The sequence below is a fragment of the Macaca nemestrina genome, chromosome 2 (assembly GCF_043159975.1).
Source record: "Macaca nemestrina isolate mMacNem1 chromosome 2, mMacNem.hap1, whole genome shotgun sequence".
Taxonomy (NCBI): Eukaryota; Metazoa; Chordata; class Mammalia; order Primates; family Cercopithecidae; genus Macaca; species Macaca nemestrina.
Window position 1 is genome coordinate 192742377 of NC_092126.1, and position 144179 is coordinate 192886555.

Below are 144179 nucleotides of genomic sequence, written 5' to 3' on the forward strand. Positions count from 1 at the left end.
CACAGAAATACAAACTACCATCAGAGAATACTATGAACATCTTTACACAAATAAACTAGAAAATCTAGAAGAAATGGATAAATTCCTGGACACATACACCCTCCCAAGAGTAAACCATGAAGAAGTTGAATCCCTGAATAGACCAATAACAAGTTCTGAAATTGAGGCAGTCATTAATAGCCTACCAACCAAAAAAAGCCCAGGACCAGACAAATTCACAGCTGAATTCTACCAGAGGTGCGAAGAGGAGCTGGTACCATTCCTTCTGAAAGTATTCCAAACAATACAAAAAGAGGGAATCCTCCCTAAATCATTCTATGAGGCCAGCATCATGCTGATACCAAAACCTGGCAGAGGCACAACAAAAAAAGAAAATTTCAGACCAATATACCTGATGAAAACTGACGTGAAAATCCTCAATAAAATACCAGCAAACCAAATCTAGCAGCACATTAAAAAGCTTATCCACCACTGTCAAGTCGGCTTTACCCCTGGGATGCAAGGCTGGTTCAACATACGCAAATCAATAAATGAAATTCATCACATAAACAGAACCGATGACAAAAACCACATGATTATTTCAATAGATACAGAAAAGGTTTTCGATAAAATTCAACACCCCTTCATGCTAAAACCACTCAATAAACTGGTTATTGATGGAACATATCTCAAAATAATAAGAGCTATTCATGACAAACCCATAGCCAATATAATACTGAGTAGGCAAAAGCTGGATGCATTCCCTTTGAAAACCAGCACAAAGATGTTCTCTTTCACCATTCCTATTCAACATAGTATTGGAATTCTGGCCAGGGCAATCAGTCAAGACAAAGAAACAAAGGGTGTTCAAATACGAAGAGAGGAAATCAAAGTATATATGGTTGCAGATGGCATTACGTATATTTAGAAAACCCCATCGTCTCAGCCCCAAAACCTCCTAAGCTGATAAACAACTTCAGCAAAGTCTCAGGATACTAAAATCAATGTGCAAAAATCACAAGCATTCCTATGCACCCATAATAGACCAACAGAGAGCCAATCATGGGCAAAGTGCCATTCACAATTGCTACAAAGAGAATAAAATACCTGGGAATACAACTTATAAGGAATGTGAAGGTCCTCCTCAAGGAGAACTACAAACCACTGCTCAACGAAATAAGAGAGGAAACAAACAAATGGAAAAATATTCTATGCTCATGGATAGGAAGAATCAATATTGTGAAAATGGCCATACTGCCCAAAGTAATTTATAGATTCAATGCTATTCCCATCAAGCTACCATTGACGTTCTTCACAGAATTAGAAAAAAAAGAACTATTTTAAATTTCATATGGAACCAAAAAGAGCCCGTATTGCCAAGACAATCCTAAGCAAAAAGAAAAAAGCTGGAAGCATCATGCTACCTGACTACAAACTATACTACAAAACTACAGTAACCAAGACAGCATGGTATTGGTACCAAAAGAGATATATAGACCAATGGAACAGAACAAAGACCTCAGAAATAACATCACACATCTACAACCATCTGATCTTCGACAAACGTGACAAAAACAAGCAATGGGCAAAGGATTTCCTATTTAATAAATGGTGTTGAGAAAACTGGCTAGCCATATGCAGAAAACTGAAACTGGACCCCTTCCTTACACCTTATACAAAAATCAACTCAAGATGGATTAAAGATTTAAATATAAGACCTAAAACCATAAAAACACTAAAGAAAATCTAGGCAATACCATTCAGGACTTAGGCATGGGCAAAGACTTCATGACTAAAATACCAAAAGCAATTGCAACAAAAGTCATAATGGACAAATGGGATCTAATTAAACTAAGAAGTTTCTGCACTGCAAAAGAAAGTATTATCAGAGTGAACAAGTAACCTACAGAACGGGAGAATATTTTTGCAATCTATCCTTCTGTCAAAGAGCTAATATCCAGAATCTACAAGGAACTTAAAAAACTTTACAAGAAAAAAAAAACCATCAGTAACTGGGCAAAGGATATGAACAGACACTTCTCAATAGAACACATTTATGTGGTCAAAAAACATATTAAAAAAGAAGGTCATCATCACTGGTCATTAGAGAAATGCAAATCAAAACCACAAAGAGATACCATCTCATGCCAGTTAGAATAGCAATCATTAAAAAGTCAGGAAACAATAGATGCTGGAGAGGATATGGAGAAATAGGAATTCTTTTACACTGTTGGTGGGACTGTAAACTAGTTCAACCATTGTGGAAGACAGTGTGGCAATTCCTCAAGGATCTAGAACTAGAAATACCATTTAACACAGTGATCCCATTACTGGGTATATACCCACAAGATTATAAATCATTCTGCTATAAAGACGTATGCACATGTATGTTTATTGCAGCACTATTCACAATAGCAAAGACTTGGAACCAACCCAAATGCCCATCAACGTTAGATTGGATAAAGAAAATGTGGCACATGTACACCATGAAATACTATGCAGTCATAAAAAGAGGGAGTTCATGTCCTTTGCAGGGACATGGATGAAACTGGACACCATCATTCTCAGGAAACTAACACAGGAACAGAAAACCAAACACTGCATGTTCTCACTCATAAGTGGAAGATGAACAATGAGAACATATGGGCACACACTGGGTCCTGTTGGGGGAGGGGATCTAGGGGACGGATAGCATTAGGAGAAATACGTAATGTAGATAACGAGTTGATGGGTGCAGCAAACCACCATGGCACATGTATACCTATGTAACAAACCTGCGCATTCAGCACATGTATCCTCGAACTTAAAGTATAACAATAAGAAGAAAAGAAACAACACAAGACTAAACCAAATACATCTTTTAAAATGAATTGGAAATGTATCCATAGTTAATCTAAGCTTGCGCTGAACATTTTGTTACATCATGTAGCTAATAATTAGATATGTTTTATAAAACAATAATAGTCTTTCATTGTGATATGGAAATATGATCATCCAAACAAATGCAATAACAGTTTTGAATTTATCAATCTAGGTTCCCAAAGCAATCCAGGAAAAAGGCTCGCAAGTACAAGACCACCTAAGTATATACAGTACTCCAGTCCTCATAAGTTTCCCTTAATTGGATGAAAAGAATAATTAATTGAAGTGCTGAATATAAAATGATTCACAGGGTACAAAAGTAGACTTAGTCATCTATTTAAATGTACAAGCATTTTTCCAATGTACAGTAACCACAGGTACAAATTGTCCCCTGAAGCCAAGGCAATTGATTTCCACATTGAAAGACTTATGTGTTTGAGGAGAAAAAAATATATATATTATTGCATGATTTCTATTTCCAGAAGTTCACATTAGAGTTTAGCTTGCACCTAAATTTTACCTGCCCCTCCAACATCATTATCTTCTGCTGTTATTGGATAACATGTATAAAACATTATATCCTATGCTTTTGTTATCTACAGCATTCATATTTCACAAGTTGAAGCCAATTTCACAGATCTAAATTAATACTAAAACTTTATATGCTTATAAGAGAAGTTTTCTCTAGGTCGAGAGAGAGCGAGCTTGAATGTAGATAGTCAAAATGTTACGTATTCAATGAAACAAAATTTTTAACAGTATGTATAATAGTGCTTTCTTTTTTTGTTGTATTCGATTTTCTCTGTGAACTAAAGTTCTATTAATGATAACAATTAAAAGGAAATTGAACAAATGCCCTAATTTATGTGGTTTGCATCTCTAGGTAGAGTGACCTATAGCATCAAAGTTATTTTTTCTTAGCTGAATTGAGAAAAAGTAGAAAGCTACTTTTCAAACTTTGTAAATAAGACAAATTTGTGTTAAATTTTTAGAAATTCTTAAAATATTAGATGTGATTTAGAGGCAAAATCCCAACATTTATGAATTAAGTATATAGTGTTTCCTGACATTATTTAGAGAAGTTTTATATAAATGTTCAGAACTAAACAAGTAAACTAGTGTACTATATGTATTTTTAAGAAAATAACATGGTTATAATTTCCTAAAAAAAAAAGAGAGTGAGGAATGTACCTCTCAGTCTCACTAGAAGGTATATATACTCTAAGGCAGCAATATCATGAGCAGCTGTTAGCCACCATGCTTAAACTGGCTGTGAATATCTGAAATAGTTGTCCATAGTAATAGGAAATTCACGGTTATTTTATACTTTTAGAAAAGCTTTAGTTCCAGCCTATCAAAGATCATTCTTTCCTGGAGGAAGCCCAGAATTACACGGTTTCCACATCTGTGAAGCATGTTGTGCTTCTCAATCATCTAACAGCACTAAGGCCAGAGTTAGGGACCATAACAATGAGATCAGTGTTTTCAAGCGTTTTGTCCAGCCATGTGTGTTTTCAGCAGGGCAGGGGCAGGAGAGCCAGGCAAAATAAAAGTGCACTGCCCGTCAACAGGATTAGAGTCTATGTTCAGCCTACATAAACCTGTTAGTAGAACCACAAACAAGAAACTGTTTTTAACTTCCTTAACGAGCTTGACTTATTTGAAAAAAAAAGGAGGGGGAGTATCTGCATTTTCCTGTAATAAAGACCTCTTTGCTATTTTTTAATAGTTATAGCTCGCTACAAATTTTATGGAGGTGAATTCAATTCAATGAGTAGCAAAAATACTGTTTTTTTAATTATAAAATACTAACATCAGTCAAGTTTCACCTAAAGGATCTTGTATTTCAGATAATTTTATGATGCTACTTATAGCTTTTTTCTCATCTGAAAGTTTTTAATCTCAACATGTTAAAACAAAATAAATCATGAGATTTTGCAGTATTCCCAAGAATACCTGACTGAACATGAGATACGGAAGTTACTCTATAAGAAAAAAGCATGAAGAGCAATTTTTAAGTATCTAAATACAAAATGATTATAATTATTTTGAATTTGGGGTATTTTTGTTAAAATTTATCTAATGCATTTTCATCCTTTTATGATTTTTAAAAACGCTAATAAAATGACATTACAAAATCTACCTTATGGTATAAATAAACACCGATTATTCTCCTAACCTGCCTTCTCAGAGGCAATAGTCTTTTACTTCAATAGTCACTGAAATTTTCTCTAGAGGACCAAATTCTTCTCAAATTAATTGGACTTCATCAAGTGGAATGACCAGGAGGAAACTAAAGGCGTATTTGCTATTTTCCGTGTACCTATCACCAGTTCCACATGCTTCTGGATCAGGATATGTTGGGAATTGGATGGACATGATTAACTCACATTTTATAAGACTAACTGAAATTGGGTTGAAAAAAATGACCTTTGAAAACCAACTGCAGGGTTGACCGAAAAGCTTTTCTATCTCTCAAAAAGTATTTTTCAAACATGTTTTATGAGATATGCTCAGTATCTACTAATTTGTCTTTAATATGAGTTTTTGAAAGTATTGGATAAATCAAATTCAGAAATTGTCCAGCAAAGAAAACATAAAGAGATTTACAGTGAAGTGAAGCAAAAAGACAACAATGACTTAAATTTATGTTTTAAGGTGAGAGTGCACAATTCTTAGTTAATAAATCACTGACAAATTGCCATTCATCTAATGGGTAGTTCATCTTATTTAGGATTATGTCTACATGATAGCCCCATCTAGAAAAGGAGAAGACAAGAATGTTTTAATGATGGTGATTTGGTGACTGTTAAAACAAACAAACAAACAAACAAAAAACCCAGAAAAAAAAAACTGAAAACAATTTCATTGAAAGCAAACTCTGTCCATGTTATGACAGCCAATTCCACTGTGTTTATTATTTTTCTAAGAACTTTAGGGGAAATAAGTTAACTAATGGCAAAAAATATATATTAACTTGCAAAAGTGTATAAAAGCAGTGGTTTAGCCTTGGCAAGCTTCTCTCTGCAATAGCTATATTTAATTGTAGTTAGGAATCTTGACTATCTTGATCTCCAATCTATATATAATTTTCTCTCTTCTTTGAGCTCATTTTAAAATTGCTTTTATTATTTCATTGATTAGTGCATGGTTGTTCCTTAGTAGTTGTATATGGCTCAATTTGGCACTTTCACCCTTACATCTATGCTGGACGACATGTTTTCTAAAGACAAGAATGCTTTTTTTTTCCCCCTAGAACTCTGCATCTTATGCCAGCTCAGGTTTGGTCGCAAAGTGTGAGGGGCTCACAATTCTTATCTGATTGACAAAGTTCTTTGTTTTGTCCAACTGGGTCTGATTCTTTCTTTCCCAAGAGTTTATTCCTGTTTCTTCCTTCTGTGAAATATCTCCATATACGGATTTGAATCTCCATGTTTCTAGCCGTAGGTTTATAAACTCAGCTCTGCTCCCAAGGACACTGTTGGTTGACTGTTTGGCCTCTGAGGAAGGCAAATGTCAGCAATCACTTTATGTCTTATGAAGATAATTTTAGTTATCTGCCCAATTTCCTGACTTTTGCATTTGTCTTCATCTTATTAAAAAACTTGTTAAGATAAACAATGGAAGTAAACACTAAAAAAAATCCAATAACCTATAAATTAGCTTTAGAAAAAACTATATGTTCTTCACAGTTTACTTGAAATCAGACCAAATAAAAGTATTTTGATCTAAAAAGATCCCTCTTAAATTTCTTTTCTTGTCTTGGAAAGTGCTCATTTGTTGTAATACAAATGAGAAATCTCCAAAATATTGGACAGAATTATTTAATGCTTGCAGCTTGAGTATCAAAATCATTTATGTATTAAGTATTCTGTTCTAAGCACATACTACGTAAGATCAGACACATTTAAACACAATCGGTGTTAGACCTGCCATTTAACACAATTCGTGTCAAACCTTAAATGGCAGGTTGAAACACGTCCTCTGTGCACTGACTCAATATTAATTTTTGTCCAAGAAATCACTGGGACTCAATTTTACGAAGAGTCACAAATCATGTGCCAGCTATTCCTCTTGCATTCCCTTAGCTAACACTTACCTCCTCTTTGAGGACGCCACTTCCTCTGCATCTTTCTCTTTTGAGCTTATTTCCCTGATGGTCAGAAGGCAGAATTGTGTCATTTTTCTCCTTTCCATAGTTTCCTTAAAACTTTAAAAAAAGTTTTAGGATATCCCCTGAAATAGCTGGGCAAATTATCACGGTGCCCCCCCATACCACACCATTTAAAGGGGCAAGAAGACAAGCTATTTCAAAAATCTAAAGACCCCCTTCCGCAAAAGGAATAGTGACATGATCTGTCATATAGTTCAACATGTTGTATATATCAGCCACTTAGTACAACCTGCCAAAGAGACCTGTTAGACAAAACCACCTGCCACATAGCCCTACCACACAGTGCATTCTGCCATGTAAGAAACCTGCTCTTTAGATCTCAAGGAAAGTAATTGTTAGATGCTTATGAATATTATAATCTTGTTCAGTGGAAAAGAGCTTTCTTTTCCTGCAATGTCACCATTTGAGTAACTATTCAATTAGTTTCAAAAACTATTACATATTTGTTTCACGCATACTAGGCACTGTTCTAGATACTCCAGATATAAAACAAATAACACATCATTTCTGTCTTCCAAACACCACGGATTTGTAAGCAAGACACACATAAAACTGCAGTTTATTTTCAGGGCAATGGAGGTATTTTTATTACAGAGGCTTTCAGGCTATAGATACATTCGGTGTTGATAGAATTGTTTTCAGTAATAAAAGTCAATCCAGAGTTGGCTAAAACTCTGGTCGTGTCTCAATCTTCCAGTGTTCCAGAACTGATGCCCTGAGGTTTCTGATTTACTCTGACAATGTTCACAAAAGAATAATGTATAAAACATATATATATATATATAAATTCATTTTCCAGTAAGAAATATAATTATATGAAGGTTAGACATTCATATTTATTTTCCAAGCATATGCCCTCTCTGTTAGAAACCTGTATAAGTAGCCACCTAATTAGAATATTGCTTTGTTAGCAGAGTAGCAGAGCAAGGAAAGATGGCTGGGTGACCCTAGTTTGTATGATTCCATTTTGTCAATTTTCACACAACCTGGTGGACCATATGCTGATGTAGTGCCAGCAGGTTAGTCTTTGATAGAACCTCTATTGCTTGCCAAGTGCCATCTCAAGCAGGTTGAAATATGTCCTCCATGCACTGACTCAATACTCATTTTTGTCCAAGAAATCACTGGGACTCAATTTAATGAAGACTCACAAATCATGTGCCAGCTACTTTTCTTCCATTCCCTTAGTTAACACTTACCTCCTCTTTGAGGACGCCACTTCCTCTGCATCTTTCTCTTTTGAGCTTATTTCCCTGATGGCAGGAGACAGAACTGTGTCATTTTTTTTCCTTTCCATTGCAGTTCCATGATGATTATTACATAATCATTGTATTTATGATGAGTTTAGTAAAACTTTCTACATCAAGATTTACACCATTATGTTCTATTACTTTTTACCTCTTCTTATCTATTTTCTCTTCTCCTGATACTTTAGTCAATCCCTCCCCCTCCCCGCTACTCTCTGAAGAATTTGGCAGAGATTTAAGCATTCCTCTTCACTCAAATTCCTTTCTCACTATTCCCGCTAGAAACTTTCATCCTTATAATCAGAAATTCCAGCCCTTATGACTCTTTCATTATAGATGCACTACTATTTCCTATTTTCACTTTTTTTTTGTCATACAATGTAAAACCTCTTGTTCATTGTTTTAATAAATATCTTTGTAAATTATGCCAAGGAAGACATTTTGTCTGTTTTGTACAATGGCCATCATCTTATCAAAACTCTTTCCAACAGGCTTTCACACTCACATACACTATTAGCAGAAGATATTGCCTCTTACTTTACTGAGAAAATGCAAGTAATTGGACAGGAACTCTCAATTTTGTGACACTAAACCTACAAAAGTATATATAGATATACCCATCCTTTTTTTTTTTTTTTCTTTTTTTTCTGGTGCTAGTCCTTTCACCGTCTGCACTGTGGTTTCTTATACTTCTGACTTTTAAATAAACTTAAATTATTCCTTCTTTCTAATCTTATCTTTAAAGAAAAAAATTACTCCTTTCATAATTTGCTTTCTTTTTCCCCTTATTATCTTGAAAATGTTGCCTATACATTTTCTTTCCATTTCTGCACTACTTATTCACTCCCCAACTTTTTCTAATTGAATATCTTGAACACAAGAGCTCTTGGTAAGGTCAATGGTGATTTCATGCTATAACATTCAAAGAAAATTTTTAGTTCTCATCTCACTTGATCTTTCAGCAAAACAAATGTACAGCGATATCCACTATCCTAGTCATGGAGAATGTTTTGACTGCTCTGGAAATGCTCTGAACTCTGGCTATTCACACTTCCATCCCCTCTTCCCCTCTAATCCCTGCTGACCACCGATCTTTTTACTGTCAGGATATATATATATACACACACACACACACATATATTATATTTATATACACACTATATATGATATATATACATATATGTATTATATATGTATCAGATATTACACCTGATACCATGTAAATACGAAGGCTCAGAAAAGACTGCTATGAACAATTATACATTAACAAATTGAGTAAACTAGAAGAAATGGCTAATTTCTAAATCATAGAATCTACTAGAATTGAATCATGAGAAAATAGAAAAGGGAACAAGACCAATCACGATAAGGAGATTGTATCAATAATCTAAAACCTCCCAGTGAGGAAAAGCTAGGACCTGATAGGTTCATTGCCAAATTCTACAAAACACTTAAAGAAGAAATACTGTCACTATTTCTCCAACTCTTCCAAAACATTGATAAGGTGGAAACATTTCCAAACTCATTTCACAGGACCAGCCTTACCCTGCTGCCAAAGCCAGACAAGGACACTACAGAAAGAGAAAATTGCCTGGCAAAAACTCTGAAAAACAATTACTGTGAAACAAAATACAATAGCACACCAAAAGGATCACACATCATGATCAAGTGATATTTATTCGTGGGATGCAAGGATGATTTAACACACACAAATCAAAGAATATGATAACCACATTAGTAGAACGAAGAATAAAAATCATATGATCATGTCAATAGATGCAGACAAAGCATTTGACAAAATGTAATATCTTTTCATGAAATAAGTTATCAACAAAATGGGTATAGAATAAATGTAACTTGACATATAATAAAATAATAAAAGGCATATATGACAAACTAACAGCTAACATACTCAATTGTGATAAGCTGAGCTCTTTTCCCTTAAAATCAGAACACTAATGCCTGCCACTTGTCCTTTTCTATTCTCACCCTGGCAATCTCACCTACTCATAAGACTTACAGATTCATCAGTGCATTGATAAACACCAAATGTATATCACTAGGCTTGGCAGTCTACCTTGCATCTCTGTTTACATGCCTGGAGGCACATAGGCACATAAAAACAAATTCCAGAAATGGAACTCAGCATCTCAAGTCCCTGTCACATCCCCTTCTCCTTCCTAAATCTAAATCTTATTTGAAATGAATTAAATCACCCACCATTTTTTTTATAGCTGCTACTAAGATAGGTACTCAGTAAGTATTGACTGAACAATTAGTACCCAAATGTAGACTACCAACATATACCTTAGAGACACTTCTTGTTGTCTTTCCTGAACTTAATAGCTATTTTACTCCTGGAAGTGTCCTTTAGATATGCTAATATCAGCAATTTGATTCATATGGAATTATCATAGTCCACAAGTTTCTAACTCTTCATTGTGACTCTGTATGCAGCTGGCTCTTGAAAGGAGCTCTTAATTTTATTGTCTTCAGGTTCTTGGGGTCATTCTTCCATCTCCTATATAAACTACCCATAGGTATTAGCTAATGTTCTGACAGGAAGAGAGTATCAGGGTTTTGGGTGAAAGAAGTAATAGAAGAGTTAGTGAAGGCCTTATCAGAGTTCAGTTTTAAATATGAGGAGGAGTTCAGTATGCTGGCCAGAGAGAAAAAGTCTTCCATGGAAAACCACATCTGCAAAGACACAAGACAAAGCACCATATTAGGTCATCAGACGAATATGAAGGAGTGGTTCTCAATAGTCTGGACATGTAGTCAGAGAGTCCTCATTGCTTTCCTAACCCTTGATTTTATTCATTCACCTGCATACATAGAATAAGCCTTTGATATGGCCTTTATTAGCAACCACCTCCAATTTACAATCAACCGCCTCCATGGACTTTATCAGACTCCTTGAACTTCTCTCTATTCTGTCCCTCAAGGAAGTTCGTCATTTTTTTCCTGCCACAGTCAGTAAACATGACTGCCACATCTCAAGCAAGTGGTAGGCCAGAATAAGGTAACTGCTAGATATCAGAGGGTTTAAAATATGCAGATCTTACTTTATCATTTTGGAACAGAAGACATTGAAGAGATTGAAAATTTAACACACATTAAGGAAGTGAATTGGGAAGCTTGGGTAACTGACTAAATGGTGCTGATATTAACTTTACCGCACTTTGTTAAAAACATAGTAACATAGCTAACTTTAACCTCGTGGGATTCTTATTGTAAGATAAATCTTAAAATAAAGCTATGCTGAAAAATTAAATACTAGTAAGGACAAGAGAAGGTTACTTTTATAGACTCATGCCTTTCGAGCTGCCAACAAGAGATAATACTCCATTTTCAGTTGATAAGAACTTCTGTAAGAAGGTTTAGACTTTTTCAGTGGATGTTATGACATATCATCTGTTTATTTTTTTAATGTAGTTGACTACTATTAATATGTTCCATCAAGGAGTCTGTGACAAAAACATGAGCCTTTCCCCCTGATTCCTGACAAACTGCCTAGGCAGTAGATCTCATCCTTGGTATTTAACTTATTTCTTGATTATGGACCTATAGAAATTGACTCATTCCTGGTTTGACAAATATAAAAAACAGTGATACATCTGTTACTTAAGCAAGAAAGATTTATGATTTTTGCCACTATGAAACTTGGTAGAGGAACTGTGCTGAATCAAGGACTGTGTTTGTTACCCATACTTCTCCAAGAAATCTCTTTTTTGACACTAATAAATAATTCTTCTGGGCTCCCTGCCCAACCTCAGGGGAATCAGAGACCCTGATCTACCATTGAGAAGATCAGTTGCCTTACAGACATAACAGGTTCTTTCTGGATATCAGCTTTATAGTTACTGTAAAATGAGCAGCTGCCACGCAGTTGGTCTCTGGCCATTTACTCAACATTCTAATAGTATAATACAATCAACCAATGTCCAGTAATTGGAGCAATGGAAGAATGATGATCATATTTCATTTAATAAATAAAATGTTTCAATATTTTTTAAGACTTCAATAAATTTTGAAGCATGAGAAACATTTAATAGATTAGACTCAATAATGTTTATAGTTTCATCTAGCTCCCAAATTCTATGACTCATTTGAATTATACTTTGACAAACTTTACAAAGACTTAGTATCAATGTGAAATACAGGTGCATCTAGGGAGAGTGAATTTAAATAACTTGATCATTTAGTTGCTCACAAACCTGTAGACCTCTAAGTGCTGGGGGAATTTGAAATCATTGCTATGAACCCGAGGATTCTATTTGTATGGGTTCCCCAGACATTATCCACAGAGAAAATGAAATATCAGGACTATTGCTTTATAAATCTATGAAGATTTTTTTATTATTAATGAATTCATTTTATGATTTGAGATATAAATTCAGTAGCTTTTTATCTATAAACACAATCAAAATATTATAAAAATAAAAAATATTATTAATAATAGAAAACATGCTAGAACAATATGAGAAAATACATCTAAAACTCTGAAACTTCTTATGGATGAAAGACTGCAAGAGACAGATGTATTTAGTTCTCAAACAGGAAAAAATGGAAATTTGTCAGTTCTCCCTTACTTAACCTGTAAGTGCTATGCAATCAATTTCAATCAAATTCACCCAAGTGCATTTTTTTAACACCTTGAACATTATGACGTATTTAACATGATAAAAACAATGACTTGAAAGAACATATATAGGAATAAATATTTAAAAATTGATATGAAAATAATAGGAAAGACAAAAATATGAGGCCTAGTTCTATCGATAGTGAATGTGCTATAAAGTTTCATAAATTAAAAAGCAGTGTGGAAGTGACATAGGAATTGATTGAGAGACATATATATTAGACTCAAGTGTAATGGAAATGTAATACATTATAAAAATTATATACAAAATTAGTAAAGATAAATTGAGGCATACGATAAATGGTGTTAAAAATAAATATGGACTTTTTCATTGTTTACACCGAAACAAATACTAGATTTAAATGTAAAATATGCAACCACGTAACTATCTGCAAGACTCCTGGGTAAATAATTTATAATTTTAGGGTAGGAAAGGGCCATTTAACCACAAATTAAACATAAATTAAAATAAAACATTTAAAATCTGCATATCTCAAAAATAAGGTAGAAAGTCTACAAACCTACAGTTGCAACTATAAATTAAAAGAGTAATATCAAATATTAATATACTGTTATGGATCAATACAAAATATGCCTTTTAAATTTCTATCAATAATAAGGAAAGAGTAAAATCATTGCCATTGCCTATTGCCTGAACTATCCTCACATTCGCAGGGACATATGATATTTGTCTGTATCAGGGTTATGACACCATCATATATTTCATGAGCATGGAAGGGTAACTTACTTACATTTTTATTTCACTACAGTTAAAAAATAAAGTTCTTCAAGTGTAACATCATGCTCTTGTGATCTTTTCTTGTTAGTTCTGTGTATTGAGATACCCATACATTCCCTACTTTGTGTGGAATTGGGCCTCCAATTTCTGATATAAACATGATGAGGATATGCTTTTGTGGAAATGCTGGCCTTCCTCACTGTAAGGTTTTTACTCTTCTGGGTCATTTTGACCCTATCTCTTGCAGTACAAGAGCTGGAGAGCCAGTCAGCAATTAGAAATGAACATCAACATCTATTGCTGATCAAACAGAGGTTGCATGCAACTGAAATATCAAAGCCACATAAATTTCCTTGGTTAGTCAACGTGTGCTTGCCCACCTCAGCCTAAGGAGATTGGTATGTGTTTTCTTGTCTTTTGACCCAGCACAGTTGATGTGCTTTATCTGTAGGAGTTGCTTTAAAGAGTACATTTGATATTAAAAATCTAAAAACAAAATTCAAATTTTTGAACCATCTCAAAGTTCTTCGGGCAGCATAATACAATTATTAGACTAAATGCTTGGAAATGGCCTAATTTATTACCCATCCTAGGGCACATAAATGGCATGCATAGCCTTTGGTAAACCAGAGATTGAATATCATAATCCAATACTGTATCAAACACAGCAAAAGAAGAAATTACCCAACTTTACCACCACCCTTCCTCTGGGAATACTTTCCATGGATATCGGCTTATGTATCATTACATCTATCGGATGGAAACTGAAAAAAAAAAAAAAAAACTGGTTAAAAAACTATTTTGTGTTCAAAATACCAAACACCTAAATTAACTCCCACCAACTCCACTTCACCTAACGTGCTGACTCTTTCCTTACCAAAGAGATTAGACTGTCTGCTTATTGTTTGTACACTAATGTGTCTTAAAGACACAGACAACTTTATTTCTCTACTAGAGAGAACTACCATTATCCTGCTCATACAAACAAGTGTAACTATTGAAGAACGTATACTATCCAAACATTTTCAAGCTCACTGTTTTTTATGTATGTAAAAAGTTTAAATGAATTTGAAAATTTTAATAAGTTAAAATGGTCACTGTGATTTTGAATTTCTTCAAAGTCAATTCACAGCAGATGAAAAGACCCTTGCTTAAGGTGGGACAATTATTTTATTTATTTCTTCTTAATTAAAAAAAAAACACACATATAGCACTTACCAATAGCCAGGCACTCTTCTAACCACTTTACAAATATTGACTTAGTTAATTTCTCTAACTACCCATGAAGATGGTTCTATTAATATTATTTTATAGCTGAGAAAATTAAGAAACAGAGAGATTAAGTGACTTGCCTGCAATAACCCAGCTTCTAATACATCAGATGAGGATTTAATCCTAAGCAGTCTGACTCTATTCTAAGCCTCCCCTATACCTTAATTGCAAATTACAAAAAAAAAAATTATACTAAAAATGTGACATTGAGCCTAAGAAACGGGGATGTTGTTTTATGTATTATTTTTTGTGAGTCCCATTGAATTCTGAGGATGTGGCATATAAACAAATCATAAAGATTACTTTTTATTAACCCATTATACTTTTTATTATGCCATGCAAAATTATTTTTGCCAGCCTAATTTATTTCTTAAACACCTGCAACACAGGGCTGGTAACTAATCGCTGTCAAACAGAGCATGAGTGCTGTCTACTGTTACTTGAAGGGAAAAAATAAATAAAAAGCAGTAACAGGCACATTTATTATGTGTGATGGTTAATTTTATGTGTCAACCTGGAGGGTGTTTTGGATGAGATCAACCTTTAAATTAGTGAAATTTGAGTAAAATCTCATCCTTTATAATGTGGGTGGACCTTATTCAATCAGCTGATGGTCTGAGTAGGATAAAAAGACTAGCCTCTTTGAGCAAGAGAAAGTTCTCCAGCACACTGTGCTTAGACTTCATCTGCAGCATTGAGTTTCTGGGTTTGCAGCCTGATGACCACACAGCAGATTTTGGATTCTCGAGTCTACATAATCACGTGGCCCAATTCCTCATATAGGCATACTCAGAGAAATTGCAGATTTGGTTCCAGACCGCAACAATAAAGTGAATATCACAATAAAGTCAGTCACATATTTTCTCTTATTTCCCAGGGCATGCAAAAGTTAATGCTTACACTATCTTGTAGCATATTAAGTGTGTAATAGCATTGTGTCTAAAAAGGCAATCTACATACTTTAATTCAAAAACTGTAAAAGATGCTAACAATCATTGAGGCTTCAGTGAGTTGTGATCCTTTTGCAGGGGGAGGGTCTTGCTTGAATATTGATGGCTGCTGATTGATCAAGGTGATGGTTGCTGAAGGCTGGGTGGCTGTAGCAACTTCTAAAGATAAGACAATTGTGAAGTATGCCACATTGACTGACTTTTCCTTTCCCAAATGATTTCTTTGTAGTATGTGTGTAATGCAGTTTGATAGCGTTTTATTCACAGTAAAACTTCTTTCCAAATTGGAGTCAATCCTGTCAAACCCAGTCACTGTTTTTTATCAACTAAATTGATGTAATATTTTAAATATTTTCTTGTCATTTTTATAATGTTCACAGTTTCTTCACCAGGAGTAGATTCTATCTTGAGAAACAACGTACTTTGCTTATCCATAAGAAACAATTCCTCATTTGTTCACGTTTGATCATGAAATTGCAGCATTTTAGTCCCATTTCAGGCTCTGAGCCTAATTCAGTTCTCTTGCTATTTCCACCATATCTGCAGTTACTTCCTCCACTGAAGTCTTGAACCCCTCAAAGTCATCTATGAGGGTTGGAATAAACTTTTTTGAAACTCCAGTAAATGTTGATATTTTTTATCTCCTCCCATGAATCACAAATATTCTTAATGGTTTCAAAAATTGTGAATTCATTCCAGAAGGCTTGTAATTTATTTTGCCCCAATCCATTACAGCAATCACCATCTATGGCAATTATAGCTTCACAAAATATATTTCTTAAATAATGAGACTTGCAAGTTCAAATTACTCCTTGATTCATAAGCTGCAGAAAGGGTGCTGTGTTAGCAGGCATTCAAACATTAATCTTTTTTTACATCTCATCAGAGATCTTGGGTGACTAGGTATGTCATCAATGCATACTAATACTTTGAAAAGAATCTTTTATTTTATTTTTCTCTGAGCAGTAGGTCTCAACTGTGGGCTTAAAATATTCAGTAGACCATGCTATAAACAGGTATACTGTCATACAACCTTTGTTGTTTCATTTATAGATCACAGGCAGAGTAGATTTAGTATAATTCTTAAGGGCCTCATGACTTTCAGAATGGTAAATGAGCATCGCCTTCAACTTAAACTTCCCAGCTGCATTAGCCCCTAACAAGAGAGTCAGCCTGTCTTTCAAAGCTCTGAAGCCAGGCATCGACTTTTCCTTTCTAGCTATTAAAGTCCTAGATGACATCTTCTTCCAACAGAAGGCTATTTCATCTACATCGGGACTCTTTTGCTAATGTAGTAACCTTTGTCAATGATCTTAGCTAGATCTTCTGGATGACTGACTGCTGCTTTTCATCAGCACTTGTGGCTTCATTTTGCACTTTCAAGTTCTGGAGACGGCTTGTTTCCTTAAACCTCATGAATCAACTGCTAGCTTCAAACTTTCCTTGTGCAGTTTCCTCACCCCTCTCAGTCTACACAGAATTGAAAAGAGTTAGGACTTTGCTCTGAATTAGGCTTTGGCTCAAGAGAATGTTGTAGCTGCATTGATCTATCCAAATCGCTACAACTTTCTCCATATCAGAAATAAGACTGTTTAGATTTCTTCTCACCATGTTTATCACTTTTAATTTCCTTGAAAAACTTTTCCTTTATATTTGCAACTTGGCCAACTATTTGCTAGAAGAGGGCTAACTTTTGGCCTGTCTCTGTTTTTGACATACTTCCTCATTAAGCTTAATCATTTCTGGTTTTTTATTTAAAGTGAGAGTTGTTTGATTCTTCAACATTTAGAGCTCATTGTTGGCCTGATTCCAATATTGTGTGTCACGGGGAACAGGGAGGCCCAAGGAGAGGGAGAGAGACAGAGCAAAGTACAGTTGATGGAGCAGTCCAAACATACATATATATTCATTAAGTTTGCCCTCTTGTATGGTTGTGGTTTGTGGTACCCCCAAACAATTATAATACTAACATTAAAGGTCATTGCTCACAGATCACTACAAAAGATGTCTTTGTTTTGTGTTGCTATAAAAGAATATGTAAAGCTGAGTCATTTATGAGGGAAAGAGTTTTATTCTGCTCACGGTTCTGCAGGCTGTACAAGAATCATGGCACCAGCATCTCTTTCTGGTGTGGACCTCAGGAAGCTTCCAATCATGGCAGAAAACAAAGGGAGAGCAGGTATGTCACATGGTGAGAGAGGGAGCAAGAGCGAAGGGGTGCCACACCTTTTTAGACAACCAGCCCTTATGTGAAACAATAGAGGAAGAACTCACTCACTAAGGCCTCAAGCCATTCATGAAGGATCTGTGCCCATGACCCAAACACCTCCTTCTAGGCCACATCTGCAACACTAGGGATCCAAGTTCAATGTGAGATTTGGAGGGAACGAATACCCAAGCTATATGAACAGATATCAAATTGAGAAATTTTGAAATATTGCAAGAATTATCAAAATATGACACAGAGACGTGAAGTGAGAATATGCTGTTGAAAAAATTGTGCTGATATACTAACTTGATGTCGAGTGGCCACAAATCTTCAATTTGTTAGAAGCGAAATATCTGCAATAAATAAGGTATGCTAATGCTAAATTATCAATCTCTGTCTCTCTCTGACTCTACACACACACACACACATGTACACACACACATGCATATATGCTGTTAGTTCTGTTTCTTTAGAGAATCCTGTCTAATATTAATACATTGTACTTATTATAATTTTGTGGGAAATTTTTTAAGTGTACCTAAAGGAAACCCAAAATTATCCTCCAAAAAGAAACACTCAAATCAATGTAATAATGGCATTATTCTGTCTACTAATTTCACTCTTTATTGAAGGATTTGCATAACAGATACTGAAGATCAACAGAAGTGTAGTGCTTTAGATAGAATGGAGACCTTATGAGAACAATTTAAAAATTTGATTAAGCCAGTTGGCTGTGAAGAGATATCCTTGATCAAATGAAGAATTGTGATTGTAGGGTAATGTGAATTGCATCACGACTGGGAAGTGATGCAATTCAGATTGTAAAGGAAATGCTTCTCCCTAAACTGCCGTACAGCTTCCACAATGTGCAGGGCCATATTGGTTGAATTATAACCAGAAAACAGTATGTGCCCAGCTTTGAAGCTATGAGAATGGAAAAAAAACATTAAAATTGAGAAAATGTTGTAAAGAAAGAACTGGTCCGATGTTTTGAATGTGGGAAGTAGAGGGTTGAGGATTCAAAGAATAATATTTAGCTTATGGGTCTGAAGAACACGGAGTTTGGAGTTGGAACTCATAAAAAAATGCAACTTGGTTTTGAGACTCCCTTACAATTTCCTGAAGGAACTATAATTGATTTTTTGAAATGAATGGAATGGTTTACATGTACTTGAGGCAGACCATAGTCCATTCTGCAATAATAAGTAGGTTGTCAGATTTATTATTGTTTATAAGTGAGAAAATATTACTAGGAACAAATGCTTGGATTTCTCAACTTTTTTAATGTTGACATTTCAAGTTGTAAACCACAGTAAGCAAATATTAATTTTATACTTTCATAACCAAGTATCCATTTCCATGTTTTACAATTTTATTATGATAAGTGTTTTTCAGGTTTGGTTAATGGGAATCCACTGCTATGTTAACTTGCGTATTTATTAAGTTTGATTTTTAAAAGGGAAGTTTAAGTATACAAAGACATATAGTTAAAAATTGATGAGAATGATCATCAGCAAATACTTAGACCTCCATTGTGGATGGATTTACTATTTAAAATTAAAATATACTTTGCTCTAAGTTATTGAGGCAGCATACAATGTATGTAGGATTTCTTCCAGAGGCTTATTCAGAGGAATATAGTAACCCAGAATGTATTTATCCACTTTGCTTTCAGGAAATTCTGGCACTGACAATATTAAAAATTCTACTTCCCTGCTCTATAGCTATGGGAGCACTGTGTTAGCAGACACTAACATTGGCAATCACATTTCAATTAGACAGTAGATTGAACATGGCATTGTCAATTGTCACATTGTCTATGGCATTGTTCAGGACCCAAGGAAACTATCTTTAGTGTTGTTTCTTTATTCTCTCCTGCTCTCACCAAAACATTCTTTGTGATTGTGGAGATGAAGCTGATGCAAAGGTTTGACTCAAAGCTGACTTCGTGATCCAGAACATCATACAGTGTTAGTTTAAGAGCATATACTGTGGACTCAAACTGATATTATGGTCTGCTGTTGACTATCTATGTTAACTTCTGTAAGTTATTTCATTTTATTATGTTTCTGTTTTCTTATCTCTATAATGAGTGAAACCGTAATACCTACCATGTAGGATTTTTCTACAGATTATATGAGCACCTTATTCTTAGAAAGAAAAGCCAGAGTGAAGATTTAAGGAGCTAACCCTTTATTTTGGTGTTTCTAGCCAGGGTGGTAAGAGAGAAAGGAAAAGGAAACTGAGGTAACAAAAGAGGTAAAATGATGTGATGTTTATCAACCTGGGCGTGATTTCACAGCAAGCCACCTAGATACCAAAGACCTCTTGGCAAGCATGTTCTCTCTGTACCTGCCAATACCTGGAAGGGATGGAATAAGAAATAGCCAGGAAAAGGAGAAGGAAGAGGGAAATTATCTTCATGACTCAATCTCTTATTGGTCAAGGTTCATTCCCATGCAGAGATAGCTCTCTTGCAAATCCATGTGGTCATCCAGGCTCTGGTCTTTTCTCAAGAAACCTTTCAGAGAGGTTCATCAGAATCTGACAGTGAATAGAAGACCCAGTGCAGCAGGGCTCTGACAGCAAGAACAGGCCATCAGGGAAACCTGAAAATGTGCTCAAGGTTCTTAACACAATGAATTAATATTTGTAAAGCACTTAAAAAAGTCCCTGGTGATGGTAATAATATGGGTATTAACTGTTATTACTCTGAAACATTCTGAGGAGAATGTAAAACAAGAATGAGACTTGTAATCAGAGGATTCCTTTTGATAGTGATTCTAATGAAATTCTAATTGTTCCAAGGTTGTCTCCGTTGTCATAGGTTAAACTGACACATAATTACAACTCCATTTTACAGATTCGAAATACAAAGAAGGAGCTAGAAATGATCAACTTTTCCAGGTTTTTTTTTCCACAAAGACAAATAATAGAGCCATTAGAGTAATTTCAGATCAGGCTCCTCTCTAATTTGGATGATGGTCAATGCAAGGAGGAGTGCTGACTATAGTGGGGAGTAAAATAATTCAGCCAGCTTGGGAGTGAATGCCAGAGTAATAAATGGGAAAGAGTATTTGCCTTTCTCTCTTTGAGTTTCCATTTAGCAGCATTTCTTTATAGCTCTAAGACTTGTGAATTGCCGGAATGCATTACTAAAAAAGACTAGAGTCATGGAATATGTCATATGAGGTCAAATAGCTATAACTTTTTGGGAGACAGCCATAGAAAGTTTCTAGTAAACGCAGTTCTGTCTGGCATCACAAAGATGAACAAGATCTCAGCACTGATGGTAAGGATCATCTGGTGAAAGCTATCGGGTGCTTCAAGGACAAGAAATAAGTAAAAACACAAATATAAAAACATAAAAATTATCTATGGCCATCCTTGACATCTCTCTTCTTTCTCATATCCATCCTACATTCCGGGTCTCAAGTAAAAAAATTCCTCAAGTTTTTCGCAAACTATTACATTACAGTGTTTTCAAAGTCATCAGTATGTCAGATACCGACTTCTGTCAATATGCAGCGCAATTCCAAACTTACTATGTAAATCTAAAAGCTGACATGAGAAACTTCATTTTCTATAATTTTAACTGCTTTTCCGGAAAAAGAAAAAAATGTTGTTTTATTACATTCTAATTAATATCACTAATATGGAACAGGACCAAATGTATTGGGCCTCTCTGTTTGCATGTTAAGTGGGATTCCCTCCTTGAAGAAATTTTTGCATTGTCAGGGGATTAAACAGGCAGCTGTCAGGCTGTTCTCATACAGACCATAGAATTTGCCCCTTCTTCGTGTCTGATGGAGATTTATGCCAGATGCTCCGAAGAAAGGACTGGATTTCAAAATCATACAGTTAGCATAGGGGGAGGGAGGGTTACAGAATAAAAAGTGATCACTTCAGCGTTCCAAAAGACTTGAAAGCCTAGAAACCTGTGTTGCTAACATTAATTGTCTAACACACATGACGGAGCTACCATCAAATTAAAGACTCAGAATTCTTGTTTGGTACGAATGGTTTTTCTCCTGGTCAAATTAATTGATTTTGAAATGCTTGCTACAAAAACATCAAATTTTGTTTGATTGCTTTGCTGAAATAAGCATAGATGCGATTACCAAGAAATGCTCACTGCTTAAAGTTTAATTTTTCTACTCTGAATGTGTAAATCCTGTGTATGTGCGTGTGTCTGTGTGTGTGTGTGTATGTGTGTGTTTTAAACATGGATAATGAATTCTGGAAAACTGGTGTGAAGAAATTTTCACTTTTCACTGTTGCTTTTTGCTTTTGAAATCTGAGATAATTACCCTATTTTTGTTTCTAGCAAGCAATAGTAAGTGAATAAGATTTGATCAAGGATGTATTTTTACTGCCTGAAATCTGTTACTTCATTATTCATATGTGGTTCAATTTAAAAAAAAATGATCCTAAAAGTCTTAACATTTTTTATTTGGTAGTGATACTTTTTGGAACATTTTATTAACTTTATCCATTCTAAATCTATTTTTTCTAACACTATACAACTTTTTTCTTCACATTACAAGATCCTAGCGTTGAAGGCAAAAATAAAGCTTAATGTTTACCACAGTAAAGGTCAAAAAATATGTATCTCTAAAGAACAAGTTCTTAAATATTGTAGAAATGTATTAATAAATTTACAGAGCACTAATAGAAGCATTGAAAAACAATGATTACATTGCTGAAAGGCTGGCAAACTTCGATTTACATTACAGAAGAGAACTGTTGGATTGCTACTTCTATACCATCTCTTCCGGCATATATTTATATTTTTATTTATATTGTTTATATGCCTTAGATTTACCACCACAAAACACTGTAAGTATATTTTTCAGCAAAAGACAGTTATTGAAATACATTTATAGCATGATTAACTCTTCAAGTTATTCTCAAATTTCATTGTAGTTTTATTTTATTTTTTGATTTTTCACTCTACAGAGAAATAAAGCACACACTTTTCAAATCTACTATTAGAAAATGATGCTAGAACAGGGGCAGTCCCGAGTATTGGATGTAAATACTAAATCATCTCCAACCAAAATCCACCTATCTATCTCTCTATAGGAATTTTGTCCCTTAAAATTAGACATGACCAAATGAGTTGCCTTGACCAATGAAATGTAAGCAGAAGCATTTAAGAACTGGGGAACAATTTACCTTATTTCTCTTCTGGGCAATTCAGGCTGGATTTCTGAACAAAGATAAGATGGGAAAAGGCCTTCCCCAATTTGTGATGGACACTTGGTATTAACAATAACTGCCCCTAAATCTTTTTTGTTTAAACCACTAAAATTTAGGGGTCTATTTATTACCAAAGCTTAATCTAGCCTATCCTGGTTGCCTCAATCTCTTTGTCTTTATCTCTATCTCTTTCTGTCTCTGCTTTTATCTTTCTCATTTTTTTTTTACCCAAATACTTAACAGACTGTAGTATTTAGGTTAAGAAAAACAAAAAAAAAAAAGCGTTAAGTACTGCAGTGTTGTCAACCTTCTTTTTGAAATTAACCATGTAAGATGGAACCGAAAGACCACGGCTAAGTAAATTGCAGTTAGAAAGAAAAGAGCTGATCCTTTTTTCTCTATATATGTTTTCCATTTTTTTTCCCTAAAGTACTGTATCTTGGAACTCTCTCCTCTCTAAGCCAATCAGCACCTGATCAGTGCCGACCTTCTAATGCCTTTTACCAGTTTATTTATGTGGAGACAGACCATGAGAACCAGATCAAGGGAGTGGCACAAAAGGAATAAGAATCAGAAATAAACTGGTATAGAGAAAAACTCAAAATCTGAAATGACTTTAGTCAGTGTTGTTAGAGTGATATCAGTTCTACCAATAGGTAATAAAAAGGAATTAATAAATTATTACTAATTTGCTACCATATGTCAAAATTTACAGCCCAGTCTAAGATGATAAATTTTCTCTCTTCTCAGCATTGAAATTTCTCAGAAAAATTAAAAAAAAAATCATACCCTGAGAGCATAAAATCACCAAATATCAAGCGTAGAGGGAAGGAGTGAAAGGAATACTTCAAAATGCCTTCAGTATCAATTTAATAATCTTGGATAAATGCTATGCTAGTTCAATACTAAACATAATAGCTAGTTCAGTAATGCCTATTTTTGGTTATATTTGTCTTAATTACCATTCCACTATTGAAAGATTAGATTACATTAATTTATGTTTGTTCAGAGTTACACTCAGAGAAAGAGATCTTGTATATCTTCATCAACTTTTCCAGGGCAAAATGTTTTTAATAGTGGTTGACTAAGAAAACCAATAACTGGGCCAGGCGTGGTGGCTCAAGCCTCCAATCCCAGCACTTTCGGAGGCCGAGGCGGGTGGATCACGAGGTCAGGAGATTGAGACCATCCTGGCTAACACGGTGAAACCCCGTCTCTACTAAAAAATACAAAAAAATTAGCCGCTCATGGTAGCGGCGCCTGTGGTCCCAGCTACTCGGGAGGCTGAGGCAGGAGAATGGCGGGAACCTGGGAGGCGGAGCTTGCAGCGGGAGGAGATGGCGCCACTCACTCCAGCCTGGGCCACAGAGCGAGACTCCGTCTCAAAAAAAAAAAAAAAAAAAAAAGAAAAAAAAGAAAAACGAAAAAGAAAAAGAAAAGGAAAACCAATCACTCACCTGAAAATTGTAAAATCGAATTTTAAAATTAACCTCAGGTACAGATACCTATTCAGATTTAAATGTTGTTTGATATTTTATGTCCACAAAGCAAATACTTAATGAGTCTTAAAATGCATCTCTGAAAAGCTTTAGAAAATAAAGCTTAACTTTGCAGTCTAAACCACTATTGAATTAATCTTATCTATTTGTTACATATTTTTCAAAGGATCAGAAAATAGGACTCAGGCCGGGTGCAGTGGCTCCCGCCTGTAATCGCAACACTTAGCAAGGCTGAGCTAGACGGATCACCTGAGGTCAGGAGCTGGAGACCAGCCTGGCCAACATGGTGATTAATTTTAAACTCCGTCTGTACTAAAAATAGCGTGGTGGTGGGCGCCTGTAATCCCAGCTGCTCCAGAAGCTGAGACGGGAGAATTGCTTGAACCCGGGAGGTTACCAGGAGCCGAGATTATGTCATTGCGCTCTAGCCTGGGCGACAAGAATGAAACTCTGTCTCAAGAAAAAAAAAAAAAAAAAAAAAAAAAGAAGAGAAAAAGAAAGAAAGAAAATAGGTTCAATTCAAAACTACCCAGAGGCTTATTTAAAGAGTCTCAATAACTAGTAATATTTATCAAAGGGAAAAATAGGTTTTTTAATAATTAAATTTGAAGTATACTTTCTAGATCTTTTCAAAGTTAATTAAAAGGAACTAACTGGAGATAAATTCAAAAGAGCCTGTGCTCATTAAACAACAACAACAAACAGAATAAAACCAAACCCAGAGATGTTTTATATGTTCTGTACCTAGGAGAAGTCCATTTGCATTAAAAGTCAAATGTGTATTTATTTATTATACTGTGAATTGGGGATGGAGTTAGAGCTAAAATTTAAACTTTCTGTTCTCATATCTGGTCTGAGTTCAAACCTTTCTCAAACCTAATGGTTGATTGTCATCTTGTAAGATATAGAAAGGCTTGAGAATTTTTTGTAATGAGAGATGCCAAATCAATAATTGTAGTAGTTTAAATGGGTATGTGGAATGAAGTTACTGAAGAAGCCTTGCTAATTTATAATTCATCTAGGCCACCCCTAAAATTATTTGAATGGAACATATTTTGTGGGGGTCTATTCTGATGGGCACCCCAAGGATTGAAAACATATTTTGGTATAATTCCCATTATATTCCCATGGTATTCTCATGATATTAATTTTATATTATTCCCATTAATAGCATCAGTAGTGAGATGGTCAGTAGCAAACATGAATTTCAAATGCAAAAATGTTTGAAGGAATATATAATGTTCTCATGTTTCTTCAACAGTTGTTTTTGTTGTAGTTATTTTGTAATCCAAGTGACTCTAAAAACAACTAGGTGCCCCAAATAAACTTAAGAGTCCAAATGGATGATATAACGTAAAGATGTCTGTGGATTTTGCTGTAGAACTCTTTTGTTAGGTCATACACTGGTAATTGAGAACACTATGCAAATGGCAGAGAAAATACACCTTTAGTTTTCTTGTTTGAGTGAAAAGAGGTCTTCTCCTCACCCTCTCCCCACTCTTGTCATACTTTTCTTTTGTTTAATTGGTCTTCATTTCTAGATCTACTAAATGACATAGCAATTTTAATTACTAGGTTCTGAAAATGTTTTCTGAAAAGAAATTTATATTATCTTCAGTGTTGTAGCAAATTGTAATAATTTGGAAACACCTGCTGCTTGCTGCAGGAGTGCTCAGAGTGTCAAGGTATACTACCCATTTAGACCTGAAGGTCACGGACTATAGGTCACGGAGCTCCTGTCATCAGGGAGTCACTTGTTTTTCTTTTGTTCTGCTCACATTTCGTTTTACCCCTTCTTGCTTTTTCTCTTTGAAAGGGTGGAGATATATTATAGGTCCAATTTGTATTGGCAAAAATGACTCATTTGAATTGGAACATTTATTTTTAAGTTATGTGTTCATTGTTTATTGTTTCTTTGTCTAATTTGATTTATTTCCAGACATTCTTTTTATGAGATTGTTACCCTCCTAGGTAAAATTGTTATTATGCATGTGTGCATTTCAGATTTGTAATGATTCAGCTTTATAAGATATAGAAATATCTCTTTGTGTTACTTACCCTGAATGATATAAAGGTCATAGAACTGATTGCAACTAAGAGGAATTTAATTTTTAAAAGTATGTATAACAATTTTAAAACAATTTAAATTATTTTAAATAGAAAATAATAAAAGTATTAGAAAAATATTTATCTGTCTCCCAGAAAACAGACTCTGAGAAGGAGTTGAGCATGTAGGGTATTTATTAAGAAGCAATTCTGGGAACAACATCTGTGGAAGGGAGAGGATGGAAACAGAATTGGGCAGAGGAGGAAGTCAAGTAGAAATGCAGCCCTTACACATATTCAGCTGACCCCACAGGTTTTTCTGGAGCTTGACTTTCATATTTCAACATTTATCAGTCATTGAGTAATGTGGGTCACTTGGGAGTAGGAAGGTATCTTAGCCCATTTTGTGTTGCTATAAAGGAATACCTGAGGCTGAGAAATTTATAAAGAAAAATGTCTCACTTGGCTCATAATTCTGCAGGCTGTACAAGAAACAAGGCACTGGCATCTTCTTGGCATTTGGTGAGGGCTCTTGGGATAAGTGAAAACATGGAAGAGAAAGTCAAAGGGGAAGTGACCGTGTGTGAAGATGGACCAAATAGGAGGACAAACCTCACTTTGTAACTACCCATTGTCATGGGAACTAATTCATTCCCTCAAGAGCTAATCCTATCTTTTTTTTTTTTTTGAGACGGAGTCTCGCTCTGTCTCCCAGGCTGGAGTGAGTGGCCGGATCTCAGCTCACTGCAAGCTCCGCCTCCCGGGTTCCCGCCATTCTCCTGCCTCAGCCTCCCGAGTAGCTGGGACCACAAGCGCCACCACCACGCCCGGCTAATTTTTTGTATTTTTAGTAGAGATGGGGTTTCACCGTGTTAGCCAGGATGATCTCGATCTCCTGACCTCGTGATCCGCCCGTCTCGGCCTCCCAAAGTGCTGGGATTACAGGCTTGAGCCACCGCGCCCTGCCAAGAGTTAATCCTATCTCACTAGAACCAGAACAAAAATCACTCACCACACAGTAAATAGAACCTTTCATTAAAAATCCACCACCATAACCCAAACACCCAGCACTAGGTGAAGCACTACCATGAGTGATCAAATTTAAACATAAGATTTGGAAAGAACAAACATCCAAACCACAGCAGAAGGTCCCCTTGAGCAGCAGAGCTCTGCATCCGAGGCAATCAAGAAGAGCAGTATGAAGACCATGGCTACACCTTCAGCAGCTGGGGTAACAAGTCCGTTATTGAGGGCCTATCTGGGTACTCTATCACTGGATATGTACATATATGCTTCCTACAGTAGCAATGTATGCATGTATGTTTATGTTTCTGAGGGATGTGAATAAAGATGGCCCGATGCTATTTAAAATTTTTCCAAAACTTTATAATTTCTTCAATGTATATACTCAGAGCCTCTTTAATATTCTATGTTGGTACATTACTAAATAAAATGTATTATTTTGCCTTTTATACAGTTAGAAAAGTAATAATGATCATGCGGGAAATGAAATCCCAATCTCAGCTTGGAAAAAAAAAAGTAAAATATTTTAAATGAAGAAGACAAACTATAACCTAAACCAGAGTTATACGTAAACAATTTCACGTAAGATTTATTTTATTCAGTTAAAATAATCTTGCCTATTAGGTAAGTATTAAACGACATTGTCATTGGCTAGTGCCATGGTCTAAATGTTTGTGTTCCCCCCACTCCACCAAATTCATATGTTAAAACTAATCAGCAATGCAATATTATTAGAAGATGTGGCCTTTGAGAGGTGATTAAATCATGAGGACAGAGCCCTCATGAATGAGATTACTGACCTCGTAATAAAAGAGGCATCAGAAAGCTGCTTCCCCCTTTCCGCCATGTAGGAACACAACCGGAAGGTGCCATTTATGACCTGGGAAGCACTCATCAGACCCTGACTCTCACAGAGCCTTGATACTGAACTTTCCCGTTTCCAAAAACTAAGTGGCTTCATTTTTGATTTTGTGATAGCAGATTGAATGGACTAATATTACGGAAAATATAAACAGAAGGCAATAATCACTGTTAAAAATCAATAAGATAATTAAAATTTTGATCTAATAACAAATACATGTGCTATTTCTATATTCCCAAAATTTTTGGCAGGAAAATATAGGGAGAGATTGAATGAGAAAAAAATAAAATGTTAATTTTATACTGATATTAGCCTTCGAGTCAAAATAATATTTAGAATAAGGGACTTACAGACATGGATCAAGTAATGGTGGGTGGAAAGAGGAAGAGAACACCAAGGTGCATTTCAAAATGTTTCATCTGAGTCATCCTTTCCCAACTCTGAGCTCCATGGGGGAGAGGTAATATCTTCGAAAGAACAAAAGAAGGATATGGAACAGAGTCTAGGGAAGATTTAAACATGAAAAGAGATCTAAAAGAGGAAAACTGTTGATGAAAGTAAGTGGTGAGGAAAATGGAGGAGCAAGGGAGAAATGGGAAAACACACCCGGCTGTCTTATGCAAATACAAATTCTTCTACTAGAAAACACTCTGGTAACTAATCCATCCTTTCACTTGTCCTATTCATGAATGGAAACATGAGCTATCTGGAAGGAGAGTATGATTTTTTAAAATGGTGAAACTTAGGTCTAAGTCCGCATATTAGATTTTTCTGTTCTTTTTTTTTTTTTTTTTTTTTTTTGATATAGCACAAATCTCTGCCTCTAAGTTCAATTTAGAAGTAAATCATAGGTTCAATAATGGAAATATCTGTACTTTGAACTGTCAAATAATTTTCACTGTTGACTTTAAACCTAAGTATAAAAACTATACCGTGAAACACAAATTTCATGCATAACATGATCATTAAATATGCTTCTTTGACCATTGCTAAGTGTATGGTTTCTGGAGAGTGACATTACCTGGGATAGAATCAAAATTCTTGATATCCTCCTAAGTGGATTGTGATCCAGATATTTAACTTCAATTACATAAACTTCAGTTTCTTCCTCTATTTAATAGGCAATATAATCTTCTATCACATTGTTATTTTGATAATTAAATCAGAAAACAATTTTAAAGCATTTAGCGTATCTGGTTAATTCATTTTAGCAGATGCAATTATTACAGTAAATATTTTTAAATAGATTTAAATATCTAAAATGAAACATTTAAGAAATTTATTGATTCCAGCTCCTGCCAATATTATCTATTCATTCTCAATGCTGGTAGTAGAATGTTGCCCTCAAGACATATGCCAATTTGTCATTGTGCTAACAATTCTAAAGGCAATTTCAATACTGCGATTTGGGGATACTGCCTCTCACGGCAGACTTTACGACTTCCCTAGAAAGAAAAAGCTACTGATGATTGTACCTCAATAACTTTAATTTTTAAGCCAAGACTCTCTGGAAAAACATGCAAAAAGCTCCAGTGGAAAAAAAAAATATGTATTGGCCATGGTAAGTTGTAGTTGGGATAAAAATAAAGACCCAGTGGATGGTGGAGGCTTCTTCCAGAGATATTGCAGCCTAAATAGAGCACCTAAGCCTAGAGATCAGATGTAGGCCTCCAAAAAGGCCTTGGAATAACTCAATGATTTTTAGAGGTGATATTTCATGCTTCAGAATAATATATACTAACAAGGGCATAAAACATTTCAAATTTCACTCTAAATGTTGCTTTTTCTCCATGTAGGGGAACAGCACATACTTGAATTGGGTTGGGTTAATGTCACGCTTATGTCAAACATGTGTAAATTTTAAATCCACAGATATACGGAAACTACATTTTTTCTTTTATAAGAATTTTCAAAGGCAATGTTTTAATCTTTGCCAATATAACTTAAAAAAGAAAATACATATACCTATAAAAATTGTACTCTTCTCAAGGCATGAATTTACCTATCTCCATTACATTGAATTAAAAGTTGTGATAATCAAATTAAATATGTGATAGTGCCATTAAATTTTGAGTTTCTTTATGAGGTCAGATCTTTCTTCTCTTGTTTAATTAAATCTTAATTATTACCTCTTGATTTTTTTCATCCAATGTCTATTTCTTAAACGCCTGGTACATTTTTGGTGCCACTCCAGGCTCTAAGAGGTATTAACTAATGGAATGAATAAAATTTTATGACACCTTTTTTTAAAGAGCATACAGTCCTACATAAGTACAAATTTATTTTGACATAGGCACATTTCTATTCAGGTAAAATATACACAACCTAAAATTTATCTTTTTGACAATTTTTAAGTGTGAATACACTCACATTGCTGTGCAACCATCACTGCCATACATCTCCAGAACTTTTGTTTTTATCTTTCTCAAATGAAACTATGTACTCATTGAATGCTGAAACTCCCCATTCCCACCTCTCCTCAGTCTCTGGCAACCACCATTCTACTTTCTATCTCTTGGATTTTCACTACCCTAAGGACTTCATGAAAGTGGAATAGTATAGTATCTGGTTTTATTTGTTTATTTATTTTTGCAACTGGCTTATTTCATATGGCATAACATCCTCAAAATTCATTTGTGTTGTAGCATTTGGCAAAATTCCTTTCCATTTTTCTTTTTATTTCTTTCTTTCTTTTTTTTTTTTTTTTTGAGATGGAGTCCCGCTGTGTTGCCTGGGCTGGAGTAAAATGGCGTGATCTAGGCTCACTGCAACCTCTGCCTCCCAGGTTCAAGTGATTCTCCTGCCTCAGCCTCCCGAGTAGCTGGGATTATAGGCACCCGCCACCACGTGCAGCTAATTTTTGTATTTTCAGTAGAGAGGGGGGTTTCACCAGGTTGAACAGGCCAGTCTCGAACTCCTGACCTCAGATGATCCACCCGCCTTGGCCTCTCAAAGAATTTCTTTCCATTTTAAGACTAAATAATATTTTACTGTGTGTATGACATGATGTGCCTTTTACATTCTCCTGGCTTCCTTTTTTTCAGAAAACTTTATATTGTAAATTCTCTGCCATCATTTTATTTAAAGAATAAACTGTTTTAGAAGAGTTTTAGATTTACAGGAAAGTTGCAATGACAGTACAGACAGGTTTTGTTGTCTGTTGTGGTTGTTGTTGTTTTGAGACAGAGTCTCGCTGTGTCTCCCAGGATGGAGTGCAGTGGCACGATCTTGGCTCACTGCAACCTCCCTTTCTTGGGTTCAAGCCATTCTCATGCCTTAGCCTCCTGAGTAGCTGGGATTACAGGCACGCCCCACCATGCCTAGGTAATATTTTTTTGTAATTTTTGTAGAGATGGGGTTTCACCATGTAGGCTAGGCTGGTCTCAAACTCCTGACCTCAAGCAATCCACCTTCCTCGGCCTCCCCAATTGCTGAGATTACAGGCATGAGCCACTGTGACTGGAATACAGAGAGTTTTTATACTCACCACAATCAGCTTTCTCTTTTGTCAACATCTTACATCAGCATGCTTCATTTGTTCATGGTTCAACTAATAAACTGATATTAATACATTATTATTAACTAAAGTCTAGATTTTATTTTGATTTCCTTAGTGTTTACCTAATTTTCTCTTTCTAGTCTAGGGTTCCATCTAGGATGCCACATTGCATTTATTTGTCATATCTCCTTTTAGCTCTTCTAGACTGTAACTCTTTCTCAGACTTTCCTTGTTTTTAGAGAACTTGGCAGTTTCTAAGTGTACTGGTCAGGTATGAGGTGATTTTCTGATATTTTTCTCATGATTAGACAGAGGTTATGAATTTTTGGAGGAAAAGCGCAGAGGTAAAGTGCCATTTTTATCATACCATATCAAGGGCACGTATTGTCAACTTATCTCACTATTGATGATGTTAACTTTAATCACGGTCTTATGGCAGCATTTGCCAGGTATTTCCACTGTAGAGTTATTTTCTTCTTCCTGCTGTACTGTTCATCTGAAAGTAAATCTTTAAGTATAGCCACATTTAATGGGTGGGAAGTGATGATCTACCTCACGGAGAGGAAATATCTATATAACTTATGTGGCGTTCTGTAAAGGAGTGTTATCTAGTGTTGCACATTTACTTATTTTTTTCAGTCTTTTGTTTATCTCAATATTGGCCAAGCCATTTTTAAGAAAGGAAATTACATTGTTTAGTGGATGCTATGACTGGGACCTGTATTAAGTATAGCAGCCATTAATTTGTGTAATCCTAACCATAGCCATATTGGGATATATATATACACACACACACATATATATTACTTCACATTATTGATGAATGAACCAAATCTCTGTTTTAGTAACTTCAATTCTGTAAGAAACATGTTGTGCATCTCCTATTTTGATACTGCACATTTTAAGCTACTGAATGACTCCAAGAAATGGATGTGAGTATGTGGAATAATTTTTGTTGTTGTTTTCAGTAACTCCTATGCTAAGCAATTTAAATATGAGCTTCATGGAATCCTTCGAAACAATTTGACAAGGTAGAAGTTATTGCAAATGTTAACCTCAGTAGCTACGCTAATCAGCACAATTTACATGTGACTGGTCCATGATAAGAGCACAGGTCTATCAGACCCCAACCTCTGCATTATATGCCTTGAGCTTCCCCTGATTTCTATGCCTTATGAATCTATATCCTTTACAGCTCACTTAAATACTGAATTTACAGAAAAGAGGTTAAAACTGTAGACTCTGGATTTAAACAGCCTGGGTTCCTTAGTTAGCTTGCAGCATTGGGAAAATGGCTTACTCAAAACTTCTGATTCTGTATCCATAAATTGGGAAGGCATAGATTGTGATAATAATAGTGAATATTATAAGGATTAAATAAAGTAATAGATAATTTTCTACAGGTTTTCTTTTGCATGGTGCCTGCCACATAGTAGGCACTCAGTTAATGTTAGCTACCATTTTCAATATCATTATTGTGTTCTTTACTTGTTCCATACTTGTTTATATTATTATATAGTCTGATGTTTTAGGCTGGTTTCCCCAGAAAATAAGAAAGATTCATGTGCAAGTGATTAGGGCTTGAGGCAGGCAGGACAGGAAAGAGAAGAAGCTAAGCAAGAGTGTAATCAGGTGAAGTGTAGCCTCAGCCTGATCCCATGGGCAGTTCTGGCATGTAAATTAGTCTGCCAGGATTGTCCCACCTAAAGGTGATGTAGCAGAGTCTTCATGCAGTGGACTCCGCACCAGTCAATCACTGGCTCCAGGCTGTGAATGGGAAGCTAAGGCTGCCGGTGATGGTGGACATCTCTGGCACAACTAGTCTAGAAAGTTGCAGGAGTTCATGGACAATCCTCTGAAGAAGGTTGTTCTGGATGTGAGGCATCACCAGCAAAACTGAGCCATTACCAGCAAAATCACATAAAACCAGTAAGAGGCATTAGAAGGGATCTTGACAGGGCACGAATAGTACCCAATATTGCCTTTTCTCCCCAACTACATAGTAAACTCCCTAGAGAGAAGGCATTCAGGAGAATTACAAATACTTCATAAACTGCAGATTAGGGCAATGAGTTTGCAAAAAAGAAAAAAAAAGTAAGCAGTATCTGCCTGTTTAAAACCTTTTTCTTTAATAAAATAGCTTGATTTGTTATGGTTATCGTGTTTTTTACATGATTATTTTGTTTGAATTAATCTGCAGTAGAGATGAGTTTATTCTCTTCCTAGAAACTAAAATATTTATTAATATAATAATTAATATTATTGATAATATTAATGATAGTGATATTAATATTATTAATATTTATATTAACATTAATATTTATTATTTATTGTTAATAATAGTAGCAATTAATAATTAATTTATAATTTGTTCATGGGAATTTTTGAATGGACATTTCCAAACTGCTGCCTCTAATAAAATAACACAAAAGATTTTTAGTCTTAGCTCTCTAACTTACGATACACTCAACCCCTTTCCCTTTGTTTAGTATCTGTCCTTTGTCCGCATCTACAGACACCATGAGTATTTTCATGTGGGCTGACGCATGGGTTTTAATTACTTTCAAAACTGTCCGGCCAAGATTGAGAATGACCAGATTGCATTAAACATTAGCAGTTGGAAAATTTCAAATCTCCTAACTCCTGCAAAACAGAAGAACAGAGTTCCATTTCATCCTGAAATTGTTCTATTGGGAAATTTCAAAACAGTATATATTCACATTTTAAAAGGCCACTGTTACAAATAAAAAGATTGTTTCAGTGTACAGCAAAGCGTTTACTCACGATGACCCTGATAATGCACACAGTCCATCACGTTTCCTACTACCGCTAGAGTAGCAGTCCCCGGAAAGGAATTTTCCTGAAGCCATTTCAGTGCACTAACACATTAACTTGGGTATGCAAATAATGTAATGAAAAGTTTAACCAGGTAAATTAGTAAGCACAACGAAAGTGACATTTCAGTATGTATCAGAAATTAAGCACGCGTAACTAAATATGAATGTCTGACAGAGACTCAAGCTGGTATTATTTAGCTGGTATTGTTAAACTAGATCTAACAAAATTCCAGTCAGATGGAAAGGCAGCAAAATGCATGTCATAATATTTTCCTTTCTCTGGAATTAACATTATAATTTTCAGTAGCATATTTAACAAATGAAAGCAAGTGAAACAGTTTTAATTACTTGATTGGCTATTACAGGAACGGGAATGTTTTAATTAACTTCTAAATCTGTAATTTTCTTCTAATGTGTTCATCTGTTGCAATATCTCCTAAGAAATATCTGTCCTTATAAAAAATAAAACTCACAGAATTTTGAAATACAGATTTTTAAACACATTACATGTTACTTATAATAATCTTTTAAAAACTATATTGAGCTCTATGTTTACAAGCCAGCGATTAATAATAATGCCAAAGAAAAAAATATATATATACATATATAAATATTCTGTTTAAATGTAACCCTCCAAAATAGATGGCTCTTAATTATTTAAAAACATTATACTCTGTTTACTTTTACTATAACTCTACGAAGATTACATTTAAAAAATACCAGTCTTGTTTTCTCTGGCTACAAAAAGTTAAAAAAAAAAAAAAAAGAAAAAGAAAAAAAGAGAGCTGCCATTATGTTTCTGCTGGCTTTTCTAAGTTTGCCAGATAAATGTCTCAATGGAAAGCTGTAACTGTGATTTATTGGGCTTGAAATATAGAACGTATCTTTTGTGTTGGAATTTTAAATATCTTATTAAGCAATGGTAAGGTCTATTCAGTGCTTAATCAAAACAAACCACAAAATAAGTATGTGTGTACTTAGCTTTCCCTCAGAAACCACCAGCTGATGGAGATGGAGAAAGGAAATATTTTTACATTCTCTAATTGTTTTACTTATCTTTCCAGCAGTGTTTCCATACATTCAGATGTGTATATATATATTTATATTTACAACAGCAACTTATAGTAGCAGAGGCCTATATCACAACATATCTGACCAAATAGCCTATGATTGTCCTCAATAAAATGAAGACAGTGGGCCTCAATTATTTTTGAAAAAAATGCCTAAAAGAAGGTGGCATATGTTTAACTTACTTTTCACTAATGTTTTGCAATGAATTCTTCAAATTTTAATGGAAAAATGTTTCACTGCTTCCACAAAAATCCATTGAGGGTATCTTAGATGTTTGGAAAATATTGCTGCTTCTGGTATTTTCAAATGAAATCTAGCCACTTAAAAATATGCATTCCACTTCTAATCATTTTTCCCTTCTCTGTGGCAACAATGGTGTTAAATTATGTGAGGGGGAATGCATTTCAAAATGATGGTATTTAGACTAATTAATCTGTTGGAAGAAAAATGGGCAATCAAGAAAATATGACAGAAACATCATTATAACATTAAATACAATAAAGTAAGAACTTTTTGTAGCATACTGAAATATAGATGGGAATGAATAAAAATGGACATTCTGTTCAAAAAGGCCATGAGCAACACTGGAATGGTAAGTACAGAATTACAATCACCTTTATGTCAATTAAAGAGTTTAACTACAACTGGCTATTTAATTGGTCTGGTTATAACACCGCTGTTACCTCCCTCAGGATATGCAGAATTTGATAAATGGAAATTCAGAGCTTTTATTAAATTTTAATTGTATTTTATTAAGGCACAGATGAAAGACATTTTTGTGGTTTTATTATTATCATGATAATTTGCCAAGAGAAGCTCTTTAGTGGTTTAAAGACTAATTATTCAAAGATATATTAAGCTCTACGAAAAGAAAAATGGTTGCTCAGAGCGTCGGACATGCTGAGGAATAAAAGATAACATTTGATAAAACAACTCATGCTGATCCTTTAAAAAGAAAAACAGTTGGATTAAAAAATCTGCATTTTATGAAAAGCCAAAGGAATCAATGCAATTATAACAAAGACAAATAAATATTCATTCATTCATTTAGCAAAGTTTATTAACTGCCTGCTCTATGTACCAGTAACTTTTAATCACTGGGTATATAAAGTCAAATTACACATGCTTCTGCCCTTCAGGGGGGTAACTGGGAGGCAGAGAAACAGGAATCAACAATAATAGAGGGCACTGGTGTAAAATCTTAGAGTTCTGCAGAATTCCAAACAGAAAGACATCAAACAAAATCTGATGTGGGTGTGGGAGGCACATAGGGAAGTTTCTCAGAAACAGATATATTTAAACTGAATTTTGAGGCAGTAGGAGATAGTTGCATGTAAATGGGGCAAGGGCATCCCAGGTGCAATGTAATAAAGCAGTGAACTAGCAGGACTTGGGGTAGTAGAAAGGGCCAGACAACACAAGATCTTATTTGTGAAACTCAGAAGTTTGAAATTTTTTCTAAACTTTAGGAGGAGCTACTGGAATCGCTCCCTACTCCTGTCAACCGAGGTAAAGTTTTTATATTGTAAATGTACTCACTGTAGGATTCTTAGTATGCCAAGGACACAGTGAGATTTGCATTTTAGAAAGACTATTTTGGCAGCAGTATGGGGAATAAACCAACAACCACCTGTCTTTGCATCATTCATCTTCACGTACCAGATGTCTCAGCAACTTTTGTTGCTTACCAAATATCTATGTGTTCCCACACTTTTCCTAGCCCCCTTCAGTTAGGCAAGGCCATGTGACTAATTCTGGTCAATGGACTGTATCAAAGGATATAATATTTGGCAAGAATACCTCCAGCTTTCTTTCCTCCCTTGGATACAAACATAGAACCATGTGCTCTGTATGGTGCAGCCTCAATATGGGAAAGTCTTTGTTAGTCTGACTCCTTGAACGGGTGTGGGAAGCAGTGTGTACCTGACGCCTCCTCTGACCACCACCCACATAGTTGGGTGAGTTAACATGTGAGTTAAACAAAAGAATCACTTGCTCTTCTAATGTATTCCAACTTCGGGAAAATAATTTTATTTTCTACCCTACTTTATCCAATCACTCCCATGATTATGTACCAGTTTTGTGTGATCCATCACCAGTAATTTCAATTTCAAGTATCTTCCTCTCTGACTCTTACCTCCTGTTTACCTGGCCAACTCCATATAATTTGTGAATTCATACTGCTTCTCAATTTCATTGAGAATACAATCTATTCATCTAACTTTTCACTATCTCTCACTCCCCTCACATCCTCACCTTCTTACCTCGCTACATCCTGTGGCCATCATGGTGATCGCTCCCTTGCAAATTCTGTTAACTCATTTGTCTCTGTTTTTGCTTTTTCATGCTCCCTTGGCAAAACCTCAAACCTCTGCAGTCTCTGCACCTGAACCTTTGCTAATGAGTGTAGCTGGAACAAAACACCCTAGCATCCGGATCGCTCTCACTATTAACTTAGGACTTCAAAATCTATACATTTTCTTTGCCCATTGGTTCTCCTACTACTTTTAATTTGTATCTTAAACGTTCTTTTCTCAAATCACCAGCACAACATCACTAAACTCGCTAACCTTGGTTAAGAAACCTTTCTTTAAGAAAATTGATTAGCTCTCGGAAGAGACAAAACCGCCTAATTTGTCACCACAGGTAATACTTGCAAATGTTCCATATACTCTGTTTTCTCTGCTGTAACTCTAGGTAGGCTATCTGTAATCCTTTCTTAGGTTAAGTAAGAATCACTTTTGCATGTGATTAAAACCCTCCTTCCTGGCCGGGTGTGGTGGCTTACGCCTGTAATACCAGTACTTTGGGAGGCCAAAGCAGGCAGATCGCCTGAGGTCAGGAGTTCAAGACCATCCTGAACAACATAGTGAAACACCGTCTCTACTAAAAATACAAAACTTACCCATGCATGGTGGTGGTTGCCTCTTATCCCAGCTACTCTGGAGGCTGAGGCAGAAGAATGGCTTGAACCTGAGAGTCGGAGATTGCAGTGAGCCCAGATTGCACCACTGTACTCCAACCTGGGTGACTGAGCAGGACTCTATCTCAAAACAACAACAACAACAAAACAAAAATAAAGCAAACAAACAAAAACCCTCCTTGCTTATGAACATAGCTCCAGAAATTCTCCCAACTTTATGGAAAGACCAAATTTTCCCACTTTATTAAATCATTCTTGCTAAAAGGCAAAGATATATCAACTTTAAAAGTATTTTCTTGACTTACTGCTCCACCTCTGCCCCCTTTACAGCAAATCTTCTCCAAAATTTATCTCTGCTCTTTCTCTCCAAATTCCCTCCTTCCATTATTTCTTAATTCAGTCCAAACAGCTTTTACCTTATCATTCTCTAGACATTCTTCTTGCTTTCAGTGAGATTCATGTTGCTAAACAATTCTCAGGTTTTATATTATCTGACAATTGTCAATTCTCATGTTTATTTCCACAGCCTGAATTGATCTCCTAAACTCCAGATTTAAAAAATCAAACTGTTTTCTCAATGCTTTGTTTTCACACAGCATGTTAAAAAAAATTTCTTTTCTTTCCATCTCTACCATCATTTCTAGCTGGATTATTGGAAGAGTATCCTAATGTTTCTCCCTAATTCAGTACTTGGATCCTTTGGTTTATTCTCAAAGCTGATATCAGAATGCTCCTTTTTGAAACTCAAGTAAATCATGTCATTAGTCTTCAAAACCCTCCAGTGGCTTTCTCTCTGAGAAAGAGAGAAATTTTAAATTCTTAAAATGTCTTACAAAACACTGTGTCCTGGGTTGTCAAGGTTTCTCTGATTTCATGTCTTCCTTTTTTTAATTAATTTATTTTTTTGAGATGGATTCTTGCTCTGTTGCCCAGGCTAGAGTGCAATGGCATGATCTCAGCTCACTGCTACCTTCTTGCCTCCCAAGTTCCAGCGACTCTCCTGCCTCAGCCTCCCAAGTAGCTGGAATTACAGGTGACCACCACCACACTAAGCTAATTTTTGTATTTTGACTAGAGACAGGGTTTCACCATGTTTAGTCAGGCTGGTCTTGAACTCCTGACCTCAGGTGATCCGCACGTCTCAGCCTCCCAAAGTGCTGAGATTACAGGTGTGAATCAACCCACCCGGACCCTTTTTTCTTCTTCACTCATTTGGTTCTAGCAATGCTGGCCTCCTTGCTGTCCCCACAACATGCAAGTAAAATCTCTCTCTTCAGGGCTTTTCTCACTCTACCTTCTCCGTCTAGAATATTATTGCCTGAGATGTCTGCAGGTCTGATTTCTTCCCTTCCTTTGAATATCTGCTTAAATATGAACTTCTGCTCTGGTTTTAATGTCTGTGTTTCTCCAAAATTTGTGCTGAAACTTAATCCCCAATTTGAGAGTATTAAGATGTGGGGCACTTGGGGAAGTGATTCAGTCATGAGAACCCCATCCTTGTGAATGGGATTAACGCCCTTATAGAAAAGGCTTCAGAGAGCTTCCTGGAATTTCCATCTCTTCCACCACAGGAGGGTACAGTGTTCATTCCTTTTTGTTCTTGCTCCATGTGAGGACACATAAAACGTTCCACCCATTAGGAACAGGCCCATGTTCCTTCACATCTGCTGGCACCTTGATCTTGAACTTGCCATCCTCTAGAACTTCAAGAAATACATTGCTGTTCTTTACAGATTAGCCAGTAGTATAGTTTACCCAGTCTTTTGTTATAGCAGCAAGAATGAACTAAGATACCTTTTAAGTGAGGTCTCCTTAGAACTCTAAATAAACATCCTTATTCTTTCGGTAATCTCATCAGCTAGATATTATTATTACACGTTAGAGTTGAGGAAAATTTACAAGTTTATCATCTTCAAATTATAAAGACATAAAGGTTCACAGAATAATAGCTAGCTGTAGCTTTATTCTGTGACAGGGATTCTAAGCTCTTTACAGATTTTATATTAACTCATTTAATCATAGCAAGGACTCTATTATATACAGATATCAAATAAAATGTTCAGAATCACAAAGTCAGTAAGCTGTATACACATCCAAGACAGTTTTTTTAGTCAATACTGTTTCCATTGTACTTTGCAAACTCCTGGTATTACCACCCAATCATGCAAAAATAAGACATTATTTGTCATAAATAAGTGCTTAGAAATTGATTATACATATTTTTCCAGTTAAGCCTCTTGCATAGTCCTACTTTTTTACTATAATTTTTTAAAATAATGAAATTAAAACCCAGAGTAATTATAAATTTTGAGTTGTTGGCATCTCTACACACTCTTTTACTATACTTTAGTCTATATTGTAAATTTTTATCATAACCCTGGTCTCCCCAACAGACAATCTGGTTTTTATCTCAATATAGCATCATTTCAAAGCATAAAATATTTAAAACCAAATAAATACAAAGATCCTAAAGAAGGATTTGGTGAATCTCTAACTTCATTACAGGAATGGTTATGTAACATAAAATTTTCATAAACAGGTTTAAAGGTGTATATTTTAAAAATTTGTCTCTAATTTGCTAAAATTTTAAACATAATTTGGTTGCTAATATTATATTTTGTTTATAAGTTGTCTATTAAAATTTTTCTATGCCACTATCCATCACTTATAAACATATAATTTTGTAATACACACAGGGAATTTAATTATACTGCTCATTAGTGTGTGCAAACCTCATCTCTTGTTCTACTTTTTCTTTACTCTAGATTTCTACTTTCCTTGTTCTCATAAGGTTGAAACCCATTCTACTGTGTTTGACATGCCTTTAACTACTTATGTAATTTTAATAAAATATGTAGAGTCATTTGGATAAGTGTGTTTTAAATTTCTACATATGAAATTGGACTATAAAATATTTTGCTTTCCATATTTCCTTTTTATTCAATGCTGCTTTTAAGAGCTATCCCTTTTTACATACACATTTAGTTGTTTCTAATTGCTGCATGGTATATGTGTGTGCACCTCATTTTACTCACCTGTTCTTCTGGTTACCTATGGCTTCTTGCCCTTGAATAAAGGCCACAGTGAAAATCTGCACGCTGGTTCTCATACTACCCATGTAAGAATTTCTCTGTGGTACGCTCCCAGAACTTTCATCCCCGGGTCAAAGAGCATAACCTTACTTAATTTTAGTAAGTACTACCATTTACTCCCAGAATACTTGTGTCAATTTATATCTTTAACAATAAATATCATGTCTCTCACTTTAAAAATTTGTTCCCCACTTTTCTGTCATTTCCACATTTATATCATATATATGATATATAATTTTATATATATTATATATATATAATTTTTTGTTGTTGTTTTTGAGTTCTAGTCTCACTCTGTTTCCCAGACTGGAGTGCAGTGGTGCAATCATGGCTCACTGCAGCGTCTGCCTTCTGGGCTCCAGTGATTCTCCTGCCTCATCTTCCCTAGTAGCTGGGATTACAGGTGCGCAACACCATGCTCAGCTAAGTGTTTTCAGTAGAGATGGGGTTTCACCATTTTGGCTAGGCTGGTCTCCAATTCCTGGCCTCAAGTCATTGGCCTGCCTTGTCCTCCCAAAGTGCTAGGATTACAGGCGTGAGCTGCCGTGCCTGGTCAATATGTCCCGTCCTATATTCTTATTATTGGCATTTGATAACTCAATAATGAAGATTTTGTTTAAATCAAAATGACTCTCCCATAACATTAGAATAATACAGAGTAAAAATAACTTTTAAATTAAATCCGCACTGTTATCTGTGGACTTTAATAGTTTTTCTTTGCCTTATTTATATATTTGTCTTAGATCCTATAATTGTGAACTTAAGGACAGGAGCTATGCCTCAGATATTCCAGTACTCATTTGTATATTCAGTTGTTTATTGAAAAAATTTGATTAAGCATTTTCTTTGTGTTAGTAGCTTTCTAGGTATTAAGAATACAAAAGTAAATAAGTCACAGTGCTATCCTAGGCAGGTCAAGTGAAGAGTAGAGAAAAGCATGGAAACGAATGACTCAAATGCAAAATGAGATCAACCAGATTCAAGTCATGGTTTGAAGAACATCACTAATTTATTTTTCCAATAAACCTGACAAAAAGACCTTTTCCTCCTTTTTCTTCTTGTTCTCAATTTGATTTGATATGTACGTGAAATAAGGTGACAAGAAATAAGCTGTTCTTAATTCTGGAACATCAAGAAATAAGGGATTCAAAGAAGATAGAGGAAAAAATGTTGTTAAATGTGGGGAAGGTCAATAGGTACACAAAGTAGAAAGAATAAATAAGTTATGCTATTTGATAGCACAAAAAGGTGACTACAGTCAATAATAATGTAATTGTATACTTTAAAATAAGTTAAAGTGTAATTAGGCCTGACGCGGTGACTGAAGCCTGTAATCCCAGCCCTTTGGGAAGCTGAAGTGGATGGATCACAAGATCAGGAGATTGAGAACATCCTGGCCAACATGGTGAAACCCTGTCTCTACTAAAAATACAAAAATCAGCTGGGCTAGGTGGTGTGCGCCTGTAGTCTCAGCTACTTAGGAGGCTAAGCAGGAGAATCACTTGAACCCGGGAGGCAGAGGTTGCAGTGATCCGAGATCGTGCCACTGCACTCCAGCCCAGGCAACAGAGCAAGACTGTCTCAAACAAAAAAAAGAAAAAGAGAAAGAAAAAAGAATGTAATTAACTGTTTGTAACTCAAAGGATAAAAGCTTGAGGGGATGGATACCGCATTCTCCAAGATGTGCTTATTTCACATTGCATGCACTCCATAAATATGTACACCTACTTTGTATCCACAAAAATTAAAAAAAAAAAATAAAACAAATTTTAAAAATATGTTCTGTTTTGTAATGTTTCTTAGAAAAACAAACATTTGAGGAGAGGCTTCAAAGGTAACTCACGTGGCGAATTCACCAGGTGAACGAGAGAGAGTGGGATATTCCTAATACACAGGATAATATCTGAAATGGTACAAAGGTTTGAAACAGCACATGTTATTTGGAGATTTTAAAATAGTTCATTAATTCTGGTGCACAAGCAGGGGCCCAGGGCCAGAGAGGCAAGTAAGCCTTCGGAGGAGGGTATCTCATGAGAAAACAATATAGTTCATTTTAAGGTCATGAGAATCCTCTGAAATTATTGTACTTTTCTTTTTTTAATTAGAAAATAATATATGATTACAATAGAAAATTTGAAATAAATGTAAACAAGATAGAACAAATTTATTCACAATATTTTATTCCTGAGATAACTGCTACTAACATTTCTTTCTGTATTACGAGTCCATCCTTACATTCATCTATCTATATTTTTAGTTCACTACTATTTTTTTAGTTTACTATATTTTAGTTTATACATTTTTAGTTTACTAAATAAGGATTGTAATGTTTTACAATCAACATTTTTACTTAATATATAGTATTATCCCAGTCATTATCATCCTATACCATATCATACATCACAAGAAAAATCTCATTTTATTTAAAAATTATACTTTAAAAATAAAATTATAAAACTCCTTGTCGATTAGTTTATTTATTTTGAAAGGAAAGTCACAATAAACTTGTTGTGCACCAGTTATTTCTGCAAAAACATGAATAATTTCTCTTTTCTGGCTACTGTTAATTACCTGATTTCCCACAAAGAATTAACCACTAAGCTTTGTTGTAGACATTGTAGATCTTTAGTCTTGCTCTCCTAGTTGCTATGACTATTTTATAAAGAATGCCAAAATTACACTAGTGCCAATGACATTTTCCCTATTCCCTCTGAAAAGCATTCTAGTTATGTTTATAACTCTTCCCTCAATATGTATTGAAATTGCACTTTTTTCAAGGTTAGGTTTCTAATCACCTCTTTGTTGCTACATGCAATGTCAAATTCTTAGTCTTCCTCATCCTTGACCTGTATTGCAGGGTTGATCTATCCCTTTTCTTCCAAACACTGTTTTGACTTTGCTGTTGGGATACCTACTCTTCTGATTTTCCTTATACTTTACTGTCTATGCCTTTTGAGTATTTTGGCTTGTTCCTAATCTCTTAGCTCTCAAACTTCCCAGAGCTTACTCCTTGGGTTTCCTACCACTCTATTTCTTTCTCTCTCTATCTATCTATTCATCCATCCATATATATACACATATATATTTCCTAGGTGTCTATGTATGTATTTCCTATATATTATATATAAATATATATTTCCTATACATTATATATAATATATATTTCTTATCTATTCATCCATATATATATATATATATATATATATATATATATATCCTAGATTTCATTTAGTCTCCTGATGTTATATATCAACTGTCTAGCTTATATAGGAGGTAAACTTCCAAATTTGTTTTCCTAGGTCAGCCTTCATCCGTGAACTTTAGCCTTGTACATCTATTTGTATATGATATAAATCTAATTATCTAATAGGTATCTTTAACATAACATGTACAAAATAAATTTTCTCATTTTACTCATCAAAATTGCTCCTTGCACAGTTGTCCCAATCTCAGTTGATGATGACTCCATCCTTTCCCTTGCACCTTCACAAGGTGAAGGACCTTGAGGAAAATACTTGGCTTTCACACTCCATGTGTAATTGGTCAGCAAATCTTCTTGGCTCCATACAGGGCCAGGTGTGGTGGCTCATCCCTGTAATCCCAGCACTTTGGGAGGCTGAGGCGGGTGGATCACTTGAGGTCAGGAGTTCAAGACCAGCCTGGCCAACATGGTGAAACCCTGTTTCTAAAAAAAAAAAAAAAAAGAAGAAGAATAAAATAAAATATAAACAGAATTGAAGTATTATTATTCCTTTGTCTGAACCTCTCCAATGGCCTCTATTTCATACAGAGTAAAATGCAGTGTATAGAATGCACTACAAATCCTTATGTAATCTGACCTCCTTTATATTTCTGACCTTATCTTCTACTATCCTTATCCTCACTCTTGGTACTCAAGCTATATCCTCACTTTTCTTGAACTCAGCCAGATAAAACCTTGCCTCGGGGGTCTGCCTTCTGCTAGATGTGTGTTTTACCTACAGGACTGAAGTCTCTGCTGAAATTGTGCATATATATATATATATTTTTTTTTTTTGGTTACCTTCTCAGAGAAATAGCTTTCCTAACCATCCTGTTTAAAATCACTGTCTCCTCTTTTTATGCTTTATTTTATTACTGTCTAATAATCCTACAATTTACGAATTTGTTAATTACTCTGTCTTTGTAGTTCAATGTAAGCTTCATGAAGGCAACGATGTTTTTCTCTTTGTTTGTTGTTATATCTCCAGTACTATAACATAACGTTATATAATGCTAGCATGTTTTTTTGAATAAATAACTAAAGATTTGTATAAATTTTACATGTGGAATATTATAAATCATAATAAATATATATGCATATGCTAAAATAATGTGAATAGTCTGAAATGTAAGTTTATAATTTCATTTGACTTATGCTGTGCCTGTATTAATGTTTCTGTAAAATGAACAATGGTAGATTCCTTATTTAAGTTACAATTCTATTATGCTTACAGTGATGGAATTCGAGAATTTTACAGCTGGGTTCAGCATTAGAGGTTATACTTGTTTTACTTAGATAGAAAACATCAGATTTTTAAAAAACTGACATTTGTTAAAAAGCATTTGTCATCAGTAACCGTTTCTCACACTTTCCAAATATTGTAGTAAAAATGTGCCTTAACACGTTGGCCAGTAGTATACGTTCAGTGATGGAAAATGCAGTGGTCTGTTTTTTGTAAAGTTAAGCAGATATTTGCTTATCAGTTTGTACTGTCATTTAAAGTACACACACATGCACATACACATGCCTATAAAGCTAAACTCAAACTAATGCTATACTGTAAAGAATGAGAGCAAATATTAAGAAATTCATCATAGCCTTATTTAAGACAGGACAAGCAAGGCATCGTAGTGATGTCTATAATCCCAGCTACTCAGGAGGCTGAGGTCAGAGGACTGCTTGAGTCCACGAGTTCAAGATTAGCCTGGGTAACATAGTGAGACCTCATCTCAATTAAAAAAAAAAAAAGAGAGAGAGAGAGAGAGTTCTCTAAAAAAAACAAAAGAGACAGAGAAAGAGAGAGGCAGAGAAAACACACCCATTCTAATGTGATTACAACCAAATTTACGTTATTTCAGATTGCAATATTCCTTGATATTCTACATTTTTAATAATATTTATTTGCTTGGCATGGTTTTATTAAGATTGTTGGCAGGATTCTTCTTCCAAATATATTTTTTTGAAATGAGCTTAATACATTTTTAAACATACTTTTCACTCATTTAGCAAAAAGTACTGAGCACCAACACTGAGTTATGAAATGTCATAACTTTGCAGGCTTAGCAATGAACAAAGTCCCTTTTCTCATCAAGCTCACATTCCAGTGAACATAGATTTAGGCATATTCATTATTGTACTTTTGTTAAATGTCTGACCACTTTTATATTTTATAAGCCCTAGCTCCTGCACAATGACTGATGTGAAAGTCTGGCAAACTCACTTATGGGAGCCCTCTCAATAAATGTTTCTTCTGAGTGGTCTCCTTACCATTATAAATGTTGAAGTTGGGCAGAAACATTACATTTTTAAACTGTTTTTTGTTTTGTTTTGTTTTTTCTGAAAGAACTCTAGTGACTGGAAAATTTTAGCTTTTATTTGAGGACTTTGAAACAAAACAGAACACCATTTTACAAAACTTCATTTCTCTGTAGATTCTTTGGTAAAGAATAATCTTACCAGCCTCTTCACTTTTATGGAATTTATCACCACTGTGAACTCTGATGAATTAGAATCCCTGAGGTCCAACGGAAACCCTTCCCACATGTATCATATTTATACAGTTTCTCTCCTATGTGGGCTCTATGATGAGCTTGAAGGTTTGATCTCCAACTGAAGTCCTTTCCACACAGCTTACATTTGTATGTTTTCTCCCCAGTATGGACTCTGTGATGGGTTTGAAGACTTGAATTCTAACTGACACATTTCACATCTTGTTCATATTTACAGAGCCTCTCTTCTGTGCAGACCTTCTAAGGTCCAAGAATCTTATAAGATTCTTAATAATAATTTTTTAGTAATTTTGTGATCATATAATAAAGCAAAAATTCAATAACATTGTTGATTTTTTGGCAGTAGTGCTTTATATCAATCACATATATTGTTTTAAGACATCATGGAATTAAGAGGTGAAAAAGAAGAGAAACATCAAAGTTGTATACACAATTCAAAATACTTAAAATTATTATGTTAGAAATGTGCAAAGTTTTTCTTATTCTAAAGTGTTTTAGATACTTTTATTATTAAATAACATGAAATAAAATGTATATATATACACACACACGTATAGATATACATACATACACACACACATATATATATAGTTAGTTCGTCACTTAGTACATATTTCTGCATCTGAAGACATAGTGATTTTTTTTCTCAGACTCTAAATCATTCAATCTTTTGTGAAGTAGGGAAGTGCAATTGTGCTTTATGGTCCTAGTTTTCAGTCTTGACTGTGAAGCACAGGCTCCGGATCAAGGGTCTTAAAATATCACCATCCTAATGCCAGTAAGTGACAGAAATTCTTTTCAATGGCACTGTAGAAACCACTTCTGTTGAGTAAATTACATGCTACAGTAAAATATTTTTCAGAAAGCTTTAGATAACATTAGGCATGAGAATTCCATCAGTTTGGCTTATCCATTCAGGAAAGTTCTGTAATATGGTTTTTCTAAGCCTCAGATTTTATCACTCTCAGATTTGTGGTAAAAAAACCACTAGATTATAGTCAAGCAACAAATTATAAAATTGCGAGTCACAGCGATTATTAAGCAGCAAACACGCTAACATAAAGACGATAAAAAGAAAAAAATGAACCATTTAAAAGTGCAGAACTATCGGTGAATATGTCATCTTCCCACCAGAGAAACCTTAATTTCTACAGTTTACTAGCTGTAATAAGAAAGTATAAGAAATACTGACCGTAAAAATAAATCAAAAAGTTTAAAGCAAAACAGGTGGGACCCAATTCAAAAAAGTTTAAGGGAGACCTCATTCTACCGACAACATAATGAGAATACACAATATTAAGGTTTCTGCTTCACACAAAGGGTAACATAAGATGAAATGTCTTGTTAAGAATCTTAGGAATGGTTATATTCTAGTAGCTGGACTGTCAGCATGTTTCATTATGCAGGGAGACTGAGCCACTTTTTACTTCTCATAATGATTCCTTCGTAGCTCTAAGCTTCATGGCTCTACAGCTTCATAGCTCTGTGGGATCTGCATTGGAAGGGTAGGAATTTCAGCTCTTCCACAAATGACAATAGTCAAAGTGAGAAGGAATGGGAAAATGTCAAGTCAGTAAACAAATGTAAAAATCTCCTTGTCCTTCTTCCCAACAGCTGCCAGTCACAGGATATCCACCACAAGACACTCCTGAGAACAAAAGTTAGCCATCCCTTCGAGCTTGTCATCTTCATAGAGGATTCACAGCGGGCAGGATCACAAGACTGGCTACCTGGTAAAGACACGCTTGCGGGATGTATAACAATAAGAATGACATTAAACAAATGAACAAGGATGATAGGGCGCTTTCTTCGTTGAATGCTTGTTTAGCACACGATTCCAGTGACTGGGAGAACAATGGAGATTTTCAAGAGAATTAACAACCAGCTTATATCAAACCCTCAGTTTTGACTAAAGCATGTGCCCTTCACTTTTCATTGTCAAAAACATCCAAGAGCTGCGTATTGTGCTCTGTAGATTAAGAAAATGCCTTGCTCTTCTTCCTTTTCACAAATAGGATTACACTACTATTTATCATCTTGCTTTAAAACACACTTTTTTTGTTCTTGTTTTTACCCTCAAATGCTTGATTGACAATACCCTAGGAGATGTCATAGTTTTTGTAGGAATCACTTTAGCATCCTGAAACCACAGACATGTTGTGAAGACTCTCTCCCAGGTGTTTGAAATAGCTGTCAATGAACCAAAAGGATGGCTTCTTGTAGGGCTCACTTGTCCAACACTTTAACGCCAATTGATGCCTATTTGAAGAGCAGATAAGAAAGAAGACAAAATGGTGCAGGGGAAAAAGGAGGGAGAATCAGTTCATTAAGGGCCTCCATCTGAATGCAGCATGTGCGGAATGTCAATTTAATAATAGAATTGACAGCTCTTCTCTGGTGTCATTCCGCCACAATGGCTTCTTTGACAATTTATAAAATGGACCCTTTGTAGATGTCAGTGAGTGGCACTGCATACATTTGTGAATGCCCTGCATAACTAACATTCTCCCTCAGGCCGCATTTCCAGGATCTGTCCCAAGAATCTTTTCAGACTGACCCAGGGAACTGGTATATGAAGACCTGGTGAACCAATCCTACTCCAAATACTGTATATAATATAAATGCATCATTGTCAGGCCATAAGTCAAAATGCCCAACCATTTTGAAAAATACTCTTAGGCTAAAAGATATTTTTGAACTTTGTTACTCAACAAACACTAATACAAAATGCATCGAATCGCTTATTAGCTTTGTGATGAGCCTAGCACAAGCTGATTTTATTATTCCAGGCTAAATTTGGCCCTTCAATGCATATATGGGTCATTCCCATGAATTGAGCCAATCAACACTGTGCAAACTCAGGGGAATTTTTAAAAAGCATGAATGGCACTGACAGTAGAAAATAAAGAACAGTGTAGAAAACAACAAAAAATTCTCAGCACTCCAGTTCTAGATTATATTACTAGATTATTCTTTTGTTGTTCAAACATTTTTTTTCTGGCCAATTGGAATTGTGTTAGTCAAGAAAAAAAGGTAAAAAAACAAAAACAAGATGCATTCCCAAATGTCAAAGGTAAAATTCCTATTTAAATTTGCCATTCACTCTACACATTGGAAAATTACTTATTTTATTTTTATATTTTAGCACTGTTATCATAAATTATTATGGTTAAATGAGCAAATGCATACAAAGCATTTGAATACAGATGGCAAATATATACATTTTATTTATTACAGTCATCACAAAGACAGGATTTGATCAGATCAATGACAATTTTGTTTCCTATACTGAAACTAAAATTACAAAGTATATAAATTATATTTTCATTGAACATTATTTTTAGTGGCAGGTAACAGGAATATAAACACATACATTTTTTCAAAGGAATATTAATTGACTCACTGATCATTTTGACCATGTTGGCCTTCTATGACAGTTTTATATCATCTCAAGTGGTCATAATGACAAAATGTAAATTGTATGTGTCAATAATGAATACAACTTAGAAAACACTGAACCAGTTTACTTTATATGTAAATTATTTTTTGCTGTCCTAACATCATATATCTACCTATTTATGTATTCACTTTATTTAGTAATATTCAACATTCAACATTTTACTATGTGTAGGATTTGCTTTAGTTTTGGATAAAAGAAGAGAGGAATAACATGATTCTACTGTTAATTTACACAGTTTTAGATATGGAAGATAACTTAAAGACCCATTCATCTAACTGTGCCATTTTACTTTTGAAGAAACTAAAGCCATGAAGTTAACTTACTTTCTGAATTTTGAAACGGAGTCTAGTTAATGATCACAATACGAAACACATTGATCAGAAATTATAAAAAAATAAAGATTCTTTTAAAATCCCAACAGAAACCCCTAATTAGACAGCTGACAAACATCACTACTTTACATTGGTTGTTTGCCCTGAATATACGGACTATTGGTAAGCTAGAAACAACACTGAAATACAGAAATCTTTCTTAAGGAAATATTCAAATGTAAATCAAATGTAACATATTTAACCATTATTTACCCTATGCTCAATAATGATTCATGTTAACAATTAATCAAATTGATCAAAACAAACTATTCCTTAAGGGTATGTAAAGAGTTAAGAGTATCTTAATTTGGCCAAAGTTCATAAATATTATTTTTTATTATTTATTCAGACACAACATTTTTTATTATCTTCAGGATTTTAAATAAAATTGTTAACTTGAAATAGTTTTTCCTACAGATAATGTTACTAAAAATATCAGTTAACTAATAATATTGTGTAATAAAATATATTCATTCTCTATGTTGATTTTTCTATATGATGTGAGATAAGCACACGACTTAATTGTTTTACAGGTGGCTATTCAGTTTTCCAAACACCATTTATTAAAGAAATTGTCCTTGCCTCATTGTCATTTCCTCACTGGCAACTTTTTTGAAGGTCGACTGACTATAAATCCATGAATTTATTTCTAGGTTTTCTAACCCATTCCATTGGTCTATTTGTTCCTTTTTCATGCCATTTTAATTACCATACCTTTGTAGTATATTTTGAGACTAGGCACTGTGATGTCTCCAGTTTTGTTCTTTTTACTTGAGATTACATTGTCTATCTCTGGGTCTTAGACAGTTCCACACATGGCTGGGCATGGCGGCTCACGCCTGTAATCCCAGTACTTTGGGAGGCTGAGGCGGGTGGATCACAAGATCAGGAGATTGAGAACATCCTGGCCAACATGGTGAAACCCTGTCTCTACTAAAAATACAAAAATCAGCTGGGCTAGGTGGTGTGCGCCTGTAGTCTCAGCTACTCAGGAGGCTAAGCAGGAGAATCACTTGAACCCGGGAGGCAGAGGTTGCAGTGAGATGAGATCATGCCACCGCACTCCAGCCTAGCGACAGAAAAAAAAAAAAAAAAAAGGACAGTTCCACACGTATCTTAGAATTGATTTTTTCCACTCCTGTGAAAAATGTTATTGGAATTTTGATAGGGATTGCACTGAACCTGTAAATTGCTTTGGGTGGTATGTACATTTCAATTATATATATAAAATATACATATGTCTTATTTTTCAATTTTTAATTTTTTGAGCATGTAATGAGTGTATATTTTATGGGGTACAAGAGATCTTTTGATACAGGCATAAACTGCATAATAATCACTTCAGAGTAAATGGGATATCTATCACCTCAGGTATTTACTCTGTGTTATTAACAATCTAGTCACACACTTTTAGTTATTTTAAAATATATAATTAAATTATTTTTGACTGTAGTCACTCTGTTGTGCTATCAAATTCTAGATCTTACTCATTCTTTCTATTTTTTTATACCAATTAATCATCCCCACTTTCTTCCTACTCCCCACCCCTACCTTTCCTGGCCCCTGGTAACCATCTTTCTAAACTATATCTCGATGAATTCGCTTGTCTTAATTTTTACCTCCCACAAATAAGTGAGAACATTGCCAAGTTTGTCTCTCTGTGCCTGGTTTATTTCACTTAGCATAATGATCTACAGTTCCATCCAGTTCTTGCAAATGACAGAATCTCATTCTATTTAATAGCCAAATAGAACTTCATTGTGTATCTGTACCACATTTCCTTTATCCATTCATCTGAGGATGGACACTTAGGTTGCTTCCAAATCTTGGCTATTGTGAATAGTGCAGCAATAAATATGGGAGTGTAGTTATCTCTTCAATATACTGATTTCCTTTCTTTTGGGTCTCTATCCAGCAGTGAGATGGCTTGATCATATGACAATGTCACTTTCAGTTTTTGAGGAACCTCCAAGCTGTTCTCCATAGTGGTTGTACTAAGGTACATTCCTACCAGTTGTATATGTATATCCACATTCTAGCCAGCATTTGTTAATTGCCTGTCTTTTGGATAAAAGCCATTTCAACTGAGATGAGATGATATCTCACCGTGGTTTTGACTTGTGTTTCTCTGATGCTCAATGATGTCCAGTATCTTTCATATCCCTGTTTGCCATTTGTGTGTCTTCTTTTGTCTGGTCAGATCTTTTGTCCGTTTTGTACCAGATAATTAGATTTTTAGTTCTTTAGAGTCATTTGAGCTCCTTATCTATTCTGGTTATTAATCCTTTGTTAGATGGATAGCTTTCAAATATTTTCTCCTATTGTGTAGGTTGTCTCCACACTTCGTTGATTGTTTCCTTTGCTGTGACTTTTTTAAAAAAAGTCTTTGTAGAGGCTTTTTAACTTGCTGTAATCCTATTCATCCATTTTTGCTTTGATTGCCTCTGCTTGTGGGGTATTACCCAAGCAATCTTTGCCCGGACCAATGTATCTGAGAATTTTCCCAATGTTTTCAAGTAATAGTTTCAGAGTTTGATGTCTTAGATTTAATCCATTTTGATTTGATTTTTTTATATGACATGAGATAGAGGTCTAGTTTCATTATTTTGCAGGTGGATGTTCAGTTTTCCCAGCACCATTTATTGAAGAGACTATCTTTCCCCAATGTATATTCTTGCCACCTTTGTCAAAAATGAGTTTACTGTAGATGTTTGAATTTGTTTCTGGGTTCTTTATTCTGTTCCATGAGTCTATATGTCTGTTTCTATGCCAGTACCATGCTGTTTTGGTAACTACAACACTGTATTAGACTTTGAAGTGAGGTAAGGTGATTCCTCCAGGTGTTTTTGTTGTTCTGTTTTTGTTTTTGGCTCAGGATTGCTTTGGCTATTCTGGGTCCTTTGTGGTTTCACATAAATTTTAGGATTGTTATTTCTATTTCTATGGAGAATATCATTGGCATTTAAATAAGGATTGCATTGAATCTGTAGATTGCCTTTTGTTGTATGGACACTTTAACAATATTGATTTTTCCAATTCATGAATAGGGAATATCTTTTCATTCTTTTGTGCTCGTCTCAATTTCTTGCATTAATGTTTTATAGTTTTCATTATAGAGATCTTTCACTTCTTTAGCTAATTCCTAGATATTTAATTTTATTTGTAGTTATTGTAAATAGGATTACTTTTTAAGATTTTCTTTTCAGATGGCTTGCTGTTGGCTTATAGAAATGCTAATAATTTTTGTATGTTGATTTTGTGTCCTGCCATTTTACTGAATTTGTTTATCAGTTCTAACAGTTTTTTGGTGGGGTCTTTCGGTTTTTCCAAATATAAGATCCTATCTTCTGCAACCAAAGATAATTTGACTTACTCCTTTACAATTTGGATGCTCTTTATTTCTTTCTCATCTGATTGCTTGAGTTAGAACTTCTGGTACTATGTTAAATAATAGTAGTGAATGTGGGTGTTCTTATCATCTTCCCAATCTTAGGGAAAGCTTTCCATTTTTCCCCATTCAGTATGATACTAGCTGTGGGTCTGTCATAGATGGTTTTTATTATGCTAAGATATGTTCCTTCTATGGGCAGTGTTTTGACGGTTTTTATTATGAATATATGTTGAATTTTTTCAAATGCTTTTTTCACATCCATTAAAATAATGATATGGTTTTTTCCTTCATTCTGTTTATCTGATATATCACATTGGTTGATTTGCATATGTTGAATCATTCTTGCATTCCTGTGATAAATCCCACTTGGTCTTGTATTAGTTTGTTCTCACACTGTTATACCTGAGACTGGGTAATTTATACAGAAAAGAGGTTTAATTGACTCACCATTTCACATGGCTTGGGAGGCCTCAGGAAACTTACAATCATGGCAGAAGGGGTACCAGGCACGTCTTACATGGTGGTAGGTGAGAAAGAGTATGTGAAGGACCAACTGTCAAACAGTTTTAAAACCATCAGAAATCATGAGAACTCACTCACTATCATGAGAAAAGCATGGGGGAACCCCCCCCCGACCATGATCCAATTACCTCCCACCTGGTTCCTCCCTTGATACATGGGGATTATGAGAATTACAATTCTAGATGAGATTTAGGTGGGAATACAGAGACAAACTATATTGATCACTATGAATGATCTTTTCAATGTGTTGCTGAATTTGGTTTGCTAGTACTTTGTTGAGGATTTTAGTATCAATAGTCTTCTGAGATATTGGCTTACAGTTTTATTTTTTGATGTACATTTGCTGGTTTTGGTATCAGGATAATACTGGCCTAGTATAATGAGTTTGAAAGTATTTCTTCCTTCTCTATTTTGTGGAATACTTTCAGTAGGATTAACATTCACTCTTATTTAAATGGTTGGTGGAATTCAGCAGTGAATCTATCAGGTCCTGGGCTTTTCTTTACTGGGAAACTTTTAATTGTGGTTTCGATTTTGTTATGTGTTATTGGCTGTTTACATTTTGGATTTTTTCGTGATTCAATCTTGGTAGATTGTATGTGTATAGGAATTTATTATTTCTCCAGTTTTTCTAATTTATTGGCATTTAGTTGCTTGTAGTAGCCACTCATGATCCTTTGAATTTCTGCAGTATTGTCTGTATTTCTCCTTTTTTTCTCTGAAAAAGCATATCTCCTTTTTCTTCTCTCATTTTATTTATTTGGCTCTTCTCTGTTTTTTTCTTAGTCTGGCTACAGTTTTGTCAATTTTGTTCATCTTTTGAAAAAACAAACTTTTCATTCCATTTATCTTTTGTATTGCTTTCTTTATTTCAATTTTATTTATTTATGCTCTAACCTTTATCATTTTTTTTTCCTTCTGATTTTGAGTTTGGTTTGCTCTTGTTTTCTAATTCTTTAAGATGCATAGTTAAGTTGCTATTTGTAGTTTTTCTACTTTTTTGGTGTAGTTTGTTATAAGTATAAACTTTCCTCTTAGTACTGCTTTAGCTGTATCCCATAGGTTTTGCTATGTTGTGTCTCCAATATCATCTATATCAATGAAGTTTTCAATTTTTTTCTTCATTTCTTCATTTACATACTGGTCACATAAGAATATATCCCTTTTGTTGTTAATTTCTAGTTTCATTTCATTGTAGTCAGAAAAGATACTTGTTATGATTTCAGCTTTAATTTGAATGTTTTAAGACTTGTTTTGTGATCTAACATATGATCAGTTCTTGAGAAGGATATATGTGTTGAGCAGAAGAATGTGCTCCAGTGTTGACTTCACATATATTTACAATTTTATATCATCTAGACTCCTTTATCATTATTTAATGACCTACTTTGTCTCTTGTAACAGTTTTTTTGTCTTGAAATCTATTTTGTTTCATATAAGTACAGCTCCTGCTCACGTTTAGTTTCTATTTTCATGGAATATCTTTTTCCATCCTGTTATTTTCAGTCTATGTGTGTTTTTACGGGTGAAATGTTTTTTGTAAGCAACAGATTGTTACAACTTGTTTTTTAAATTCATTCAGCCACTCTGTCTTTTTATTGGAGTGTTTAGAAGGTTTACATTCAATGTTAATAAGTAAGTATAATAATAAGTAATAAGTAAGAACTTACTCTTGCCATTTTGTTGTTTGCTTTCTGATGGTTTTGTTCTCTTGTTTTCCTTCTTTCCTTTCTTCCTGTCTTCCTCTTAGTGAAGGTGATTTTCTCTAGTACTAGAATTTAATTTCTTGCTTTTTGTGTATCCGTTGTATGTTTTCTTTCATTTGAGGTTACCATGAGGCTTGCAAATACTATCAAATAACCCATTATTTTAAACTGATGATGACACTGAATCCATGAACAATCAAAAAGAAAGCTAACAAAATCTCTACATTTTAATTTTGTTCCCCTGCTATTAAACTTTTTATTGTTTTCATTTATGTCCTATTGTTTTCTCTATGTCTTTGAAACATTGTAGCTACTATTTTTGATCGACTTATCTTTGAGTCTTTCTACTTAAGTGTAGTTTATACACTATAATTACAGTGTTACAATATTCTAAGTCTGTGTCCTTCCTATTACCATTAGGTTTTGTACCTTCAAATGATTTCTTTTTGCTCATTGAAGTCCTTTTTTCTTTCTGATTGAAGTACTTTAGCATTTCTTATAGGACAGGTGTGGCGTTGAGGAAATCCCTCAGCTTCTGTTAGCTTTTGTTAGTCTGGGTAAGTCTTTATTTATTCTTCACGTTTGAAGGGTATTTTCTCTGGATGCACTATTCAAGAGTAAAAGGTTTTTCCTTTAACACTTTAAATATGTCATGCCACGCTCTCCTGGCCTGTAAAGTTTCCACTGAAAAGTCTGCTGTGAAATGTATTGGAGCTCCACGGTATGTAATTTGTTTTTTTTTTCTCTTGCTGCTTCTAGAATCCTTCCTTTATCCTTGACCTTTGAGAGTTTGATTATTCAGTGCCTTGGTGTAGTCTACTTTGGGTTAATTCTGCTTGGTTTTCTATAATCTTCTTGTACTTGGATTTTGATATCTTCCTCTAGGTATGGAACTTCTAGGTTTAGAAGTTCTCTGTTATTATCTTTTTGAATAAACTTTCTACCCATATTTCCTTCTACACCTCCTCTTTAAGGTCAATAACTCTTAGCTTAGTATCCCATTGGCATACTTAATTGTTTTTTATTCATTTTTCTTTTGTTTCCTCTGACTGTGTGCTTTCAAATAGCCTTTCTTCAAACTCACTAATTCATTCTTCTGCTTGATCAATTCTTCTTTTGAAGGTCTCTGATGCATGCTTCGGTACGCAAATTACCTTTTTCAGCTCCAGAAATTCTGCTCAATTTTTTAAAACTATCTCCATCTCTTTCTTAAGTTTACCTGATAGAATTCTGAATTCCTTCTTTGTGTTATCTTGAATTTATTTGAGTTTCCTCAACACAGCTATTTTACATTCTTTGCCTAAAAGGTCACATATCTGTTTCTCCAGGATTGGTCCCTGGTGTCTTATTTAGTTCATTTGGTGAGATCATGTTTTCCTGGATGATCTTGATGCTTGCGGATGGTTGGTCAGTGTCTGGACATTGAAGAGGTGGGTATTTATTGTAGTCTTCACAGTCTGGGCTTGTTCGCATCCTTTCTTCTTAGGAGGACTTTACAGGTGTTTGAAGGGACTTGATTGTTGTGATCTGAACCACACACGCATTAAGGGGCACCCCAACGCCCAGGAACACTATGGTTCTTGCAGATTCGTTGAGGTACCACAAAATTTCCGTATATAAGACAATGTCATCTGCAAACAGGGAAACCTGAAACTATAAAACTACTAGAGAAGAAAACATAGAAGAAGAGCTGCTTGATATTAGTCTTGACAAAACGGTTTTGGATAAAAGCTTAAAAGCACAAGCAACAAAATCACTAATAAATAAATGGCATCTGCAAATCATACATCTTATAATAGGCTAATATACAATATATATAGGGAGCTCAAGCAACTCAATAGCAAGTAAACAACTGATTTAAAAATAGGCTAAGAAGCTGAATAGACAAGTCTGCAAAAGAAGACACACAAATAACCAATAGGTATACAGAAAAATGTTCAATATCACGAATCATCAGGGAAATGGAAATTAAAACCATAGTGAGACATCACCTCACATTTGTTATAATAGCTATTATCAAAACCAAGAAAGATTACAGTTGTTGGCAAAGGTGTAGAAAGACGGGGAATTTTGTATACTATTGCTGGGAATGTTAATTAGTACAGCCATTATGGAAAACAGAGCATCTTCAAAAAATTGAAATAGATCTATTGTATCCTTCTGCAATCACACTTTTAAAATATATATATAAAGGTAATAAAATTAGTATGTCAAAGAGATATCTGCAGCATTATTCGTGGTAACTATATGGGATAAATCTAAGTGTTTATTAACAGATGAATGGGTAGAGAAAATGTGTGTGTGTGTGTGTGTGTGTGTGTGTGTGTGTGTGTGTGTGTATGCAATGACATATTACTCAACCTGAAAAAAAAAATCTGTCATTTGAAGCAACATGAAAGAACCTGAAGGACATTAGGCTAAGTGAAATAAGGCAGGCACAGAAACACAAATATTGCATGATCTCACTTATATGTGAAATCTAAAAATGTCAGACTCATGAAGCAGAGAATAGAATGGTGGTTGCCAAAGGCTAGGAGTGGGGTGGAGTGAGTGGGGATTGGTGAGATGTTGGTCACAGAGACAAAGTTTCAATTAGAATGAATAAGCTCTGGAGATTTATGGGACAGCTTGGTGACTATAGCTGATAGTAATGTATTGTGTACTTGAGAAGTACTAACAGATTAGATTTAAATGTTCTCACCATATAATAGGGATACCCATGTATGGTAACAAATATGTTTATTAGTTCAATCATTTCACAATATGTCCACATATCAAAACGTTACATTTTACACCACAAATGTAATTTTTATTTGTCAATTATAAATTCATAAAGCTGAAAAAATTTTAAAAATAAAACATATGTATGTAGTATTCACAAAAATAAAGCAATGAAAATCATAAAACATGGTAAGTTGATCATAGTTTTTCTTTATTTTTGTTTCATAAAAAATATTTAGAAAATACAGAAATAAATGCTTTCAACGTTGATAATACTTAATAAAATTACTGCTGGCCTTTAAAAATGAACAGTTGAGTTCAGGATTATAACTAATCAATTATTTAATTCTTAAAATAAATCTGACTAAGCTTGAATGCCTGATTATTTTTCAGGTTAATTTTGTATGTAAAGAAATATGTTTATGTCATTCTTTATCATGGAAAAACTAAAACCTATAATTGTTAATTCTGTGAAATAACAATTACAAGATGTCTAAGTCACATATATATTATAGTCAAAAAACCAACAATAAACTATTCTTATAGAACCATAAATCTTTTAAAGAGTGTGAAGGCTAATGCTGTACAAAAGGTATCAGCTTTCAAAAGACTAAGAGTATGATTTGTTCCAGTGAAAATCTTTCAGAGTTTATTTTAAAGTTCCTGAATTGGTATTTGGCATTAACAGTCTTTGATAAGAACTAATACATTATTTGTTACTTATCTATTGGAGGACTTAATATACTCATGAAAAGTACATTTGTAATATATCATATATGTATAATATGTGTAGTTACTTCATGGAAAACTGCTGAGATGGTACTCCCAAGCAGGCACTTTGGTTCTCATCCTAGCCACACAACTCTTAACCAAAGAGAATCACATAGAGTGCTTTGTAATAAAAGAGATCTGGGGCAGAGGACCATGCCTAATAACAAACTATAAGAATCATGCTAGGGTGATAGATTGTCATAGTACTAAATAAGATGAATGTTCCAATCCTCACTAGAATAGTGTTTTTTTTTTTTTACCTTTTTTGAACAAACTTTGAACACACAATTTTTTTTTAGAAAGGCAGCTATATCACTGAATAAACCACATTTCTTTAGTCTTCATTTATATCAGAAAAACGTATTATCCCACCAATCAAGTGTCATTTTTGTTAATAATTCTGTGAGATTCAGTCGTTTAATTTATAGCTTCATTCTTTGTTCAGAGGTCAACTTTATTTGAGCTTATTCAAGTAAAATTATATCATATTAATTTTGTCCCTAATTAGGCCATCTCCATAAAATAAAGTCATGGCACAATGTGGGGAAATTATCAACATCTGCTTTTGAAAAATAGATTAATATTAAAAGTGAAGACTGAAGCAGGAAAAATTTTAGTCAAAGAAAGTTCAGCAGCACCGACCTTTTGATAATCAACTGTTCTTCTATTCAACTACAAGGGGAAAAAGGAATTGCCACAGTTTAGCGGTTAGATGTTAAGACTAAAAAATAAAACAAACGGCAATTTGAGAAAGCTATGTATAGCCACAAAGTAAATCATATAAAGATCTGACCACAAAAAAAATTCCCAGAACAATTCTTAGATGTTATTTATTTATTACCCTCTATGTATTTTTCACAGGCACTGATAGCAATAATAGATTTAATTTCAGTGAAAGTTACCCAAATGTGTGTAAATAATATACTTGTATCTATATTTATATCTATATCCACATATACATTTTAATCTATAACTCATGTCTATTATAGGGTAGCTTTCTGACATGTTTCTAAAAGATGGTTTGAGTTTCAAGATGTGGAAAATTCAAAAGGAACTACTCCAAAAAGATGTCACACTTGGTCCTGTGTTCTGACTTTTACTGCACGACTGACATTGTCACGGAAGAAGATGATTCATCCTATTGCATTAATTTATTTTAGAATGTTTTAATTTTAAAATATTAAACATTTTTCAAAATGTTTGTAGATCAATACAGAAGACTTTTATATAACAAACTCAACAGAATAATACATATTAATATTTTACAACATTGCTTCGCATACTGTTACTTTAAATGGAAAATACTTTTAATACTGTGTATCAAGACCACTTTGTTGATGTCAATTTTATGGGAAATTGATAGATTAAAATTCTTTTATTTTTAATTTTTGTGAGTACAAAGTAGGTATATATAGATATATGGGGTACGTGAGATGTCTTGATACAGGCATGCAATGTGAAATGAGCACATCATGGGCAAATGGGGTGTTCATTCCCTCAGGCATTTATCCTTTGAGATACAAATAATCCAGTTGCACTTCTCTAAGATCTTTCTTCAGAAGGAACGTTTGGTTTATGGAATGAAGTGTGAAAATATTTGAAAAAGAATGTCCTGAATCCCAGTTAGTATTCTCTCCACTATTTTAAAGGCTTAATATTTGGAGACAATAGAATCTAGTTATGTATCCTATTAGGGGTGGTCACACTCACAGAAATTAAATTCAGATTATCTAATAGAATTTTTTTGTTTATGAAACTTGTATAAAGACTGTAACTTGTTCCACAATTACATTGGTAACAACAGTAAGACTGATAATTACACATTCCATCATTCGTACATTGCTTTGTTCATGTAATTTTACTAGGTTATGTTTAAATATTAAATAAATAATAAAATTAGAAGTGATTTAAAATGTTGGATGTGACATAAACATAGGTTACAAATATTTTAGTGCATAGAAATATGAATTTATCACTGTTTTATGTTAATGATTATGTTCTAGTAAATATTTGTTAGAATCTAATATTTATTAGAAACTAGTTTTTGTTTTTTTTTTTTGTTTTTTTTTTTTTTGAGACGGAGTCTCACTCTCCAGGCTGGAGTGCAATGGTACGATCTCAGTTCACTGCAAGCTCTGCCTCCCGGGTTCCCGCCATTCTCCTGCCTCAGCCTCCCGAGTAGCTGGGACTACAGGTGCCCGCCACGACGCTCGGCTAATTTTTGTGTTTTTAGTAGAGATGAGGTTTCATCGTGTTAGCCAGGATGGTCTCGATCTCCTGACCTCATGACCCACCCGCCTCGGCCTCCCAGAATGCTGGGATTACAGGAGTGAGCCACTGCGCCTAGCAGAAACTAGGTTTTTAAGAAAAAGAAACATCAACTTAAAAAAAAAATTGAGAAGGCATGGAGTAGTGCTAGAAATCATGGGAAAGGCCACAGAACAAAGCTTGAAGGCTATTCACTCAACATCATTGAGAGACTGGTAATGGCACCACAGTCACTACCACTGTCTGAATAATGCCACTCACATTGCCCATCCTGCCAACTCGACTCCAGGGCTAAGCCTGATACTACCACTACCTTTGAAACTAGATGTAACTGCTGTCTTTGCTGCCTCTGTTTCTCAGCATCAAGAAGAATTCCATTGTTGACTCTGAGTCTCCTTTAATTTCAAGGTCTGGGATGAAGGGCTCTGACTGGCAAAAATCTAGATGATGTGCCTGAATCTTTATTGCAAGAGCATCTGAGAATGTCACTGTTGACACTTTGAAGTTCTACTGTGGGAGGCGAATTTCTCAATCCTAAGAAATGCTTCCAAACCTGGGTGACCAACAAGTAACAGATGTCTACTATTGTTGTAAAACAAGAAATAATATTCTGTCGCTTTTATGGAATGAAAGTAATCTTGAAGAAATTATTAATGAACCCTTATCAGGTAAAATACTTAATCATATTCATATTAATTAACAGCACCCTGAATTATGTGATTCTACATGGCCGTAAAATCTCAAATGATTTATTAGCAGTCAGTGCTCAGTAGGATGCAGAGAAGTAATCCATATCTTTTGGCGATCACAAGGAATACAGGTCCTATATTGTATTAAATCACATCACACTAAAATTCTACAATTCACATGGGAAATAATTACTATATTTAGAGAAATAGAAGCTTGGAGTTTACATACTTGTGATGAAGAGGTACAGGTCCATGCCACACTGTCTACACAAGTTTCAAGGCTTTTAAAGATTTTTTAAATATTTTGCAGAATTCTTTCAATACTTTAGGCAGAATTCTTCCTGAAATGTTCACATACACTTATGTGAGCAACTGACTCTGGTTAGGTTCAATCTGTAACTGTGGAATAGTGTAGTCACATTTGTCTTCTGTAATGTTTGCACCATCAGTGTATTCTCTTTCAATTCCCAAAGATAAACCACATTAGGCATTTTCAACCCCTCCCCAAAATGGCAAGACACACTCACAAGACCGTGGCTCACAGAAGGTTAATGCAGAAACTCTAATTGTCATTCTTCTTTTCAGTATGTAAAAAAAGGTAGGTGACATCACTGTATCTAGATGTTTCCTAAATAGTGAGAGAAAAAACGAATCCATGTGAAGATTTCTTTTTTTTTTTTTTTTTTTTTTTTTTTTTTTTTGACACGGAGTCTTGCTCTGTGCCCCAGGCTGGAGTGCAGTGGGGAGATCTCGGCTCACTGCAAGCTCCGCTCCCCCGGGTTCCCGCCATTCTCCTGCCTCAGCCTCCCGAGTAGCTGGGACTACAGGCGCCGCCACCTCGCCCGGCTAATTTTCTTGTATTTTTAGTAGAGACGGGGTTTCACCGTGTTAGCCAGGATGGTCTCGATCTCCTGACCTCATGATCCGCCCGTCTCGGCCTCCCAAAGTGCTGGGATTACAGGCTTGAGCCACCGCGCCCGGCCGTGAAGATTTCTTTATGAAGACAGTTGTAAAACTTTTCATTGGATTTTAGAATATCAGAAAGTACATAGAGTAAAGGGGGCAGAGATCATTATTCATGTATTCATTCATCCAACAAACATTTATTGAGTGACTATGATGTGCCTTAGGCATTTGGTATACATAAGTAAACAACACAGATTCTCCTCCAAGAATAAAAGAAAACAGATTCCTCTCCAAAGAATAAAACAGAAAACTCCCCTTATGGAACTTAAACTATATTGGAGCAACGTGGGTAAAAAAGCATATAGTGATAACAGCTATGAATGAAGAGGAATAGGAAACAGGCAGTGGGGGTGCCAGGATGTGGGGGAGGGGGCAAAGTTGCAATTCTAAATAGGGTGTGTATTTAGTTTCATGGAAAAGGAATATTTGAACAAAAATTTAGAGGAGATAAGGCTATTCACCATCCTAGTGTCTGAGGAAAGAGCATTGTAGGCAGAAAGAAAGGACTGGGAAAGGCAGGGCAATGCCTGTTGCTTTTAAGGTATGAAGGTCACCTGGCTGGACGTAGTAGGTGCTAAAGGGGAGGAGGGCAGGAGTAAGTGAGGTGAACTTTGAAGCCACAAGCTAGGATAGAACTTCCTGAGGTCCAAACTGACTCTGCTACTTGGTAGCTTTGGCATAATTTTAGTTCTTACCTATAAAATAAAACAAATATATGCGATGTTTTTTATATGTAATATTACACACAATAAGATTTCAACATGCTAGCTAGCTGACACTGATAGTGGCAAAAGAGCTGCTGGTAGAACTAGACCACTTTACAAGTCCTGTCAAAGGACTTCAGTGAACCCAACAAGTGCTGGCAGAAGAGGGCAAGTGTGTGTGAGTGGTTTAATATTATCATTTTATGTTTCCAAAATATTTATTTTGGAAATTTGGCTATAGAAAATTACAGCTTCAAAATATATTTGTGGCTGTTGGGAGCATGTTATAATATTATGAATCAGAGCAGGGGAGTAGGGAAAGAGTAAAATATCACCTATTGGTGTTTTGGAGGCAATAGGAACATGAGAATATTATAATGACAAGAAGGCATAACTGACAATAGATTGAGAAAATTAAGCTTTCTACAACATCTCATGTTAGCAAGAGTAAAATAAAACTATATGAGGTAAGGTATAAACCAATCAGTTGTACCACATTACATTTAAAGTTAGTGTGGCAATACATTAAATAGATACATGTTCATGAAATCTAGAACATGAAAAAACAACCAACCACACTTAACTCACATGTTGTGCAAGAAACTGTTTCAGTCCACCTTTAGGATATTCTTACGGTAGGGACAGAGATGCCAGCCTATACTAGTGCACTGATACTGGGTATTCAGATAAAACAGTTTTATTTTTCATTTTTTTTATTTTAGGTGTAATTGTAAGAGCTTTGGACACAGATTTAAATTAACAGGTTGTATGATCTTGGACAATTCAATATACAAATGTAGGTGCTTTAATTACTAATATCAACAGCATGATCATGAGGCTTGATTTTAATATATTTACATCTCAGAAATGATATTTTTAAAGTACATTTAAAATATTATATTATTATATTCTATAATCTATGCTTTGCTCAGTGAATTACCCATTAGAAGTGATTTAAATCTGTTTCAATGTCAAGTTCTTATAATAGTTCATTTTCATTAAACTCTTGATTAACTCTGAATGTATTATTCACTCGGTTATTTGTAAAAAGTCAGGCACCACAAATATTTAATGCCAACATTGTTTACACAGTCCTTCCTAGATACTCTGAGTTCGACATCCTTGGACACAATAATCATTATCTCATTGTGGGAGATTACACCAGAAAAATCTCAAAAGACATTGTCAGTGCAGAAGTATAAACTGGTTCACTAAAACAGCCTTCTCAGATTGATTAGATTTCTCTCTCAACCATCCCTTACTTCAGAGGTGAGAAACCTTCAACTAGTCAATTTCATTGTTTCAGATTGTAAGGTAACACATTTTTCAGTGTGCATTAATTCATTGACATTCTAGTTTACAAATGAGAGTTTTATGAATTTAGTTACTATGAAATAATTCCCCAAATTATGGACACTTCAGATGAAATTTTTTAAAAAATAACTTTTTGAAACAAGAAAGGCAAGTGAGTCCATGGAGTAACTTGAACTCTAAATTGAGGCTATAGACCATGCCAAGGTATTTCCAGTATTAAAAAAATAATAATAAGTAATAGTTTTCTTAAACCTATATATATTAGCAAGGAGCAGTTAGTTGTGTCACATGTTTTGTGAATTTCATCAGTGTAAGGAGTGAGAGGAATATTAGTAATATTTCAATGTTCTGGAACAAATCCTTTCATGTGTTTGTATATGTTGCTGAAAATGTGACATGTAAAATATTTAAGTTCACTTCATTATTGTCTCAAAGCAGGATTGAAATGGATCAAGAATGACATGTAACCATTGAGTCAGTCAAATCAAGCATATGTGAAGATAGAAAATTCACCATAAACATGATACACAACATTAACTATAAATGTAACAGCAACTTCTCATATTAACTATGAATGTAACAGCAACTTCTCATTTATCAATGATTTTCAATATTATTCTCAAGTGTTATGCAAGTTTCATTTGTCAAAAAGTAAGATAGAAAAGCCAAATGACAGGTACATTTTCTTTATTAAAATCCTCACGTGAGAGGCAATGCTTTTCAAGAATTTCAAAACAGAAGTCCATTATATTACAGAAGGCATACTTACTTCAAATACAGTGACCAACAAAATATACTATTCCACACATCTTTCTATTACGTTATTGTGAATGATACTCAATTTTGGCACTTCTTTTTTTTTTCTTTGTTTTGTTTTTGAGACGGAGTCTCGCTCTGTCTCCCAGGCTGGAGTGAGTGGCGTGATCTCCTCCCACGGCAAGCTCCGCCTCCCAGGTTCCCGCCATTCTCCTGCCTCAGCCTCCCGAGGAGCTGGGACCACAGGCGCCGCCACCTCGCCCAGCTAACTTTTCGTATTTTTAGTAGAGACGGGGTTTCTCCGTGTTAGCCAGGATGGTCTAGATCTCCTGACCTCGTGATCCACCCACCTCGGCCTCCCAAAGTGCTGGCATTACAGGTGTGAGCCACCGCGCCTGGCCCCAATTTTGGCACTTCTATAGAAGCAATATGTTTAATGTCAAAATCATTGTTTAAACAAATATATTCATCCAATTCCATGAAAAGAAATATTAATTGCCAAACAAAATGTTAGTCATCAAATGAATATAACATTTACTCAATCAAATCTTTCCATTCTCAGAGTCGACATGATATAAAAATCACTCATGGAATCACAACTTCATCATAGGATAGTATAAAAATTCAGGTAAAATAAGCAATTATAATAATAAACTCAGGTTGAACCAATGATAAGTGTTTATAATCTGCTTATAATTTTTATACATGTCTACTTCCCATATTATATTTCTGAATCAATGTCTGAATTCTGCTCAAAATAACAAGATACAACTTACAACATTAAAGAGTTTCAAACCAGTAGGATCTGAGATTTAAAAAAATAGAAAGCATATATTATTTTATTTTATTTATTTAATTTTTGTGATAGCAAACTACCACAAATATCATTGCTTAGAACAACACAAATTAATTACCTTGTAGTTTTGTAGTTCAGAGTCTGACACAGGTCTCCCTGTGCTAAACTCAAGATGTTCACAGGGCTGCCTTCTTTCTAGTCTCTAAAGGATAATACATTTCCTTATCTTTTTTAGCTTCTAAAGCCTACCCTCACTCATGTTTTGGCTCATAGGCCTCTTCTTCCATCTTAAAAGCCACAAACTTCACATCTTTCTGACCCTTCTTTAGTTGTTGAATCTCTATCTCTGACCCAGCAGGGAAGGGTCCTCTGCTTTTAAGAATTCAGTATTAGATTTGCTCAGGCAGAATAATTTGAGATGAGGTTCTCATCTTTGGGTCTTTACCTTAGTCGCATCAGCAAATTCCTTTTTGTCTTGTAAGGTACAGTATTTACAGATATCAGGGATTAAGATATAGACATCTTTGGAGGGCATACTACAGAGCAGAAATGTAGCACAAGATTAAGGCATATGGGCATCACAGGTCTGAGTGATGGTTGGTGGTATCATCACTCCAATTCTTGTCAACATTATTAATTGGATCTTTATTTCCATGCTTATTCAGAAGTTTAAAAATTGTCTGAATCAAAAATCTGGCATCTCCACAGGGTGGGAAAATAACCTTGCTTTTTTCCTGAGTTCCTCAGAAAGCCTGTAGAAGGTTTTAGTTTGTTCTCTAGAGCAAGCAATTTGGAGAACGTTATAAATGTTTTTGCCAGTTCTTGCAACTAAGAAAATTCAAAAAACATTATTTTGCACTAGAAAGAGCTTTCAGTGTGTATTTAAACCTTTTTTCTTTTGAAATAATTTAAAATTTGATATTGTATGTTAGGTGTATTGAAAGGAGCATTGGTATTTAGTAAAAAAAAAAAAACTAGCATTTATATATAATGTGATATTAGCTTATTCATTTAATCTTTCTTATGCTTTGTTTTCTCACTTCCTTCCATTCTTACCACATCTCATCATGTATGTGTGAGGGTCAAATATACAGATGTTAGATTTGTAAGCAGTACAATGCTATACAAATTTTGGTTCTTAATAATAATTTGTTCTCTTAGCACCCACTGGATAATGTATTATTATTTCCTTTTAATTAAAATAGTAAAGGCATGCACACATAAACACACAGGGGAAGGTGACTTGAGGTCGTTCATAAAATAGTTCTAGAACTTTCACTTTGGCTATCTTTCCCTCTGGTGCTTTTATTTATTTGGAGCCACTTCTTTAAAAATTCCAAATTCTCTCTTGAGATGGGGCTTAGGCCTGGACTAGAAAAGCTATTAAATTCATTACTAGAGCAGCCTATATTAAAGTCTTGAGGCCCTTGGGATTGACAATGAAAAGCCCTCATCCTACTTTTCCTTTGAAACAACTGTTTGAAAAGGAATGATCTCACAGCAAGTTACACTGAGAAAATGATTTGTAGTTGAAAAAGTGAACTTGCCTTTTGAGTTTGCTTTTAAGCAGGGAGGTAAGTAGGGAGAGGGGCCTAGAGAAATTTCCAGTTTCTTTGTGTTTTTTGCTTATTTATGCTCACATTGGTTAATATTTTAATTAGCAAAATAATTTCTGCTAAGGCTTTGTGCATAGAGAAAATACAGTTGGAATTTTGATAAATTATAAAAGAAATGACATGTGGCTGGGTTTTCACGGCACCTTTACTTTGAGGCTCAGAGCACCTGCTCCATTTCAGATCATATGATCCACCCCACAGAAGCACATAATACTTCCCAAAAGATTCCTCTGCCAGGGGGCTAGTGATAAATCCCTCCTCAGCCAGACAAGTTGGCCTTTATTTTTTGTATTGCTGTGGGCATCTCACATGACATTCCCAAATAAGGCATTGTACTACAAGCCTGCTATGATTACTAGTAATGACTTAACTGCAAAGGAATTATTATAGTATGAATAACAGTGGTTTACACTGTGAATGTCCTAGCTACTCCAGGAATGCCAGAGCAACAAATATAAAGTGCTTCTCATTCGCCAGTTTGAAAGAGTAAAAGTCAGAAGATTACAACTGCTGCTAATCCATAAACACTGGTTGCCCATTCAACAGCAGGAAGCAAAACAAATGTAAAATAAGTGATGGCATTAGCCGTTGTGCTGCGTGCAAAGGCAATTATATTAAAGGAATTTAAAAAAAGATTAAATTCAAATGCAAGGCATTTGGGAAGAAAAAGATTTTTGCCTTCAAACCTATTAAATAGGAAATGTATGAGCATTTTGACTTTGGCTTTTGGACTGATCACATTACCACTATTATGAGGCACATTCTTGTTCCACATACTCATATTTGGCATTAGAGATTAATGGTATAGAAGTACAAAATTAAACTTATATTCTTAGTTATATTATTTTACCTCTGTTTATTTTCAAAAAGGATTTGTATTAGGTTGCAAAATTAAATATAACACAATTTTAAAAAGCATACCAAACTAATTAAAAGGAGCAAATATTAAATAACACTATTTGTTTTATGGCATGTGTGGTTAAAAATAATTAGTTTACCCACACGATGTTCAACAAATATTCCAACTATATATGTACACCTCAAATAATCATTTATTTATTGAACTGATGTTTACCTTCTAGAATTGTAGCTTACAGTTAAAGACCATAGATGAGATATAACCTTTGTATAGCATTATAAATTAGGGCAGTGAATTTTGCAGGCATTCATTTCACAGGAAAAGGAAAAATAAGAAAAACGTCTCAATCTAGAAAATGAATTAATGCTTCTTAGTCTCTATAATTTAAAATTGATAATATCAAAAAGAGGGCTTTTCAAACTGTAACAGGTAAACTTTAGTTTATAATGGTGAATGAACACTGAATTTCATAAGTAAAAGGCAAACATACATTGTTTTGCCAGCTTATTTTTAAGCATTTTTAGGCTTGAAAAATAAAATGGATTTGGGGAACCTCTAAATTGTTTCATAAATCTATCTACTGGGGCATTCCTTTTTTATTTTTTATTTATTTTTATTCTTTTTTTAGACAGAGTCTTGCTCTGTCACCCAGGCTGGAGTGCAGTGGCGTGATCTCGGCTCACTGCAACTTCCGCCTTACTGGAGCATTCCTTTTACCCAGGTTCCCTTTCCACTAGAAGTGATCCCAGTTAGATTTAATTGTTTTCTTTCATGATAACTTGTACTACTTGTCCAAACACCTATGCTACTTCTCATGATATCACACATCCAAACATTGCCATTGCAAAGTCTTGGCAAGTTAGATGAATAAAAGTAAGACGGTATCTAGAAGGTTGTAGATGTCTTGCACCATTGCAGTTACCCACAGAGATTTATTGACAACTTGCCTACCAGACGGGCTGTGGGCTGGGAATTTTACTTCTTTAGGACTTAGAACAATGTTCCATACACCTCTCTTTCTATCTAGGTTTTTGTTATTGTTGTTTTAATTTTTCATATCATCTTTAACACTAACCTGCAATGATTCTGAATGGTTTTACTTTTTTTTTTTTTTTTTTTTTTTTTGGAGATGGAGTCTTGCTCTGGCACCAGGCTGGAGTGCAGTGGCTTCATCTCGGCTCACTACAACTTCTGCCTCCCTCGTTCAGGCGATTCTCCTGCCTCAGCCTCCCAAGTAGCTGGGACTACAGGCGCCAGCCACCACGCCTGGCTAATTTTTGTATTTTTAGTAGAGATGGGGGTTCACCATGTTAGCCAGGATGGTCTCCATGTCTTGACCTCGTGATCTTCCTGCCTTGGCCTCCGAAACTGCTGGGATTACAGGCGTGAGCCGCCACACCCGGCCTCTATCTAGGTTTTAATACTCAGTTGCTCCCCTATAGGACAAGAAATAACTATTACTTAGGATCCTTGGATATTTGCCAGAAAGAAATTAACTCTGAGAATTGCCACTTTATAGATTCCCATAGTGTACAAAAGCCCAATTGTTTAAGCTGGAAGTTAGAGACTGGGCTCATATGAACAATACAATAGCAATCTAGATGACAATTACAGCTATCTATATAGTTATCATCTGAGGGATAAGGGTAGAAGGTGGAAGAATCTATCAAACCCCACTGTGATATGCTTAAAAGAGAATTAACATTCATATTAATATTAATAACCTTAGATCACTGAAATTAAGTACAGGCCATGCCACAAAACATAGCAATGAATTTCTTGTCTTAGTCACAATACATTTCCAAAGTATTTTCTCACTTTTTAAGCTAGGTCCGAGATTGATAACTTATGGACTACAGGCCAAATGTAGTCTGTTATCTATTTTTGTAGGCCCACAGACTACAAAGTAATTTTAAGTTGTTGAAAACAATCAAAAGTAAAATAATATTTCATGGCATGTGAAAATTATATGAAATTCAAATTTCAGTGTCCATAAATAGATATTCATTGGAGAACAGCCACGCTCATTTATTTATGTATTGTCCATGACTGCTTTCACTCTACAACGGCAGAGTTGAATGATTGCAACGGAGATCATATGGCCTGCAAAGCCTCAAATATTTACTCTCTAGTCCTTAACATAAAAAAAGTAAAAGCTTGCAGACCTCTAAATTGAATTATTTACTCTTTAGGGTCAGATACCATATTTTGTACATTTCTAACATCACCCAGATTGAAGAAAACATAAAAGGTGCTCAAGGATAATTCACTGTTGCTCACTCCCCATGCATGACTGCCAATTCAAAACAGGCATAAGCTTTACTGGCAAAAAGAATATTGTGACCCAGAGGGATTTTGCAGCATGTGAGCAGGGCTCCTGATGTTCAGGACAGAGTGGTTGCACATTGAGCACATGTTCCGTATAATTAATTATTCTACTTACTCTACCTTCATTCTACATACTTCATTCTACATATGGAGGCAGTTTAGCTTGAAAGAGAGATGATAATAAAAAAGAAACACACACACACGCAGCACAATAGAAAAAAATAATAATACATACAAGAAAAGACAAAGAAATGGAAACAAGAGTAATTTCTAAAATAAAATGATTACCTACTGTGTGACAAACACATATTATAATCTATTAATTTTTTTCTTGGCCAGGCATGTTGGCTCACGCCTGTAATTCCAGTACTTTGGGAAGCTGGGATAGGAGGATCACTTGAGCGCAGGTGTTTGAGGCCAGTCTGGGCAACATGGTGAGACCTCATCTCTACAAAAAACAAATATGAAAATATTAGCCAAACAGAGTGCCCTTCACCTGTGTTCCCAGCTGCTTGGGAGGCTGAGGCAGGAAGATCACCTGAGCCCAGGAGATCAATGCTGCAGTGGGCTGTGTTTGCACCACTGCACTCCAGCCTGGGCAACAGAGGGAGAATTTGTCTCAAAAAATATATGTATGTTTTTTCTTGAATGTTCACAATAATCTTTTAAAGTTGCTTTATTACTGTTACCATTTTATTGATGAAGAAAGAGATTTATTTTGGTTAAGTGATTTCTACAAGGTCTTAATAGTTGGGAAAACTAGATTAGAATTCAAATTTGACTCTTCCTCAGTAGGTATCTCTTATGAACTGAAATGTGTCCTCCCTCACTTAAAATTTAGATGTTGAAGTTCTCACCTCCAATGCGTCAGAATGTGACTGTAGTTGGAAATAGAATCTTTAAAGAGACAATTCAGTTAAAATGAGGTCATTAAGATGGGTCTTAATCCAATTTAACTGGTGTTCTTAAAAGAAGAAGAATTTGGTTACAGCCATGTCCAGAGAAAAGTTGGTATGAAGACACAGGGAGAAGGTGCAAACCACGTGCAAACCAAGTGAAGCCTCAAAATAAACCAATCCTGCCAACATTTGATATTAGACTTTTGTCTTCCAGAACTGTGGAAAAATCAATGCCTGCTGTTTAAGCCACACAATCTTAGATTCTTTATTATGGCAGACATAGCAAGTTAATATGTTATCTTAAAAATTTTAAGAAAACTGTGATTTCCCTAAGACTGAATATCTGCAGTTAAGACTATTAATGAAAATAATTTGATGTACGATGAAGCGCTCATGTTCCAAACTTACCTTTAAATTTTTATCTATATATTTGAGGCCCTGCCACCTGAGAAGGACCACTCTAGATATTCCGGATGTGTTGATGAACAAGTGACACACAGTCTCTGACCTCACGAAGCTTGCATTCCAGGGAGACAGTCAAGAAATGTATAAACCAATAACTAGTATTTTTCGGGTTGAAATGGAAACTTTGTGGAGTGTGACTAGCTATGGTAGTTGTTAAGAACCCTGAAGACATTTAAGCTGAACCTATGTGGTAAGAAGACATTTAAAATATTGAAAAAAAATCCAGAAGCAGTCCAGAGTTTCTAAGACTGGAATAATTTTGATATATATAAGTGACGGGAGAAAGACTATTTTGGTTAAAGCATAAAGAAGAAAAGAAGGAGTATTGGGAATTGAGGATGGAGGGGAAATCAGGATACAGGTCTCTCACTTTCAGGGGGAAAATTACAGGGGTGTTGAACTAAGGAACAAAATGTTATGACTTAAGCTTTTAAGTTTGTTTTGTCCACTCTTTAAGCCAGGTGAGCAATGATGGCTTAGGTTAGAGATTCAACTATAATGACTTTGGAGCATGAAAAGATTCTAGATGTGTGGTGGTGATAATGTCAATGAAAGTGATGATATGTTGCACATAACCTGCAGGGAAAATAAAGAAAGCAAGCATAATTCTTAAATGTTGAAATAAAGAGAGGACTGGGCGTGATGGCTCATGCCTGTAATCCCAGCACTTTGGGAGGCCGAGGTGAGTGGATCATTTGAGGTCAGGAGTTAGAGACCAGCCTGGCCAACATGGTGAAACCCTGTTTCTGCTAAAACTACAAAAATCAGCTGGGTGGGAGTGGCATGCCCCTGTAATCCCAGCTACTTGAGGGAGGCTGAGGCAGAACAATTTCTTGAGCCTGGGAGGTAGAGGTTGTGGTGAGTTGAGATCATGCTACTGCCCTCCAGTCTGGATGACAGAGTGAGACAGAGTGAGAATCTGTCACACACACACAAAAAAAAAAAGAGAGAGAGAGAGAGAATTAGCTTTGGCTTGTAGAGAGATGATTAAACATTCTGTTTGATATATATTTAAAGTTTTTATAGTAAATACACCTGCAGAGATACGAAGTGGTCGATCGGATGTACAAGTATGGAGGTCAAAAGAGAAGGTGGAGCTGGAGATAAGATGCAAGGTTGGTTCAAGCTGTCGGCCTGGAAAAGGTTACACAAAGAGAAATTGTAGCTTGGAAAGAAAAAAAGAGGGCTTAAAGGAAGCCTAGAGAAATCCAGCATTGAAAACCAGCAAAAATTCATGAAAAGAAGTGGCCAGTGAGTTTAAAAAGACATTCCAAAGAGTGTGGTGTTACAGCAGCTTAGACAGAGGGTCTACTGAGAAGGAAGGAATGGACAACAGAGTGGAGATCACTTGACATCTGAAGGAACAATTTCAGTGACATTGAGAGGTGCATTGACAACCATTTTGGATGGGTTGAGAAGAGGACTTAAGTACAAGAGTAGGTTCAACAAGTAGAAAATTCTTCTAAGGTGTTTCAATGAGAAAGAGAATAGAGAAAATGAACAGAAGCTGATGGCTGGTGAGCCCTGTGAGGCCATTTTTTAAAATATAGAAAGATATTAAAACATTTTTGTTGATTGTTTGCTTTATGGTTGGTAATAATTGAGAGGTAAGAAAATCTTAATGATGGAGAGAGAGAGGGTCTAATTGTAGAGGAAGGGCAATCAATAAATGAGAGTCAATGAGGTTGTTCAAACCACATGTGAAGAAGCTGGTCTTCGATAACAGCAGACATCTCTATGTAACAGGAGGAAAGACAAGGCTATCTAGGTACAGATACAGATACATGAGTGAATTGGTTGTGGAAAGATAAGATCAATTCTTACGATAAATATTTTCAATAACATTTGATTATAATCTTCAGGGTAGAGTAAGGGGGTGTGGTATGTTTGGAAAGAGAGAAGCTGTATGGAAATGGTAATTTAAGAGCTTGGAGATATGTGCTGAAATCTGTATGTGTGCTGAATGCCCAACTGAGATTGCAAATACAAATTTTAAGTGAGATCAGTTCACACAATCGAAGGATTTTTTCTTCGGTCATAGACAGCTGCTGAGACTGGTGGATAAATGGTTGGATTTAACCATAGTTGGGGTTTTGCCAGCAACTAGGTCAGTGGGTGAAGAGGACAAAAAAGACCAGGGCCTTAGAAAGACGTTGGCTATAGTGCTGCATAGTCACCAAGGAATCTAAGGAATCTTGGGTGCATGAGGAGGGCTGTGAGGACAGGGTGTGGAGGAAGGTAAAGGTAAAAATGGATTTGGAGAGGAAAAACATAGAGTCAATTATTGGAGACCTGTGAAAGATTGAAAGGTAGCTGGAATGGAATTACTTCAGTAAGTAAACAAGAAAGAATGTGGAAGTAAAGCAGGATGTTTAAAACGCAGATTTTGGGCTGCGTGTAGTGTCTCATACCTATAATCCCAGCACTCTGGGAGGTCAAGTGGGGATGATGGCTTGAGGCCAGGAGTTCAAGGTTAGCCTGGGCAACATAGCGAGGCCTTATCATTACTAAAAATAAAAACAAAAATTAGCTGGGTGTGGTGGCATGCCTATAGTCCCAGCTGCTCAGGAGGCTGAGATAGGAGGATCACTTGAGCCCAGGAGGTTGACGCTGCAGTGACCCTTATGGTGCCACCAAACTCCAGCCTGGGGAACAGAGCGAGACGCTGTCTCAAAAATATAAATAAATAAAATAAAAATAAAATGCAGATTTTTTGATGTGGGAATTAAAGAGATGAAGACAAGATCCAGGAGTTGAGCAGATCAAAGATTTTAGACGGAGCCATGTTGAATTTCCACCGACGATGACTGGAGTAGCAGTGAAGAAATCAGTGAACCAAGTACTAATGGCGATGATCAAGGAGAGTGTTACTATGCATTTTCACTTAAAATGCTAAAAAGTGAGGGATTCTTTATACTTTAATAAGGCACTGTCTTTGTCTTTTCTGGAAACTGTGGGCTAATAACTTAGCTTTCAGAGATAAATAACTTCTCTCTGTTTATCACACCATAGAACCGTTCACTTGAGCTATTAATGGGGCGTGACTGTGCATGTGGTATCAGAAGGCCTGAAAGAACATTGATAAAACCTGAGCAATATGAGCACATACACACATCTATGGATCATTCCAACTGCTCAGTGGATGTAACAATATTAGACTATTGTTCAGAAATAATCTAGTGTTTGCACGTTATTTGGAAAATGTTGTTTTCTAATTTATAACAGAAGTTCAAGCAGTGGAGTTTAAAAAATTAGAATCATTTCAGCCTAGAACATAAAGTTCTCCTAAAAGGACGTTTTAAAATAGTGTTCAGGAAGCGAAAAAATATCTATATAATGCAATTAATTTAGTTTATCAAGGAAGTTGAGAAAGCAGATTAGAACACATCTTACTTTGACGTGTACATTAAATCACTTATTAACGGTTTATTTTTTGGTCTAAATATGTGTAGCAGAATAATATGAAGGTAGGCCCAGATATAAAACTAGCAGTAATGTGAAAAACTGTCATGAAAGTTTAAATATGTAAAACTGGATTGTGTATACTGTTATATAACATTTTATCTATTAAAGGACTATAGAAAACTTGGATAGAACATATTTAGAAAAAAATCATTTCCTGATTGGCATAAGTATTGATTTGACTTACAATATATTGCTATATTGACAGGTGACTGATTTTTTTAAACAACCAGCAAAGAAACTTACATATTCCCTTTATAAAGCTCAGCTTGTTTAAAATAGGAGCATATTCTTAAAGTCCCAATAAATGGAGCCTTTCTGTGTAACTGACCAGATTGTTCAATCATAAAATTGTAATATAAGCAGTAAGTTTGCCATCTATTGGTGAAACAAACACAGTGTAAGCATACCAGAAAAGTCGCACTCTAAAGGCAAGTTATATAAGCTTTTTTTGTTTGTTTGTTATGTAAGGTAACATTTCACCATATCAAAATATTCCAATTTATCCATGGAAAAATCAGTCTCATTGCTGCTATGACATATTCCAGTCATAGAAAGGATACTAGATCTGGAATCAGTATACTATGGTTCTTTTCACAGCTTTTAATGTGAGTGTAACCTTGTACAAGTTGCTTAATTATAATTAAAATTATAAAATTAATTATAATTTTATAATTCTATACATCCTTACTCTGTGGAATCATTAAATTTTATTAATCTGTGGCACAGGGTTTACTGATTGTCTAAGTTGGAAAACTTTTCTCTTTGGAGCAGAAACAAAAGTAGAAACAAAGAATGTATTTAAATTAAAGAAGTTAAATCATTTATGTAAATGTGTTTTATATAAATACATAAAATAATCATTTTGGTTTTTTTCATGTTTAAGTGATAAAACAATTAAAATTTCTCTTTGAACAATATTGTAAATAAAAATGAATTACCATTTTCCTAATCCATTTGAAAACTAATATTTTTAAGAAATGATATGTCTTGTGTTGAGGATTACAGGGAAGCCAACTGAAGGCAGGTAAATGGTACAAGTTTTTACGACATGGTTAAGATGCTTTCATTATTCTGGGATTTACTCTTAAAACATAATCAGAAATATGTAATATGTATATCCAGTATTATTTGAAACATTGCATTTTTCTTAACAACTAAACATAACAGTAGGTGAATGGCTATTCTAAATTAGTTATAGCTCCAAAGAACATAGACAGAATATAGAAATTCAGGCAATATGGTCATAATATTTATGGTAACTTCATCAGTCATCACAGCTGATATCTTTGGTAGCAAGAAAAAAAAAAGTTTAAATGTCAGAGCTCCTAAATTAGAAACAAAAATAGGAAAGCTACATTAAAATAAAAGCAACCTATAATTTCATATCTGAATATCTTTAACATAGGATAATATTATGCTAATGAATTTTAATTAGCAAGTTAACATTCATTAACCTTTTATTACACCTTTGTTGGGAAGTTATTGTAAATCCTACACAATTAAGGTCTGTACGGATCGCTCACTGTTCTGAAATATACGTCTTTCTAGAAAGTAATAATATTCACTTTATTAAAGTGCAATAACACAAGGTAGATGAAAGTAAAACATGCAGAACCTTTTTCTTTAAAAAAGAATCAAATATATTTCAAACAGAAAATAAAAAGACAAGGAAATGTGTCCATTGTAGAATTATTTTTCTACCTTTAGCAGTAAAATTTTTTGATTTTCATGTGAGTCGAAATGTTAGCTACTTAACAATGAGGATCATTATGATCCTCATTGTTTTCTTGGAGGACAAAAGGATGGAGTTTATGGGTGAAGGTGACAACATTTGCGAGACTCTTAAGTCTTCACACATGTTTCAGTCATCAAACTAAGCCTGAGGCATAAACAAGTGTAATCTTTGAATCTATGTATTTTATTCATTCTTTTATGTCAAAAATTATTTCACCACAAATTCTGAACAATTTACCATAAAACTAGAACTTCAGGTATGTGCTGGCGCTATCAGTTTGAGAGTCTGTTTTATAATGAGAAGAAAATAAGAGGTGAAAAGCAATACAACCTTAGCAACTAAAGTTTTCCCAAGACCCCACTATATTCTGTATAAGTGTCTAACCTCAGGATCTGAGGTCTGGAAATTCACTTATTTCTTCAGCAAGACTAATTTATTTGGCACCTATTTGCAATGTTAAATTGATTATTTTATTTTCCATTGAGCTCACTATGGATATTGTTTCAGCATATGGGAACATATGGAGTAATAGATAAATAAGTTGCAAAACAAAAACTATTTGCTTCAATGAATAGAAACAGATTTCCATTTACTTGCACAGTGTCAAATACAGATATGTAATTTGACTTTGAAATTATACTGCATCAATTACATAATCTTTAAAGTTTTTAAATTATTAGCACAATCAGAAGCTCTTGTTTCTTCTAGACCCTAGCATGAAAATGTCTACTGAGACAACAAATGTGGAATCTTCCTCAAAATAGACTTTTTAAAAATCGTATTTTTGAAAACTCACCACAGGATCTTCAAATGTTTTTATTCATATCACTTAATAAATACACTGAGAAAATTATACCATGAAGCAAATTTGAAAGGAAGTATGCACAGATGTCATATGTCAAAATACTGTTCCATATATGGAAAAAAATGCTCTTAGTCTCTTTGTACCTGCATCAAACTATCAAAACAAACTATATAATTAACTATGTATCTTATTTGCTTTATTAAATATTTTCTCATCAGTTTCAGGTTTTTAAAAATGATACCTGAGATGCTTGAGAGGCATTTGCTCTTTAAATTCCCTGGTTTCCAGTGCTCTCTAATCTTTTGAATGAATTAATTTTGAGGCAAATTTATTATGCTGCTGTTTTCCTTCTGGTTTTTTAAAAGCCTTAGATAAGTAGTTTGGCTACCCTTTATAAAGTTATATAAACATGAACCACATTTTCCACTACTTTCAGGCAATCTGGGGAAGATTCTCCACCCTTGACTAACTCTTGCTTATATGCAGAGTCACAAGCTGATCTCTGTGTACATGCTTCTCCAGCTGCTGATTTGTTACCTGGGTTTGTGATTTATCTCAAGAAGCAGTTGAGGATGGAGGAAGGAATGATCACAGTGAGTGTAAATATGAATTAATGCCAAGAGATGAAAAAGCAATGGGAATAAGAAAACTTGGAATATACTAGGGGAGATACCCACTGTTTTTCATTATTTCATGTCAAATGGAAATCTGACGGAATCTGAGAGCAATTTTATTAGGTTAATTTCCAAATACAATTTTGGAGTAAAGAAGTAGAAATTAGTAGAAAAGGAGTATAGTAAAGAGGACACACTAAATGTTAAGATTCCTAAAGTCAGGATTTAAGTTCATTAAAACCCTGACTGTAAAAGGCAAAGTTCATAAAAAAGTAGAAATGTGGCCGGGCGCGGTGGCTCAAGCCTGTAATCCCAGCACTTTGGGAGGCCGAGGCGGGCGGATCACAAGGTCAGGAGATCGAGACCACAGTGAAACCCCGTCTCTACTAAAAATACAAAAAATTAGCCGGGCGCGGTGGCGGGCGCCTGTAGTCCCAGCTACTCAGGAGGCTGAGGCAGGAGAATGGCGGGAACCCGGGAGGCGGAGCTTGCAGGGAGCCGAGATCGCGCCACTGCACTCCAGCCTGGGCAACAGCGTGAGACTCCGTCTCAAAAAAAAAAAAAAAAAAAAAAAAAAAAAAAAAAGTAGAAATGTAGACTAAGCAGCGTCTGTCTTTAATAAATAATAAAGAAAAAGAGTATATTATTCTAGCTGGGGAGTTTAACTTTGATTACTTGGAAGATCATGTAAAGATTCTTTTAATAATCAATTTGATATTTCCCAGAGAAACAGGAAGCACCAAGGCAGTAAACAACCAGGGTCTGTAAAGAATAAATTGGCACTTTGGGAGGCTGAGACGGGCGGAACACAAGGTCAGGAGATCGAGACCACCCTGGCTAACACAGTGAAACCCCGTTTCTACTAAAAAATACAAAAAGCTGGCCGGACATGGTGGCTCACGCCTGGAATCCCAGCACTTTGGGAGGCCGAGGCAGGTGGATCACCTGAGGTCGGGAGTTCGAGACCAGCCTGACCAACATGGAGAAACCCTGTCTCTACTAAAAATACAAAATTAGCTGGGCATGGTGGCACATGCCTATAATCCTAGCTACTAGGGAGGCTGAGGCAGGAGAATTGCTTGAACCTGGGAGGCGGAGGTTGTGGTGAGCCGAGATCATGCCATTGCACTCCAGCCTGGGCAACAAGAGTGAAACTCTGCCTCAAAAAAAAAAAAAAAAAACCACAAAAAACTAGCCAGGCGTGGTGGCGGCCCCTGTAGTCCCAGCTACTCAGGAGGTTGAGGCAGGAGAATGGCGGGAACCCGGGAGGCAGAGCTTGCAGTGAGCTGAGATTGCGCCACTTACTCCAGCCTGGGCGACAGAGTGAGACTCCGTCTCAAAAAAAAAAAAAAAAGAATAAATTGGGCTCAAATAACTTTATTGTCTTTGTGATAGAATAGCAAGCTTCAAGATAATAATAATAATAAAAATCAGTGGCAATATTTTCAATTTCACAACAGATCTACTCTCTATCCAAAGGGGCATTCTAGTATAACTAAAGCCCAAAAATGAACCTGTGGGATACAAATGCCACATTCCATGGGCTCCAGTCTGGTAGCATTGCTATCACGAAGAATGAGATTACATCACATAAAATCTGTGAGTTTGTACTTAAATGTGATCAAAGGAACTGATTACCTTCCTGATGATTAGTGGGACATTTTAAGAATGTATAAAGTAATATTTACAACAGTTCACAACACCATAGTTAGGAGATAATATCAGCAGCCAAAGAAGTTATGATGGAATTAATCAGTGAGAAATGACACTTACGTGTTAAAGTTCTGTTTGGGCTTTATTTATTCCAATTAAAATGGAAAAAAAAAAAGACAAAGGAATTTTTTTTTCTGTGAAAATGAAGTTTGCTGTAAGATTCTCTAGTGGTGCTAGACCTAGAACTGTATGGGACACAGAAATAGTTGAAATTTGAAATATTAATTTGATGGACTAAAAAGCATTTAGAAGAATACCTTTCACTTCCTGATCCTTAGAAACATTCAGTTATGTTATTAGGGTGAACATGGTCTTGAATACCTCTTTTTACAAGTTCAGGGTTCAAAATGTGATTACAGCCACTGTTTGAATTACCTTTTGTCATACACTTTTGTAAAAGAAAGGGAATAGACAGCAATTATTTCTAAAATTATTTGTATCTGTGAAAAGAGTATGGTTCCCTTTATCTCTGGAAGATCATCCAGGCTTACTAAAGAGTGAGCAGTAATCCTGAAGGTTTAATCTGAGTATCGTAATAATACTATTTAGAAATTCATAATTCCTTGAAACTTTCCTCTGCTAAATTTTGTAATGCGTTATAAATGTACTAATTTTTAATATATACAGAATCACAATTTTATTTTAATGGAGAAAGAAACATCCTAAGTATAACAGTGGTTCTCTGAATTTGTAATGTAGTGCCTCTACCACACTTAAGCCTTTAGTAAAAGAAATGAGATGTTCTAGTGGTAACAATCACTGGAGGAAAGAAGCTATTTTCATTTATTTCCTAGAGGGCAGGGATACTTAATATTCTGTAATGCATAGGACAGTTCCTTTCAACAAAGCATTGTTCTTCCTTATATTTAATAGTGTCTGTGTTGCAAAAGACTAAAACAACGTCCTAATCAATGTTCATATTTTAAAATGTGCAAGTTTTTCCTTTTGCCTCATGACAGATATCAAATAAATGACAAGGACTACAAAGTTTCTAGAAGGTTAATCTTTCATGGCCAAGCCAGCTAAGTAACAGTAAATATAATAAATAATAACCAGACAAAATTGCCTGATGTTTAAGAGATGCTGGGCTTGAGCCTGGTAACCTCTCATACACTGCCTCAAGTGTTCTTTGAAGAGGAAGAAAAGAAATGGTTGAACAGTATGTCTTAGAGCTGTTCTTATAGGCATGTATACTAATCCTCTTCAGAAAACACTTTGCATTGATTACGTAGAAAAATCTTCTTGGACAGAAGCCATACAAACTCTCAATACTGAAGAGAATATGGTAGAAAATAAAGACAAAATTGAAGCTTGTTATTCTATCACAAAGAGAATAAAGTTATTTGGGCCCAATTTATTCTTTACAGACCTTGGTTGTTTACTGCATTGGTGCTTCCTGTTTCTCTGGGAAGTATCAAATTGATTATTAAAAGAATCTTTACATGATCTTCCAAGTAATCAAAATTAAGCTATTCAACTAGAATAATATATTCTTTTTCTTTATTATTTATTAAAGAGAGGTGCTGCATAGTCTACATTTCTACTGTTTAAAAATTACGTATAGTATGATATGAGAGGATAGAAATGATGTAAAGATAGAATGTATAGTAAAGAGGAGAGCAGAGTGAAAAGATTTGGAAAATTCACAACCTGGTCACATAAAGAGTGAAAAGGCATCTTTAAGAGAGTAAATTAAGGGTTTGGCCAAAAATCTGTTTGCTCGAAAAATTAGTACCCACAGAATCCTGAAACACATTTCAGAGATCTTTGAGGCAAGCTAAGACCTTGAGGGCCAGGTTTCTAGAGAGGTACTTGCAGGATCTCAGCCACTGCTGCCCCCTTCTGCCTCCAGTGTCTGATTCCTGCATCCAGGCGCAGTGCTCTTCTGCTGTCCCATCTTTGCCTTGAGCAGAGTAGAAGTAGTAAGCTTTGGCAACATTCATGCCGTGCTAACTCTGCAAGCCAACAGAGTTCCTGAGCTGTGGGGTATGGCTTCTTCCACCTAAATTTTAAAGGATGTTGCCTACAGCCTAGAGGTTCAGGCATAGACTTGCCATAAGGATGGAGCAACTGCAGAGAGTCCCTAGTAGGACAACATCCAGCAGAAATGTGCGATTGAATCTGCCACAGAGAGCCTCCACCAGGGCAATGCTTAGTGAATCCATGGGAGCAAGGCCACTTCATAGACTCCAGAACTGTTGAGCTGCCATCATGCAACACCAACTTTGGAGAGCTGAAGGCATGAGACTCCAACCTGTGAGAGCTGCTATGTGGGCCAAGCCAAGTAAAGCCATATGAGTAAGGCTCTCTGAGGCCCCAGTGAAACCAAGCGGTGGCACATAGAGTAAACAATTTTTCTAGAGTCTTACGATTTAATGTTGTGTGTCCTGTTTGGTTTTGGACTTACTTGGGCCATATTATTTCTTTCCTTTTGCTTATTCCTGCCTTTGGGAATGGGAATATTTATCCTATGCCTGTTCTACTTTGTATTTTGGAGGCAGATAACTTGTTTTGATTTCACAGTCTCATAGTTGGAAGGGAACTTGCCTTAGGATTAACCGTGCCTTGGTTACCACTGGTATCTGAGTTAGATGAGACTCTGGACTTTGGACTTTTAAGTTGATTCAGAATGAGTTAAGACTTTGGGGCTATTGGAATGGAATAAATGTATCTTGCTTGTGAGAACATGAGTTTTAGGGCAGTCATGCAATGCAATGGTTTGAGTGTGTACCTCAGAAAGCATGTGTTGGAAACTTAATCTCCAATGTAACAGTATTGGGTGGTGGGGCCTAATGGGAAGTGATTAAGCCATAAGGACTTTGTCTTCATGAATAAGTTAATGCCAATGTGAGTATGTGTATTATCACAGGGGTGGGTGCATTGTAAAAAGGAAAGTTTGGTCTCCTTTTCTCTTCTCTCTCTCTCATCCTCTCTCTCACTTTGACCCACTCTTATCCTTTTGCCTTCCATTGTGAGATGACACATTTTCTTTATAAATTATCCAGGCTTAGGTATTCTGTTATAGCAGCACAAAACAGACTAAGGCAAGCTCTAAATTTCATGTGGACTAGGACTTTATTCTGTAATTCCTTAACATTCCCACCAACATTTAGAAGACTTAAAAGCAGATTGTGAATATTTTATGAATTACATGACTCCTAACTTGCTAGATTCTCAAAATAAAATTAGATAATCCATTATAAAGTTTCTATTTTTTAAATAAGCACATTATATTGTTTTTGTAACATTATGAAAGGCTTCGTTTTCGATGGGATTTAAACTTTCCTTGAGAGATAAGAGATACATATAAGATAATAAATGTACAAAATATAATAGAGAAATAAAAGACAAAATATTTAGGGACAATATTTATCATATTTGTTGTATATGAAAGTAAAATGAAGATCCAACTGTTGAACAATCAATTATGCATGACACTGAGAACATCCTGGGCCACTAACAGTGTATTGTCTTGCAATGGTTTGTGTTGTATGAAAATATTTTAGTGGGATGACATAGACTGTGTAGGAAAAAAAATCTTTTCTTTCTTCTCAACATTGGTTAGAGTCTTAGTAAACCCCTATGTATAGTATCATATTCTATTAATATAAGCAGATGTGGAATGTACAAAGAACAGCAAATAAAATGCTTCAAATAGAACATAACTGATGCTAAAAGCATATTTTTCCAGTGTGATGGTTTTATCAATGCAAAAGAGAGTAGGATGTTTCTCAAATACAAAATATTTTAAAATGGTAAGTTTGTAGCTGCTAAGTTCTAGTTAACTTCAAGAATCCAGAAAACCAGGCACATATTTAAAGTTTAGTAGGACAGTAATATCAACTAGTGTCTTTAGTTGGTGATTTTCTTTCTCCCTACTTTATGTCTCTCAACATCCATTATTATCTAGGGAAAATGAGGTTGTGGTGTTTTGTTTTGTTTTGTTCTGTTTTTTTTCATGAAAGTAACATTCTGGATAGATTTTTTAAGGGAAAAATAATTAGATTTTATGTGTGTGTGTATGATATGTATGTATATATCACTTTTCCTTTGAGACAAAATAATTAGTAAGCAATTAGTAAGAACTAGTAAGGAACTAATCTATTCAGCTGTTGGCAAATTGATATGTGGTAAGGATTTCCTAGGACAGTCACAGGAGTGAGCTAAAAAAATGTCAAGGGAAAAAATTCAAAATATTAGGAAAAATTTATAATGTATATCAAGGTTAATAGATTGAAAAATATTCCCCCATTGATTTGTGCAGCAAAACTGCAGGCAATTTTAGCCTACAGGTGACATGGTAAATGCAATTTTTGTTGTTGAGCTTTTTGAGATTGTAATCTTACCACATTTAGAAAAAGGTATAAAATCCATTTAAGCTCTTAGGATAATGTCTGGCATATTATAAGAGATGAATTTGTGTTGGTGATGTTGTCATCATCATCACTGTTGTTATACTTCATAACTGGTGGATTGCTAAGTAATCTGGCACATCTGAGAAATGGACCTGTTGTTGGACACTTGAACTCCACTTCTGAATAAGAAGATGGCAGTTAACAGATATTTGGGAAGCCTGTTCTTATATTGATTACCACTGGGCAGAAAACAATCTCAAGGCAGAGTGATGTGTTCAGTCATAATCTGCCAAAGAGTAACCTGGATCTTGCTTTTAATTTTGGGGCCTGGGGAGGGGAATTCCAATTTAGCCTGGAAATTAGAGGCTACTGAAACTACCTATAGGTGATGGTTTTTATCCAACTGGTCACTCCTAGCCTGAATAGACATAGTAGGAGTTACTGAAAGTCAGAATCTCTGGAAAATGTTGAAGGTTCAAGCCAGGTGCCTGTAGTGATCTCGGTGTGGCTAATAAGCTTCTGATAATATTTACCATTTTGATTTTTCTGAAGTTAGGTAACAAGAAAGTAATCAAATAATCCACAAATATTTATTAAATGCCTATATAAGAATGTCTAGACATTTAAAATGTTTCAGATACTGTCTCCGTCCATAAAGTGTTTATCCTCATTCGATGAGAAAAATACTTTGAAAATATTTATTTTTAAAATATGTTACTAGTAACATTAAAGGTATAGCAGAGAAAGTAAAATCTCGTAAGACTTCAAAATGTTGCCTATATACTGTGTGCTATCATAATTGAAAACAGGTTTTAGAATTTTGTAAGCACAGCTATGAAAATAATTTACCCACCTGAAGTGAGCATATCAGTCACAGAATTAAAGACTTAACGAGTTAAACTTATTTATTTATTTATTTATTTTTGTTGCTTGGGATTGCAGATATTTTAGCAAATAATAACATGTTTTAGAAAATGTAGAAATGGCTGGGCGCAGTGGCTCGCACCTGTAATCCCAGCACTTTGGGAGGCCAAGGCGGGAGAATCACGAGGTCAGGAGATGGAGACCATTCTGGCTAACATGGTGAAACCCCGTCTCTACTAAAAATACAAAAAAATTAGCCGGGCGTGGTGACGGGAGCCTGTAGTCCTTGTTACTGGGGAGGCTGAGGCAGGAGACTGGCCTGAACCCGGGAGGCGGAGCTTGCAGTGAGCCGAAATCGGGCCACTGCACTCCAGCCTGGGCCACAGAGCGAGACTCCGTCTCAAAAAAAATAAATAAATAAAATAAAATAAAATGTAGAAATGAATTCCAAATTTCTGCCCAGCAGCTCCGCAATGAGAATCTTCCTTATGTGTAGCCGGCTTTATTTATGCTAAATCAATGCTCCAATGTTTTTTAAAAAATTCCCAAACAGTTCAGAAAAACAGAGCAGTCCCTATCCCTTTGCCCCACCAGGTAATTCTAAATCATAACTTTTTGATTCTTTGAGATCTTATCCCTGTTTTCCAACTCATCCATTCAAACAACAAATGAGGAGAGGTGGAAAGGGAATGAGGGAAGATAAATAATAGGTGATAAATTTGGGGAGGAAAAGTAAGAAAAGAAAAGACCAATCAGGTAGGATGGAATGGAGGAACACTGTAAAAATTCAACCTGAAAGTAAACAAGTAAGCTTATAATACTCTAATATTAAGTAAAAAAATTCTATCCATAAACCTATTATGTACCCTCAAAAATTAAAAATTTAAAAATTTAAAAAAAATTCCTTTCGAGCTTCTCTAAACCTGGCAACTAAGAAAAAAAAAATCAATTACATATTAATGAAGTCTTTCTCCTCTCGTTCATTAGCATTTTAGGTCACTAAACTCTTTTCACTTATTAATTGGCATCAGTATGTTGATTTACTAAGGATCACAGAGTATATACTCTGTGGAAGCAAAACTGGATCTGACATTTGCTAGCTCAGCCTGCTGCTTTCACATATCTTTTGTTAGAAAAAAAAAAATCTGTCTCTCTTTGCTAGAGTAAAGACGAAGAACTATCAGAGAAAATAGCCATTATTTTACCAAATTCATCAACTATAGAAGTAGAAGCATTTCTTCAAATATCAGTAGCTGTTTGGAACTTTTGATTAATCAGTAACCCTACAAAAATAATATGAATATGAATAAAGATAATTTGGAAGACACCAATGAGTAGCAAATTATATTTATTATAAAATATAGCAATTTAAATACCGTCATATATGTAATGATATAAAAGTAAAATGTTAGAGTTTATGAATATAATAATAGTTATACTGAATTATTCTTAGCTAGAAAAATTTTAAATTGACTTAACACAAAAGAAAATGTGAATATAGGATTTCGTAGGGTTAGTTTACATTTTGCTTTTTCCTAAAATATTATTCTATATAGGGTATAAAACTTGCTAGTACATACACACTCATGTACATGCATAGCATTTACATATCAGAAATGTATTATATATTATGTATATGTATATATCACAAATAAAAAATAAAATATTTCCTGTTAAAATGTATTTGCTAAAAATCTTTATAAAACGTGTTTTCATAATAACTAAAAGCATACTGAAACTGACCCTAATTTTATATATAAAATGTAATTCAAGAAAGACTTTTAAGTGCATTATATATACGTTTTAAGGTGAGTATGTAATGGAAATTTTCTGATCTTTGTCTGCCACCTAGTGGTGTACTCGACAGTGTCTTTTTTAAAAGGCTAGTGTAAAACTCACTAAATTGGAATTTACATATTGGAATTACAGACCCAGTCATTGAATGCTTATGAAGCTATGAGTAAACAGAAACAGAAATTCAGTGTATGTATTGTATGGTATTCATATATTACCGTGTCAATTACAAGGTTTTCCAAGGCTTGCTTTGCTATTTACAAAATGTAAAACTTCAAGATTAGAACGACCAGGATAGAGCTGTTGCCGTAAGGCATAATCTTCTAAATCAGGTTCCAAAGGAGCTAACTGTCAAAAGTTACGTGAAGTTTTAAAAGTCTAACTAGCTACCATGTACTGTTGAAGTATTTGTAATTGTGTAGGAGTTTCTGAAGCACTTGTATGTACACTGGTTCATTTAACTATGTCACATAACAAATTAAAATGTATATGAAATATTTGTTGTCTTAATGCTAACTTTATAAATTAATTACCTATAAAAGCAAAAAGATATATTGAAGTTATTTGGGTAGAATAATTAGACAAACAAAAATAATTATCGGTTGTACATTCATGCTCTTCTGTGTGGTAGAGAGTCTATTTTCTTGAATGAAGGAGAGGAGAGGTGGTAAGTGAGAGCAGATATATGTAGGTTCAAAATAAATGACAAATAGAGAAAGCCATACATTTCTAAAATAAAACACTCAAAATGAAAAGTTCAGGTGTGTATTATTTAAAATGCTCATTATACTCAAGGACAATATTGTTAAGTTAATATCTTTCCTTTGAAATATTTGTTCAGTAAAAAGAGCTTGTCATGAGCCTCCCGCTGCCCCTTTCTTCGCCCACCTGCTGGGAGATGCACTTGCATTTGTGAGTGAAGGCTGGTGTATATTAAAAACTTACTGGGTCTTTACAATTATCTGTAGCTAAGAGAAGTAACTTTTTCATATAGTGAGAATTGACTAATGCAAAGATTAAAATGTCCTGGGACCTGGACACAATTAATATTACATATTATAGAAAGGGAAGTGATTTATTATAAAAGGAACAAAAACATATGACTTCTTTGTCTTAAAATTAACATTAATAGAAAGGAAAGAATACCATTCTTTTCTTGGAGAAAGGTCAATTTACCTTTGAACCTGATTCTGTACTCTTAATCTGGGAAATGACTATTCTATAAGATTAGCGTTCATAATTAATTTCTAACCCTGTTACATTGTTACAGGATCATTGGAGTGTCATTTTTCTGGTCAGGAACCTCTGTGGCTGGTGGCGCTCTTGCCCTAGTTTTGCTCGGACCTGCTGGGCTTGTTTAACCTGCTCAGCCTGTCAGTCTTCACTCAGCTCACGCTACCAGCCTGGGTCTCATACCTGCCAAGGGTGACTCAGGCATGGAACAGCAAAGGGTGTGTAAATGAACATGGGGTCTAGCCACTAAGCAGAGTCAGATGTGCCAGTTACCACAGCGGGATAGGCAGCTCCAGGTGCTGGCATGAGTGCTGGCTCTCTGCAAAGCTGTGGCTGAGCAAGACACACTGCAAGCAGCTTCCACATTGCACTGGGAAACATGGTTGCACCTTGAAGCTTGGAGATGCGAGGAACTGCAGAGCCCCAAAGAGAGAGTCACAGTCCTGGCTCGAGAGGCTTCCAGGTCTGGGATTTCTGAAGGGCCACAGTTCTTCTTTACTCTTCAGCTGCAGTGTGTCGAGCAAGGAGCATGTTTCAGCCCTGTTTGTGTTACAGCTCTTTCAGCCCCACCATTTGACAGGTCCAGAGTTCTTGTCCTACCACCATGAAGAATGAGATATGGAGACAAGTGGAGAGTATGAGCAAGATGAATAGGAGTTTTATTGAGTGACAGAACAGCTAAGTCTCCTGCAGGGGACAGCTCCTTTCCACAGCCATGCAGCCACAGTGTGCAGATGAGTGTTCAGCTCCTAGCAGAGAGGAGACCCTGGAGTGGGAAGCTCCTCCCTGCAGGAAGGTTGTCCCATCTTCCCAGCTTTCAGCAGAGAGGAGGTCACGGAGTGGATTGTTCCTCTCTGCAGCTGGTCGTTCTGATGTCTGTTCTGCTCTGGCTGAGCCTTAGGGTTTTATGGGCCTCAGATGGGAGGAAGTGTGTGCTGATTGATTGGTCCATGGGTGGCCATGGGTGGACCAGAAAAGGCACCACATGTACTTACTCCAGTCTGCACGACTGGCAACCTGGCCTTTAGGCCCTCCCTGGCCTGAAGGTGGGGCTTCACTGGGGACCACCCCCTTCCACCCAGGAGCCTGTCTGTCTCCTGCCACCATCTATGGTGCCCAGGTTGCTCATGCAAAGGGACATCTGTATGCCAGCACAGGGCTGTTCTTAGTCCCCCTTGGCCTCCCTCCCATGCTTGTTGGTGCCCAAATTCCAGAGAGGCTCGAGGCAGCAGGGGCCTTGTGTCTCAGCATTTTACCAAGTGTGTGCATGCCTGGCCAGGCTGCAACAGTGCCCAGGCTTGGCCCACATTGCTCCAAGATTGGAGTAGATGCTGACAGTGGGGAGAAGCCAGACAGTGGGAGCAGGTACTTCCAAGCCTGCAAGGGCACGAGGGGTCTTCCTGAGACCCCAAGAGTGTAGGGATGCGGGGATGCACAGCCGTGGTTTCGGCAGCTCAGCTTCACCTGGGAGGATGGGGTACCTGCCTGCTCTGTGGAGCATTAGTCCCGACCAATGCGTTCCTGCTGCAGCCAGCATGATGGCAGTGGCTGCTTCAAACTGCTTGCCACTGCTGTCAATATGAGCCTGAAAGAAAAGCACAATTTTTATAAAACTGTCTGCAAGAAAGGATGCAACACTTATTTTTATAGGAGATAATCTATTAAAATTTTGTGTGGAAACTGGTGCTTATGAGAACACAAAAGTTAAAATGCAGATAAATTATTAGAATTATGAAATTATTAAATATTGTGCAATTGGTTTCCAAAGAATATAGTAAAACTATAATCACTAATAAGGTCAAAATGAGAAGAAAAGAAGTATGAATTTGCTGTGTTCCACTTTATACTTCAAGCATAGAGTCTTTTTGACATTAGGCTAGGCTCACTTCTGATGTAAGTAGGTATTTTATTCACAGATTTTAATTTATGTTGTAAAGGTATAGTATAATGTAGTCATTAGAAATAGAAATTAGTGCTATACAATATGCCGTATGTTTATTTGAAATTATAACTGCCAGGTGTCTAAAACATGGTAGTTATTTCCAAAAGTATTTTTCACAGTTTATTTTCAAATTTGCATTCCTCTTTTATTGTATGTACTTAGTTTAAAAAATGTCATTCTCACCCAAGGCTCTTATAAATGAAGCGTGGTACAAACTTATTTGTTTTTTCTGATTAAAAAATATGTTTTTGACATAAAAATACACATGTACAAAAACAAGAGAAAAATAATACTTAAAAATACATTCTTATTAGGCCTATGTGTATAATATATATTTCAATGTATTTAAAACACATGTGTGTTTATATATGGTTTTATAACTAAGTTTGGAATCTAAACTCTATCAAAATTAATTTTATATCATTATTTTTTGCTTCAATAATACTTTATTGAATGTAATATTTCATGCTATAGAGCTTTGTTCATATGCGTTTGGTAACCAACCATTATTGTGGAATATTCTCTATTAAAATCAATAAACAGCTCTGATTATTTTAGTCTATCCATTATAATTATTTTTAATACAAATGTCTAATATTTAAGTTAAATAACAAAGATATATTATAGATATTGATATGTATTTGTATATTGTCCTACAGACACTTATTTAAAACTCTGAGAAGCAACTGTTAACTACATATCAAAGCCTTAATATTTTACATCCTCTTATTATATATTTCTAGTCCTTTAAATCTGGCCAAAGAAAAACTCCAAAATGTATACAATGCTTTAAGCCTGAAATTTCAGTGTCATTTATTACTTTGAAATATTAGAAACCATGTATATACTTTAAAATGTCATAATGCTTAAGTAAATTCTAGTAGAGTAGTTTTGAGATATTATGTAGCTATTATTATAACAAAAAATCTATAATAATATGAATAATATAGATAATATAGCATTAAATGAAAATAATTACTTATAGTGTGTTAACATATTTTTAAGAAACAATACAAGGATATTAGAATATATACCAAAATAACCCTAGGCATCTTTGAGTGGTAGGAATAGGGGCCATCTTTTCTTTTTCCTGCCTTTCTTCTTATTTAAAAATAAACCTATGTTAATACATCAATAAACTATATAATTGTACTTTAAAACATTAATCGTGTATGTCTACCATTCCTCAAATTGGATCATTTGACTGCCAAATTATTTACTTAATAGCAAAATAAGATTCTAACCACTGACATTTATAATTGAAAAATCATAAATATGTTCTTCTGACAATTTCTCTTAAAATGTAAGAGAACTCGGCCGGGTGCAGTGGCTCACGCCTGTAATCCCAGCACTTTGGGAGGCCGAGGCGGGTGGATCATGAGGTAAGAAGATCGAGACCATCCTGGCTAACACGGTGAAACCCCGTCTCTACTAACAAATACAAAAAACTAGCCGGGCGTGGTGGCGGTGCCTGTGGTCCCAGCTACTCGGGAGGCTGAGGCAGGAGAATGGCGGGAACCCGGGGGGCGGAGCTTGCAGTGAGCCAAGATGGCACCGCTCACTCCAGCCTGGGCCACAGAGCGAGACTCCGTCTCAAAAAAAAAAAAAAAAAAAAGTAAGAGAACTCACATATGAACACACCCCAGAATATGTTTTTCTTCCTTTCTAGTTCATAAATGCTACATAGCTGTGATTGGCTACTGATATTTAAAAGGGGTAAATAGTCTTATCAGGTGCAGAGTAAGCAAGAAAAGCTACTTATAATTTGGAGCAGTACTTTCTAAACTAACCTAAGGAACTCTAAGGGAAACAGTTTTTATAAAGATTTATGGATTCTTAGTTGTGCCAAATAGCTGCCAAAAATGTGCAGTTTATACATATATAAGTAATGTAATTGCAAATTCAATGAAGGGACCAGTGTCAGAGTCATAGTAATATGAATACTGAAATGAATGAAAATTTTGAGAAAAATTAACATTGTTGCTTTCTTTTTCAGTAGGTAAAATATCTCATTCAATTAATGAATGGTAGAATTACAGTTACTATTATTTAGATGTCTTATTTATATTAAATATTACATTGTGATGAGGTTTTATAGTAAAAAATTATCAAAATATAGTGGACATATGTTTCTATAAAACAGTTTAAATCAAATCTTAAACAAATGAAGCCTCAAAATATAATTAAGTCTCATTAACCTCTCCAATGAGAAATAATTTAAATGTTAAAAGCACATATAAATCTTATTGTATAGTTGCTGTTTTTGAGATTTATTGTTGTTTGCTTTCTGCCTTCATGTCTTCTCTATTTTCTTCTCATAGTGGCTTGCAGCTAGCAGGAGATACTCCCTTGTAGTAATGTCATTTACCCCTGACTCTTGCTGTGCCTGTAGATTTTACAATCTAAGTCAATTCCACTCACAGTAGGGGCCATTGGCAAAGTACTTCAGTTCAGAACAGCAAATTGGTTAAATTCTCATTTTGGGTGTCCAAGGGATGCCCATGGGAGACTGACTTCCAAACATCCAAACAAAAGATTTCTAGTCTTAGTAAGACAAATATATACTTTATAAGCTTAGCTGAGATACAGTAATGCTTATAATCTGTAATCTCAAATATATTCACATCTTGCTTACCTGACCATTTTTACTGTTAATTATAATTCAAAAAATGTTTTACAAAAATGTAAAGTTCCTATTCTCAAAGAAGCTAAATTACAGGCATATCATAAAATATAGAGTGTCATATTGTAGACGTTTCAAACTTGTGGCATTGTCAACAGCATTCACGTAGTCAAATCAGATATAAACTGGCTTATTTCTAAACCAAGCTAAGAAGTAAACTTAATCTAAATTCTTGGATAAAAAGAACTTTTCAGATTTCAGCCAACTTCTTTCTCCTTCCTAATTTACTTATAAACAAAGAGTCTCCAGTAAAGACTCTAATAGAGACTGTCTGTTTATAAGTAAATTAATTTTATCAGCCTCTGAAGTCAGACTCCAATTTTAGGGAAAACGTGCAGGTGATTGCAGTGGACGTATATCAGCCTTTTTGGATAGCCCATTTGAACTGCTATCCTATGCTTGGGAAATGCCAAACTGAATGATGTCAGTGACATGCATATGCTTTTCCAGCATCACTTATGGGCAGAACACAGATGGCTGTCCTGGGCTCTGTCAAACACAGCAAGCATGTGCCTAGATTTGGAATTAGGAGATAGGGAAACAAAGGAGCTACCATTGAGTCTCAGTAGAGACAGAAGCAGTTGTGGTTAATGCAGATTTCCGGGACAGTTGTGGCAGTAGTGTTGGTGGTGGATCCAGTATCTGGGGTTACCATTTAAGAACTTCAGCATTCAGCGATCATTAGCAGCAATAACTGTGATGATGTCTTGTGGCAGGACTGGGGTTCAGTTTCAAGTTTCAAGGTTCAGTTTCATGCTAGAGAACCCTCAGACCGGTTCTCCAGCCCTTTCCGTGATTTTGGAACTATTCAATATCATTTTCATAAATTGCCTTTCTGCTTATAGAACTCATACTGATTTCTCTTGCCTGTGACTAACAACTCCAATAAGTTGTCTAAATCAAAAAGACTGCGATTAAAGATGAAGGAATGCGCAGAAATGGCAACAGTGATTGGCCTTCAGGTAAGCTTGATGATTCAGTCTTATGGTTGTTGCCCATTTGTGAGGTGTGAGGCACTAGATAATGTAAAGAACCTCTGACTTCAGTCAAAAGATGATTGAATTGAGTCATACATAGGATTCAAATAAGGCACCTTTTGCAATAAACTTGTGTTTGGGGAGAAAATGCTTATACATATATTGGCAAATATATAAACAATTGTGATGACTTCATTTCACTGCTTAAACACCAATCTATTCACATAGTTCTCCTTTTACGTTCAAGTCAGAAACTGTGCTTTTATATTTTTCTTTATCTTCGGTTGTAGCTCCTCAGATAGAAAGTTTACTCCTATACTCCTTGACAAGTTATATAAAAAAATGAGTAAGTATATTAAAAACGTTTAAAGGTGTTATCATTAAAATTTTAAAGAAATGATTTGACTAGATATAAATAAACTATAATCATGGGGAGAATAGAAAGTTGTACATCAGAAACCAATATTTTTTGACCATTGTTTTACAGAACACTGTTTCAAATAAGAGATAGCATAGTTTATGTAGAGCATGGGCCAGAAATGGAAATACTTAAATGACTTGCTAAAAATGATAATTGTATGAATTGTGCTGTGTATAAGACAAGAGGAAATGGTGATGGCAGTGACAAATTGGTTAATGCATAATTTTATTAAAGAATTTTAATTTAATTTTAAAACTCAGACATAATGAACACACACACACACACACACACACACACACACACACCACTGTGAGTACTAGAAAACTTATCTGTAGGCTTAATTTTATCTACAAAACAGATTTTCATATAATTTCTTATTTAGAGTTGGTTTCAGGACATATAATCCCTCCTCCTCTGTTTCTTTCTTTCTGAAGGTCTTTGTTGGTTTCTCAGTCCTATAACTCAAAGGACAATATATATACCTCTGTAACTCAATGAGTTAGAAGTCTATTTATCCACTGCCCATTGCAGACAAGTGTGTTATTCTGATTAGAAACTATTATTAAACACACACTACTAAATTTGATTGATAAATTTAGAAGGCTAGTGGGTGAATATTCCTTGATTCCTGTTACATTTAAGACACAAGATTATCTGATAGTATAAAGACCTTTTCATTAATGCTTTAAGAAAATATATGATTTTTCTTTATTGTAGTACACAATTAAGGGTATCCATTACCCAAATAAAGTAAAAGATTGTATATTGTCATTAGGGAATATGGTGAATTATTAATGTATTTTTCTCAGTTATCTATGTGTTAAACAAAGCTTATAATATGTTACAAGGTTACATCCATTTTGGATGTGTGGATAATTTCTTATTCACATAAAATAGGTCAGGAGAATGCAGAAAATATGCTGATGGCTGTGTTTTTAATGTTCATGTTACTGAATGTTAATAAAATTCTTTGATATGGAGGTCAAAAACATTTTTTTTTATTTCCAAAACTTTCTAGAGCTGTCTGCATTTTTCATTCAGAAAAAGAAACCGTGTATGGAAAATATTTAGCTGTTTGGGAAAAGCAATTGCTACATAATACACCAGTTACCATACAACTGTCATATAATACAATGAAGCGCTTACCAAAACATCATGGCTTCATTTTATTTGTTTGTTTTATGCACATAAATATTTTCCACATGAATAATGTCAAAATGTCTTCTGATTCAAACTGAAATTCACAACGCCGTTTTTTTTCTTCTCCAAACAAATTTTAACATGTAAGTTTTACTTAGAAGTTCTTACTGAAACATGAAAGTTAAGGTGAAGCCTATTAAGTCATTTGCTCAGGTAAGATACCTTATCACAATTCACAACACTGCATCTACAATATTCTCTCCTAGGAATAATTTTTTTTCAAAGATTTTTGAACTTCAATATATTAGTGTAACATTAAAAGGAGTTAAAGGGTTCCAGTGTTTGGGAAGGCAACTGAGAAAACTGCGAGTTCTCAACACAAAAACTAAGAAACCACCTACAGGTGCTTTGAAAAGCTTTTTGTCCATTTTTTTTCAGAAGTAACTGCTGCCAACATATATGTTGAGATTTTTTTGAAATGGTTAATTCTTAGTAGAGTTACAAAGAGTTGATCACAACTCCCTATCTTTTCCCCAAACATCTACTGCCACCTATACTTGCATTTCAAAAGTGTTTGGGGATCATTTGTGAATCATATAATTTTCAGGACCAAGATCATAGGTTTGGTATCATGAGAACCGTACTCTAGAAAATCAAAGTGCAACAAATGTGTCAATAACATATCTCAATGGTTTTAAGATCAACTTTTTGATTTTGTTAATTTCTGGCCCAATTTAGAAGTTAAACGATTCCTCATCCCTTGAAAAAATAGAAACGTTCTCATAAACACCTTTTATTATATTTTTGTCTTCTGTCAATTGTTTCTGTATCTTGTGAAATGAAACTAACCCAGCGGCCAAGGTGAATGAGAGAAGGGTGGTCACACCTGCTTTGTTCCCAGAGAGGGCAGCTTCAGAGAAACATCTTGTTTGCACCTCTGAGCTAAGATGGTTCCTATAACTGGAGCTCAAGTTCTGGTGGGATAACTTCTTCCACCAGCTGCCTGAAAGGCACAGCTAAAGAAGATTTCTGGTTTGAGCTTGGAAACTACCCAATCAAAACTTAACTGTTTTCAACCAATTAGGACTGAACAAGTTGGAATTCTTCATATGCATATGTGGACCTCATTGAGGGTTCAGGCAGGAACTTTCCCTATTCATTAAGCCAGACCTTCTGTTTGTTCTCTGGAGCTTGCTTCACATTTGTTTCAAAGGTGTCTCCCCAATTTGAATATTGTTTTTTGTTTTTGTTTTAAAAACAAAACTCTCTTTTGTTTTTCCTCTGAAGACTTCATTGACTTCTGTTAACAATATCAGGTATTTCTTTGATTGCAACATCATTGGGATCTAAAGAGTTTATGTAGAATATATTTCCATTCATTTGATAATATTGGATATGAATACTTCTAGGGGTAAAAAAAGAGCTAGAGTGTTTTTTTGTTTTTTTGTTTTTTTGTTTTTTTTTTGGTTTTGTGTTGTTTTTTAGATTCAGGGACTACACGTGCAGGTTCGTTACATGGATATATTGTGCAATAGTGAAGTCTGGGCTTTCAGTGTGCTGGTCACCTAAACAGTGAACATTGTACCCAATAGGTTGTTTTTCACCTTCTCTCAGCCTCCCTCTCTTGGAATACCAAACATCTGTTATTTGTCTGCCCAGGGCTGTTTTTAAAATTTGTAGAAGAAATTGCTCACAGTTATCTTTAAAATGAACCTTTGGATTGTTTCACATTCAATTTGTATGGAAAATATCCTTGGCATCAAGAGGCATAATAAAGGTGATATTTGCAAATAAAAAACAAAAGTAGAATTTTTTTGAGCTACAGTAGAGTTCCAACATCAAAACTTTAATATATGTAGTCTCTGTTGTTCCTCAGCAAGGTACCTTTTTGGATTTGATGTGAGACTTTTAAACTCCTGCGTTTTTCCATATGTAAATAAACATTAAAACAAAATCATAATATCATCTCTTATTAAGCATTTGCCTGCTTGTCTTTTAAGTACACAACTTATTCACACACATAAATTGATAATATATTAAATGAGAAATGTAATTAATATTGGCTCATTTTTCTTCTTTGAGAGTTTTGTGAATAAATGTTCATTAATCTAGTGGCAAATGCACCCTAAAGTTGTATAATTCTCACCCTTTCTGGATGACTTTAATAAGATGTAATCTATTTTTCGTTTTCTTTCCTCTCTTTGCTCCAGTTGCACTTCTATAGGTCCTAAATGTTTATTTATGTACATATTTGGTTATTCATATGTAAACATTTGTCAACTCAGTAAAACTCATTGAAGGGTACTCATTACTTTAAAGAGAAAAAGGAACTCATTGCAGTGAAACTAAATGTAAAAACTATCAATACAAATTTTTAAAAATAGCAAATCAGAAGTTTGGTCCTTACTTAATTGATGGGATCCAAATATCATCTGAGAAAGACGTATTATTTTACTCTTTCAAAAGTCTTTAAGATGTGTTGTGCAATATATTTTGAAATATCTGTGTTTGTGTATATATACTTTTAAAATTATATGTTCTAAACATAAAAACTTAAGCAAAATATTATACTCGAAACAGCTACAGTATTGAGATTGATTTTTCTTATCTGAGTACAAAGTTCAATTTTTCCCTAAATAGGTGCATCCGCTTACAAAATCAATACAAATAGCAATTTAGTCTGTAATACTGAAGATAAAAGTTCTGAAAATTATGGGAACATCAATCATAAAGTAATACATCGTAAAATTGATAGCACAGTATATTCTACAGAATTGTGCAGTGTATTTTCATATATATAAGTGAGATACAGGATATTTTGAAAATAGGTAACATAGAATGGTAGAATTATTTTTTCTGAATTTTATCATATGTGTAATGGTTTTCTCATTTACTCTCCAGAAAGCCCCATCCCTTTTAAAGTTGGCACCCTCCTCCGAGTATATAAACTCTATTTCTTGTTTACTTTGTTCCAAGAGTACCCTCCCCATAATGGCCAATAGCTTCAGAAGAGAGGTAGCCTACTCTGAAATCACAGTCTCAGGCAAAACTGAAGATAAGGGAAAGCCACTCCTTCCTGCAAAGGGATAGAGTACAAGGCTCAAGTCTGGCTTTATCCAAAGATATCACTTGAATTTTAACTAGAAAGCTGTATGGCCTTTCCAGCTGATATGGTTTGGTTGTGTCCCCACCCAAAACTCATCTTGAATTGTAATAATCCCCATGTGTCAAGGGTGGGACGAGGTTGAGATAATTGACTCATGAAGGCAGTTTCCCCCATGCTGTCTCGTGATAGTGAGTGAGATTTCATGAGATTTGATGGTTTTATAAGGGGCTTCCTCCTTCACTTGACTCCCATTCTGTCTCTTGCTGACATGTGAAGGAGTACTGTTTGCTTCTCCTTCCGCCATGATTGTAAGTTTCTTGAGGCCTCCCTAACCATGCAAAACTTCGAGTCAATTAAACTTCTTTTCTTTATAAATTGTCCAGCCTTGGGTATGTCTTTATTAGCAGCATGAGAACAGACTAATACACCAACCCAGTAATTGCTCTCTCCGTGGCCGAAGGTATAATGTGAAGACAAGTCCAAAGGGCCACTGGTTAAAGACCTGTGAGTTTAAGGCTCCCATAAGGCCTGATATGTGGCCAGTAGTAATTCTATTAAGGTTTGGGTTTTTTTTTTCCTTTGGTGGCGGGGGTTGGGGGGGGGGATTTTGTTGTTGTTGTTTTTGCTAGAAGGCAGGTTTTATTTGTTTTGTTTTGTTTTTTCCATCAGAAGCCCATGGGCAATTAATGGCCATCTTGAGTACATACAAAGTTCCAAAAACCATGATGGCTTCCTTGTCTTGCTCCACTTCTCAAGGAGAATGTGTCCGGTTTTTTCCCATTCACTGTGAAGTTGACAGTGAGTTTGTAATAGATGACTCTTATTATTGTGAGGTATGTTTCCTTGCTGGTTAGTCTGTTGAGAGTTTTTATTATGAAGGGATGTTTGATTTTAATTCTGTTTATGTGGTGAATCATATTTATTGATTTACAAATGGTGAAAAAATCTTGCATTCCAGGAAAGAAGCCTGATTAATCATGGTCAGTTAAGTTTTGATGAGATATTGGATTTGGTTTGCTAGTATTTTGTTGAGGGCTTTTGCATCTATATTCATCAGAGACATTGGCTTGTAGCTTTCTTTTTTGGTTTGTGTCTTTGCTGGATTTGGTATAGTATTGGAAGTGCTAGCCATCCCATCAGAAAAGAGGAATAAAAGAGATCCAAATAGGAAAAAAGTCAAACTATCTCTCTTTGTGGATGACATAATTGATATAATTGTATACCTAGAAAACTTTAAGGACTCTACAAAAAGGCTCCTGGAACTGATACATGACTTTAGTAAAGTTTGTGCATATAAAATCAATGTACAAAAATTAGTAGCATTTTTATATGCCAGTAACACTCAAGCTGAAAACAAAATCAAGAGCAAAATCCCATTTATAACAGCCACAAAAAAATTAAAACACACGAATATATATATATATATATATATAACCAAGGAGACCAACGATATCTACAAGGAGAAGTGCGAAACACTACTAAAAGAAATTATAGATGACACAAACAAGTGGATAAACAGTCCTTTCCCATGAAGTGGAAAATTCAATATTGTCAGTCATACTGCCAAAAGAAACTTCCAGATTCAATGCTATTTCTATCAAACTACCAATGACATTTTGTATAGAGCTAAAGAAAACTATTCTAAAATTCATATGAAACTAAAAAAGAGCCCATATAGCCAATGCAACCCTAAGCAAAAAGAGAAAAACCAGAAGCATCACATTACCTGACTTCAAATTATACTATAAGGCAACAGTAACCAAAACAGCATGGTACTGGTACAAAAAGAGACACACATACCAACGAAACTGAATAGAGAACCCACAAATAAAGCTACACACATACAGTCATCTGATCTTTGACAAAGCTGACAAAAATAAGCAATGGGAAAATAATTCCCTATTGTATTAATAGTGCTAGGATAACTGGCTAGCCACGTGCAGAAGAATGAAACTGGATCCATATCTTACACCATATAGAAATATTAACTCGCGATGGAGTAAAGATTTAAATGTAAGACCTCAAACTATAAGAGTCCTGAAGAAAACCTAGGAAATACTCTTCCTGACATTAGCGTTAGGAAATAATTTGTGATTAAGTCTTCAAACGGAATTGCAACAAAACAGAAATTGACAAGTGGAACCTAATTAAACTAATGAGCTTCTTCTGCACAGCAAAAGAAATCATCAACATAGTAAACAGACAACCTACAAAAGAAGAGAAAATATTTCAAACTACTCATCCAACAAAGGCCTAATATCCAGAAACCGTAAGAAACTTGAAAAATTAAACCAGCAAAAAACAAATAATTCCATCAAAAATGGGCATAGGACATGAAAAGATACTTTTCCAAAGCAGACATACATGCTACCAAAACAATGTATGAAAAATGGTCCATATCACTCACATCAGTAATCATCAGAGAAAGGCAATGCAAAACCACAGTGAGATACCATCTCATACTGGTCAGAACAGCTGTGATTAAAAGTCAAAAAACAACACATGCTGGCAGAGAAAAGGAAATGCTTATACACGTTTGGTGGGAAAGTAAATTAGTTCAACCACTGTGGAGAGAAGTTTGGAAATTCTCAATGAACAGGGAACTTAAAACAGAAATACTATTTTACCTAGCAATACCATTATGGGGTATACATACAAAAAAATAAAATCATTTTTTCTTTTCCCCAAGATCGTGGATTGGAAGCAGTGTTACCATACCTCTCCCACTTGGAAAGAAAGAATAGTATGTAGAGATTCACACTGTGAATTTTTTACCAATAAACAATGCAGGAACTTAATAGGAAAATCAAAAGAATCCACAGACCCTTTGAAAGAAGGAGCGTGCTGAAGCCTACTCCATGAGAGCAGTGAAAAACCGTAAGTCCCTAGAGTGTGAGAGGCATAGAGACTTCTTCCAGAATACACATCCCCCCGGGAACCTGAAAATACACGCCATGAGAGAAGGCTTTAACCTCACCCAGAGCTGGAATTGATGTAGGGAGTGGTAAGAAATACAAAAGTAGAAGTAGCAGTGGGAAATGGCTTGCAGACATTCCCAGGCTCCAGCATGGGCCAAGGGAAGCCATTCCTGATTATATCTCACTGGCCACCTGGCCTTATAGGCAGATGGGGAGGGAGATGGTCTATAAGCCAAGGTTGCTATCTCTGCAGGTAAAGCTTATGGCCTGGGGCAGGTCTGAGTTCTCTATGCAGACTGCCTGGATCTTAACCTGGTGCTATTAGCAGAGCACTGAGGGAATGAGAGCTGCCTTGCCAACTGTATAGGAGTTGGGTGAGGCTTACTGCTGCCTGCTAATCCCTACTCCCTTTGCAAACTCTTCTGGGCAGCAGAGGCAGTTATATTCCTCTCTGGAATATTAACCCAGTGGCCTGAGAAGCATCCCCTGACTCTCACAGGGGCTGTGGCTTGCCCCTTTCAAGGAGATTTCAAAATGAAGACACACCTAAATTTGCCCCCATCTAGCTGTGCCCCTCCACCCTCCCTGGTAGCTTAACACAAAGAACATAAATTTTCAAGAGTTTTATAGTCCCACCAATCTCCTGAGAAACCAGAATACCTCCCCGGGGGAATTTAGGGCAAGCTCAAATCCCACTGCTACTACCATAGCTGGTGCTTTTTTGCAAGAAGTACCTCCTGGCTGGAGACTAACTGACACAGTCTATTGCAGCATCTCTAGGTAGAATAACTGATACAGTCTATTGCAGCATCTCTAGGTAGAATAACTGATACAGTCTATTGCAGCATCTCTAGGTAGAATAACTGATACAGTCTATTGCAGCATCTCTAGGTAGAATAACTGATACAGTCTATTGCAGCATCTCTAGGTAGAATAACACTGCACCCAGGAAAGAGAAAATGGCTGCATAACCTCAGCTATGCTCACTGATTGCAACACCATGGCTAACCAGAGGTCCTGAGTTTTTGTGCATAACAAATGCACTATGATTATATAACTTACATTCAAGAAAGCCAGTACACTAAGCCTATCTACATTGAAGGAATCTCACAGTCTACGTCACTCCCCTGCCACCTCCATCAGAGTTGGTCTGGTATCCATTGCTGGGAATGTTGAACACAGGTCACATCACTGGATCCCATGAAGACATTTCCTAGCACCAACCTAGAGTGTGGCAGTGTTATTGGGTGGCTAGACCCAGAAGAGCTATAGCAATTACTGTAGTCTGGCTCTCAGGAATTCCTACTCCTAGGAAAAAGGGGAGAGCACTACATCGCGGGAACACCCCATGGGACAAAATAATCTAGACAGCAGGCCTTGAATCCCATATTTTTCTGCTGGTGGGAAGTGTGTTAAAGAGGAGACACAATTGCAGTGCTGGAGTCTGCATCTCTAACCCAACAGTCCAACAGCTGTCATGCTTATGAAGGGTCTTGAAGAAGGGGTTCTTGTTCTTTCCTTGTTTACCACTGTAGACACAGCTGAGGTTTCTCCCATAGGAACTCAGTGTAAATGCACCTATGGACAGCCTTACTGAAATAATTTGGGGTGATTGCATCCTCACAGTAGGAGCACTTCCCAGGATCAGGCTTGCAGAAGAGGGACAGTCACAGTTCTTTCAATTTGGAACATTAACATTCTTATAGATAAGAAGAGGTGCCTGTCTGACTGGAATAGCTGGAGCACTGGGACAGGAGTGAGGTTGGCAGGTGGATAAATTTTCTTCTAGTCTGGCAGGGGAGCTGAAATAGCTCTCACCCTTCACTCTGATGAAACCTCAGTACATCTAATTGAGAACTCCCCTAGCCACTTTCATCAAGGTGGGGACCTCTGCCAAACATTAGATATTGCATCTACCCACCTTCTTTAGCTACAAACAGTTCCTACCAAGGGGTACCTCTCTTACTCCCCTAAAGCTTGAATTATCAACTCAGTAAATCAAATACTGAGAAAAAAAATAAAATAAATAAATAAATAAATAAAGTGCACACCATGAGGGGAGAATGAGATGACCTTCAAGAGATCCTTGCATTTCAACCCCACAGGAGACAGTGAACTTTTCCACAAACCAAGTACGTACTACTACTGCCAGCATCTATAAAAGCCAGCACACCAAGGCTCTCTCAAGGAACCTACATAAAAGTTTTACTTCTAAAAGCATCAAATTAGGTGATAATAAACTATAAACGTTAAAGTCACATCCTTAAGAGGGGGAAAAATATATATAAAAAAAAACAATCAAATTGAAAATAAATTAAAGAACAATTTGAATAAATGGCCTATCCAAATAAGAAGGAACCAGAAAAGTAATTCTGGTAAGACGACAAAACAGGGTTCTGAGACATCCCCAAAAGATCACACTAGCTCTCCAGCAATGGATCCAAAATAAGATGAAGTCTTTGAAATGCTATATAAAAAATTCAGAAGGTTGCTTATTAAGCTACTCAAGGAGATATCAGAGAAAGGTGAAAACCAACATAGAGAAATTTGAAAAAAAAAAATTCAGGATAAGAAAGAAAAATTTCACAGAGTGATAGAAACCATAAAGAAAAAAACAATCAGAACTTCTGGAAATGAAAGACACGTTTAGGGAAACACAAAATGCAGTGGAAAGTTTCAATAGACTAGAACAAGCAGTAAGAAAGAATTTCAGAGCTCAAAGACAAGGCTTTTGATTAATCAGACAAAGATTTGAAAATAAGAATAAAAAAAAAATGAGGAAAGTCTCCAAGAAATGTGGGATTATTTAAAGCAACCAAACCTAAGAATAATTGGTGTTCCTGAGAGAGAAGAGAAGGCTAAAGTTTGGAAAATGTATTTGAGGGAAAAACTGAGGAAAACTTATCTGACCTTGCTAGAGATTTAGACATTCAAATACATGAAGCTCAAAGAATTCCTGAGAAATTTATGGCAAAAAGATCACCCCCAAAGATCACCAAGGCACATAGTCATCAGGCTATCTAAAGTTAACACAAAGGAATGAATTCTAAGGGCTGTGAGGCAAAAGTATCAGGAACCCATTCAGAAAAACCTTTCAGACTAACAACAGACTTCTCAGTAAAAAACTTGCAAGCTAGAAGGGATTAGGATCCTATCTTTAGCCTACTTAAGGAGAATACTTTCCAGCCAAGAATTTTGTATCCAACAAAACTAAGCTTCCTAAATGGAAGAGACATAAAATCTTTCTCAGACAAACAAATGCTGAGGAAATTTGCCACTACCAAGCCAGCACTACAAGAAGTGCCAAGAAGAATTCTAAATCTTGAAACAGAAGCTCAATATGAATTAAAATATAAATTCTTGAAAGCACTAAACTTACAGGGCCTATAAAAGAATAACACAATGAAAAAAAAAAGTATCTATGTAACAACTAATATGATGCATAGATCAGTATCTCACATCTCAATATTAACGTTAAATGTAAATCTCCTAAATGACCCACTTAAAAGATACAGAATTACAGAATGTATTAAAAAAATACAACAAACCAAATATCTGCTGTCTTCAAAGAGAACTACCTAACACATAAGGATTTATATAAACTCAAGGTACAGGAGTGGAAAAATATACTCCATGCAAATGGAAACCAAAACCAAACAGAAGTAGCTATTCTTATATGAGACAAAACAGACTTTAAAGCAACAACAGTAAAAGAAAAAAAATAGACAAAGAAAAACATTATATAATGATAAAAGGATCAGTTCAACAAGAAGACATTACAATTCTAAATTTATATGCACCTAATACTGGAGCTCCCAGATTTTTAAAATGATTACTGCTAGACCTAAGAAATGAGATACACAGCAACACAATAGTAGTGGGGGACTTAAGTATTCCACTGATAGCACTAAACAAATCATCAAGACAGAAAGTCAACAAAGAAACAATGAACTTAAACTATACCCTAGAACAAATGGACGCAATAGATAGTTACAAACCATTTATCTCAACAACTGCAAACTATAATTCTTCTCATCAGCACATGGAACATTCTCCAAGATAGACCGTATAATAGCCCACAAAACAAGTCTCAATAAATTTAAGAAAATTGAAATAATATTAAATATCTTGTACATCACAGTGGAATAAAACTAGAAATCAACTCCCAAAGAAACCCTCAAAACTATACAAATACATGGAAATTAAATAATCTGCTATTAAATGATTGTTGGGTTAACAATAAAATCAAGATGAAAGTTTAAAAATTATTTGAAATGAATGAGAATAGTGACAGAAGTTATCAAAACCTCTGGGATACAGAAAAAGAAATGCTAAGAGGAAAGTTCATAGTGTTAAATGCCTCCATCAAACAGCCTGAAAAAGCACAATTTGACAACCTTATGTCACACCTCAAGGAACTACAGAAATAAGAACAAACCCAAAGCCAGCAGAAGAAAAGAAATAACAAAGATTGGAGCAGAACTAAACAAAATTGAAACAAAACAAATACAAAAGTTAAATGAAACAAAAATATGGCTCTTTGAAAAGATAAATAACATTGATAGAACATTAGTGAGATTAACCAGGAAGAGAGAAAACCCAAATAAGCTCAATTAGAAATGAAACACAGACATTACAACTGATACCACAGAAATACAAAGAATTATTCAAGACTGCTATGAACACCTTTATATACACAAACTAGAAAATCAAGAGAAAATGGAAAGCATTCTGGAAACATAAAACCCCTGCTCTCTCCCAAATCTCATGTCTTTGAAATTCAAAATACAAGCCTGCCCTTCCAGCAGTTCCCCACAGTCTTAACTAATTCCAGCATTAACTCAAAAGTCCGAGTCCAAAGTCTCATTTGAGACAAGGCAAGTACCTTCTGTGTATGAGCCTGTAAAATCAAAAGCAAGTTAGTTACTTCCTAGACACAATGTGGGTACAGGCATTGGGCAAATATAACCATTCCAAATAAAAGAACTGGCCTAAAGAGAGGGGCTGCAGTCCCCTTGCAAGTCCAAAATCCAATAGGGCAGTCATTAAACCTTAAAGCTCCAAAGTAATCTCCTTATACTCCATGCCTCACATCAAGGTCACACTGATGCAAGAGGTGGGCTCCCATGGCTTTGGGCAGCTCTGCCCTTGTGGCTTGGCAGGGTACAGCCCCCCTCCCAACTGCTCTCATGAGCTGGCATTGAGTGTCTGTAGCTTTTCCTGGTGCACGGTGCAAGATGTCAGTGAATCTATCATTCTGGGGTCTGGAGGACAATGGCTGTCTTCTCACAACTCCACTAGGCAGCTCCCCAGTGGTGACTCTGTGTGGGAGCTCCAACCCACATTTCCTTTCTGCATTGCCCTAGCAAAGGTTCTCCATATGAGTTTGCCCCTTCAGTAAACTTCTGCCTGAACATCCAGGAGTTTCCATACATCTTCTGAAATCTAGGTGGTGGTTCCCAAACCGCAATTCTTGTATTTTGCACACCTGCAGGACCAACAGCATGTGGAAGCTGCCAAGGTTGGGAGCTTCCATCCTCTAAAGCAATGTCCTGAGCTGCTCCTGGCCCCATTTATCCATGGCTGGGTAAAAGACGGGGACTGAATGAACTGAATGAACTGATGAGTGTGAATTTCATAATGACTTTTTGTTTGAAAAAAATCCTGCCTCCTTAATACTTTCCATATTTATGTAAACTTCTTTTGTTTGTTTTCTCTTAAGGTATAATACACAGCCAAACCACATCATTAAAGTTTAAACTTTTCATGAGCTACTCTGAAATTAGTTTATAGAAAGAGAAAGGAAGAGGAGCAAAGACTGGTTTCTGGCTACTGCAAAGTTTAAAATGGGAAGAACGGTCAACAATGGAGATCAAAATTGATATTCTGGAGGAAGATCCAATGCAGCAGAATAAAAACATGAAGAGTGTGATTTAATGAAAGACAAGACAGGGTAGGAAGGTAGACTCTAAGAAAGATACTCAAAACATAATTTCAAATAATGGTAAAAATATGAACAATCAAGTTGGAGAAGGGCATAGACTATGATGGAATGGTGGGTGACCTTTATTAGGGTGGTGGAAAAGTAATTGTGGTTTTTGCCATTACGTTTAATAGATAGGCCTAATACATAGGGTTTTCCTGCAAGACATAGCTAAAAAATGATTTTGGCAAAGATCTTGATAATTTGAAAGAGAAAGTCATGTGAAGTTCTAGATAAAGAGTTCTCCAGGTCATGAAGTAATATGCATGAAAGCTGAAATGGGTACACACTTAAATTGTTGCAGGAATATGAGCCTGTCCAGTGTGGCCAGAGCGGAAGGAAATGTAGTCTAAGATGTGGAAAAGGACAGGTTAAGTGAGACTTTGTGTACTATGGCAAGGAATTGGTATTTATGAATGGTGCTTTTCAAAATTGGATAAAACAAGGAGTTAAGTAGTATAAGGAATCTTCCAAAAGTGTATAGAATTTAGAGAAATCCTTATGATATTTCCAACAGATTTGACCCTTAAGAATAATACTCAATTACTTAACATTACCATGTTTACTTCAAACATTACTAGAAGATTTAAAAATAGACAGGTAGGTACGTAGATAGGTAGATAGATATAAATGGGCAGATTTGAATTAATGGGAGGTATTTCAAAGGTTTTGAGAAAAATTGAATTTAAAAACAAAAAATTATTATGGGGATAAAGACTGTATAAAATGTAGAAGCTGATTTTAGTAGTTCAGACTAGGTATGGTGATAGCTTGTATTTGGTGGTAAAAAGTGTCATTTCTGACTGGATTTTACAGGTAGAACCCACAAAGAATAATGATAGATTAATTATGGAATTTGAAGAAATTGAAAGAGTTGGTGCTCGAGAAGAAAAAACGCTTTACATTATGTGATTTGTATCTGATATATTTACCAATATATTTTCAGTTTTCTGATACCCATAACAGTAATTGCTTATAAAAAAAAGAACAATCATGTCTTTTACATTAAATAAAATATTGCAAGAAAATATTAGAGTTCTGCTTGTTACATTAGAACATTTAAAGGAAAAGAAATGAAGCGTCAAAGTTCTTGAAGACAATTTTCCAACTCTTTATGAATTCTACTTAAAGTAAATAAACAAAAAGCTAAGAAAACCAAAATTTGTCCATAAAGTCTAATCACTTCTTCATAGAATCTAATTCTTATATGTGATTTTATGCTAACAGTGATTACAAAATAAAAATAATTTCTACGATTGCTGAAAAGAATTAGAGCAAGCTAATCATATAAAATATGTCTACAAAAAATACATAAGAAAATGTAAAGTTGGGTGACATTTTCTGTTAGCTATCATATATAGATACATGTTTCATTTATACATTTCATATATTTATACATAAATATATATTTCCATTTTTTAGCTCTCTGAGGTAAATAGGGTAAAATTAAGACATTGTGTTTTATTCTCAAAAATTTAAAGATCAAATCTGTTAGAAATACATGAAAGATTCCTCTTAATTTTATACACTTTTGGAAAATTACTCAAAGCTATTTAACTTATTTTATCCAATCTTCAAAAATGTGACTCATTAATATAACATGTTTTCCATTTAATCTATATATTAGAAACTAAAAACAAATTATAATGTTTGATCTTAGGTTAAATAATTGGAATATTATCTTGTAAATTTTCCAAGGGTCCTAAAATATGGAATTATAAAAAAGCATAAAATATTAAAGGATCTGTTTCGTTAATGATATGGAGGCTGAAGATCTATGAAAACATTGAATGTCCTCCAATATTAAATATGGTATGAATATCCAGATAAATAACTGTGGCAAAATGTTTATAAAACGCAAAACATTTGATGATTTTTATGAAAACACACGATCTCATGAAGGGGTGGCCTGTCCCTCCACACCTGTGGGCGTTTCTCATTAGTTAGAATGAGAGACTTGAGAAAAGAAATGAGACACAGAGACGAAGTATAAAGAAAAAGTGGGCCTAGGGGACCGGAGCTCAGCATACAGAGGACCGACACCGGCTGATCTCTGAGTTCCCTCAGAATTTATTGATCATTATCTTTACCATCTTAGAAAAAGGGAAGTAGCAGGATAATAGGATCATTGTAGGGAGAAGGTCAGTAGTAAGACATATGAATAAAGATCTCTGTGACATGAATAAGTTTAAGGAAAAGTGCTGTGCCTTGATATGCATATATAAACATCTCCATAAACCTTTTTAGTGCATAAAGAGCAGCATTGCGCTAGCAAGTCCCACCTTCAGCCCGAAGGCGGTTTTCTCCTTTTTCAGCAAACAGAACAGACAATCGGGTTTTACACTGAGATGTTCCAGGACAGGCAGGAGACAGATGTTTTTCTCTATCTCAACTGCCAAGAGGCTTTCTTTCCTCTTATACTAGTCCTCCTCAGCACAGACCCTTCACGGGTGTCAGACTGGTGGACGATCAGGTCTTTCCCTTCCCATGAGGCCATATTTCAGACTATCACATGGGGAGAAACCTTGGACAATATCTAGCTTTCCTAGGCAGAGGTCCCTGCAAACTTTGGCAGTGTACGTGTCCCTGGGTACTTGAGATTAAGAGAATGGTGATGACTTTTCACAAGCATACTGCGTTCAGGCACTTGTTTAACAAAGCACACCCTGCACAGCCCAAAATCCGTTAAACCTTGAGTCACCACAGCACATGTCTCTTGCAAGGACAAGGTTGGGGGTAGGGTCACAGATTAATAGCATCTCAAATACAAAACAAAATGGAATCTCTTATGTCTACTTCTTCCTATATAGACACAGTAACAGTCTGATCTCTCTTTCTTTTCCCCACAATCTCATGATAATAATTTTCATAGTAGCTTATCTAACATAAACATAAATCTATGTTAGATATCCTCTCTCTATTTTTCTCTCTACTTCTCTTTTTTTCCAAATTGTTAGAGCTACCAATGTACTCCAGCACAATTTTAAGACTACTCCAAGAGGCATATCAATCATCTTCCATGTACATTTGGTAAGGCTGAGAACATTTGTGCTTCCTTATATGACAGCTAGATCCTCTTGTTTCCCCCAATTCTTCAAAGCTGCCAACCACAGTTGAAAAAACTAACTCAGAAATAAACACTATGCATTTAAGGGACAGAGAAACCTAAGGCTGTGAAGCATTAGGCAAGTTACTTGCTTTCTCTGAATGTTAATTTCCCATCAGAAAAACTGGCTTTATTATTCCTGGCTCACAGAATCATTGTGGGATGGAATGAGACCAGGGACCTGAGGCCAACACTGCGTAGTGGTCTAGAGCTTAGATGGGGAGTTTCCTGAATGGTCACTCTGTTACTATGTGACACTCAGACCCCAAACAAATGGACTTATAGGGCCAATTGTGCTTCAGGTGATACTGCTGTCTTCCATTCTATCACAATATTTTGATCCACATTGGGATAAATATATTTACCAGATGACTGACCCTCAAAGAAATCCACAGCTCTTTGGGGAAGAATCCTTTTGGTGTATTGATAGTAATGGTTATTGGTGTAACATGAGAAACAGGAGTTATCAAGGAAAAAACACATTTACTTGATGACTCAAGTCAAATTGAAATAGATTGTTTTGCCTTTTCGTCTATTTTGTTTTGTTTTATGGGCACACTGTTAAGTCCTTTAAACGAATCTGTTATACTAGTCTTTATTTACTAAGTGCGACATGAGTTTTGAACAGGCAATTTGTATGAGAATATTAAAAAGTCTGATGACATTCTGGTTTAGAAATTTATAACTTTTAAATTTTTGATGAAATACAAAACTTTTGGAATTGTGTGTTTGTTAAATAAGTAGAATGTAAGATGTGAAAACTGCATTTTGATATAGCCACAGTGAAAATTCCTAACTGTATAAATTTCAGGATTGTCCTACAGTGCTGGAAATTTTAAGTACAAGTAAGAATGACAGACTCTAATTAAGTGTATTTGTCTGTGCCATCTGGAAGCCTTTTACAGACCATTAATTGGTAGGATTATTACTATGTTCTCAGTTAATGGATTCTGTCAGATTCAAGCTCCAGATTTTTTTGTGTTTGAAGGGCTGTTTGTGGGTTTGAATTAAGTGCTTAGTTATTTCAATGATGTGTGTGACTATTACTAAATGGTGCTTATTCATCTCTCTATGTCTTACTTTTTTAATGGATTGAAACTCAAAAATTTTACCGAGGCTTTTGCAATTTTGGATCAGCAGTAATGAAAAAGTACTTATTGTGTGCATAATTGCACAGAGTCTACAGAATACTACTTACCCTTTATTTAGGGCTACCTTAGGTTAAGTGAAATGTCTTCTCACCATAGCAGGTATTGGGGGGCAAAACCCCCACATCCCTTTAATTAAACATGTACGTCATTGTTGTAAATAATAAAAATAAATGTCTGGTGGTTTTTCTACAGTTCCTGGATGGATACTTATAAACCATTGGGATATTTCTGTTGCTAGGAACAAACCAAAGTTGAGTAGTGTAGGGTAGGCTTTTAAACCACATCTGAATTTACAATAAGGAGATAACTTAGGGCGTGGACTGATCATATCAGAAAAATCGACCATGCAGGTAGAAATGTGGGACTTCTGAGCCACATGATATTAGCCTGAACCTCCTGGCTTCTGGCAAGGAGAGAGCTGAAGATTGAGTTCAATCACATGGCTAATGATTTAATCGACCATGATTACATAATGAAATATATAAAAAAAAAAAAAAAATCCAGAACTGAAGCTGAGCTGACCTCTCTGACTGGTGAACACATGAATACTCCAGGTGGGTGATACATCTGAATTCCGTGGGGAGAGCATATGGAAGCTCTGTGCTCAAGACCCTCCCAGACTTGCCCTATATTTCTCTTCATTTGACTAGTTTTAATTTGCATTCTTCCTAAGAAAACATGAGTCATCACTGCCCTGAGTTTTGTGAGTCATTCTAGCAAATTATTATAACTAAGAAGGTCATAGGTATCCCCAAATTTCTAGCCAGTTGATGAGAAGTACAGGTGGAGATGGACTGGGACCCCCTAACATTGTGGCTGGCATCTGAAGTGAGATCAGTCTTATTGGGGGCTTGTGCTAACTTTTGGTGGTCATTGTCAGAACTGCATCACAATATTTCAGCCTTTCAACTTATTTCCACCTAGTATTCTCCATTTCACCCTAGCAGTGCTGCCTAAAAGCCTCTAAGAAGGCCAGATTTGAAACAGTGTAAAATTGTATTACTTGTCAGTCAAATAAACTGATTTTCCATGTTCCACTCATCGGTACGGTGACCTTCATTACATAAGCCAAACGTAGACAGTTTTAATGTTGTGAAGAGGCAATATGACTCAGTGAAAACAGAATGAAACTTGGGTGTTAGGAATTGAGTATTCTCAAAATAACTCTATTGCTAACAAGAGCTGTGGTCTTAGAAATAGTTGGCTAATCACTTAGAACCTGTTTATCCAGAGAAATAAGGCAGTTGTACCAAATAATCTATAATATTTTTATTTATCCAAAAAAAAAAAAGGCAATTGTACTAAATAGCCTATAACATCCCTGGTACCCCTTAGGCTGCAAGATTTTTTTGAATGTCAATGCCTCAGTTTCTTTGTCAGCAGAAGGGAGTCAATCTGACTGAATCTCATTCAACTATGACAAGAAATAACTGAGCCATTTCTCCCTATAGAAAAGAAACAGATTTTATCCTTTCTGAATATGTTATGATTCTCTTAAAATTTCCATATACATCTTATCAAAAAAAAAAAAAAAGAAAAAGTAAGCCTACTAGTTTTAATAGAAAGCAGTTTTCCCTCAGCATCCATCAGTGGAGCAAAATATAATTTACAAAGAGAGAAACAAGAGACAGAAATTTTCTCTGTAGTTGATTTCTCCATGGATATAATGTTGAACATTAATATGGAATGGCAATCTTAGTTAAAATATGTTTACAAGAAGTGTTTACTGCTTGAATGTATGTGTTCAATTTTGTATCGTTTTGTTTTCTATTTCTCATCGCACTCTGACTTTTTGAGGAAAATTACTCATATCAGTGCAGAGCCAAAGTATTAATACAAGTCAGGAGGTTCATTGCACATTAAGGCGCATGGAACCCTGAGCACTATCAGAAAGGAGCAACAAGTCTGGAATTGGGAGTAAAGCAGGGCCATATTTAAGTCCGAGCTGCAACACATACCAGCCATGTCGCCTTGAACAACTTAAACTTTTCTCAGCTTCAATTTTCTCTTTTAAAAATTCCCACTTTAAGGACTGTAAAATATTTAGTGTTCAGCACAGTGATGAGAACATAATACATGATTGATAAATGGTAACCATTTTCAACGTGATTATGAGATCCTGTTTTTTTTTTTGTTGTTGGCTTCAATTTCTTCTTTTTTTTCAAATGAGCCACTTGGACTAGGTAATTACTAAGGATAATTTCATTTTTAACATTCTGATTCTTAATTTTTTAAATTTAATTTTGACATTCTGTCACCACCTCACTCCATCACTATAATTTAGAGTCACACTATGCAATTATTTCATAAAATAATTATCTATTATTTCATGCTATTATGAAATAAGTCTCTATTATTTCATGAAAAGCAAATAATTAACTCAAACTATTTATATTGTCTCTGACATTTCACAATAACTCTGATATAATAGTATAATAGGTTTTTGGAGTCTCTTCGACCTGTCATCTTTAGGACATATTGTCACATCTTTCAGAGGCATTTAAAACCATAGGTATATTATCTGATGGTAGAACAACGTTATTTTTAAATAAATTATCTTAACCCTTGCAGTTTGCCAAAGATTTGTCCAGGAACCCCTATGGAAACAGGAAATTTCCTTATAAGCACATGACTGGCACACCAGTTAAACAGACATTCTAACTTAAGTACTCACTTTTGGTAGGTGTACAACATTGTGTTAAATAAAATGTTTGTGAAAATTGAGTAGGACTTCATGATAGGTTTTACAAATAAATATAAATACAAAATTTACTTAGAGAGCATTTACATTTTTGCATTTCAAAAATTAATGATTTATACTTTTCAATTTATATTCAAAATGTTCAGGGGTATAGGCCCCATAAAAATAATTAGAACTATAGTCTATGTTGCAGATATTGAACTTTGGATATTTTCATGCTTATTGCGAAGACAGTTATGTAAATTGGATGACTGAAGAACAAGAATAAAGTTTCCAATTAATAGCCAATTTAATTACACATTGCAAAGCTTTGGGGTCTGAGTTATTTGCTTTTGGTATTTTTATTTCCTTAAAATCTTTGCTCCTAACATGATTACTATGAAGTAAAAACAAAAATTCTTGTCTTTAAAATGGTTGAGGAGGGACAAAATGGGGCAAAAATCCTTTATGTAAACAGTTAATTCTGGATGAGTGGGAGAAAAAAACCCTACCATGAAAATTTCCTATTTGCTAATGAAAATTGTTAAATAAATATGTTACTTTTTAGAAAAAGTCAAAAGGGTGCCTAAGTACTCAAACTCTACATTTTTTTTGTATGTAGCAATTTACCAGACTATCATCATCCTTACACTATACATTTGATTTTTATGGGTCTCAAATCTTCTTTGTATTGAACTTCTGTTGCATTGTAATCACAACAGAAGATTTATTATAGTACAACTCTTTTGCTAAGTGGAGGACTGAGCCTGCGAACTGACTTTTGATAGCACATTTGTGGAATGGCAAACTATTATACAGATAAATGTTTTTTTGATAGTAGTTGCTAAAACCCGTACCAGAGAAATTTCGTTCACCAATAAGAATTTAACGACCAATAAAAGCTGTATGGAAGAAGGAGAATCAATATAAAAATATAAGAAATTTCAGGAAAATGCTGCATATTTTGACCTATCACAAAATGCTATTATTTCAAATAAAAAAATGAAAATATGTGTAAGATTAGATTTACTTTTTAGCTTATGAGAAAAAAATCTTAGAAATGGGCCATATTTAAATTCACTTATAACTTACTGAGAATATATTATAATGTCATACATTCTAAAACAAGGTGTAACTGCTTCCAATTGACCTCTATGTAGGTCTATTTCCTAGATGGATGGCTGAACAATTTCTCAACTGACATAGTGTAGAGCTTTCTTTTCCTTTATTTATTTATTTATTTATTTTGCATGAATTATCTAAGATGACTGATTAGATTTCCACTGCATATTTGCACAGTGTAGAAACAGACTATGAATCTTCCCAGAAAGCAGGTCAAATTCAATTATATTTTTCATACCGGACTTTTCAGTCTCTGCTTTCTCAGGTACCAACAATTCATGCCAAATGTCCATATCTGGTCCTAACTTTCATCTGGCCCTGATGTTATTAAAAAGCCTTCTAATGGTATAATAAGCAATTTGAGTGGGTGAATCAAGGACAAAAACATTTTTCCAATATTCTCTGGTCAAAGATGTTGGGAGGGTTAATCTTGAAATTATTTTACTTGAAATTACATGCCTATGAATTTTGTCTTGCCTGTTTCCTATGTTTTATAATTTTATAAGGCTTACATGACTTTTGACTCATTGTGCCCTGATCAGCAAGTTTAACATCAACCATATTTTAATAAATATCTAGGATAATCGAAATATTTAAAACAAAGCTACTGCTTGGAAATAACTTTTAAGATTTATTGGAGGAACAGCTGCAGAATACATAGTCAAAAGGTCTAGAAATCGAGTTGAATCTGTGTTATCTCGCTAAAGAGCTTGTGTTCGCTCACATGTGATATGATTTTAGGACGCTTCGCCTTTAATGAAGGTGAAGAAGGTGTTTTGCTGCTCTGGTTTTAGTTCTTATTTTATAATGGTCAATGACTGAATGCATTACACAGGATAAATCAGTCCATTAGTGACAACAAAAGGAATTGAAAATACAACCTAATAATTAAGTCACCGGATTGGCAAATAATGTGGTATGTGATAATCTCACCCAAAAAACAAAATGTTAAATTCTTCTGGAAAGTTCTATCAACATTATTTGAAAGAGTAACTTTGAACTAACACCAAGATATACTGAAGTAATAATCATCATTTATCTCTATAGTATTTTTACATGACTAGGCCATTGTTTAGAACTCAAATAATCAAATTTGACTGCTAAAATTTTTGTTGCAAAATCTAATAACTGGAAGCTAATGTAAAGTAAATGTTATTCATATCTGTGGAGAACGGTTTTTAACTCCAATATTTAATAGAGTGTCAAAGCAAATTGTGACTACAAGTTGCAAATTTTATTTTCTATATACTATTTCAAGTGTGCTTTGTTTTTTCAGCAGACCAGCATAGATGGTAGAGGGGTAGCAGAATCTGAAAATAGAAAAGCAAATTAATTCAACTGTGGATTTTGTATGAGATACGATGATCTGCTTACAAAGTTTATAACTAATATCATGGGTTTGCTATTTCTTATGTCTAGAAAGCAATAATCTACTCTGCGTCACTGGTTTCTGAGAGATTTGATAATACAACATTTCACTATTCTTTTGTACATATAGTGTCACAGTGGTTGCAGAGTTAAATAATAAGCTTATAAACAGAAATTTTTATGCTTTATTTCTACCCAGAATTCATATAGTAGGATTCTTTACTATGAAAAATGTTTATTAATAAGAACAAGTTATACTAAAATACACTTGTTATACTAAATTTAGGTGGACTAGTCAGCATGCTTTAAATATACTACAGACTCCAATATGATACATATGTTAACTTTTTGAGGGGCATATTTGAGGGGTATATAAACAGAACAATTTTAAAACTGAAATCATACCTTTGGAATCCAAATTCAGAGCTTAGATAAAATAAAGCCTTGGTAATGCAAGACTAAAATGGCTCTTACTTTTATGGAGACTATTTGTGTTCCTATTAAGTTTTTAGTCAGTGCTGTAGCTTTCATTTTTCTATTTCAGAATTTGACCACTTTCCATTTCACGTCTTATTACTTACCCCAAAACACCAAGAAGGGATAGTATTGTAAGAAAACTGTGTAGTTGTCTAAGTGTTACAACTGATGACCACTGATAAAATTTATCTGATCTTTTATATGAATTGATTTTTGCAAACTTCTTAATGGTTCATTTTAGTTTATTTTTTTCTAGTATTTTGAGGAGAAAAGGACATTTAAAGGCAATTTAGTTTAACTCTCTGTTAAGACAATTATTATTGATGATAGGTCATTTGTGCAAAGAAAATCTGTTCTTAAAAAAATCAAATACTTCAAATGATTCTTATTCACCTTTTAAAATATGATTACTTTTTTCTTCATTTCACTGAAAAATACGAGCATTTTAATGGAGGTTATGGGCAGAAAAGAGAAGGAAGGAATAGTCCTTTCAGAAAATAAAGAACATCAAGGGACAATATACCTAGAGCTGGAACTGAAGCTAAAGGTCTGTTTAAGAAAAGGCATGCCAAATTATTGAATAGAGTATCAGAGAAGGAAGAGGGAGAGAAAAACTTTACATTTATCCAGCATTTTTCTGAGGGCTTGTTCTGGGCAATGTTCTCATTTTAAGACTCAACCTAATTCAAACTATTTAAAGATGAGAAGAAAACAAGAAACGAAAGGATATTTTTTCTATACACTAATAAGCGACAGTCAAGTAGGTTGCCCTAAGTATTTTAGATACAGTCAATGTGATTTTATCAGTAATGATAACAGTGTGTGTGGAATAAGGGAACTAAATATACACAGTCTGATTCCTCTCGGCCCCATAAAATGTTCCTATACTTTAAATAGACTTTAACAGTATTTCCAAAGAAATGGAATCTATTGCTGCCAGTGGGCTTAATTAGTATAAAATGCTATTTATAAAATATTCACGAGCTGTAGGTAAAAAAACATTGTTTCTCTAAACTGAGAAAATAGATGCTTGTTAATATTTTTGAACCAGTCATTTCTATTTTATTATATTTTTGAAAGTTAATTTCAGCAGTTTGGGGGGAGTGGTAAAATGCTGTCATGTTCATGTTCTCACTTCGATGTTGTGCTTTAAGGCTTATCTTCCTAAGTAGGTTTTAACACTTTACCCTGTTTTTCAATTAGTCAGATATCCTACACTTTAAGGATAAGTTTTATTACAGTTGCTAGTGAAAATACAAAAACTCAAATGATATTGATTGAATTCTAAATAATGAATTCTATTTGAAAGACCTGAATATGGGTCCAGCAGTAACAATCCACAGCTCAAAGCCCAACCCTAACCACACAATCATGATCAACTCTTTGAAGGTATGTTAGAAAAGTGGTAATTCAATCATGCTGATTTTCATTTAAACCACTGACTCTCTCATAGGTTCAAGTAAAAGCTTCTGTGAAACTAATATGATGTGCACTCAATGGCTAGATAGTATAGCTGAGTACTCTGCCAGGTAAATTGTAGTTTGTTACACCTAAGATAAAATTAATAGCTTTGTGTTCCACAGATTTCCGGTGCCTACGTTTGGTAGTTTGGTCTTCTGTAACACTTTTTTTTCCTCTTTTTTTTTTTTTTTTTTTTCTGAGACGGAGTCTCGCTGTGTCACCCAGGCTGGGGTGCCATGGCACGATCCCGGCTCACTGCAACTTTCGCCACCTGGGTTTGAGCAATTCTCCTGTCTCAGCCTCCCAAGTAGCTGGGACTACAGGTGCACACTACCACACCCAGCTAATTTTTGTATTTTTAGTATAGATGGGGTTTAATGATATTGGTCAGGCTGGTCTCAAACTCTTGACCTCAGGTCATCCACCCGCCTTGGCCTCCCAAAGTGCTGGGATTACAGGCATGAGTCACTATGCCCAGCCTGTAACACTTCTTTAAAGAATGAAGATTCATTAACAAAGATAGCATTTGTACAGACAAATATTCAAAAGAATACAGAAAATTCCTGTAGAGCTTTCTGATTTGTGGGGCCTAAATTGCTCAGGAACATTATTCATAGCAAATACAGAAAACAGAAAAAAAATCAACTAAAGGTATTTCTTTGAATTTTCCTTTGTCATTATTGAGTTTTCACAGAAATATTTGACAAAATACAGCCATATGTCTTAGTGTTTAGTGAATTCAACATGACGTTTGTATAAGAAAGAATCTATAACTTTGTTTTTAAGAAGAAATTACACCAAGTAGACTCCACATGGATCAGTCAAATTCAATAATTCTGAGGAAGGTCCTTTGGACCCTGTATGATAAAATGTTCATGCGTTTATTAAACACTTATGTCACACACTTCTATACCTATTAGTTTGGCCAGCTGTGTAAGTGTTTATCCTCTTGTACTAAATTCCTGAGAGAACAAGTGTGTTCTGTTGACAGCCCTTAAACTCCTGCTGTCCCATAGGGGTTCAAAGCAATGAAGCAAGAAATTGAGTTGAGGAGGTGGAGAGGACTCTTGACAGTATCAGCAGCAAACTATTTTGTGCTAATCATGAGACATGGCCTTGGAGAATTCTGGGTCCTAACTATGTCTCTTTTGATGGCTCTGTTAACCTGCAGGAATTGGCCAATCAGATTGTGTTCACAAGAATCTACAATTATAAATTTAAAAGCAAAAGAAAAAAGTTGGACATTTAATTCCATGTTGTAAGTGCTGTATAACAAATAAACATTCTGACTCTTTCTTTTCCGATAAAGCAATTGACTGGAAATAAAGTAAACATAGTTGTGCTCAGAAGTCAAGTGTTATCTTGAAAAAATAACATCCTATAATAGAAAACCAAATACATGAATAGTAAGGAGCCTCCTATATAAACATGTAAGAATGCATGTACACCATTACAATGCCAAGGGACTTACTTATATTTATTTATCTTTATGCAATAATTTATTTATTCTATTTTTTAAAATAACTGTGCTATAAATCATCTGGTAGATTCTGTAAGATACAATGGAGGGTAAAAAAAAGATTCCTGACCACATGGAGATTACAATCTAAGAAAGTAGTAAGACGTGAGGCTAAAAGCAATTAATGCTAAATACACAGCTGAAAACAATGAAAGCAAAGGTCTGATTTGTGGAGTCAGTAAAGAGAATCAATACGATCTCTTTGATTTAAATCAAGAAGGCCTATAACTTTAAAGGTACATAATGGGGCATCTGTATTTTATTTCTTAGTAGTTTTAATTAAAAAAAAAATTAAGCATATTTGTATCTGAAAACAGGTTGTCTATTTTTTAAAGTAAAAGCACCATTAAATGCAAATGGGAACTGTATTTCAATGCTTAAATCTCTTCTGATGTCATATTTTCAAAGTAGACTCTTTTTAAAGAATAATTTACACTTGCCGGGTGCGGTGGCTCACACCTGTAATCCCAGCACTTTGGGAGGTGAAGGGGACTGGATCATGAGGTCAGGAGATCGAGACCATCCTGGCTAACACAATGAAACCCCATCTCTACTAAAAATACAAAAAATTAGCCAGGCGTGGTGGCAGGCACCTATAGTCCCAGCTACTCGGGAGGCTGAGATAGAAGAATGGCGTGAACCTGGGAGGTGGAGCTTGCAGTGAACCCAGATCATGCAACTGCACTCCAGCCTGGGTAACAGAGAGCAAGACTCCTGTCGAAAGAAAGAAAGAAAAAGAAAGAAAGAAAGAAAGAAAGAAAGAAAGAAAGAAAGAAAGAAAGAAAGAAAGAAAGAAAGAAAGAAAGAAAGAAAGGAAGGAAGGAAGGAAGGAAGGAAGGAAGGAAGGAAGGAAGGAAGGAAGGAAGGAAGGAAGGAAGGAAGGAAGGAAGGGAGAGAAAGAAAAAGAAAGAAAGAAGGAAGGAAGGAAGGAAGGAAGGAAAGAAAGAAAGAAAGAAAGAAAGAAAGAAAGAAAGAAAGAAAGAAAGAAAGAAAGAAAGAAAGAAAGAAAGAGAGGGAGGGAGGGAGGGAGGGAGGGAGGGAGGGAGGGAGGGAGGGAAGGAAGGAAGGAAGGAAGGAACTGGTTTTCTAAAAAGTAAGAAAATCTGAATAAAGTATGGCTTTAGTTAGTACTACATCAATATTGGTTCACTACTTAAGAAAAAATATACTATATTAACATATATTAATAATAAACTGATATATGTTTATGTTAACTCTGTAAACTCTTTGTAATTTTTCTGTAAATTGAAAACTTTTTATACATAATGTTTATTTAAAAAGAGAAATGGGTTTAGCATGGGAACATGGTTTCACAAAGATAGAAGCACTATATATGTAAGAGATTGTAGTTGTCATGTGTCAAAATATTTAGAAATCAAATATCATGAGCTTTGAGATAAAAGAGTTCCAGAGAGAGACTTCACGGTGAAGTCTGGAAACAGGAGAGGTGGCCATTTAATGGCTATGTGACCTTGTACAGACAACTAATTTCTCTGAGATGTGATATTATTTATAAGTATTAATCATGATGTCTTCCCTGATAAATTTAGAAATTTCTATTTTTGAGGAAACATTTGGGAATGGTAAATGAGCATATACAATTTAAGGCAATACTGTTATTGTGGTTTTTTAAAATGTTGTTAATATTATTTAAAACTTTGATGGAAAATGTGGATATTTAACAACCAGATCTGAGAGAAAGGAGATTACAGTAAGAAAAATTGAACAAGTGTGAAGAAAGGGGAGTTTAAAGGACAATGATGAAGTCCATATTCATTATATTTAGGGTAAATTCTATATAGTCAGGTTCAACTTTATTCACTAACTTATGAAAATCTTACATGAGGTATTTAATATTTATGAAATTAATCGATGCGTATGTGATGAAATATGCATTTTTAAGGATCATCCTAGTTATTGCATGGAGAAGGACTGGAAAAGGAGCAAGACTGAAGGCAGAGGAACCAGTTTTGAGGCTGAGAGGCTGCAGCAGTCAACAACACAAGAGATGAATGGTGTTTTGTCTAAATTTGTGGCAGAGGGTTAAAAAACAGAATGGATTTATCAGAGATAGAATTGACGCAATTGGTAATGCATCAGATTGGAGATTAAGAATGAAGCAGATGTCAAGAACAAATGTTAGGTGGGACCATTTACTGAAACAGAAAACAAAGGAGAAGTAAAGTTATGTTAGAAATACAGCATGTTTACTTTAGATATGTTGGGTTTGAAATATTTATAGGACATTGATGTGGAACCACCTAATACGTAGTTTTCTATATAGCTCTAAATATTAAGAGAATGCTACCAGCCGGGGATATATACACAAGATACTGTGAACATGTAGGATAATTAATAGTTACATTTTGGGTTATGGAAGAGAGAATGAGAAGAGAGTAGGACTATGAGAAGAAAGAAAGTCGGAGACTGAGGTATAAAATCATCTCATAAAGAACCCTTAATTCCTGGTTAAAGTCCCATCTATTTAGCAACTGCAATATTGCCCCGATCAAAAAATTTAACCTTACTGGCGTTTACACAAAGATGCAACAAAACCTAGACTGCCCTAATCTGTTCCAAACAAAAATATTGTGTTCTTAATGTTGCCTTGTCATTCTGCTCTGTTGTCTTTGAATTCCACCATTCATCGGAGGAGCAATTCATTTAATTATTTACATTTTTATTGAGACATCAATCTGCTAGTGGAATCTTACTGAGGGCATTCCATACAGAATGTTGTGACTCTTCATAGGCCATGACATGCAGCTCCTTCAAACCACCTTGAACTCTGTAATACGTCTCTTAGCCTTAGTCAGTCATGCTTTGGGGTTCCCATTGTCTATCAATTCATCTATACTTGCCGTAAAACTCAGGACACACTTAAACTTTATCTTGCCTTTTAATGTTTCTTATTTTTCGGTGCATGTGTGTATTGTCTTCTTGTAGGCTGTAATAACTGGACTGCAGGGAAAACTCCCATTCTTCACTTCACCTAGCAAAGTACCTTGCCATTACCTATATGTTAATTCATTGATTAATTTTTTGACTAAGAAAAATAGTCTATATTTGTTGAAGAAAAAGGAGGAGGATGTGCAAGCTTGAGAGAATAGTTCATAAAAACAAGCTAGTTATATTTCATGCTTTCTGTGGTGAGTTAAATGGTAGTGATTTCTTGTGTTAATGATGAAGAGAAACAGGGTTTGTGATTACATGACAACAAAATGTGTTTTCTATTTTCAGTTCCTACCAATAAAATAGTTATAGAATTAAGCATTTTTAAATTGTGGGTTTTCTTTTGTCTTTCAATAGCCACAATATTTATAACATCTCTTGGGGGTATACTTTAAGAGGATTCTGTATGTCAGACTTCATTGAAGGATGTCTTTCCTTGCCATCAACAGATTTAAGGAGATGTCATCAATTTCCACCTTCAAATAGGTCACTTCATGGTCAATAAATGCAAACTCACTTTAACAAATTAAAAACTGTCATACAATAGTCTCCCTCTCTCCATCTATGGAAACCATTATGAGAGTTCGACCTCCAAAAAGCACCCCATTGATTCTGACTTGAATCAAGATATGGCTGGTCCCAGAAAGCCCTTTTCCCAATCTCAACAATAAATAATTATTTCTTTTGGAAATGTCTCCAAACTTCTCCCATGTAGCCAACCAAGGACTGCCAAATATACCTGAAAACTAGTTTGAAATATCTCTGTTACCAAGACACCAGGGATTTGGTCTAGGTCCTGCTGCTCGCCTCAAAGAAAACCAATCACTGAGACAAGGCTTATTGCCAAGGAAGAAGGCTGTCATTGGTTGCTGCAGCCAAGGAGATGGGAGATCAGTCTCAAATCCAACTCCCCAACCAACTAAAATTGGGGGTTTGTTTAGCAGAGAAGAAATGTAACCGTGTGTGAGAAAATGGAAACTCAGGAGGGGCAAGTAAGCAATCATGCTGAATGAGGGGCCTGGAGTCTCAGTGTCTGGATACCATCACCTTGTGAATTTCAGTTCTTTGAGACTTTTTGAGAGACCTGGGGTTCTTTCCTTAGGAGGGAAATGAGATAAAACAAATGTAAATTTCAAGCTTTAAGACCAGAAAGGTCAATTTCTATGTTTAGTTTCAAAAAAACAAAAAACAAACCAAAAACCTGTCTATGGAACCATTGGGTCAGTTTCACCTCCAAACTCCCTTCCAAAAACCTCACCTTCAAAGAACAATTGCTTTGTTCGTGGGCTTTATCAGTATTTCCTTTTAGTACTCTATAAAATGTACTATTTTCTAATATCTATGAACCCATGTAGTAGATGAATTCCCTTACCATACTTTTGAAATAAGCAATCTTTAATAATTTTGTCTTGAACTTAAGTTTTGTCTTGGACATAAGTGCATAATAAGAAATGTAAGTGTCCTACATTGTATTTTTAATATATAGATATTGAATTATTTAAATTAACAGTATAAATAGTTGAGAAATTGTGATTCTTTTTAGATGTAATTTCAACAACCTTTTAGTTAGGATGCATCTTGTTATAGATTCATTGATGTGCATTCAATGTTCTTATTACATATTGGATCAGAATTAAGTTCATAGTTCTTTAATTCTTTGCGACACAGACAAAATATCACAGTGACATTTTCCATGTACTATATCCTGATGCACCTGAGCATAATCTCTGGAACACTTTCCGACTTTTGATGAGTCTTATTACAGCCTCAGATAATGGTTTTTCTTTGTGTCTAGATACAGGTTTCCAGGCTAAAGCTTTAATTTTGTAGCAACTGAAAGGTTAACACCTTCTATTAAACAATAGAAGAACGATATTGTGGTAATAAGAAACCATTGCACCTCTGCTGGGTAATTTCTAAATACAAGGAGCTTTACATGTCAGAGTTACCTTGTGCAGAAGTTAATATGAAAGAGTTTAACACACATTTATTCTCTTTGTTTCCTCTAGCTTTTCAATTGTATTCCAAATAGCAAACTGTTAACCTTTCAGGGCCTAGTCTATAATTTGTATTCTGGCTAACAGCTGATTTACTTTACTGAAAGTTTTGCTGATGTAAGGAGCAAAGGATCAAGAGTTTAATGGACATACACACAGAAAAAGCCCAATTCTATGCATTTAAATCTATCTTATATCAGAAGAACTTATGATAAGTTTATAGCAATAAAATGTCAAGGTGTTAGTAAGAATTGACAGGTTTTCATGTGATTATATGACAGAATCACAGCCCAAAATGTCACCTTTGCTTGGAGAAGCAAGACCCAACTGTATGCTAGTATTGAAGAGACCCATCTCACATGCAATGACATCCATAGACTCAAAGGAAAGGGATGGAGAAAAATATACCACACAAATGGAAAATAGAAAAAAAAAAAAAAAAAAAAAAAAAAAGCAGTGGTTGCTATTCTAATTTCAGACCAAACATACTTTAAACCAATAAAAATCAAAAAAGACAAAGAAGGACATTACATAATAATTAAAGGGTTCAATTCAACAAGAAGATGTAACTGTCTTAAACATATATATGCACCCAACACAGAAGCACCCAGAATCATAAAGCAAGTTCTTAGAGACATATGAAGAGGTGTAGATAATGACACAAAAATAGCGGGAGACTTCAGCATGCCACTGGCAGTATTAGAAAGATCTTTGATGCAGAAAATTAACAAAGATATCTTGGGCCTGAATTTGACATTGGACCAAATGGGCCTAATAGATATCTCCAGAACTCTCCTCCCCAAAACAGCAGAATATGCATTCTTCTCATCTGCACATGGCACATAATCTAAAATTGACCTCAGCTGAGGGACTGGGATTAGGGCTTCTCATTACTGAGAAAAAAAAAGAAGACCCTTTATGACCTTTACTGAAATAATCTAACTTAATGACTATATCAATTAATTCCTCAATAATATAGAGTAAATCAGTTATTAAAATCAGTAGTTAGAGTACATCATCCAACAGTCCTGATAAAACAAAAATTATTGAACTCCAACTCCAGAGTTTCTAATCAGTAAATTTTAGATGGGACCAATAGTTTTCAATTCTAAAAAGTTTCCACGTACATTAGTTTTCTAGGGATGCCACTACCAAATACCACAGACTGTGTGCCTTAAACAACAGAAATTTATTTTCTCAAACACTGGAGGCTGCAAGTCCAAGATCAAGGTTTCAGCAGTATCGGTTTCTTCCGAGCTCTCTCTCCTTTTCTTGCAGATGGTGTCCTTCTGGATGTTTTCACATGGTGTTTCTTCTGTGTGCACAAATATCTGGTGTCTCTCCTCTCCCCTTCTTATAAGGGTAACAGATATATTGGATTAGGAACCACCCTAATAGCTCCAGTTTAACCTAATCACCACTTTAAATGCTCTATCTCCAAATATTGTCACAATCTTTGAAGTTAGATCTTCAACATGAATTTCAAGGTGACATCATTCAGCCCATACCACCTGGCTATCCTGATGCTGCTCTCTGGGACCACATGTTGCAAACTACTGGCTTATGTCTTAAATAAATCCAAGCATTTGCTAAGAAGAACTGACAGTGATTGGGACAAGTAAGGGTTCAATATCAGTAAGGAGAATTCAGAAGATTAATTCTGGATATAGTGGTTCCTCTTTTTCAACATTGATCGAGAGTGACAATCTCACACAAGATGGATTAATAAAAAGAAGCTGAGTTGTAGTCAACTTGATCCTTTGTCCCTTGCCTTCCATGAACCCTGAATCAATAGAAGTATATCCATGTGAGGGATATTTAATGTTACTAGAAACTCTTAGCTCTAACAAGTAATTTGTAGGTGCACTGGTTCATATATTGTTTTCTGCTTTCTGTTTGTCTTGTGGCTTTCTATATATTACTCTTAAATGTGTTTGCTGTGGGACATTAGATTTTCCAGACTTATGGTGGCATTGTTATGAATAAAAGTCCTTTGGATAAACAGATCCAAACTTGTATGTAAACACCCAGAGGAAAATCTAGGTTCTTTAGAAGACAAGCCAAAATTAGGAGAAAAAGAGGAGAGAAAAAAATATTTTCACATATTCATTAGATAGATCAATCAGATTATTTAGATAGATAAATCATATTATCTAATAGATCAATCATAGATATTATCTATGATAATGATTATCTAGATATGATTGATCTAATAGGTCTAATTTTTCTGGAAAGTTGACTTTTTAACATCAAAATCATTTACAGTAATAAATTTGAAACCAAACTTTAGTTCAAAATAAATTTTCTTCAAGTTCATGCTCTAAAAATATTTATATTTGACCTTCAATCTTCTCATCTGCCAAATGAGTTAAGAATACTTATATTAGGAATTTGCCATAATGTTTAATGAAATACAGAATATTCAGTAATAGATACATAGGATGCATTCAAAATGGTGGTTATAATTATGAAGACTGCTATAGAGTATTAAATAGAGGTAGTCCATAGTGTACATACATCATATGATTTGGCAAACATCCCAGTAAAGAAAATATTTAGTAGAATTGGCTAAGTTATCAGCACTCTTTTCTCCTCCTACCTTCAGATAATCTTGACATCTCTTATGTTTTATTCTAGTTTGAATATGGCCACTCCTTCAATTCTTTCCCCAAAAAAATCTACTCTCAACAAAGCTTACCAGAGTAAGTTGATTCCTGGAGAAAATTGGAAAACCCTTTAAATGCCAACATGGGAGATTTGTCTAAAAATGCAAAATTACATGATAATTTATTGTATTTTGAGTAGCTATAAGAAGGCCATGCATACATGAATAAGGTCCTCTAAAGCTGACATAACAACATATCTGAGACTGGATAGCCTAAACAACAGAAATTTGTTTTCTACAGTTCCAGAAACTAATAGCCCAAGAACAAGGTGCTATGAAGGTTGGTTTCTTATGAGGCCTCTCTGCCTGACTTGTAGAGAGCCTCTCACATGGCCCTTTCTTTGTGTGTGTTGGGGAAAACAGAGAGAGAAATGTCTTGTGTCTCTTTCTCTTCTTGTAAGAATACTGTCCTAGGGCCCCAAACTCAAGACCTCGTTTAACCTTAGTTTCCTCCCTAAAGTCCCTATCTCCAAATACAGTCACATTGGGGTTCAGAGTTTCAACATATAAATTTTGGGAAGACACAATTCAGTCCACGACATAAAGTAACTAATAATATGGTTAAGGTTTGCAAATCATCAACAACATTTCACAATATGAATAGACAATGAATGCATATACGTTTTAATTTTTCACATCATCTTTTAACACTAACCTCCAATGATTCTGAATGGTTTTACTTTTGATCACACGGAGCCCATATAAAATTTTGTTTGCTGTGTATTTGCCTTTTTAAGTAAAATAAAAGTGTTTGACAAAGATTATGCGACATTCATAAAATCCCGTAAAATAAATGGAGAAAATTATTCTATGGTATTTTCTACTTTTTATGCTGTGATATATTTGGAGATATGTCTGGAGATTGAATAGGAAGATACGTACAGATAAACAACCCAATGTGATATTAGATATAAGAGTTTATGGTAAGAGTCAAGAACGTTTCTATTTTCCATGGAAACAGTCAACCATGAAATTAACATAAAACTTTTTCAGTAAAACAAATTGTTTTTTCAAAATCTCACTGAGTAGATTTATCTCACTGAGATAAATATCTCACTGAGTAGAAAGAAAAGGAGAAGCCTCATTGAAGGCATTGTTTCAATACATCATCAAACTGCTCTTATATATTGACAAGCATAGTGGTTCAAACAAATCCTTTTGGAAAAAGTATTGAATTTGGATGGTAAATACACATTTTGTAACTGAAACTATTTTAACAAATTTTAAATTATACTAAAAGAAATGGCAAACTATGGCAGTGGAAAGATACATAAATTTGTTTATTTCTCCAAATAAGTTATCCAAACTAGAAATCCACAAATGTAGATCAAAGCATTCTGGTTCTTAAAGAGTGACAAAATATTCATTTTTACAAATATTTTCAATCTTTTCTTGCAGCTTCTAATAAAATTTATGCTTGACTCTTTGACAACATTTGATATGACAATATATGTTTGGTACATAGCACTCAACACTTTTCAGGGATTTGAAAATACAACAACATTAAATAATTTGCGATTGATTTTCTTCTCAACCTTGTGAAAAATAGTGTATGTAAGAAATAGAAGTAGGATTTGTCGATTTTCATTCACAAATGCATTCAGCCATGTTTTCAAGGCATGCCAGGAACATTAAATCCCCCAAGTCAAGAAATAAAATGAATCGAATGAATACAATTCAAATGAACTTCTAACTGAGACATTGAGTGGTGAAGGGAAAATTTATTATTTATTAAATTTTTCTCACATTAAAAGAAAAGAAAAAACTTTAACCTGGTTAAATACCAGACATTAGTTTGGATAAGAATTGTACACATTCCTCAAATCTGTTCCAGCACCGAGTCTGGATTGTGATTCAGAGAAAAAGTGTCTGCATTGCCTGTTTATTCCGATTCAGTCCAAATGTTTTAAAAAACTAAAGACAGAATTAAGTCAATATGACCTACTTTCACAAAAAAAAACTTCTGCAATTCCTGAAAAAGACTTAAGCCAATGATATATTTGGTAGCATTTTATGTTAGAAGAATCACTAGAACCTGGAAAAAATATTCTGTAAAAAGCTAACACTCTTAAAGTTAAAAAATAAATTTCACTCTTTTTGCTGGAATATCCATTTTGATGAGACCACATGTTTTATGAGCTTTCACTGGAATATCTCACTGAGTAGAAAGAAAAGGAGAAGCCTCATTGAAGGCATTGTTTCAATACATCATCAAACTGCTCTTATATATTGATAAGCATAGTGGTTCAAACAAATCCTTTTGGAAAAAGTATTGAATTTGGATGGTAAATACACATTTTGTAACTGAAATTAGTTTAACAAATTTTAAATTATACTAAAAGACATGGCAAGCTATGGCAGTGGAAAGAGACATAACCTGTCATTACCACAGAATAGAATTTCTTATTCCTCAAACTGAGAACAAGCTGACTCTAGAACATACAAGTCTACAAGTTTACTTTTTCTAATTAGGAAAATACAGGACAATAAAAATAGATAGTATAATAGTTTGGGGATTACAGAATAATTCTTACCTTGGTTTAGCAAATTTATAACACAATTTACATCTGTAAAAGTGTAAAAGACATAACTGTGGGTTCTCTTTTATATTAAATTTCATAATAAATAAAAACTATAGGTTCTAGGTTATCTAATTATTAGGTGGCTAAGCAATTAGAGTTCTGTGTTAGTCCATTTTCATTCTGCTATGAAGAAAAATCTGAGACTGTGTACTTTATAAAGAAAAAGAAGTTGAATGGATGAGCAGTTTCACATGGCAGAAGGTGAAGTAGGAGCAAAAGCATGTCTTACACGGCAGCAGGCAAGACAGTATATGCAGGGGAACTGTCCTTTATAAAACCATCAGATCTTGTGATACTCACTCACTATCACGAGAACAACACGAAAAAACCTGCCCCCGTGATTCAATTAACTCCCACTGGATACCTCCCATGACACAAGGGGATTATGGGAGCTACAATTCAAGATGAGATTTGGATGGGGACACAGCCAAACTATATCAAGGTCCTTAACCAAAAATGTGACAATAAAATCTCAGATTTGGGATTTTAAATTTTAAAATTTAGTTTTCCAGATTGAATCATATATCATGTATTCATTCTAACAAACATTTATTAATTGCTGCTTTTTCAGATGGTATAGTTGACCTTATACAAAATGTCTGGAGTAAGGGTTACAAACATGAGTGCCCAAAGGAGTAATGTAAATGATCAAAGTTGGCCTGTGTGGAATGAGGCTCCCTGGAGTGTGAGCATCCACCAAAATAGGACAGGTTGTCTTCAGCTTCAGTATGGTTATGTGGGCACAGTTTTTCCAGATTTATCATTTTTTACAAGAGATTGGAAATCTGACATTGTAATTGCAGTCTTCTGATTTTTAAGTACCAATAACTAATTAAGTTAAAAAAATCATGTTTTTTTTTTTTTTATAAATAAATAGCCAGACAAAATGTGTTTATGGACCTGATGCAGGCTGTTTGAAGTTTTTCCCACTGATACAGAGATTTATCAATACCTTTGAAGTCTGACATTTTATTCAGATTTTTGGCAATGAATAAATAGCCTCCAAGTCTGTCATTGGTTCTGAAGATAGATAGCCGAGTCTCTGTTGTCTGTTCAGATTCCATGATACTCAATCTTTCTATCAGTCCCTTGGAAAACGACATTGTCAGATCATCTTTAAGTTTGCCTGATGATACCTATTTGTAAAGGGAGAATGTTACACTGTTTAATACAGATCAGACCTGAAAATAAAAGTATTTTGAGAAAATAAAATAAGCTATTATTTAAGTAAAAATTACTTTATGTGCACACCATATATATACACACACATTTTATATATATATATACACACACTTTTTAAAATATATATATACACACACTTTTTAAAATATATATACACACACACTTTTATATATATATATATACACACACACACACACACGGTAAAATATTCATAGAGATTGAACCAATGGTCATTAATCAAACTTTATGTTAGTAGGAATTATCTGAAATAAATGTACTTTTTAATATGAGGTTTTCCTCCAAGAGACGCAGATTTTGTAGTAAAGAGGACCCAGGGCCTTTTAAAGAAGGCTTCATGTGGTTTCAGGCTCATGGTTATAAGGTTGATATTATAAACACTAAGGTAGATTAAAACACTAATAAAGAATAAAACATCAATTTGATACAAAATTAGTATCATTTCCGTGAAAGTAGTCAAGGTCCTACCCTTTACATTTTCTTTTTCAAATAAATGGTGGTTGACTATTGGATCATCCTCTTTAGTGTGAATATTCTATACAGTGGAAGAGTAAGTAAATATAGATGGTCCCTGACTTGTGATGGTTTAAATTATAAATTTTTTTCTTTTTTTTTTTTTTTTTTTGAGACAGAGTCTCGCTCTGTTCCACAGGCTGGAGTGCAGTGGCACAATGCCGGCTCACTGCAACCTCTGCCTTCCAGGTTCAACCAATCTCTGCCTCAGCCTCCCAAGTAGCTGGGATTACAGGCACCTGCCACCACACCTGGCCAATTTTTGTATTTTTAGCAGAGATGGGGTTTTAGCATCTTGGCCAGGCCGGTCTTGAAGTCCTGACCTCATGATCCACCCGCCTCGGCCTCCCAAAGTACTGGGATTACAGGTGTGAACCACTGCACCCGGCCTAAAGTTACAATTTTTCAATTCTATGATGGTGCAAAAGTGTATTTACCTTTCTCGTGCAACTGATAAAGACATACTCAAGAATGGGTGGTTTATAAAGAGACAGAGGTTTAATGGACTCACAGTTCCACATATTGGGGGAGATTTCATGATCATGGTGGAAAGCAAAAGACACTTCTTACGTAGTGGCAGACGAGAGAGAATGAGATGCAAGAGAAACCTTTACAAGATTTCCCCTTGTAAAACCATCAGATCTCATGAGACTTACTCACTATCACGAGAACAGTATGGGGGAAACCACTCCCATGATTCAATTATCTCCCACTGGGTTTCTCCCACAACACGTGGGAATTATGGGAACTACAATTCAAGATGATATTTGGGTGGGGACACAGCCAAACCATATCAAAAATCAATGCACATTTAGTAGAAACCTTCCTTCAAGTACTCATATAACCATTCTGTTTTTCACTTTCAGTGTTCAGTAAGTTACATGAGATATTCAACACTTTATAATAAAAAATAATTTTTTGTTAGGTGCTTTTGCCCAACTGCAGGCTAATGTAAGTTTTCTGAGCACATTTAAGGTAGGCTAAGCTAAGCTGTGATGTTTGGTAGGTTAGTCGTATTAAGCGCATTTTTGACACAGGGTGTTTTGATATTCTGAACTCACGGTTGATTTATAGATCCCATTGCAAGTCAAGGAGCCTCTGTACTATTTCACATTTGTGAACCAGATGGTTGTGCTCATTGGCTGACAAGTTTAAATAAACATAAAAATAACAATAAAAACAGTAAAAGCTAAAATTGAGAACAGTACCCCCAAACACAGAGTTATTATTGTTATTCTGCTTTTACAGAGAATGAAAGGGACTAGTCAAATATCGTCCAGTGAGGCAACTTGCCAAGCATCATAATATTTAGTAAGTGGTTTCTCCATGGAGAAAACAACCAGAAATCCCTGTCATTACAAAGGGAGAGAGGATAAGGTAGACATTGTCCTAAGCACCAACCTCCCATGTCACATTCAGTTGGCATTTCAAGCACAGGATGGCTAGGATACAACAGGCAATATTTTTACTTTTTGTGTCCATATACCTCCTTAATCATGAAACCATATATAATTTTTATATATGTGTGTGTCTGTGTGTGTGTGTGTGTATTTTAGTGATCCAACAATTTTTTCTCATCCTTCTGTCCCAAGCACGTAGCCATTCTAGAGTATTCTAACAGAGGCATAATCCTCTTCTGAGATAAGCCTTTGATATTTCTAATTGGTTAAAAGTGACTCTCACTCTTTGATATTTATCTGTCTCAGCTCTCACTGAGTAGAGATATTTAATAAGACGGCTAGTTAAATCCTGCCAGTCAATCTCTTTCTTCTTCTTATGCCTATACTAGCATCATGCTGGTCACAGATGACACGACGCTTGCAGATCTTGATCTAGTCACAGTGTCAGAGGATTGGAAATAATATAATGTCCCTCTCAGAACAGAATAGGGAGGTAACATGATGTAATGTAAAGAGTAAAAGAGAAGATTTTTGGGGAGGTTGAATCCTAAATAGATTAGTTTAGCTGTTTGACCTAAGGTAAATTATTTAAGTTATCCTCACCTAACATCCCTACCACACAGGGTCATTGTCAGTGTTCACTCAATAACTCTTTGCTATTGTAGTTATCATTAACAAAGAAACATGGCTCACGCCTGTAATCCCAGCACTTTGGGAGGCTGAGGCGGGTGGATCACGAAGTCAGAAGATCGAGACCATCCTGGCTAACATGGTGAAACCGTGTCTCTACTAAAGATACAAAAAATCAGCCGGACGTCATGGCACGCGCCTGTAGTTGCAGCTACTCTGGAGGCTGAGGCAGGAGAGTCGCTTGAACCTGAGAGGTGGAGGTTGCAGTGAGCTGAGATCACATCACTGCACTCCAGCCTGGGTAAAAGAGCAAGACTCCATCTGGAAAAAAAAAAGAAACAAAATCTGAGAGTTTTTTGTTTTTTTTTTTTTAAATGCATATGCCAGACTACAAAATGTAAATAGTGTGAAATTCCATATTCACAGCCATCATTTTATTCTCTTACCTGATTATAGTGGTGCAGATGTAACATTTCTATATGATACAAATTAAAACAAAGGAGGAGTTATAACAAAAGGAGATCCAGGAGAATCACTAAAACTAATTTAAAGTTGATACTAAGCTCTGAGATAGAAAAAGAAGAAAGGGGGAAGGAGAAAAAAATAGAGCAACATCTTCCAAATATTGGTGAGTATTAAAATTGTTGAGGTGATAAACACATAATTTTGGCATCCTAGACCCAGATAATTTGATTCAGGAAGTCTGGGGTTAGGTCTAGAAACATACTCTTAAATTTCCCCTGTGATTTTGATACTTAGTTCACTTAGACCACCCCTACATAAACACTTAAGGAAGGATCACTGACTCTGAAAAGAAAACTAAAAAGGACTTTTTATCACTACCTTCACATTCACAAATAACATCTCACTGAGTAGTATTATCATTGTTTTTTCCATTCTTTCTTGTAACTAAAGGTGAAGAAATAAAATTAATATACTCGTTCGGGAATTTTATCTTAGCTATCAGAAATTTAAAAAAAAAAGTAAAGAGTAAAAATACAGAAATCAAATACTGGATATCTACGGTTATGGATGTCCCAGTTTAGCAATCTTTTAAAACAAAGACTAAGTATTATCATTTTAGTTACAGATTAGGAGTTAAACTGTCCAGATCAATTTCAGGAAAGAGAACTAATAATTAATAGCTCTCTTATATGTGAACATTATTTTTCTTCATCTAATCCTCACAACAACCTCTTAGGTAGCTCTCACTCACCATTATTTTTTACATGAGGATGTGATGCTTGGAAGCACCAATAACCTTGCGCAAGTTTACATTATTAGTCAACTATTATACCAACTTGCAAACTCAAGATCCCCAGCTAGAAATTCCTTCATTTTCTTTTAGATGGTCTCTCTCCAGACTGAAACTTTTCACAATAAATATATTACCATTCATCAATTTTTTTTTTCCCCCATAGCACAGCACCACAATTTCTCTCCAGCTGCTGTAGGTCATTTAACAGCACTAAAATCTTTAGTAATTTCCCACTTCTTAATTAATTTTGAATTAATTCAAAATTCCCTAACAGAGCACAGAAGATCTTATGCAACTTATTTCTAACCTATTTCTTCAGCCTCAACTTGATTTCTCCCCAGCCTTTTACTAAATAGATTTATCTTTCTTTGTAGAATGACAAGATGCCTTGATCAGAGTTCTCTGTCTGGAATACCCTTAAGAGTCTTATCTTCCGAGCTCATTCTGAGCCATTTTCTGAAGCCTGCCATAAATAGCTTTTCTCTGACACCAACAACAGAACTAATTTTTACTCTTTCGTAATCTCACACTATATTCTGTACATTTCTCCCTTTGTCATTCATTCAATTGTTACATGACATTACCCATGATTGAAAAAAGCAACTTGAAGCAGGATCCTAGTTTTATTCAATTTTGTATCCCCAGTACCTAGTTCTTAGTTAAGTGTTCGTAAGCTCTATTGAGGTAAATTGAACTATTTTTATAAAATAGTCAGTGCTGTTGTTAGTTTTCTTTAGCAATACATTTCAATCTACCATGGATGTATCCCATAATTAAAATATGAACTTTAAAATTCACTACATATTTATAAGGATGATAATTATAACTTATTTTCATATTTTCATTAGCATGTCAAGGTATCTTCCTAATAAATAATTACAAAAAGTTTTTAAAATCCTCCTCATCAAGGATGAAGAGATTATCCACTATTAGCTAAAATATGACTTTGACTTGTATTTAAAATTAACAGCAGGTATATTGGCATAATTAATATCACAGTATTTAAAATACTTAAAATAGATATTATTTTCCATACCAAGAAATAGACTGCATCATGCATCTGTAATTTTTTTCTCTAAATTATATTAAAATATGGCTTTGTGAATATCCATAAATTATAATAATTGTATATTACTAGCAAGATATAGAGGACAGACAAAAGAGTCACAGCGATGGGTCTACACATTTGTAGGATGAACTCCTTTGAGGCTCTGTGGGATGAATACAAAGACACCCTCAATACATTTGTATTTATTTTGTATAAACAAATCCAGAAACCAATTCGAAATGTATGCTCTAAGCTCTTTTCTGTATATCTTGTATGCTTGTGCATTTTTCTGGAGACACGCATGGGTACTAAATAAAATTATTCAAAACCCTTAACTCTACACTTATTATATGAGGTTATAATGACCGAGGCTCACTTTTCACACACTTCAAGCCCTTTGTAGTATTCTATATCCATTAGAAGTATACTGCAATCATGAGTAACACTAGAATTTTAACACATTCTTAGAATCTTAACACACTTAGTTTCATTAATTTTGTGTTTTTTCCTTTTTCTTTTGGATTCTAATTATGCTGGTAACTAGACCATTCTTTGACATACATATTTCTAAAACTTTTCTCCCTATTCTTTCTTCTGTCTTTCAGTCTCAGTATAATAAGTTCAACTGATTTTATTCCAATTAGATTTGTTTTTCCTCTTTTGGTCCGTGTGAATTTAGTTGTCTACGTAACTCTGGAAAATTGCGTGAGAAAGGACTGCCTCATTAGAAAAAACAGGCGGAATGGTTTACTGAAGGAATGCATTACTTCCAATCTCCTCCATTGTGTGTCAAACAACATCTTGACTGATGTTGCTGAATTACCTTTAACAAGACCATTTGCAGCTGCAATTTGAAAGTGATGTATTCCATGAAGTTCCTGATACTGCCAAGAGCAGAGGCTGGGTTTCTGTGGCCTTGATGATTGTTAGCCAAACACTTGAATTACTGGACTTCCCCAATGTGTCATTCTGTAAAATCTGAGGAAAGTAAAAACAATTGTAGAAGATAGCTACGTGTACTTTCAGGAAACACTGGACCTTGACAAACCATTTCAAAGACATCTTAAATTAATTAAAGCATCTTAGTTCAAACCTCAAAAATACTATATTCCTTTATGTGTTAGATTATAGGAAAAGCCTAAAAATCCTGACCTAACTCTAAAGTGGTAGAAAGTAAATCTTTAAATAGAAAACAAACAGTAAAAAATCTCAAAGCGCTATTTTGAATTTCATTTAAAAATATAATAGTATGCTTCAACAATAAGGTTTTTAAGCACTTCAGTCAAACAAATGGTAAAATACACTTCCCCTTTTGCTTTTTCACTAAAAGTGGAACAATAACAGTAATTATAATTAGTTCTTTGCGTATGTGAACTACATTAGTTCTTTGCGTATGTGGACTACCCATGATGTCATTCATGGGTTAAGGATTTTAACTTTCCCTGCTGTGTTTATCCATTTCGTATGAACTATCCAGCACCTAAGCCAGAGATATTGGTTCCTTTTCCTTCATTATCGCTGGCCTTACAGGTATGTCTAGTCCCTGAGGAAAAATTCCTCTACAAGTCCAGAGATAGAAATGCTCTGTCTCACATCATAGAGTAGAAGCTTTATTGCTTTGCCCTCATTTTACCATAGCTGTGAGATGTCCAAAGCTAAATTTTATTCTCCATTATTCTTTGCTCCTGGATTTTTAAAGATAATTTTCTTTGTTTCTTATATGATTCTTATATTTTGATCTAAATTTTAATTGTTTTATCTTTAAGCCATTCTGTGGAAACCATCTTAAGTCATTTTTGAAAACTTGGTTGTTACAAATAATTTAATAAATTTGCAGGAAAAAGAAGTAGGAGAGCCTGCCTATGTTATGCTGCAAACGAGCTTTCGAATCGCTGTCTGCACAGAATATTTTCTCTAGTGACATTCAAAATTCCACTCTTGTTAAAAAAAGGTAACAAAAGCAAACTATCACAAGAACAGAAAACCAAACACCGCATGTTCTCACTCATGGGTGGGAACTGAACAATGAGATCACTTGGACTCAGGAAGGGGAACATCACATACCGGGGCCTATCATGGGGAGGGGGGAGGGGGGAGGGATTGCATTGGGAGTTATACCTGATGTAAATGACGAGTTGATGGGTGCAGCACACCAACATGGCACAAGTATACATATGTAACAAACCTGCACGTTATGCACATGTACCCTACAACTTAAAGTATAATAATAATAAATAAATTTAAAAAAAAAAAAGGTAACAAAGAAAAATAGCGTTCTTTCTTCAGCCATTCTCTGTATATGAGTTCATCAAATTCATCTCCCTCAGTGACTAACAGAACCAGGCAGCCAACGAAGTGTCTTTGATGAGATAGGCCGAAGTGCAAAACCCAGACCAAATTAAACCAAACCAAACCACAAATCATGGAATAGTGGCCCCTGAAAAGAGAGGAATACTGAAGAAGGAAGATGTACTCCTTCCTTTTTTTTTTCTAAGATTGTCGCCTCCCTTCCATTACTACATAGTAGTTTCTAGAAAGTACAGAAAGAATAACTTACTGAGATTTAAAAAAAAAAAAAAAGAAAGAAACCCTCGTACACTGTGGGATAAGTAGAAGGATAATCACAAACTACTGCCATGTAGGAACTTCAGCCTTACATAATCATCTTGTCTTCATGAAGGAAGACTCAACGACTTTCAAACTCCATGTTACATTATGCCAAACTCTATTTCACACCAATAGGTTAATTTGTTAATAATTTTTATTGGTTGTCACACATCTTTAAAAATGTTCCTTGAGGACTCACATGCATGTTTATTTTACTATTCAAAAGGGCTGTGTATGGGAAAAGCTGTAAAATTTGGTCAGCTTAATGTATTACGAAACTTAAATCATTGATCCTAAATTTAAAAGGTATTTATTTCCTATCTTTTGGTTATAAATCTATATTATATTTTTACTCTTGGACTTAGAAAACTTTATTAATGTAATAAAGCTATGGTCTCATGTATATAAAAATGTTTTCTCCAAGTTGCTGTTGGCTGTAGCCTGCTTTTCTTTCTAAGTTCCTTTATCTCTGTAGTTTGGATCCAAAATTTAGAGGTAAAATCAGATTACTCGTTCAACTTCCATTTCCCTTGTACAGGGTCAAAAACTAATTATGTACTGGGCATTTCCTTGAGCTAAGCAATGTGAAGTACTAACTCAGGCCCCAGAGTACCATATCACACAATGAAACACTCACTTTGCTTAATGCCCTAGTGAATTGAAGAATTAATACATTTCTTAAGTGCCAAATATAATCCCATGTATTAGATCATGTTTTGGGGGAATGTAGTTCAATTTGAGAAAAACAACTTGGTATTGGCACATAAAATAAGTAGTTTATGAAAAATAGAAATAAAATATATCCCTAAGCAAAAAATTTATTTTTTCCAAGAGAAGTTTGTTGAATAATAGTGACAATTTATCAATTATAGTATGCTCTAGGGCTAGTTTCACACTTACTGTTAAGAAAAGTATTGGGCTCTTCCAAGATGGCTGAATAGGAACAGCTCCGGTCTGCCGCTCCCAGTGAGATCAATGCAGAAGATGGGTGGTTTCTGCATTTCCAACTGAGGTACCTGGTTCCTCTCACTGGGACTGGTTGGACAGTGGGTGCAGCCCGTGAAGGGCGAGCAGAAGCAGGACGGGGCATCGCCTCACCAGGGAAGCGCAAGGGGTCGGGGGATTTCCCTTTCCTAGCCAAGGGAAACTATACCTGGAGGAATGGTACACTTCTGCCCAAATACTCTGCTTTTCCCACAGTTTTAGCAACCAGCAGATCAGGAGATTCCCTCTGGTGCCTGGCTTAGTGAGTCCCATGCCCACAGAACCTTGCTCACTGCTAGTGCAGTAGTCTAGGATCAACCTGGGAGGCTGAAGCCTGGCAGGGGGAGGGGCATGAGCCATTGCTGAGTCTTGAGTAGGTAAACAAAGTGGTCGGGAAGTTCATACTGGGCAGAGCCCACCGCAGTTCAGCAAGGCCTACTGCCTCTCTAGACTCCACCTCCATGGACAGGGCATAGCTGAACAAAAGGAAGCAGACAAATTCTCCAGACTTAAACGTCCCTGTCTGACAGCTCTGAAGAGAGTAGTGGTTCTCCCAGCATGACATTCAAGCTCTGAGAATGGACAGGCTACCTCCTGAAGTGGGTCCCTGACCCCTGTGTAGCTTGACTGGGGAACACCTCCCAGTAGGGGCCAACAGACACCTCATACAGGTGGGTGCCCCTCTGAGACAAAGCTTCCAGAGGAAGGATCAGGCAACAATATTTTGCTGTTCTGCAATATTTGCTGTTCTTCAGTCTCTGCTGGTGATACCCAGGCAAACAGGATCTGGAGTGGACCTCCAGTAAACTCCAACAGACTTGCAGCTGAGGGACCTGACTGTTAGAAGGAAAACTAACAAACAGAAAGGAATAGCATCAACATCAACAAAAAGGACATCCACACCAAAACCCCATCTGTAGGTCACCAACATCAAAGACCAAAGGTAGATAAAACCACAAAGATAGGGAGAAACTGGAGCAGAAAAGTTGAAAATTTCAAAAACCAGAGTGCTTCTTCTCCTCCAAAGGATTGCATCTCCTTATCAGCAATGGAATAAAACTGGACGGAGAATAAGTTTGATGAGTTAACAGAAGTAGGCTTCAGGAGGTTGGTAATAACAAACTTCTCCGAGCTAAAGGAGCATGTTCTAACCCATTGCTAGGAAGCTAAAAACCTTGAAAAAAAAAGCTTAGATGAATGACTAAATAGAATAAACAGTGTAGAGAAGAC